Source organism: Haplochromis burtoni, unplaced genomic scaffold, assembly GCF_018398535.1.
Source record: "Haplochromis burtoni strain Fernald_Lab_line unplaced genomic scaffold, NCSU_Asbu1 Contig_1, whole genome shotgun sequence".
Taxonomy (NCBI): domain Eukaryota; kingdom Metazoa; phylum Chordata; class Actinopteri; order Cichliformes; family Cichlidae; genus Haplochromis; species Haplochromis burtoni.
Genome location: NW_024582362.1, coordinates 1,209,128 through 1,328,039, shown reverse-complemented (window position 1 = coordinate 1,328,039; position 118,912 = coordinate 1,209,128). Strand labels below are relative to the sequence as shown.

The 118,912-nt window shown below is 39.0% G+C and overlaps 2 protein-coding genes and 1 long non-coding RNA gene across 5 annotated transcripts; 2 read left to right on the top strand and 1 right to left on the bottom strand.

Annotated features, from left to right (window-relative positions):
• The first annotated feature begins 31,919 nt into the window (after positions 1 to 31,919).
• Positions 31,920 to 38,916, top strand: si:ch73-206p6.1 (phospholipid scramblase 1). Of its 2 annotated transcripts, none has more exons than XM_005912338.2 (7): positions 31,920 to 32,005; positions 32,652 to 32,745; positions 34,979 to 35,021; positions 35,115 to 35,335; positions 35,507 to 35,668; positions 36,177 to 36,338; positions 36,735 to 38,913. In XM_005912338.2, exons 2-7 carry the CDS (start codon positions 32,677 to 32,679, stop codon positions 36,762 to 36,764), a joined length of 687 nt encoding a protein of 228 aa, XP_005912400.1. In that variant the 5' UTR covers positions 31,920 to 32,005; positions 32,652 to 32,676; the 3' UTR covers positions 36,765 to 38,913. The 2 variants fall into 2 exon arrangements, with proteins under 2 accessions (XP_005912400.1, XP_005912399.1); XM_005912337.3 differs by lacking the exon at positions 31,920 to 32,005 and adding an exon at positions 32,029 to 32,396 and having other exon boundaries at positions 36,735 to 38,916.
• A 4,844-nt stretch (positions 38,917 to 43,760) lies between these two features.
• Positions 43,761 to 49,269, bottom strand: LOC102301562. The gene is made up of 3 exons (XR_315205.2): positions 49,160 to 49,269; positions 47,842 to 48,001; positions 43,761 to 45,650 (listed from the first exon to the last, which is right to left on the bottom strand). It is a non-coding gene; the product is annotated as an uncharacterized LOC102301562 (long non-coding RNA).
• On the top strand, positions 49,181 to 86,514 carry plod2 (procollagen-lysine, 2-oxoglutarate 5-dioxygenase 2). Of its 2 annotated transcripts, XM_005912335.2 has the most exons (20): positions 49,181 to 49,627; positions 62,524 to 62,615; positions 63,877 to 64,013; positions 67,453 to 67,616; positions 69,785 to 69,897; positions 70,222 to 70,285; positions 70,565 to 70,662; positions 71,619 to 71,720; positions 73,610 to 73,735; positions 73,849 to 73,970; positions 75,484 to 75,588; positions 76,377 to 76,502; positions 77,018 to 77,159; positions 77,883 to 77,945; positions 79,072 to 79,185; positions 79,480 to 79,545; positions 79,768 to 79,872; positions 81,841 to 81,987; positions 82,818 to 82,943; positions 83,110 to 86,513. In XM_005912335.2, exons 1-20 carry the CDS (start codon positions 49,528 to 49,530, stop codon positions 83,263 to 83,265), a joined length of 2,268 nt encoding a protein of 755 aa, XP_005912397.1. In that variant the 5' UTR covers positions 49,181 to 49,527; the 3' UTR covers positions 83,266 to 86,513. The 2 variants fall into 2 exon arrangements, with proteins under 2 accessions (XP_005912397.1, XP_005912398.1); XM_005912336.2 differs by lacking the exon at positions 77,883 to 77,945 and having other exon boundaries at positions 83,110 to 86,514.
• The last annotated feature ends 32,398 nt before the right edge of the window (positions 86,515 to 118,912 follow it).

Below are 118,912 nucleotides of genomic sequence, written 5' to 3'. Positions count from 1 at the left end.
GTGTGTGTGTGTGTGTGTGTGTGTGTGTTATTCTTTTTTCAGCTTTCTCTCAGTGTACCTTGTTGTTTCTCCCCATTTGTCTGAATGAACCGTGTACCTTATGCTCATCAACCAGAAAATCCTCCCCCTCCGTCCATTCTCCATCTCCAGTGTGTAAAGTGTTTTCTGCCTGAAGGCACAATTCTCTTGTCATTGTTGTACACTCAGGGCCTTGTTGTAGTGTGATGTAATTGTTTTGCTCCGAGACCCTACACATTGCAAACTGAAAACAAAGAATAGTTTCATGATCTGTGCTGCTTTGAACCTTTTAAACTCACAGTTTGAGCGCTTGAACCATTATTGTTTAGCTAACAAATTAATGACTCTTTAACAAAGCCTCACACTAACAGAACAGTAATTGCCTGCATACAACTCCCATATCTGCGGTCAAATTGGTGTTGTGGGCCTGTAACGCCGGCATGAAACCGAGACTCAAACTCTCATTGCACTTAGAAGAGCTCTGGGAAAGGCTTGTAGGCTAGCATTTTCTAGTGGGAAATAGCCTGAGTGTTTTTTTCATTGCACAGTAGTAATGCTCTCTAATGCTGATGGTTGACTCTCGGCAGGCAGTCTCACAATTCTCAGGTGGGTCTTTCTAAAGCACTAGCTGAATTAAGTGGATATGGCTGCGAGATTTTTAAAGTGCGTCACAGCGTACAGACTGCTGGTCTACCGTGACATTAGTTGGTTGTTAAGTGTTCTTTAGCGGATTACAGCAGGCTTTGGCATGTTTCTGACAAAGCAAAATGGGGCTATCAAATCCAGTTGGCCTGATTGTGGACAGAGAGGTGATAGAGTCTGTTTCTGTTAATTTGGTTCAAGCTGGCACCTCTGGGAGAACAGCAGACAGAGGACTGTCCAAGAGAGCATTAGGGATGGTTTTAAAAACAATAGATGGGAATTCAGGCATTAGAAAACATAAAATGGAATATATGTGGTTGGGTTTGATGCACAATGAAAGGAACTGCTGCACACATAAAGCCCTAAGGCTTGCTACTGTATATCTGAATGGTACAGTTTGCCAAGAAGAGAAAGCTGTATGTGTGACAGTGACCACTGCAAAAGGCAAGCTGTTTCAAAGCTTGAAATAAAACATTCTTGTTTATGGTTAAATTTGCTCCATGTGATGAAACACCTCAGACACCAGCTGGGTAATTCTTTATTTATCCTGAATGAATACAGTTAAGCAGTTGTCTTAGTGAGTAAATTCCTGCAAAAATAATAAAAAATAAATATATAAATAGTTCAGTGTTAGCAGCCAGGTACAAAAGTCGGGGTGAGCATGAAAGAATAAAGGGTAAGAAAAGGAATGGCTTTAGAAATGCTCGCCTTCAGCAGAAAGCTATCTGGACTGTAAGTTAGATGTAGTTTGGAGAGTGAGAGAGAAATACAGAGAGAGCGAGGGTGAGAGGGAGCTAGAGAGAGGGGGCTATGGATTTTAATCCGTCAGTCGATAAAGGTCAGTGCTCGAAAGGGCTTTATTCCTCAGCTCCACATCAAAGTGTAAATCCGCTGATTGCAGGCCCTGAATGGGGAGACAACAAGGCTCCATTTGTGGTCCGTTTCTATGGCTCAGTGTGTGTAAGACCCCGCGTGCGCAGACCCATAATACGGGGGGTTTCTATCAGGGGCCCCCTAGATCAATGGGCTGCATGACCTTTGTATTGTGCTGCCAGTTTGGCCCGTGATGTCATGCCATCTATCCGGTGCTCCACTTAAAGGGGTGAAAGAAAAGCAAGGCAAAGTCCCACACCTTCCTCCCACTGAGCCACAGAAAAGACAGCATGAAAGGCATCATCTGCAAATGTATCCACCTGAAACAGGATTTATTCCCTTCAAAACACACCTTTACAGATTAGGGTGCTTTCTGAGAAGGTGCGTAGGCGTTCAGAATGACATGTCTGCTGGTTAAATTCTGACTGTTACAATGACAGTTGTAGGTTATTGCTCAGTCACTGTTTGAATGCATGTTTGCGCATGCTAACAAAAGTCTTGTTGGCTGATTCAGATAGCCCCGTCTCTTCTGGAGTGGTGTTCAGCATTGATCTATGGTAACTGAAATTAAACATGGTGCAGCAGAGACTCTGGGCCAAGAGAAAAGAGAAGCCCTCTCATTGTTCCCAAGTGAAAGGTCCTCTTTATAGTGAGGAGAGACGATGGCAGCTGGTAGGTTCTTCCCTCTATAGAAGATAGAGCACTTCCACAGAGTTGTGGAGTGCATTTGAATGGAAATCTAAAGAGGTAGGCGTGAACCATTTGTTTTGCTATGTTTGTGTTTGCTGTCAACATGTCTGTCTGTGTTGTGGGGCGGCCCCTTTTTACTGAACAAAGTGGCTAACCCTCCACCCCTGCCCCAACTCCAAGGCACACACAAACATGACCTAGACATAATCACAGGGGAGGAAGAGTTACCCCAAAGGAGAGTGCCGGAGCCATCTTTGAAGGGCAGCTTTGTCATGGTGACAGATGTTGTAATTGCCAACTGATAGATCACTTGTCAAGGACGTCATTAGGACTTTGGTGGTTGGGGCCTTTGGAAGAAGAGAAGTGGTTAAAGGAAGAACTGGGAGGAGGCGGAGCTAGCACAGACGGGAATGGATGCAGACCAGGTCACATATATTAGCCTTTTGACTGGAGCCATGGAGATTAATAATGTGATTGGCCACGCATTAGAGGAGACACCATTGAGAATAAAAGACTCTCCACTCCTGCCTTCTTGTGACGGCATGAAAAGTTTAAAGGATGGGGCATATAAACAAAACAAACCCTCTATGGTTCAAACTATAAAGCACTATATGGCCCACTAGCATTGTGCTGAAACGGACAGTCTTTGGGTGATAAATGGCATGCACATGTACATGCTCCCACACATCCTGAACTTTTCAGAATTCTGTGATGAGATCCAAAAAATACGCCGTTTTAAAAAATCTTACCTATATCTCTCTAAATCCGAACAGTGATGCCTTAATGTAAAAGATAGCCGGGGTCCTCCATAAGAGCGTGATGAGGCTTCTGAGGGGCCCAAACCAGAGAGAAGGCTCTATTCTCTGGTGGCACATTCAAGGTCATTTAAGCAAGTGTCCCCGCGTACTACAAAGTGTCACTCTACACCAAAGTAAATTGTCAGTTTGTTTATACTTGCCAGTTGATTGTGTAAGGCACCCCTCAATGCACACACACACACACACACCCACACATACACACACAAATGCATACACCAAAGGCTCCCCAGAGGTCAATTAGGACAGACAAGGGGCTTTCAAACAAAGGGTGCTAGTGGCCCAGAGCAGCCAAGGGAACCACATAATTAACAGTTATAAAGTACTTTACTCTGTTAATTTAATTAGTTAATCCTTTTATCAGTGATGCTTTGTTGAAGAGAGTCATTACAGGGCTCCTCTTCCAGTGTAAGGGCTGAATGGGTGGTAATAGAGCTACACAACTGATCTGATCTCCAATGGCCACAAAGACACTCAGGGGGCTGAGAATGGAGGTCTCTGGACTTCCATCAAGAAAATGTGGTCATATGTTATTTCTCCTCATTAATCTTGGCAAGGTGGTGGGTTGTTATATCAAACGTGTGTCTGTGACGGTTCGATTATTTTACTTCTGGCTGTAGAAAGAGTCAACGAGAAAAGAGACAGATCAAATACATTTGAACGCACAGGTTTGTCATCTCTGATTGAATGTGGATGTTTGAAGTCAAATGATTGTTTTCAAATAAATAAATAATAAATAATGTAAAAAAATTGCTTCTTCTTCTTCTTCTTCTTCTTCTCCCCCAAAACCCATATCTGCCTTTGCACTCTGGAAATTATTTAAATGAGCTGATCTTGCCATTACATTTATTTTGCAGCACCAATTGAAGAGGTAACAATAACGGGCGTGTAATTGTACATGATGTAGTTGCATGCAGTGTCACTTCTTTGCATGTGCAGGACCTTTGAACATCAAATCGTGTTTGAAAATGTTTTAATAATCAGTTCCGCTGCCCCCTGTTGGGCAGTGAACCTGGCTTCCCAGATTTGGACGGAGCTAGAAAGGCGCCCTCTGGCCCTTGCCTTCCTGTACTCACACAAGCATTTAACTTGGACTTAAACATGGAAATGCTACTGTTTAACTTCATATAACATCTTTAAATGTGTGGTGAAAAAAAAATCATCAACTGGCTCTGTGTGTGCCGTTACGCCCATTCCACATTAAAGTGGAACACAGGGTCCTGCTGATTGCTACAAGCCCAGCATAACACCATTACAAATGCATGTGCTGGGCTGAGAATAGATTTCATAGCTACTGTATGCAAATACTCTAACACAATTAGCAACACCATCATGTACATTATATTAATAAAACACAGGCAGTAAGTGTGTGCTGAAATGAACAGCTAGTTCTTTCTGATGTACATAATTCATCTAATTCTATTCAAACAATGCGTTTCTTCAGTATCTTTATCAAGAGTGCCTATAATTACTTTTCAATCTTTTAATTGTGGTAGGCCAGTGCCAAGAAAATTGGTATGGAAGTCACAATCAAACAAAAGTCTTAATCTGACCAGATGGCTAATTCTATACTTGTGGGTGGGTTTGACAGAAAAAAAAAAAACATATCTCTGATTGCAATCATTCTCAAACATCAGAGCTTCATTAGGGAGACTAGAGGAATTGTGATGATGCAGATGTGAAACACCTGTTAGTAACCATGTTAACGTCAGCCCGGACCATGGGCATCTTACAGACATATCAAGATGTAGTCTGGAGACATGTCATTCTTACACTGTAACAGAACACTGTGGAGAATTAGCCCCTGGTTAATTAACTGCACCTGCTGGAGCATCCCCCAATGCCCGGCAGCCCTCTAGCCTCTGCTTAACAAAATTGATGAACCCCCCCCCCCACACACACACACAGACACAAAAATCCTCTGGCTTCCTTCCTTTAGCTAGCTTCCTGTTTTATCAGTGTCGTTGTGTAGTTTAAACAATGCCAAAGGAGATAAAGAAAGACAAAAGTACTAACAAGGTAAAGTTCTGAATTTTTTAAAAAGGTAGCATCAGTCTTTAAAGCCTGAATATTTTATATTCACTTTGTGAGGAAAAAAAAAAAAAAAAAAAAACCTCTTCAGTCTGTCACACATATGCAAGTACAACTCCCACTCAATGATGAAATCATAAGAAAAGAGCACGTACTTTAACTGTCAAAGCTGCTATGACCGAAAAGTTGTACTTGTACTAAAGTGAAATTTTGAGGTATTTGTAATTTGTGTAACTGCCTTCATTTTGTGAGTAATATTTTCACTTTGCTGTACTTGGAAATATTGGATTTTTTTAAATTCTGTACATTTATTTGACAGCTGATGTTATAATTTATTTACATGATTAAAGTCTGTAAATTATGGCAACTTAACCACAAATGAGGTTATGTAGCTGCACTTTACATTTGACACAATATACAAAAAGATGAGCAAGAAGTGAGGAGGAGTAAGGTTGGCAAAGGGTTCACAAATCCCCAACAAAAGCACACTGGCAAATCGTTTAGCAATCAGATTATTTCTTAGCATAAAATTGCAAATTTTGGTGATTCTTTACCATCATCTTCATCATCTGGAACACGGTATCACTGAAAGATTCAGAGAATGAAAAAGGTTTCGTCAAAAGACAATTACAAACAAACAAACAAAACACAGATCCAAATATGCAGTCCTTTTTCTCAGCCCTCTCTCCTTTCCAGTAAGATGGACAGAGGTAAAGCTGAAAACTGATGGCAATGGATCAGAGTTGTGATAGCACACAGTTCAAAAGCCAGCATCGATGATACTACACAGAACATTAGTGCATATAGTATGGGCATGTTACAGATCGCTGATGAATACTAACCATTATATAAGGGATGAGGTGTCTAAAGGAAGGCCTTGCTTATTTCATCAAGACTGGGCTAAACTACATTGAGTATATATTACCTACATACTAAAGGAATTTGGGTGTTTCATAAAAACTGACACCTAATAACATTGGTCAAGCTGTTAATATGTCAAAAGAAGGCCCAACTAGTTGAGGTCCTAAAATCCAACCAAGAAAGAATGGGGAGACGTTTTACTTTAAAAACTGCAACTACTGGTCTCCTCAGCTTAAAAATAATTTTTAAAATGTGGAAGTAAATATACCTCTATCCCAGCTTTACTGAAATGTGGTTCTGGTATCAAATTCCAAATCAGCACATACTGTTCTTTTGAATTTTCAATGCTTCCTTAACTCTACTAAACATGTGCTTCCCATTATGTGTAAATTGTTACATTCTGTTTTATTAATTTTGAAAAGTTTTGTACTTTTACTTGAGACTTTGAATACACGACTATTATTGTGATATTTAATCTTGTATTTCATCTTTTACCTAAAATCAGCGATGATATTTCTTCCTTATCTGGATCTTAATGTGTATTAAACCTATTTTTCAATATATGAACTGTATTAGACAAAGTCAAACTAGAGACCGCATAACTGTATGCTCTATTAGTAAGTTTACAAACTCCCCCAACTGTTAAAAAAAGATGGCTCCTTTATAATTTCTGGCAGTCTTTGTGGGGATTTGTGCCCAAATGAAAATGCATTCGAAATGAGCAGCCCTCTGTGGCCCCCACAGTGTGCAAAGATGGCATACAGCAATAATCTTAAAAAAATGTAATTAAACACAGATAAGATTAATACAATCAGGGAGAGATGATTGAAAGATGCTGTTGTTGTGTAGGAGGGTGGTCAGGCCCCCGGGCCCCTGGGCCCCAAAACGAGGCAGCTAGCTGTGGGGAAGGGGGCCCTTCGCATTGGGATTAGCTTACCCAGGTGGGGGAGCTTCGTGGTTGGAGCATTTAAATTAGCGGTGAGATGACAACCCCCATTAGGAGGGATTAAAGGCCTGCTGGCAGGCAGAAATGCACTGGCACTGGCAGGGGCATCCGTCACACAAAACCCAAGGCGATGTGGCACAAGTCAGTCACTCAACAGCCACTGTCATTCTTCTCATTACAATCGCACAAAACAGTGTCAATTCATTTCATAAAATTTGCTTGTCCAGGAATTGCTTTTTACCGTAACTTTAACAAAAAAAAAAAAAAAAAGTACAGGTGGCTCCCTGAAACATTTTATCACAAAGGTGACATCAGTGCAAAGTTTTGTTCTTACAATGCAGCAGCTTTGTTCTTGAACCTTTTGCTTCTGTTCTGAAAACACATTTTATGTTACAGTTTTTATTCCTTTAATGATTATAGCTGCGCTTTTTATAATTCCATTTGAAATGTAAAAAGTATAGTAACCTGAGTATGCGGTCTCTCTTTAAATTTAATTCAAAAGGACAGCGTCCAGGTTCAGGGCTGCATGCAAAGAAGCCCAATCACCATGGAGGTCCCCGCAGAGACTCTGTCTGTCAGTGGGATTGTGGTAACGTCAAAAAGCTGCAAGAGGAATTACTGGCTTACTGCCACCTGACAAGGGCACTTTTTTGTTCCTGATGCATTCCTAAGTTCTCAAGGCAGAGGAAAACAAAACAAAAAAACCAAAAAAAAAAACCAGCAATCCGATTAAAACAATCTCCTTGCGTGTTGATTAGCATGCATTTACATGAGAATAGCTCTCTGTGATCAAACAGTAGTAGGTGAGTGCAGCGCCCTATGTGGTGTTATGGCCCCTCAGAAGGAAGTCCACAATGCACGCCACGAGCGCAGAATCTTCCCTGCCTAGACTGTATTCAGCCTGTTTGGCCTGCGCTGCTCATCGTAAATGTGTCATCTCTCCCACGGCAGCTTACAAACAAGAACTTTTAAAGTCCACCACCTGCTGAACTAAGAACTGGGATCAGTATAGGATGAGAGGATTGTATCTCCATGCAAACTAACTGATGACAAGTTCCAGATAGACACAATAACAGCTGAGGGTAGAAACAGGAACATCATGCAGAGTAGCAGCATAATTTAGCAATATACAGGCTTTTGTGTGATGAACACACAAATATTAATGCTATACTCTTACCTTAATAGTGAGGTAAGGCTACGAAACAAACATTGACAAGCACTGCAAGGGTGGCGGTAACAGTTGTGATGGTGTAGGGGGAAAAAGGGAGATGATAAAAAAAGAACTGTAGACAGACAACATCAGATGTCACCGTTTGGTATTTCTAGGAAGCTCCAGAGAGAAAGGGTAGCCTGGAGCCATTGCAGTATATGAGACAATTGAAGTGAGTGTGTGCAAGCTCCTGTGCCAACTTGGGCCTTCTTTCTTCCTCCCTTACTGTAGGCTGAGCTCTCCAGCGGCAACAGGAAATCAAACAATTAGCAGGAGGGAAATGAAAGGTCCTTTTTTGCCCTGTGGCACTTGTAAACATGGAATGGGTGTTTGGAAAATGATGCCATCATCATGCAAACTTCTGTGTCCTGCTGTATCTCTCATGCCGTCAAACAATACAACCTGATAAAGGCAAAAAAAAAAAACTGTTCTGAGATAAGGGAAACATATTAGGAGTTAATAAAATGATTATTATTTATAAATATTTAAAGTAAAGTTGAACTTTAAAAATTTAATTCCCAGATCTGTTAAGGCATTTCACAATTTGTATATTAGCACACATAAATAATGTTGAAATTACGTAAGACATGTTGAATATGCAGTTGTATATGCACAATACCTATTTAGCACAATTTGACAATAAAATGTGAAAGATGAAAAGAGAAAGAACTTGTGCTACTAACTTAAAAAAAGATACAAATATAAAAAAAATGTATTTCTTGATGCCACACACCCCAGAATTGTAAAATAATAGTATATATAAATATGAAACAGGTTTTTCACGTGTCTTCTAATGTACACACATATTTATTTACCTTATAAATAAAAACATTGATCAAACATAATAAATGGATATGACCCTAAAAGAGAAAGGAGTTTGTGACTTAACCTAAAGTGTTTATTGTACTTTCACTCAGCCAACTGGGTATTACGGCTACACTTAGAGCTACATGAAGTAGCTTTAAAGAGTAAAGCAACGACATGACTCGCCCCATATTGCAACAGAGTTCAGTGTGCTCTCTAAGTGGAATTCTTAACTATGGGACCCCTTCACAGCAAGGAGTTTCTGTTTACATAAAAGACCCAACCAAGGTCTGGGACATTGCACTCGGGACTGGGGCATCCCAGTCCTCTGTCGAGGTGGAATGGAGAAAACATGGATGTTAATGTAAAAGGAGAAAACAAGGAACATGTGTTTTTCTTTCAGAGATGAAAGTTTCCAAGCTGGCTTGTTTTAAGTTAACCAAATGTTGGATGATGAGTAGGATGTTTTCTTGTTTTGTTTTTTTCTTTTAATTTAGCTAGATAAAGGAACATCTATATAACATTTATTTTCACATTTTTTTCTTACTCCAAAATGCATTTTTTCTTCGAAATAATCTTCTGTACTTTTTTTATTTTTGCGAAATGTTGCAAGTAACATTTGTAAAAAAAAGAAAAGAAAAAAAAGAAAAAAAAAAGACAAAAACAAAAAGCAAATGTGTAAAATGTGTAAAAGAAACGAAGAAGAGACATAAGATATGAGTGCAATATTATGGATAACCAGGGATATTTATATTAAAGTAAGTTAGGAAGAACAATAGTAAACAAACAGATACTTTTTAATATTTAGGAGTATCATCATTAAATGCTTTACTAGAGAACGAAAATATGTCAATACTGCAAAAATACACAGCCAAGGTTCATGGGATCGATATCTCTTATTCTAAATATAGCATATCTGAGAAACATTTCTTTGTTATTGTTGTTATTAATTTGGACGTCATGCTTTGTACTGCAATTTTCTGTGATATGCCATATCACAAGGTGGTAATGGTTTTAAGTAATTTACACTTTTGCTTAAGTTTAAGAAATCTCATTTATTTGTCTTGATGCATAATAGTTATGTTATAATCTGAAAAGCACATTTAGACCTCAACATGTCCATGGTACTACTGCAAAAAAATACAAATGAGGAAATTTAAATTAAACATAAATTAGTGAAGCTAATGGCTCCATATCCTTACACTTTTGACCTGAGAAAAAGGATGAAAGGGTATATGTCCAAAAATTACCGAAATACAGCCAAGCCCCCCCCCAAAGGTCCCTTACAAGATGGCATTGAAAAGCACTGACTAATGCTGTATGAACAGTGCTGACCTTAGATGTCCTCCTGGAAAAATGATTCAGAGTTTTTATTAAAAGTATAGAGCCTATAACTTTAAGTTTAGGGAGGATTAACTGTAAAATCCTCCCAAACATAAACAAAATCTAATCAGATAACATAAAATATAATCACATTTGTGGCAGGTCTGTAAATGTGTATTTTGTTTTGCACTCACTTGTAAGGGATGTAGAGTAAACCAAATAATTTGCAGTTTTAATCCGTGTAGTTCTATAACAGGTGACTACAAATAATGGGATGCACAATGATTATATTAATATGACTGTTAAGATGCGATCACTGCTAAATGTAAAAACTGAATGTCATATTTTGTTTATTACCATGTAGCACTGACTGCAACCGTTTCCATTCTTTGCAGCATTACTACCCCCTTCTCCGCACACTTGTTTCTGTCTATCTCTTTATATGAAACTGAGCATGCATACTGCACACATTCCATAGAGCCACTGGAGTCCAATGTTGGCCTGACCTGTCCACATTTTCCCCAGCCTGTCTCTGTGCTCCCAACATCCCTCTAAGTAGTGCTTTACACTAGGGCACCCTCTGGGGCTACTGGGGCCACTTTGATAGAGATGGATGCGCTGGTGCTCTACTGCCCTCCAATGGCAGCTGCTACACACACGTACACATACATACACAAACACACACATACAGACTCCGCACCGCTCTGCTCCACTCTGTTTGGCAGTGTTGGGCACTTAGCACTCAGTACTGAGAGGATGGACTGGAGACCAGGAGACTGACCAAAGTGAGGCCAAAGGAGAAGGGCCTCCACATAGGAAAACTAGTTCAAGCAGATGATGCCATGCAGGAGAAGCATGTAATGGAAGGCTGTGAACAGGTGTAAAGAAGCGTGCTTGTATGATGGATGCTAAGACCTGTCACTGCTTCCTCCAGCATTCACAACTGGTGATTGTTTTGGTTTAGAAAGCAATACAGTATGCCTTTTGCTTCTACTTTCCACTTATCTTTCTGTAAAGGCAGCTACACAAACACACAAATGTATTGCACACATTCATGCATACACACTGTTACAGTCAAAAATACAGAAAAAAATCCACAGTATACGTATAGTTCATAGAGATAAATGTACACAGTGTGCTGAGGCCCAGATGGCTTAGTCACAATGGCGGTGCAGGGCAGCCTTTGATGGGTGTGAGTGATTGATTTCAGGCTTGACTGGCTCTGATAGAGTCACCTCAGGAGGCGCCTGGCAACCACAGGCCCACGCCAGAGCCTTTCGGCAAGAAACAAGATGGAGCTGAAATTCGCTGGATGCCCAGCAGCTTCATTCCCGTCCCCATAGAAGTCCAATACATTCTGGGTACTTACAACCAGTGGAATTGGATAGATTTTGGAACTGTCTTCAGCTTTCAATGGAAAAGCAGTTTACAGTAGAGTAATTGGTCATTCAATATGTCACAGCATGTTACTTTCAACACAAAATATTTTTAAGTAATTCTTATTCGGATTTTTAAACACTTTTTCTGCTTCAGCCTATGAAAAAAAGTACATGCAACTGTGAAGTCCTGATTGACTATCAAATCCAGAGATGACATAAAATTTGTGGTAGCTATAAAGCCCTCACAAAAAATAAATCTAGTTTATTTTATATCCATATGGCTTTTCCTTTGTTACTTTATGCTCTGTTGAAACGCTGTAATTTGCCCTGCATGAAGATATTGAGCGATAGCTGTAATGGAATATGACTGTCATCTTGGGGTGACATTTTCAGCACTGCCACTGTGCTGCGACTGACTCCGCTGAGCTCACTGGGCAGGAGGGCACCGTGTTCACGAAGACATATTTGCCCCGGAGTCATCTCAGTTACCCGCTACAGTATGACATGATTCGACAATCAATTAACCGTCCCCTTACTAAACAAGACCTCTTGATTAGAGTCAGTTCATGACACCAACAGCAAAAGATTTTCTTCCGCTGTCTGCTGTAAGGATGAAATAGGAGCACCTGACTTAGAAAATAACAAATCCACAATTGCAGATGCCATTAGTGTTGTGCTGGGATATAAACTGCTAAGCCAAAATAGGGATTTATTCTTATTTCCGGTGCTTTAATTTCCTTTAAATGTACAAGCATTTACACATACACACATATAAATAAACATAACACCTGAATGTGATTATTCCATCCTTTATCTACACTGTACTACACCCTAAATATTTAGTGAAAAATGTAGAGGTTTCAAAAAAGGTGTCTGGAAAGAATAAACGGGACAAAACACAAAAACAGCCCACATACAAGAAAAATCTCATTTGCAATTATGTTTGTATTTCTAATCACAACCTAATTGCTTTAACTAAATAAATCACACTCTGATTCACCATGGCAATGCTATGGTAATAATTACTACTGTGATGACACCAGCATCAGGCAGGTAGACTTTGCCTCATTTGAATAATTAACATCTTAAAACGCTATGCCTTTTTCTCCTTTTGCCTCTTTCCCCCGCATTCATCCTCCATCCCTGCCCCTAATTGTGAGTTTATTAAAGAAGGGGATTGATGAGGCCTATGCATAATTTACCAATTAATTTTACACATTTGTAAAATTGCATCTTCAAACAACACGTCACATTTGTTTAGGATTAAAGTTTAATGCGTCTTGTTGCTTATGACTAAAAAATTAATTTGTATAAATATGTCCCCCAGCTATTCTGCAAGAATATAAATCATTGGTTGGTTTATAGAGAAAACATTCTGCAGCTTTACCCAAATTCACATATTTATGAGGAGTGCGTTAGAAATGTCTGTAGACATAAATGAAATCTCGATGCCTTTTCTGAAATAGAGGTCAATAAGAAAAAACACCCCAAGGTTTTTAACTAAATTTCTGAAAATCACTGGAAACCTCTTGATTTTTAGGCTTACTTACGATAGAAAAATAATGCTTTTCAAATATGTACCATAAATAATACAGTCAAAAAATATGTCGAAGAATCCATTTCAAAAGACAACATTAATATCCAAATATTGTTTTAGCTGAGACACACTGTCTAAATCCAGATATGTAAGAAAACAGAAAGGGGGTATCGTTGCCAGTCATGCAGCCCTAGCTCCAAACGCATATATCTAACTGGAGACAGAGGGGCGGGCAGAGAGGTGAGAGAAAGGGCAGGGCAGCTCTGCCCACCTGGGGAGTTTGGCATGTGCCCTCCCTGGGCCTCCTGCAGACCTGGGGTCAAAGTAAATAAAGGGGAGATGTGGACCGCCTCCAACAACCCCCTTACCAACCGCTTTTCCGCCTTTCATCCCACACCCCAGTAACAGGAATCGTTCTCTTTATCCAGTGACCACGCCCTTCTGAAGCCATCCATACCTCCACTGCCACACATACCATTTCAAACATTCTCAAACTTCAAGTCCAGACATCAGGCCACAGTCCAATCTCAGTTTGTGACAGTCTAGTGCTGAAACATGGCAGAATGCCCAAAATATACATACAAGCTATTCTTTATGCATGTAATGCAAACTCATATCAGGCAAGGTATATACTTTTGCATCTGCACACATACTTATAAAGTGTGTTGACTACTCCATCTTGGACACACAAATCAATGTGCACACACACATGCACACACCTTAAGCGTTAATGAATTCCAGAGCTGCATTTCATTGAAACACGGGTGGAAGAACAAAAAAAAAAGTGTCTCTGAATTGAGGAAATGGTGGACAAAGAGTTCAGATACTCCTGCAGATTAAAAGTGGAAAAATTCTTTGCACGTAATTAAAAAAAAAAAAAAAAAAAATCGTAGCCATGGAGCTGGCTGAGCTCATAGCAGGAAGCACAGGATTTGCTGTGTGTATGAGCAGGGTCTACAAGAGCTTACCAGGCTTGTAACCATATGTTAATTGTGTATTAGTCTTCAATTGTTTCAGAGGTTAACACATTCACACGTTCCTCCCCTAACAGGTTTAATGTACCAGTACCGAAATCATGTAGCCATTCCAACAAGACACTTTTGCCATGTTTGACAGAAGGACAATATTCCAACATCATCTCCAAGTTAATGTTAGGGCAGAGTAGACACATGGAGACAGGCTCTCTTTCGCCTCCTCCTCCTCCTCCTCCTCCACGTCGTCCATGTCTCCATCCCCTCATCCCTCCTGCTGCAGGAATTCCCAACCCTCTCTGCAGGTAGCCAGCCAGCCAAGACCAGCAGAACATGTGTTTTCCTCCCTTGGTCGGGTCAACATGAGGTCGTTCATTCACTCCCAGCGATACAGCGGCCCGATTCGCCTGCTTGTATGCTTATCATGTGCCGCGTCCTCACAACAGATGATGAATTCCACTCAACCGATAGATAGATAGAGGAAGGGAAAGGGATGGAAGAGAAAGATGGAGAGGGACCCCCCTCTGGTGCCTCCAGACGCAACTCATCCCAGCCAGTTTGCAACTCAATCAGTGACATGTGTGATTTTTAGAGAGGAATTGTATGTTATGCCTTTTTTTCAGATGTTCAAGCAGGAGATGGTTTTGAACTTTGACCACACTGTTATGAATTTTCTTTTAAGGCTCAAAGGAACTTAAGGAAAACATTTCTGGGATAGTGTACACAGGATATTCAGGTTTCAAAGCAAGTTTTGATTTCAATAATGTCTAGCTTTTAACCATGCTGTTTCCACAAGTTTGTTTTCTTCATTCTTTTGAACATTCATAATATTGGTGCAAGGAGTTTGAACACTTAAAAAAATATTGTTATATGACGTTTATTACCCTATTTACTCCGTAAACAAAAGAATGTGGTTCAAGATTATTTTTGTGAATTTTATGTAGACAAAATCACAGCAAACAGAAGAACTTAGAGGCTTATTATTGATCAGATAGACTTTGATGTACTTACCACATCCCCGTGGCCTGTGATCATGCCAGAGGCAGTGACTCAGGGGGTATGGCAATGATAGAAACACAGTAACAGAGTTCATCTTTGGGGTGTTTTTTTTTTATATATACACTTACCGCCCCTTGTATTTCATACACCTTGTTATCACCAGATTGAACCGCCTTTTGCGTTGGCAGAAATTCAAGGTTTCAAGGTGCTGGAGACATTTGTCAGAGAACTTGGACCAAACTGATATCAGAGCATTATACAGTTGCTAAAACAATTGTCCATCGATGATCCAATGTCCCATTCCACAACATGTGGAAGCCATTTGAATACTGTGAACTCATTGTCGTGCTCAAGAAGCCAGTTTAACGATTTGAGCTTGTGACATGGTCCCTTATCCTGCTGGAAGCAGCAGAAGTACTCAAGTATGCTCAGTTGCTACTAAGAGGTCCAGAGTGTACCAAGAAAACATCCCCCACACAATTACACCAGAACCAGCCTGACCTGCTTCTACAAGGCATAATGGATCCATGCTTTCCTGTTTTTGATGCAATGCTCTGCCTGTACCATCTGAATGCTGCTTTTCCCATCATCTATTCACCAGTTTGGTGAGCTTGCATGAACTGTTGCCTCAGATTCCTGTTCTTAGCTGGCAGGAGTGACACTCGGTGTGGTCTTCTGCTGCTGTAGCCCATTCGCTTCAAGGTTTGAAATACTATGTGTTCAGAGATTCTCGTCTGCATACCTTGGTTGTAACGAGCGCTTGTTTGAGTTACTGCCTTCTGTTAAGCTCAAAGCAGTCAGACCATTCTTCTTTGACCTCTAGAATCAACTAGACATTTTCACCTAAGAACTGCCACTCGCTGGGTATTTTATTTTCAGACAATTCCTTGTAAACTGTAGAGATCAGCAGTAGATCAGCAGTTTCTGAAATACTCTGAGCAGCCAGTCTCACCTTTCTTCCCCACTCACATATTATTTACAGGATATATTTATCCTGTGTCTCCAGTGCCCTCCTTCCTGTCCATTTCACTCGCACAACACTGTGATATAAATTAAACACGTCCTGTAATTTTATGTATTTCCATGTAAAAACAGCTTTATGACAAGAGCAGTGTCTCTTATAGTTTTGCCTTCTGATGGGAGAAATGGAGAGTTATCGAGTGAGAGGGGTAAGAAAAAAAAAAAAAAGAGCGCATTTCATTTTTCTTGTACCTAGAGAGCCAAGCAGTATTTTTTGTATCCTAAATTACAGGAACATATATTTTATATGTTGAAGAAAAAAAATAAGAAGTTACTTTTAACCTGGTGGAGGACACATATTTAACACTAAAATCCCTAAAATAGTACACACAACATAGTAAAGAAGTTATCTGGCTTAATGAGTTACGTTAAATCTGGAACCTGGGATAAGAAATACAGTTTTCCTGCTTTTCTGGTCTAGAAAAAAAGTTACCTTAAAAACATCTCTCTTTCCCTTTTCTTACTAGAAAAAAAAAGACAAGCTGAGGACACTGTAATACTAAGGAGATATAAAATAAATAAACAAAAATAATAACACTTAGGTATCACAGCCTGTACTTAATGTTTATCAGGTGTTGTGGCGGCCATGACACCGTGCTGAGTAAGATTCTCAACAGGAGGCATCCTTTTGGCCCCGTCACCAGCATGTGGGCACCGACGGGAGCTGAAAAGGCGAGACAAGAGATTAAGGAGGCAAGAAGCTTTGTCTGTGCACCCTCCCCGACTCAAGCACAACCACCTCTCTATACACCCGCCTCCTCTCTGTGACACACACATACGCATACACACGTTCTGCTCCCATTTTTTCTTATTACTGTAAGCACAAAGGGAAAAAGGACAAAAAAAGTACTTACTAATGGAGCAAAAATGTTCCCAACTCCCTACCTTTTCACTCCCCCAAAGCCAGAAAAACCACTCACCAAATCTGTTCTGTGTCCCACTGTTGAGAACTACATTTAGTCAATCATATAGTGCCCTATAAGGAATGAATTTTGGGACATCTTGTGAGACTGGGTGAAATGTGAGTTAATGGGAAGAGAGTCAGTGGTTGAGTGAAGAAGCCAGGCAGAGTAGGTAGTTAAAGAGCAGAACAGTGCCTTAGGGGTACTCAGTGTATCCGGACTCACACTGGGAAAAGTGTATTTATCAACTTAATAGCAGGTGTCTGATTGAACATGACTATGATTACAGTAAGTTGTTCCTTCTTTTGGCTCCTCTTCCCCTGTTCCTCCTCATCATACTCCCCTTCTCTGCTTCCTCCTGTTTTCCACCTTACCATCCTCTACCTTCATTTTAAAAATACAGGAAGGTGTTATGGTGGCATCGCTGTCAATGCAAATTAATTTAATTATGTTATAGGAGGATAATATATTAAAGGAATGGATTGTTTAAAATTCATGTAAATATGTCGTAAGTATACAACAGCAGTCTTCTCCACATTCCTATATATTTGTTTTTGTTTCTTTAAATCAAAGAATAATATATGAGAAGACAAAGTTTAGCAGATCTAGAGCTCTAGAAATATAAGTAGAAACCAGATTCTGAGAAAGAGAGACACGTGAATAAACAAGAAGTAAAATCTGACTTGTGGAATAGGGGGAGTGAGAGCCATTTAGCTGATAAGGCAGGGAAGGCCCTTCAGGTGTCTCCTGCTCCACTGCTGTGTAAATGAGCTCCAATTAAACAGGCGGCCGCTAGCTCTGGGTCTCCCTGCAGCCCTCCCCAGCCTCCTCAGCCTCTTCCATCCCCTAAGCTTCCCCCAGCCCCTTGCTGCTCGCCGTAAGGCCCAACCCACCCCATGGCTCCTGCAGCTGCTCGCTCACTCCCACTCTCTGTTTTTCGCTCACACTGCGTGACCCAAAGGCCTGCTTAACTTGTGTGTGTGTGTACACAGTTGTCTGTCGATGTGTGTGCGCTTCTCTTTGTGTTTCTGTGTGTTCGCTAGCCCCACAGCATTTCAGCTTATTGTAAACTCTCGATAAGTGACAGCATGGTGGAAAAGCTGCGTCCCAGTGTCGCGTTGATTTGTGTGCATTGCAGTAATTGCTCTGAAACTCAAAAACTTATTCTCGCAGTCAAATTTCAAACATAAAAACTGAGAAAAAAAAATGTAGTTTTACTCTAGAACTTGAGACCCTTGTGTTTCAGACTACTGGAAGAGTCTCTGAACACTGACCAAACACAACGCTAACAGTCTGCAAACATCATCTGAATCCTCAGAAGGCCTTTGCCACACAGCAATGAGGGTTTGTGAACAGCGGGTGATTTAGCCAATTAGATGAGGTGGTGATTTAGGTGGCCAGATTGGAAAGGCCACAGTTGGCTGCTGGCCAGGATACTGGGGTTGCCACCCCTGATCCTCAAGGAGTCATGTCACGAGTTCCTATATGACCACAGTGAGAGCAGAGGAGGGAATGAACATTGGATAAACAGTGCTGCGCTGTTTCTTCTTAAGTTAACCCTTGTAGACATCAAGGCTGATTGATCTTTAAGTAAATTAGTTAACTGCTTAAGGAGTAATATGGTTCGAAATGCCTAATAGTCTCCGAGTTCTTTAAATAGCAGTCCAAAATGTGGAAAAAAGGCTCAAACTAGCCTATGTTGACTTCAATTATTATCAAAAATGTGGGCATCACGCCAACTTCAGCTAATTGTTTAAGCACTAAATTCTCCAGTCAGCAATTGCACAGCTTATTAAAAGGACATATTTTTGTTACACAGTAAATATGCTCAGTCCCTTATATCATGGTTGTTGAAATTCAATCTAAGTCGTCTGAAAGGTGCCATTGTTTACGACGGATGGGTCAGAGCTGCAAGTCAGCCTGTTACACAGCTCACTCTGTGCCTCCCACTGTAAGAGGAAAGCACAATTACCTGTTCTTGTCGAGGTATACAGGCCCTGTCAGCAGCGCCTCGTGCATAATGCATACCTGACATTCTGCTAACGTTACCTGCCACATGTAACCAGTCACACTGTAAAAGGTGTTTGTCTGCTCCCCCGCCACTCCAAATGCTAGATATTTAAAATTAATGGACGTGATTAAGATACTTTAAATCCCGCAAATGGTATATTTAAATATTAAGTCACATGTAATTAAGCAGGGAGAAATATTCATCCCCGTTGTTAGGGCAATTATAACAATTTCCATCAAGGGATTTCTCAGCTTGACTTTTGTTCTGAGCAATAGTGATTAACATTATGGTTAATTGAAGTCATTTTCCAAGACTAGGGGTATTTCTTATTTCGTGGCCTTAGAGAAAAAGGAAACCGGACAGAGAGGAGGCAGCGTGTCTGGTGTAGAGTCTTAACAATGTGATTTTCTCCTCCCTGGTTCCCTTCTGTGAGCATATTTAACAGTGTGTAGGGGGGTCTTCCCCAGGTGGCTGAGGAGGTCAGTATCCCCTGTGGGAGCGTCGAGTCAGTGGACAGTCGGAGATGAGGGCTCAGTGGGGAAACGCCACTTGGGTTAGCAGCCATTTCCTTACATCGCTTAGAGGAAGGAGGGGATTGGATGGTGTGATGTCCACCTTGTTTGGTGATAGCAGCTTTTTCTAACTGAATGTGTAATGTTGTCCTACTTATCAGACAGTCCAATTAAAAGTTGTATAAAGCTATTAACTGAGCGGTAAGGGAAATACTACATGACATAGAAATAGCACAGTGGGTTTAATAACTTAAAGTCAAACATGCAATCAAAATGTGTTTAGCTCATTTTATTCACTTTGACCTTCTCTGTGCAGGAGGAACTAAAGACAATTTAAATTTATCACTTTTGATGCATTTAGGGGGTTTGATTTTGTGCCATCACAACCAGTTTGAGAGCAAACCAGTGCGAGACGAACTAAAAATGGATGAAAACTTTCAAAAATACTTTTGCATGCGCATAAAATGTCTGTGTGGGGATTTAATTGAGCCACTGGAATATTGTATTTAAAGGAAAATTCAACTTCCACACAATTCATGTCATTAAAAGTCTATCACTGCCTCACGTGGTAATACTGCAGGTGATATCATTAAGTTTTAGCAGTTACATGAGGCATAAAACGGGGTAAAAGTAAGCAAAGCTGATGCTGTCAATCAAGCGAACAAATTGTTGCGCTGCATTTCTCACCTGTTTGTGCGACAAGTTCACCTCGACTGTTCATCATTTCCCAAAATTGCCGCTTCGTTACTCTGAATCTGTTTACGTGACGATCTGATGTTGTGCCTCGATATCAGCTAATTGCTCTCGCACAGAAAGCGAGCAGTCAAACAGTGGCCCCTCTGTTAAGATTCCCAAATCAAGACATAATTGTCACCCAGCATACAGAGAGTACAGCTCCATTACCAACTCTGTCTTAGTGTAAGTAATATGCCTGCATACTGTCATGAGTGACACGGGCCTCTTCTCTTCAGCTCCGTGACCCGTTTTAAAGATCAGCGCCAACCCATGAGCATGCACCCAGCAGTTGTCCTCCCTCTGAATGTTATTACAGAGGGAAGCAAGGTCAGATTGCAGAGATGATGATACATGGGAAGCACTTTTGAAATAAGAAATTCTTCTTTTTTTTTCGCCGCTGTGTCGCATATTGACCTTGGCATTTTTGACAATAGCATCCATCACACACATGAAACCCTTCCAACAGGCAACACTGGTCTGCTGAGCAGCCAAGTGAATCAGATTAAGGAATAACACCAGTAGATGGATGCCGGACGTCAAAGCGGCAGAGGGATCAACCTCCCTGTTCCTCGTGCATTCCGCTTCCTTCGCTCTCCCGCACACACTGCGTGGTTGGGTCATGTTTCTCTGATTTTGACACAAATGATTAACGGCCGCAGGTTTACTGAGTTTTTGATCGATGCTACAGCAATATGGCGGTATTTAATACAGAGGACAATTGAAAGGTTGTCGATTGAATCATCTGCTGACACGAATCCATCAGTTTAGAAAAAGCGAAAGCTTCGAGAGAGTCGAGTCAATTACTCGTGCATAATTGAATCAATCCCTCCATACATTCTGTTTGTTTTGGTTAAACATTATTTTCACTGCAACTTATTTCTGTTATTGCCATAATGTGAAAAGTCTGCCCTGTAATAAAGTAAACTTTTGCGCCTTTATAGGGTTTCCAGCTAATCACTGCAGGGCATCTCTTACAAGACTAATGAAATACCATTTCTCTCCGCAAGCCTTGTTTTCAAATACGTTGTATATCTGGTTTTAATTTCTCTGAACTTTAATAGTTCCACTTATGTGAAATAAAAATAAAATGGATCTCACAAAGAAGTGACTCATTTTATAGCGATGGCAAAGTAAGATTCCAGGCTGACGGCAGCTTTGCTATGGGGTCGAAAGCACGCGGTATCTGATCACAGTGCTGCGCTAGTTTTAACACAGAATATCCTTCCAGCCCATGTACAGTCGGAGAATATCATGGAGAATGACTCGATCTCATTACATTTTGATTAAATTTAGAAAGCAAGAACTCTTTTCTTGCTTTTTTCCCCCTCATACACAAAACAAAGTCTTCAATAAAATTTATGGATGATTTGCTGAGAGGCACCATTAAAAACAATTAACTGCCATGGTTATTCTTTTTTAGCACTGAAGGAGCCAGAATTACCTCAAGTGTAAGAATGCATTTGTGAAACAGTTGTTCCTGATTAGAAAATGAATAATAATAATAATAATAATAACAGTAATAATTGGGGTTTTTAAAAAAACTAACAAAAAAACCATCCAATTAATGGTAGCTTTTGTGAGAGAAAAGCAAACTACGACACCACTGTAGCTTTGTATGGGGTGCCTGCATGGAAAAAGACATTAACAGAATGTGTGTGTGTGTGTGTGTGTGTGTGTGCGCGCATATGTGTATGTCTCAGAGAAGAGCTGCACTGAAGTACTCAGGCGGGAGCATCCAGTCAGTGACCCCTGTCTTTCCAACTGTGTGGAGAGAACTCTTCAGTGTGCATGCAAGTGTGTGTGTGTGCGTGTGCGTGCATGTGTGTCTGCAGCACAGAAAGAGCAAGACAGGGAGGCAGTGAGATAGAAGTACAGCACAAAGAACAGAGGAGCATTGTGCAGCGCCGAGCCTCCTCAGGTCCACTCCGTGCACGTCGTCCACATGCTGTAGCTCACAGTGCACAGCCTGAGGAGGAGTCCTGAACCGCACTGGCCTTTGCACTTTGCACTGACACTGACTCACACAGGGCAATGTGGCCACCTCGCTGTATCTGTCTGGCCTGACCAGGTTCAACACGCTCCCTAAGCCGTGCAGGAACAGTAGACTCACTGTAGGCACGGAGCCGTTTCTCATTTAGCAATAAGCACTGGCATGTTAACCTTAGCATATTAACCCTTATAAGTTGTTGTTTTTTAATTTTTATTCAGCAAAGATCTAATAATTGATATTTATTTCAATTTTTCAAATTTAATATAAAACTTCACCAACAATGTTTTTATATTAAAAAAATTTGCAAAATGTAAAACATGAAACCTTTAAAATACTAATTACAAAATGTAATTCAAATTAAAAGTTGGTTTGTTTTTGTTTTTTTGCTAAGCATTCCTTCAAAAATGAACTTTTATTTTTCTTAAACAGTAAGTATTATCATTAACAGTATTAAGATTATTTTTCTGATAGTTTTTTTTTTTTTGCAAAACTAAATTGCTTTTTTTAAATGTAAAAAATATTTAAACCTTGACTAAAGTTTACACTATTATGTGCAAAGTTTTTTTTAAGACTGACAGAAAGAAACAATAATTTAAAGTATATGTTTTGTATTTAGAAAAAAATGTATGTTTGTTATTAGCAAGCCTTAAGTTATACTGTAAGAAAATGGTTAATGTTTTATAAAAGTTTTTACATGTCAAAATTCAACAAGGGTTAGGGGAGAAAAAACAAACAAACCTAAAATAATAACTATATTTGCAAAACAATTTATTTCCCTGTCTGCTGTTACAACCAAAATTTGAAAATAAAAACATGCGCTATTTTTTTCTTTTATCAGCCTCAGCGTGAGGGTGTTTTCCACAATCAAGTTTTACGGTGTGCCAGCAGGAAACCATGTCCACAGGGACTCTCTGGAGAAAGAGGTGAGTACCAGGTGCTGTGAACCCTCTCATGCTATTACCACCATACTGTCATGGCTTTCTGTCCCATTTCTACCTTGCATACACCCTCCCCCAACCCGCCAGACAACAGGATGGCATCACAACAGCTGCACGTTCGGCAGCTTTGTCCATTTACAGCATATTTTATAGTCTATACGCATGTTTTTCCTCCCTTAGTTTTGTGAAGTGGACACTGCTGTGTGGCCCGAAACACAGCAGACTCATTTTATGTTGACAACTTTTAAGCACATGGGCACAGAAATAAAACGGTGAGGATGATTTAATTTTTATTTTTTATTTTTTTTGCAAGGGGAAGCCGGTAGTGAAAGGTTTGCAATGCGCTGAACAATATTCTGGTGAAATATGGACTTGGAGCACCCTCTACCCATCATGAGTTAAAATGCAGGCCGACTTTGCTCCAGAGTCCTCCCATTCCTATGTCTGTAATTGTCTGGGAGCCAGGCCTTGGTCCTGCTCTCCAGAATTTTAACAGAAACCATGAGAGGGGAGGCTGCTTTAAAGGCTTCATCAACTGTGACCAACCGCCGTCAGCAGTAACCCATGTTATACAGGCTGCAGTTATGACACCCTCAAAGGGCTGCCCATGAGGAGGCAGGCGACAGGGAGGGGGATACAAGGGGAACAGGGCCTCAGAAGTTTCCCACCTTCCCTTGAACCGCAGCCGCACACCCTCGGCAGGAGGTGGACAGGGCCAGCTTTGAAAAATAACACCTTTGTGATCCCCAGTGTTTGGGGATGGATCGTGGTCTGCAGATGGCTCCGGATACTCTCTGTGTGGATGGTTGGGAATGAGAGCGAGCGAGAGAGGGCTGAGCTCTTTTGTATCCATTTTTGTACCTGAGGTTTAACGATTGAAGTCTGAAGTTTCCAGTTATTCACAAGTTACCTTAATGGGTCATTTAGTCAATGTTCTATTATTTTTGATCAACGGAAAGTCACAAATGAAAGTGCCGCTAGATACAATTTTACAATATGCCTCCCCCAACAACATCATAATGATGAATACGGCCTGCAATTAAGTTATACAAAAAGCTGCCATCTTCCAGAAAGTTCACACGCGGCCTGCATATGGCTAGTTAATGGGTGCGAGTGGAAAACTAAGAAGCAGACGTGGGAACTGGGAGCCAACTGAGTTTTGGACAGGGGAGAATAAATTATTATAGGCCAAGCAATAGTGACAGCATTTTCCCCTCAGTCAAGGGAAGAAAACAGTATGCTGAACTTCTAACCCCTGAATCCAAAATCATTTTTAGCTGCAGTTGACAGTCAGTAACCGGCACTTGACAGCAAGCTCACGAAAGCTGGTGACACTTTCCTGAGGCTCAGCGGGGTCCCCCAGTGGTCCAGCCCTCTGTAAAGATGATCGGCTGTTGTGGTGTTTTTCTTTCCTTCGTCTTGGCTGTTTCAATGTGCAATAAAATATAGAGTGTGCTTCATTCCTCTCTCCACTTTATTTACATTTCGCTCCTTTGCTCTGTTTGCTCAGTTGCTAGCACCACATTAAGAGCCAGTATGGGAAATGCCAGTTCAACGCAAATAATCATTTCAAAAAAGGGGGGAAAAAAGATGGGTTTTACATTTAAACAAAATAGTCTTTTGATCAAATTTTTTGCCAGCGTTTAAACTTTAAATTTCACATGCACATCATCTTGTAAGGTTTATTCTCCACAGACATAACGTTACAGTATTGGGACAGAGCTTTCAAAGTCAGCATGAGTGCCAGTCTCGGAGCTCAGTAGAGAAGACAGTGCCTCACGAAGGCTTGTGTTGCCTCCAAACAGCTGTGGTGCCTCTTTTGTATTATTTGGAGGGCCTGTTGCCCCTGCTCTATTCAAGGCTTTCACACCAGTCTCACTCACTTCTCACTCCCTGGGTTCCTCCTCACAGGTCATAAATTAAGCGGAGGGAAGAGAGGCCTGAGATCAGAGAAAAAAGATCAGTCAGGGCCTTATTTCAGTTGGTTTTTGCCACATATTCTGTGCTACAACAGCACAGAGAGAGTCTGTTTCATAAGCAAGTGTAAGAAGCAAACCTGCTGCTTGGTGAGAGGTTCCCTAATGTACAGACAAGTCGGTGGATTTGTGAGTTGGGATGGTGCATTTTGGGTTCATCCACTTGGGGCCACACTGCTGTTGACACTATATGTTATTTTAATGAGTGTTGCAGCGCAGTGGTTAATGTGGCCACGGCTCGTGGCTCAGAGGTGCTGCGAGGAAGCCTGTGTGTGTGCGTATGAGGGAGACAGAGTTGGTGGGGGATGGGGGTGGAGGGGTCACAATATGGTTACGGTGACAAGCGCTGGAATAACTCATACACCTCTCCTGTCAAAACAAAGACTACTTGAAGTGAATGAGGCCAGCAGTGACATATTTTATGGTAACCGGAAAAGCTTTTCTTGGCACCGATTTTTCTTTTTCTTTCACGAGTTCAGTTAGTTCTCATTTTCACAATTCAAATTTTAAAAAAGAAAATCAACATCGTGATGGACATATTGTATTCAGTAAGGTCACCAAACTCAACCCAGTTGTGCATACTGCGACAATGACTTAATGACATGAATGGGGTAAATACTGCACAGTTCAGTGGGTTGCATTGCGTGCTATTATTCCTTTGTGATACAGGGAGATCAAAATTATGAAATATCATGCGACACATGTGGGATCTATTCAGTGATATCACAAAACTCCCATTGAAAAACGGGTAAATGGCTTTGCATGAGGCTGTGTACAGAACCATATGGACGCCTCCACATCTCCTCATTTCATACATGTTTCTTTTGACATCAATAATGCCTCGGTATCCAGTCGCGTTTGGAACACATCCAAAACAATTATAAAGTTGCCGTGGAAACTGAGGTCCTGTGCCAGGGTGAGGCATACTGTCTCCGCTCAGATAACCACATGGAAAGTCACAGCAAACAAAGCACTTGACAGGGGTGCAGAAATGGGAGAAATAAAGAGAGGGAGGGAGGTGAGGGATGGGCAGAGGTGAAGAGACAGCGATGGAATAACAAAAGCAGCGTTCTTGGACAATAAACGTACAAAATAAATCTGTATTTTTGGGAGGTTTGTTTGTTTGAGGGTGTGAATTATAGACATTTCATGCTAGACAAAAAAAAAAAAACCTTGTTGTGACCAATTTAAAGGCCAGTGTTCAGAACATAATAAGGCAAAAAAAGAAAAAGAGATTTAGAGATCGAGGTTCAGCAAAGGTCTTAGTTTAAGTGCGGAACAATGCACGTGTTTGTGCTCTTGTGTGCCTGAATGAACATTATCATGGCAAACTAAAACACAGCCTCTTCGGTGACACATGCAATTTTGTGTGCGGAACATTGGGACTGGAGTAATGTATTGTAACCTTATGCTAACCTAATGAACAAGAGGATGAAAGCGGTGTAATGGAGGCATTTTTACATTTATCTTTAGACTCCTCATTATGCGGTGAATCTGACAACCTCGTTAGGAGTGCACGAAAGATTACCCATGCGGATAAAGAGCACCACCTTCACATAAAAAAAACAAAAAAACAAAAACACACAGAAGAATTGTAGAACAGGTAGGAATGTCAAGAGCAAAGGGTGTACAACTGGTACGCACACACACACACACACACACACTCGTACACAAACGTGCAGATCATTCCCTGGTGGGAGTAACTCGGCTCTGGAAGTCAGAAGGACAATCTGACTGGCTTTCAAAGACCCCTGACGGTCTGTTTATTTAAATGGGAGTAAAGAATGCCACCATTTCAGAGGCAAAGCATTAGTATGTTTTGATCACACTGATGAAGACGTTTCAGTGCTCTGTTTGGGCAGCTGGGATGATAAATGGGATCACCGATGCTACAAATAAGTCTGCTTTATTTCACATTAGATCCAGGGTCTACAAACTCATGCTACATGTATAGCTGTTGGAGAGGGGGGGGGGGATGAATATTTAGGTTTTATAGCAAAACATTTATTTACAGAACAGAGAAAACACAAAGCAGCCTGTAGATTCAGCGCTTTTTAGGTTACATCAGGTCAGCAATCGCCGTAACGTGAATCAATTAAAACATGTTTTTAGGTGTTTGCGCCTGAAGTGTCAGCAGATCTGTGTGTGAGTCATCATTTGTTCTCATTAGTGTTTCTTGGAGAAATCAGTAGCGCTTGAGGAAATCAGGTAATTTGTATTCACAAATAAGCATACTCGACCCAACGACGTCATGTCATTTGTAACAGAGAAAATGTTTTTTGCGCGTGTGTGTGTTTGTAAGGACAAAAATATCTTCTTTTTTTTCACAATGAAAAAGCAATTTCTACATTGGTCTTCTTACGAACGCCAATGAGGCCGGGCATCATTAGCTCAATACTGCTCTCCAGTGGATGCAAGGTACATTGATACTCTCGAAGTTCAAGCGCACAGGGAGGGTTTTCTGCTATATTTGTAGAAATTGAGTCTCAAGGTTTTGAAACGCCAGTGCTTTGCAGCTTAAGATTGTATAAGTGAACCTAAACCTAAACCTAGTTTTAAAGGACGATTAAAAACATGACTAAGAAAAAGCTTTTAATAATTTAGGTCTGGGATTAATCCATGTCTAGGAAATCAAGCCAATTTTTTTTTTCCTGCATGTCTTGGATTATTGAGTTTCACTGTAAGGATGACATATGTTCAGAGTTTGACAAAACAAGACATGACTAAAACAAAGGTCTCTACATCAGAACAGTATCTTAAAATCATATCCTTAAGAGATAGGAAGAAAACAAGGAGAAAAGAAGATTACATGGGAACTGGAGTGAGAACTTATGAAAAAAAAAAAACGGATTTTAAGTGTGTGAATCCAAATTTGAAACTGTCGGTTCAAATTGCTGTCAGTATGTACATTACAGGTCAGGAGAGAGGTGCAACAGTGAGTGTATAGCCATGAAACCACACTGTAAAAGACAGTAGAGGTGTTCGATGTTCGGAATATTAAGAAATGATCAACACAGAAAAGTACCATCAGATTTTGATACACCATGCAATACTATCTGTAAAGGATGACTGTGATCCCAGACTCAGTGCCAATTAAGTAAAAGCACAGACAATTAAACACTGTCAGTGATGGATTACCCTCCACAAAACTCATTATTGAGGCAGTGTGAGATCATCTTGACAGAGAACAGAACAAAAGGAAGAAACATCCAAAGAAGAGCTTTGAATGTCCTCCAGTAAGCCTGGCGAACTATTCCTGAAGACTACTTAAAGAAATTACAACAAATCTTGCTTAACAGATTGCAGGCTGTGCTGATGAATAAAGGCGGCCATACTAAATATTGACTTGCAAAATTATTAGAACTGTATAAAGTCTGTTTTGTCCTTATATACTGTATTTTCATCAATACTGCACATATCTCAAAACAGTGCACCCATCATAGTAAAATACAGTATAAGGAAATGAAGGCTGACTTATTTGGACTTAACAAATTCATGCATAGTAGTTTGATATTCTAATAGAGCTTAAATCAGGGAGATCAAATCAACTCACACAACTGTTATAAGTCAATTAGTCTTTCTCCTGTGTAAAGGACCTCAGTCTGAGACCTATAGTCTGACTCTATTCAATCTATAAAAGTTGTGCTCCACTGTCAGGAGAGGACATTTTGGGCCTTCTATGGATGCCAAGAGCACATGGACTTTCGTGAAAATGACAAAAATGATGCAGTTTCCACATTTTATGGCCTCTAGGGAGATTAAATAATAATTTTCTGCAGACATTATAATTTCTTTTGCTAACAATCACATTACTTTTCAATTTAACAGAATTTCAGAAGTTCTATGCCCCTTTGAGCAAGCACTTGGCAACTGTGGAAACAAAAAACTCCCTATAAACAGGAAGAAAATCTCAGGCAGAACCAGGCTCAGGGAGTGGCAGCCATGACTGATTGTGTGTGTGTATGCTAAAAGTGTACTAACTCTTCTGTTGTGTTGACAACCCAACCAACCATCCATCCATCCAACATACAGATATTGATTACATGAAACAGAAAACAAGCAACCAGGTTTTCAGAAAAAACGTCAGACCAAACAAATCAGAGGCAAGTGCTCATCCCTGAAGGTAGCATTAAAACTGAAAATATTCGGGAGCCAAAACCATTCTTTAGCATATCTGTGTTCATGTTTGACACTGATAACCTTGGATCCACATTTATTGGTTCATAGTTATAGTCAAGACAGATTCTTCAAGATTGGCCATGAAAGGAACAAATTATCTTGATGTAAGGGAGGTCTCTGTAAGGTGAGACCTCCCTTAAACAGAATCCAATGAGGCTGCTTCAATCTGCTGAGACGGTGTAAAGATGATTCCCTTCACAGGTCGGTGTCTCGTATACCAGTTGTGAAACAAAATCCCACAACTTCAGAGCTCTAGTGGTGTCAACACACCATCCCTCTGTCATACTATCCATGATCATTGTTAGTGCCTTGGGTGACATGACCATACAACCCAGCTTTATGTGCCTATTGCCAGTGTTGGGGTTGGCACTCAATAAAAAAGTGATGAATTACAAACTAACCATTACTTTCCCTAAAAGCAGTTCAGTATGTTACTTAATTACTGTCACATGATTACCAGTTAGCAATATAAACCTTGTGCTTCAGTCCCACACACCAACACAAATCCCCAACATACATAGAATCTTTCTTTTAGTGTTTACATATGAACACAAAACCCACAACAAAAAGCAAAGATGAAACCAGCTCAAAGAAACAAATGCCACAGTATTTAAGTGTTACTGTAGAAACATGAACAGGCACAAACAGGCTTCAAGCCTGACTGCTCATCACTGTCTTTGTTACCTGATAAAGATCAGTCTCTGGCTCCTGGGCTGGGCATGCACTCAGCTTTCAAATCACTCTGGGTTCTTGGCTAGCTTTGTGTTAGCATGCCGTCTGTGCAGGTGCTTCCAAAGAGCAGAAGTTGTGTTAGGACTATAAAGCAGTTGTTTCTGTTCTGGACGATTTACACTTTGCCATCATTCAAAACTAAAACTAATGTTAAATTATCTGTGGTAAACCGCTCCACCATTTTCCTGCTCCGGAACAGGAACTGAAATCAGCTGATTCCAGCGCAAGTGTGCGAAAAATAAAATGAAATCTTTTTTTTTCTTTTCGTTATATCCACCCAGCATGTAGATAACAAGAAACATTGTAACACAAGTAATGACATAATATTGAGTTACATTACTGAAAAATGTAATGTGATCCAGTACAGTACAGTAATGCATTATTACTATTTTGTGTGCAGATTAGAGTTTAATTAAGTTTAATTAATTTAGTTTATTTAAAATAAATAAATTTAAATGTTAAATTTATGTTTTAGAGTTCATATGCGTTTCCTTCAACTAACTGTTTAAGTAGTCATGAAAAAAAAAGGAAATCTTACCAATAATCCACACAACACAAATGGAAAAATTATTATCAATTTCAACTTAAATTGAATTGATGTGATGTAATGTGATGTTCAGCATATGTCTTTCAACCACATGACCAAAACAAAAACATCTCAACTTCTCAGTTTCAGTAGAATATAACAATAAGAATATATAATATAAAATTATTTCTGTATAGTGATTTTCAATATAAAAAAAATGTTTTTCAAAATAGAAGGAGTTAAGCCAAAGACAGATAATCAGGGTATTAATGCCAAATGAGTGAGTTTAAAGCCAGATATACTGCAGGGTACTTACCCTTAAGGAAACAATCTTAATAAATGCCATCCATGCTTAGGAGGCAGCATATGGTCTTAACATCTGAAAGTCCTCTGGACATTGCACTATTAACTTTATTATCAAACAACAATTGCATCATAGCACTAAAACACAGGAAGACACAAAAATAACATCTGAGAGCTTAATCAAAGCACATAAACAAGGGATTGTAAAAAAAACCAAAAACGTTCTGTAGTAGAAATCACTGTGTGAGATCAGGTCTGATAAACTGTTGTGACTGATTATATTTTGTCTGCATTCAAAAAAAGTTTGACCTTTACGATGCAAAGAAATTAACATATATGACCAAGATCGGAAAGGCTGTTGTGTTTTTTTTTTTAAATATAATATGGATTGAGGCAAAGTAGAAAACTGTCATGTTACTCTTACAAATCAAATATTTACATCTGGGGGGGAATTGCTTTTTGTGTTTTGCTAAAGACGGAAGAAACTACCGGCTTGTTATCAGCAGGCAGTTCAAAAGCACACATATGCGATGTGATTACCATACATGGCAAGGGTTGCTTTCTATGAAGGCACCATTAATATTGGTGTAAATAACCTAACTGCTCGAATTTATTGTAGACTGCTTTGTAAAATCCACAACAAGATGCACAGGTAACAGGATATACTTGAAACCGTTTCACAGAGTTGCGTTTCCTCGTATTTATGGTGACATCAAGAGGATGGAAAAAGAAAATACCAGGAAAACCGATATGCTGCTAACGTGTGCATAATGAATGAATAAATTAAATAGCATTAATTATTAATGTTTGCTTTTTATACTTATCTATTTTTGGTTTGCTTTTGCTTTTGTGTAATGCAAACGCTCTAATCGTGCAAGTTATTCCTTTTTTTATTTTGCTCTATTTTTTTCAGTTCTACTCAAATCTATTTGCTTCTGCTGAGTTCATTTCTATACTCTCATATCGCCATTGGTGCATGAAGATGGGAAGTACAACCACGTCGACCAATGAGATTCGAGTTTTATTCCATTGGTTTGGTTCCGGAGTGGCCCGTTATTATTTTAAGTAGCAGGTTAAAATCGGTGAGTATTTTTTGTCCCTCTTGTAACATCTGGGTATCTCGCGTCTAGTTAGCACTGCGGAGGGCGTGTAGAGACACTTTCGTGTTGATTGTAGCGCGTCGCTTTGAACGACTGGCTCTGTCTGAATCCCAAAGTAGGCAGATCGGGGTGCGCTCTCTGCACCAGCTGACGAAACATTCACGGGTAGTAAACATATTTAACGCGATCGGTCACATAAATCTGCGCTGACTCGATCTGCTTGCTTGAATACGGTCAGTGTGGCTCACACGGGCTTTAGGCCCGCAGTCTTATGTGTAAACAAACGGACTAAGAGGATTTCTCCAGCTGGTGTCTCCCCGTCAGAAGCTCGTCACTTCCAGAACCAACCAAGAATGTCTGTGTCGCCCACCATGTAGGTCTGCAGCCGCTCCCCCACGCTCTGGACTATAACTACATCGCTGTTGGTTAACAAAAAGCATATACTGGACCTTAGAAAGCACAACGATGCCCCCAGGCTCTTCTATCGACCTCAAAATACTAGATAGATGTCGAAAATATACGGATCGTTGTCCATTTGCTTCGGTTTAGCAGCATTTGTTCACGACTGTGATTATACATAAGCAGAAGATGGCGCCATTTCTCAGTTTTAAACACTTTTCATCAACAGGTCTCATCAACTCCCTCTGGACGGTATGAACATGTATGCTGTGCCCAGCCCGGGAATACCAGGCTGTCCCCCAGGATTAGAGTACCTGACGCAGGTTGGTAAAGTACAAGTGACTCTAAATGGAGCAATCTGCATAGCCAAAAGTCTAAATTGATGCTCAAGGCCAGACATAATGAGCAATATTACCTTCCTTCGGGTTCCTAATATTAAATAGCCACCTGACACAGCAGAAAATCACATAGCAGTGAAAACTATGGAAACATACCCTGACTTACTCATCCTTTGTGACTACATAGATTAAAATGCTGTGTAGCATTGACAATATTTCCTCTAAATTAAATAGCTTAAATTAAATGCTTAACCAAACTGACGTAACTAACAACCCTACATATAATGATCACCACTGATGTTCACACAGGCATTCAGACATGTCACAGTAGGAGAGTGTGAAAAATTAAAGAAAAAGTGACTGAATTCTGTGCAAGCTACACTTGTTACACTTGTTGTTAATAGTGACACTTTTGCTTGCTGTGATAAGTCAACATCTGCCCTGTGAATAAGCTCTGTTGGAAAGAGTTGCTAGTTAGTTGAAGCCACCAGTCTTTTTCTTCATTCCTTGCAGCTTTAGCAGCTTTAGGTCCATTCATTAAAGTTGAGAAGAACATAATGAAGTCCATGGTAAAAGTATATTGATCCACTTAAAATAAAGTGTTTATTCCAGAGGGTAAGTTGTTATAATTAGTAAAAGATGTGAGACCGGGCTGTTCTGATCCAATCAAAGGCTGTCTTTCAGAACAAAAAAAAAATCAAGTCATCAGAGATAGATTGGTACTCATATGCTAGACTGTTTGTTCCCACTGCTTTGCTCAGCTTCTAGAGCTCCATTTAAAGTTTGACAAATTTGAACAGTGACAAAAACTTGTCTAGATTAACTGGCTAGCAAAAGTTTGTAGATGAGGCAGTGGCTCTCACATCCTTACTCTGCTGCCATAGCAACAACTCTTTTCTCTGATCCCTCTGGCCTCGCCTGCGCCTCATTGCCTTCATCCTTTTTTTGTTTTAGAAAAAGCTTCTTACGTTCCAGCTTAGTTACCACCAGAGGCCAAAAGTGACAAACACAGTAATGGGAACGCTCCCTCTGTCTCTTCTGGCCTCGCTCTCATAAAATGAGTGTGTGCCAAGTGATTTGAAGTTTATCTGCTGCTTGAATGACCCAAAGAGGGGAGAAAAATACCCTACTACCATTTTTGATAAGAGTTATCATAATTCGGGGGGGAATGTATTGATCCAGGGCTATAATTCTTCTATTCTATTGATTATTTCTATCTGAGATCCAGGGCTACTCATTAAAACAATGAACTATAAAAATAACAGTGAAACGAACTGTTTCAGTGTTATTTTTATAGTGCCAAATCACATCAACAGTTGAGTCATGGCAATTTAATAGTAAAGTAAAAACCCTAAAATAGTGAAGAGAACTCCCCCAAAATAACACAACCCCCTATAAGCAATCACCTGGCAACAGCAGGAAGAAAAACTCCTTTTAATAGGAAGAAACCTCTGGCAGAACCAGGCAGGGTCAGATGTAGAAACGTTTTCTTAGAGTTGCATGAGGGTGGCATGGAAATCAGATTAGGTGGCAAAATCAAAGCCATTTCTTTACACATATGCAGGTGTTACCTTCTATAATATGTACTATATATGGATAAATACATTAAATGCAGTAAGTATACACATGTTTCATATAAACATAATCTGTATCTTTCTTGGACCAATAAGTATACAATCCAGAAAAGTACACAACATGACATGGATCAGTTAGAAATTTCTTCACTCTTCTTATTAGAAATAATCAAATTGTTACACGCCTAAATTTACACAAAACGTCAAAAATGTGCCGTGGGTTGCTACTGACAACAAGAAACAAAGCCATTTTGGTTTAGGGGCTGAACCATTTTTAATGAGGGGGGGGGTTATACAGTATATTTCATTTTAGAATTGATATTCAACGCTAATTGAAGCTAGGCTCAAAGTGTTAATGATAGATTATTTTAATAAACAACTGTCATATGCAAATCTTGGGTGGTACTAGAGGTGGGAAAAGATTATTTTAGGGTGGCACATGCCACCACATTAGATCCGCCCCTGGAACCAGGCTCAGGGAGGGGGGGGGCTGTTTCCTGTGACTGGGTGGCGGTGAGGAGAGGGAGAAATAATACAGCACCTGTTCTTTATGTTTATGCCAGCATATATAACACTACGCCACCAACAGCTGCTCCTCTCAAGTGTTACATAAAAAAAATAACATTGCTTATGTGGTTTTCTAGGTAGATCAGCTGCTCATCAAACAGAAAGTTGAGTTGATTGAAGGTATAGTACGTAAATAGTTTACTACATTCATATTTTAAGGATGTCTTTAGCGACAGTTGTTCAGTGTTTTGTTTTTGTTTTTTATCCATGCAGCTCTTATTGGTTTTGAAAGCAATAATAAGTATGAAGTCCGTAATGTCATGGGCCAGAATGTCTTCTACGCTGTCGAGGAGAACGACTGTCTGAGTCGACAGTGTTGCGGTCCCCTGCGCTCCTTCACCATCCACATCCTTGACAATTTTGGACAAGAAATCATCACTGTCACCAGACCACTTAAGTGCATGTCATGCTTCTTCCCTTGTTGTCTACAAGAGGTGAGAGTAACTACGTTTAGACACATCCTCTTTGTATATGTTAAATTACAGTATTTCCCTTTGATCACCAAATCACTCATTGTTTACACCTTGCACCACATCTGTGATTTTTACATGTATTTTTAAAAGCTGACTAGAAATGAAACTGTTCTTTAATAACGCTTCATTCAGCTGGAGGTGCAGGCTCCCCCCGGCAACACAGTGGGCTATGTGATACAACAGTGGCATCCCTTCTCCCCTAAATTTATTGTTGCTAACGAACACAACGAACCTGTACTGAAAATTCATGGGCCTTTCTGCGGATGGAGCTGCCTTCCAGATGTTGACTTTGAGGTGGGTTTACCCAAACACAGAGAAATCCGTGAAATTTGTGAAAACACAACATGACATGGTTACATTCACACCCACTGGACATTATTTTTTTAAAGGAAGCCTCCTCGTGCTCTGAAGCGAGAAATGTGTTTCCAGTAACACAAGCCCATGGCTCGGATGAAGCCACTGCACAGGGCATGCTCTTGTGTGGCATAGTGTAGGCTTTGTTCCATGGCTCAGCTAGTTTTATTAGATTGAGCTGTGAAGGGGATTTGGGTCAGTGATACAGGCCTTTTGCCAGATCCAAAGAAAGGGTAACTGAAGCATGATATTACCATCCCCTAGCTGCTTTGAACTCATTATGGAGCGTACAAATCTCAGATTTCAGTGGCAGCGGGCAAAAAACAAAATCGAATTATGAGCTGTTCGATGATCCTGTTCCAGTAAAACCAAACAAGTCCAGGGAATGACCTTTACGCTAATGCAACACATGTGCACAATTTGTTTTCTTATGCAACTCTTTCCACAGATTTTAACAATCGATGAAGTCAGCAAGATTGGGAAAATCAGTAAGCAGTGGACAGGGCTTCTTAGGGAGGCATTCACAGATTCAGACAACTTTGGTATCCAGTTTCCCATGGATCTGGATGTGAAAATCAAGGCTGTGATGATCGGCGCATGTTTTCTCATTGTAAGTTCAACCTTCACTTACCTTTTAATCAAAATGATTATATGATGTATTAACCTGTCATGTTAAGGCTTTGTAAAGGATATAATTTTAGAGTTCTTGAGCTGCAGATTAGGTGTAATTTTCAACACAGTCAACCAGCAGCTGACCGACTGACTTGATGTGTAACTTTGCCCTCATTTAGTGGGAAATGTGGTTTAGAATCACGTGAATTTCAACTAATAGAAAACAGAGTTTGCTAAATTCTTTCAATATTTTTTACTTTTCTAGAAAATTGGCAGTACAAATTTTATATATGCTTTGGCTGATGCATTTTAACAGATGATTAAGCATTACATCGTTACATTTTTATTTTAAACATTTTTATGAACGCTTTCTTTTTCCTTATTTTGCATACAGGATTTCATGTTCTTTGAGTCAACTAACTAGGAGCCAAACCGCATTTCCTTGTACCTCTGCAAGAAGAACGAGGCCTCAAAGCCATGATGATTAGTCCCAAATGCCCTAACATCGAACAGCCTTCAAAGGAATAGTTTAAAGAAAGTACCAAATGGTACCTCAACGTCAACACTTTGCATGAACAAAGAAATAGAAGGTTTGTTTTAGTCTTAGCTGCTCAGGTTTGTTGCAAAATCATGTCATTGGGCTGAAAGTGCAAAATGCAGTTTTAGTTTAGCCAGTGTTCATGAAGATTTCATTATTATAATTATTATCTTGTATTTATTTAAAGGAAATGTTTTTTTTTAATATATTTTTTGCTGTGTGTTTTACATTGTGACCATTAAGTCAATCTGGAACCCCGAAAAAACTTTGCTATTACTGCAAAATAATGTTTAGGGTAAAGATACATTTATATACAAGGAAACAAAAACAGAGCACAGTGGTGTAGGAAAAAATGGTTTGGTGTTAATATGATTAGTATGAAACCCTCATATGCAATTTGGTCACATTACAAGTAAAGATACTAATTTACTTAATCTACTCTGCTTGTATCTACTGTGTGAGAACTAAGGAACTCGTTTAATTCAGTTATCTGTAGTTCGGATATCCAGTGCCCTGTTTTTTATTGCTTTATGTTTTGGTCATTTGCCACACATAGCGATGTCTGTGCGCACTGCTTTGAACAAGTGTTTGTGTGTCTGTGAGCTATGATTGTACTTGTCTGTGAACAGAAGTTATAATACCATAAAAAAAAAAAAATTTTCCACAGTTTTTTTTTTTTTAAGGAAAGGGTGGGTGGGAAGTAGAAAGGATGTGCTATAAGCTTGACATACTGTTCTTGTCTTCCCCACTAGAGGGAGCTAGATATTCATTTAAGAATAAGCAGCCCAGATGAACGATATAAATACTTGCTAATGTTATTAGTATCTGATGACATTGTATATTTTTTTGATAAACTCAGGTTGAAATGCATGCTACTACTGTATTACAGTGTTGGTCACTACTGGCTCTGGACGTTACACACCTGCACCTGATACTATGAACATAAAGCGTTCACTGGTTTGTTTTCTTAAATCATTTTGTACATTATATGATTTTAATATCCATATATTGCTTCCATTTTCTTTTATATTACATTTAATTTTGATTATGTTTACCTTTTACATTAATATCCTATATGACAGTTTTACATGTATCACAATATTGTAGTTTCCAGTACAATAGAGTAATATTTTGCAGAAAATGAACATTGGTACTCTTTCACCATACTTCAATTTAAAATTATAATACATATTAATTGTGGCAATCGGTGTGATTAGGGGTGGTATAAAGTATTGTAGCAAAGGCGTTATGTGTCAAACATTCTTTGTGAAATATTTTTTTCACCATGACTGTGTAATCTGTGACTTTACAAACCTGAAAAATTAGCCTCCATCATAAGCCATTTTTACATATTAATACTTAAGCTTTTATTTTTGTAAAAGTACTATATACTGCCAGTTGGAAGAGATAATATTGCTGGTGTAAACTTACATTTTTTTTTGGTGTCCAGAGTGTTTTATTCTGCCTTTAATATATTGACACTTGTTTTTAGAATAGCCATAAGTGGATATATTTCTCTCTTTATAAACATAATTTTTTAAACCCCTTAATTATGCGAAACCTAAATAAAAACTTAATAGATGTCTTTTATGAAGTCTGTTTTTTTTTTCTTTGCATACAGTTGGTTAAGATAATACTCAGTTGAAATAAAATCCAATCCTATTCTCGCCACTAGCATGGGCCTTTCCTTTTCTTATAATACAGTAGTAGTATAAGATGCTGGTGCTAGATCCTCTGAAGGCTCTTTGATTGTGTTTAAACGCCAAAAAATTCAGCCAGAATGTGATCTTAAAAAAGGGAACTTTGCTATTTTCAGTCAGTTATATAACAAAAACAGTTAGAGTCCTTATTCTTCTACTTTTGCACTATTACTGTAAACTGATAAACTGTTTAGTCACGCAATGAATGGAAATGAGCTACGCTTAGATTGTGCAAATAGTCCATGGAAAAACATCAATAAAAAATAAAAAGAACTGTGATGTGTGATGTTCTTTTGATTTCAATACTAAAATGAGTAGAAACTGACCATTAACAACCACTGATAGTGAAAAAGTTAAACTTTAGTACTATGAATGAACTTCTTTGTTATAGTCATTTCAATATGTTTAATAACAATGCTCAGACCTTGTAAACAGTTATGTAAAGGCACTGTGCTTGGTAACCACCTTCATCTGGTCTTTCATCGGTTTCCTTAAAACATCTTTGTTAATGTTTCTGAATGTTGAATTTTTAATGGAAAAACCTGATCTGAGGTGCAGAATGAAGAGGGAAACGAAAACTATTCATTTTCTCCCTTCTGAAATAAGCTGCAAACCTTCATTGGATAAGTCCAAGTAATTCTCATTTACAACAGCCTTTTCAACAACAGCACCTTTTGTTATGACATTTATTCAATGGAAAAATTATCTGCTGTGAAAATACTCGTATCTTTTGATGAGCCTGGTGTTTATGAAAATTATCATTACTAAGTTATATTAAGAGCTTCCTTATAAGGTAACTATTTAAGGGCAAATTTCTCTTATATATAGGGTTTGTATTATACTTAAGGATATGTGTGAATCATGGCAAATATCAAGTTTCAGCTATTTTTGTGGTGCAGATGGTTTTCATGTTATATGGCAATATTTTCCGGAATACATGATGTCCTACTTCTCTGAGTGGTACAGATAATTAAGCTGTGGTTGGAAAATAGTGTGGAGGAGTGCACGTGGAGGAGGGAGGATGTGATTAAAAATAACACTTTATGCCATTTTTTCCTTTTTTTCTGATCATCAAATAAAATTCTTCTCATGACATAGGTATGGCAGTGGTTATATTTGCAGTAGTACTGAGGTGGATAGATGGTCAGATTGTTGTGGACGGGCGATGTCTATGATAGAGCAAGTCACATTTTCTGTATGTGCAAGTAAGCCTAGCTCTTCTAGGCTTCAAGTGACATCCATTCTTTTATTAAAGGGTTTATGAAAGGGCTGTAACACACACACAGATTCTAGATCTGACCAACCTTCTCAGCCGTGGGCAAAAGATGACAACCAATAAAATTATAAAAGATAATTTATTAGTACACTGATCATAAAAGTGAAGGGACAAAATAGTCCAGTGTCCCACTTGCAAAAGGGATAGAACACACAGTTCAAGCTATGCCACACTTCACTATGGCGACAACTTTAACAGGAAACAACAGTTGTCCTCCAAGACCCAACGCCCTGTAAGTAAAGGGCTGATAATCACTCTAGCCTCAGTAAACCAACTCTGCCTTTAGGCTGTGCCACATAGTAGGCACAGAGAAACAAAATATCACAGCATTGTATTGGGTATAAATAGACCACAGTATCAGTACAATCAAATACACTGCCTTCAATTAATCCAACCCCATAACAACCACTCGTTCACAGCAATTGTGACACACAAAAAACCTCCCAAACTAGTGCCCAATACCCACAGCAAAGATGGAGATGAGTAAATATAGGCAATACTAGTCCACTATATTACAGGGGCATCACTATAGCAGCTCAGTATAAGCCAGTGTAAACAAGCCAAGTCACCAAGATGTTTTCTTTGTATATTAGAACTATATGCTAACTTTAGCATTCTAACACAAATACATATACAGTATAGCTACTATTAGCCGGTCTCCTGTTCATAAGGGATTGCTACAAGAATCAATAATCAGGAATCCTTCATTGGTTTGGCAGATGTATAAACCAATACACTACAGAGACACTGTGACTGCACGATTATTTGACTTCATTAGTCTCTCACATTGTTGTGGAGAAATTTTGACCCACTCTTCTTTACAGTGTTGCTTCAGTTCATTGAACTTTACAGACATTTGTTTATGTACAGCTCTTACGGTACTGGTATGTTAATTAGGTTAAGGTCTGGACCTTTACTGGGCTATTTACTGGGCAACACCTTGATTCTTTTCTTTTTTAGTAATTCTGTAGATTTATTGCTTTCTTGGCTATATGTCATGTTGCACAACTCAGTTTTGGCCAAGCTTTAGGTGTTAAACAGATGACCTCACATTTTATTCTAGAATACTTTGGTATACAGAGGAGTTCATGGTCACTTTAGTGACTTTAAGGTGACAGTTGGTATGAGCGGTGTTTGGTTTTCACCAAATGTGGCAGTGTGCATCAAACATCTCCAAATTGTTCCAGTGTTTAGCTTTGTTCAAAAGCAACTTTCCAAAGACATGTAATTTTTAGAGAGTGGAGGCTTTCTTCTGGCAACCCTTCCAGATAAACCATATTTATTTAGTCTTTCTCCAATTGTGCTTAATGAACTTTTACATTTAATATGCTAACTGAGGCCTGTAGAGTCCAACGTGTAGCTCTGCAGTTTTTCGGAGTATTGTACAGTCTGAACTTGACGTGGATTTACTGGGATGTCTAGTCTTTGGAAGATTGTGGCACACACCTGAATGCTCCAGACCAGCAAACTGACAAAACATCTGCTTTTATAGATGTCCTCATACTTGGTCATCATCAAATTAATGAGGTATATTTGATTAGCAGCACATGGCTGCTAATTACCCTGTTAATTCCTATGGAAACAGAGAGTGTGTACCTAACTTTTTAAGTACATAACCTCACTAACATAACTAAATATAATCTATTTTTCTGACAACTGTAATTCTGTACTTAAACTTACCCTGGTTTTCAACCATGAAAAAAGAGGAACAGTTTTTTGAGATTAACAATGTAGCGCTATGTAGATGCCTGCAAAAATGGTAACACACACAGCTAACATTTCACCACAGCTTGTTACAAATATTACCACCAGGTGTAAAACTGTCACCTTTGAACTCTTTGTGACCCCACATTTCAATCAACACCACTGGGAACTTTATCTGTTGTGAGGAGCAATCCCTTTATTGTTGCAAATTCAATTTAACAAGGATTTAGAAGACTTCCTTAGAAAAAAATCACTCTCCTTTGACATGTACTGTAAAAGAGCGCACATTTCAGAATTTACTGGAGTTGTTACTGCTGTTACTGCTATAAGCTATCATGTTTCCAAGGAACATTCCACATTTGTTAGGAATTAAATATTCAGACCACACAGAATGACCTCACTGATGTCGGTGCGGCAATTTTGATGCCTGACATGTTCCAGACTGTGAAAAACAGTCTGGAAAAACAACAATGTTTTGTGCAAAACATTTGAAACTTCATTATAATTAAACACATTTGCTTTCGATAACTGTGTAATATTTTGCAATACATATACTTAAAAATGACACAATTGGTTACACAAAAAATAAACATCTGTGAGTCAAACATATTTAATATACTACAACAGTGGTGGGTTAAGCAGACGTGTCGGTTCGGGAAACTAGATGGGCTGAATTATTTGTATTCCTGACTTGTGATTTACAACATTAAAAAGTATTTGAAGTCAAGCTGTAGTTCAATATTGACGTTGCAATGAAAAAATACAAAATCAGATCAAAAAAAAATTTGTCAAACATTACAAAAATATAACCGTATTAATTCGAATAAAGTATTAACAATCTATACTTTTAAAACTGTATTTGCAGATTGTGATTTCCTTTGTTAGAAATCATAACTGTGATATGAAACAAATTTATTCTTCAGCTCTAGCAACAAGCCAGCATTATAGTAGTGATCGATTCAGAAGTTTGGCTGATTATTTTATATTAACTGAACTGCTTGGTGTAATCACTCTGCATATTTTTAATGATGTTGAAAGATGTTAAAATTCATTTTAACATCTGTTAGCATTTGTCATGCATGCAATAAGCATATCCTATTAGTATTGTGATAAATCTGCGAAACCCAAGCTGGAATAGAAAACACGTTTTCTCATTACATTTGCTGTTCTGCTCTGAGAATAAAATGGAACGCAGATTGCTCTGTGTTGCAGTGACTACAATTGTCTCCCAACAGTATACAGAGAGTGGAATTTCTGGTATCTGTATTTTAAACCCAGGGTGATAAACAAATGGCTGAAGCAACATCTGTGCAAACGGAGCCTAAGAAAACACTATATACACACAAGGGTAGAAGAAAACAGATGCAAAGAATAAAATGGGGGATGGTTGTTTGCTTTTACACTGAAATAAGAAAGACTGGACTGGAGTCAGTTTAGACTGCCCGTGCCTATGAAGGTAAGTGTATCAGAAACAGCTTGTTTACAAAAAAGATTTAGAAGCTGTTTTAATTTGTAAATAAAAAAAGAAAGAAAGATTTTTGACAAACTAGTCAAAAAATGAAACAGACATTTGTGTTTTAGAGAGTTTTTTGTTTTTTTTTTGTTTTTTTGCCGCCTGTCCCGTTTGGCTCTTTTGCCATCAGAATTGAGAGAGATTTTTTTTAAGACCAACACTATAATACATGTATATACAGAGCTGTGGAAAAAGTATTTGCCTGCTTCTTGATTTCTTATTTCTTTGCAGATCTGTCACACTTAATGTTTCAGATCATCACACATATTGTAATATCAGACAAAGATGATTGAATGTTAGTGTCAGTTCTTATCCAAACCTACCTCACTCTGTGTGGAAAAGTAATTGCCCCATTGTTAAATCCTGAATTAAGTGTGGAAAGTCACATGAGAAAGTCAAATCTCAATCACTTGAGTAGAAACTGTCTGAGAAACTGAAGTAGGCTGAAAGATCTCAAAAGCAACAGATCATACCATGATCTAAATCAGGGGTGGGGCAACTTCAGGCCTCAAGGGCTGGTGTCCTGCAGGTTTCAGATATCACTCTGGGTCAACACACCTGAACAAATGATTCGTTTGTTACCAGGCCTCTGGAGAACTTCAAGACATGCCGAGGAGGTAATTTAGCCATTTGAATCAGCTGTGTTGGATCAAGGACACATTTAAAACCTGCAGGACACCGGCCCTCGAGGCCTGGAGTTCCCCACCCCTGATCTAAATAAATAAAGAACAAATGGGAAACAAAGTAACTGAAATCTATCCGCTTGTAAAGGGTTACAAAGATGTTTCTAAAGCTTTGAGATGTCAGAAAACCATTATCCACAAATAGAAAACACTGAGGAAGGTTCCCAGGAGTGGCTAGCCTACCAAAATTACTCCAAGATCACCTCAACAGCTCATCCAAGAGGTCACAGAAGAACCCAGAACATACTGTAAAGAAGTGCATGCCTCACTTGTTTTAGTTAAAATCAGTCAAAGTTTTCATGATTTAACAATAAGAAAGAGACTGGGCAAAAATGTCATCCATGGATTACGAAAAGGGTTAGGGTGTAGAACTAACACAGCATTTCATTAAAAGAATATCAAACCAGCAGTGAAACACGGTGGTGGTAGTGTGATGGTCCGCTGCTTCTGCTGTAACTGGAACCATGAATTCTTCTCTGTACCAGAAAATCCTAAAGTCCAGTTATCGTTTCAAATCTTCAAGCTCAAGTACACTTGGATTATGCAACAGAATAATGATAAAAAAAACATAAGCAAGTTCACCATTAAATGGCTAAAAAAAGAAAACAAAATTAAGGTTTTGGAATGGCCTAGTCAAAGTTCAAACTTAAATCTGATTAGGATGCTTTGGCATAACATTAAAAAAAGCTATTCATGCTAAAAATCCTCTAGTGGGACTAAATTAAAACAATTCTGGAAAGATAAGGTGGCCAAAATTCCTCCACTGCGATGTTAAACACTTGTGCCAGTTATTGCAAACGCTTGATTGCAGTTGGCATATATAATTGGAGACATATCAGTACTAAATGTTAAAGCGAGGGAAGTGTCTGATTATACTCCCGATCCAGAAGTGGGACAGTGGGGATAGGCACTGTCTTGCTGAAACAGCCACAGGGTGCCGTACTGCTTCTACCTACTATTGAAGCTGGAAAGCTAAAGACTAGAGCACAGTGGGAACAATAGTAAGCAGTATAAACATAATGAGCAAACCAAGTAAAAACAGGACTGTTTAATATTTCGTAAAATTTATGACAAAACCACAACCCTTTGGTAGTTGATGACATCTTAAAAACTGTGGGAAAAAGGACCAAAATCCTACTCTACACTTTCTAAATTGTGAACTTAACCACACACCCAAGCTTCCCCTGTGACCACTGAGATATAGATGTCACATATCAGATGCACTGAACCAACTACTGTCAGTGAACAGAATCAAGGCAACAATTACTTGTCCTCCAAACTGCATTTGGAAAACCAAATTAGTAGGGTATGTACACATATTTATAGTGATGAGGTGGCACTATATTGGCAGGTTTACTACAAGGTTGAATCTTCTTTTCCTTAACCCACTTCTGGTACACATTTTGAGGCCTTGTGGTTCTAACTTTGCCGCCTAATGATGACATTCAAATGAAAGTCTGGAAAAAAGAGCTTATTATATGTGTCTCAAAACTCCAGCTTGTCCAGTAGAAATGGACATTCATAAGACTAGAACTCACATATATTTAAGAATTGCAAGAAACTATACACTTGATAAATACAAACTGCTGCCTCAAGTGGTTACAGTAAGCTGTGGCCTGTTTTCAGTAGATAAAAAGCCATCCACGTAAAGAGGGAATTAATCCATATCTAAACCCTTTCCCCTTGTGCAGCTAGACTCTGTGACTATAACAAATGTGCACGCTGTGCTATTTAAAGGTCTTTGGTCTAAGATTAAATGCAGTGTTACCTTCTAGCACTTCCTTCGAGGAATCCCTCAGCCACACCCTGGGCCAATGGAAGCCCTAAAATCCCATAAATGTGACCACAGGAGCCAGGCGATGACGTGGTGACGTACTGGGTACTCGGGAAGATGACCTGCTGAAGTAAGAAAAATGAGTTTTACTCTTTCCATTGATCTGGACTAGTAATTACACTTTCTGTGAAGTGATCAAAGCATTGGGATAAAAATAAAACCCATTCTTTTACAATCACAGTGCAGTTGCGGGTTCTCATGAATGCTTTAGGGGTTTCTGTTATATGTGACTCACCAGTGCAATTGCAAAACCATACCAGAAAAAGAGGGTTGTGTTAAAAATAGAGCACAAAGTAGAACAAAATCCAGGGCCAACTGACAGATAGTCAATATTCTGGTTTATATATTTCCTAAACTATTGCACTGACATGAATTAAATGAGTAATATATATTATTCTTTACATTTTATTCTCACTATTGTTTGTGTTAGTTACCAGTTAATGAGCAGTTTTGTCTTCAATTGTCCCTGTTTCTCTCATCTTTTTAAGCCATTTTTGCTGTTTTCTGTTCAGTATTGAGCATCTTCTTTGAGACCTGTCTCCCTAATGAATCATCTGTTTCTTCTTGCAGCTTGATTAAATTTAAGCAGCGCTTTTAAACCCACTGTCTCCACAACACTGCCAAAAATAGAGGATGGTCTGCTGTCGTCAGGGAGCTACAACACTATTTAGCCTTTTACTCACTTCAAGTGACAGTGAATGCTGGAGGCTTGTGTGTTCTTGTTTTCCACAAAAATGAGCTTAAATTAAAAGGTGGGCTTAAGAACACACCACCTGTGCTGCAGGAAACTTTCAAACAGCCGGCATTCCTTTTAAAGGTTGATAAACAGCTGTATTTAACCGTGTTGCCATCCAAAGTCTCCAAGTATCCCTGATACGCAGGCAGATAGAGTGGGGATAATGAGGTCCAGGTGTGTCTTGTTGCAACGATGAGCTAATGGCGTCCTACTCTGCCATTACCCCCGTCACAGCAGCCATCTCCCAGTTTCTGTACCCTGCACTTGCCCATTTTTGTGTAATTAAATGCAATTTTCTCACCCACACCACATACCCAATGTTTAAACTTGTCAACAGTGCTACTGCCACCACCGTGGACTCTTGACATGTCATTACTTCAATCTTCAGTGCAGACAAAACTCTATAGATGGCCTCCTGCTTTTTTTGCAGCTCTATGGTATGTCACATTTCCAATTACTGTCTCTGGCAGAAAATGAAATACCCTGTATGACTTCTGGACATTTTTGTCAGGGTGTAATCAAATCTAAAGAACATTACATTAGCTTTTTCAGATATCTAATGGATATTTAGTCAGTGAACTGAAGCAATGGTTGTAGCATATTCCTGTCACAAGCTTCCAAAATAAAACATTAGGTTTTGCACCACAAACACTTTTATTTTCCAGCTGCAGAGAGTTCCCTCACAAACCCACAGGGCAAAAATCCCTGTTATAAGTTATATGTTTGGTGCTGAGCTGTCAAATTGCTTTAATCCTTCTTTTGGCTGTGAATGATTGGACTGAAATTTTTGCAAAAGTGCAAAAGCAAGGGTTGTTCTACTGTTATAACTTGGTCTGCGTTAGTTTGAGTTTCCGAATAGGAGGAATCTCTGTTGTTGAAAGTATTTCTATTCAAGACAGACAGCAAGATTTAAAGGGGTAATTTTCTCATGACACTAATGACACACTAATTTCAACAAGCGTGCCTGCCCAGTGCTTGCTATAGTGTCAGTTACACACTGACTTACCAAAAAAGAAGAAATTAAAAACAAAAACAAGAGAACAGCTGAAATCAAAGTCAAACATCCAATACCAACTTTCTGGCATGACTCTACATTTTATAGTTCTATCAGGGCCTCACTGGAAAGAAGTAATAAAGGTTCTCACTCTAAATTTAAAACCACGATTCTGGTGATGTCATTAAGCAAAACAATCTTCTGGCAGTGATTACAACAGCCATGCAAAGTGTTTACCAGGAAGAAATGGTCTGAGCTGGGGGACAAGTCTGTTACTCTTAATAATGAACCAGGGACACAAATCACAGAAGGCATTAGTTTCAGTGTCAACTAAAACACAAGGAAACACAAATACAATGTGACAGTTAATGAAAGCCAGATTTATCATCTGGTTTCTGCTTTCTCCTTCATTTCTTCTTGTTGAGGGCATACAGCAGCTCTAACATGTGTAGTATTGCATAGCTGCTTCATATATGTCGATCAGCTCCATTATGTTACAGGATTCCCTACTGTATATCATCACCTGGATGAGGATCTGCATTTGATGGGACCAGTTGGTCCTTGGGAGGATGGTCTACTCAACCAACAGGACATATACATGAAATGATCCATAGCCAGGAAGATCGCATGGGATTCCAGCAACAACCGGCTGCTGTCCGTGCTGCCATCAGGGAGCCTGCAGCCTGCCAAGACAGAAAGGATGAGGAGCTTTTATCCTACTCGTAGCTGGACTGTCACATAAGCTGCGCATTCTAACTGTATAAGTTTACATGTCTAATCGTATATGTATTCAACTCGAGCTATTGCTATAATACCAAATTATTTACACTCAATTATAAGGATTATTTAACTATTCAAGTAAGTAAAAAGGAAAAACTTTCTCATACTGTAATTTCTCTAATGGAAAAAAAACGGATGGCCAAACAGTCTCCTTCAGGATTTTGCTTTTCTGGTAGAGTGCAGAATTCCTGGTTTCATCATTTATGGTAAGCAGCAAAGCAGCTTCAGCCACACTGCTACCACCATGTCTGATTGTTCTCATGTTCATTTTATGAAATGTGGTATTAGTTTTATGACAAATCTAATTGGACTCAAACTCCCCAAAAATTCAGCTTTTGTCTTTTCACTCCACGGGATATTTTCTCAAAACTCTTGGGGATCATCAAGAGTTTTCTTTTGGGAAATATGAGATGAGCCTTTGTGTTCTTTTTAATCACAGTGGTTTTGGCTTTGAAACTCTCCCTGTGGATGTTGTTTTTGGCCAGTCTATTTCTTATTACTGAATCATAATAACTGACCTCAACCGAGGTCAGTTATTTAGACATTGTTCTGTGTTTTTCTCCCGAAAAATGTGGTTAATCACTGTTAAATAATTTAAAATATGCATCAGATAAGTCTGTATAGCATATTTTCCCCTTGAATATTGAAATAATGATGCAAAGAAACAAACAAACAAACAAACAAAAACAAACAAACAGCTTTGTCTGGTTTTCTTTGTCTAATGATATCCTAATAATGTATTATTATTTTTGTTTTTTGACCATCTGAAACATCTAAGTGTGAGAAATATGCAAGAAAGTAAGAAAGAAAACAAGAAGTTGAGATAATAAATAATAAATAAATAAAATAAGTAAAACTTATTTTTTTATTATAGTTATAAAGGAAAGTAATTTCTGGAAACGGACTTTTATATATATATATATTTTTTACACTAATGAACTGTTTCAACTTCCCTGCAGAAGGGGAGCAGTGTTGGTCAACCAGATGCCATGTGCTCAGGGGGGAGGGGACAGTTAACAGCCGACGGGGTGCGGGGTTCAAATACAGCTGCGCTTACTCACACTTTTCGCGTAGGACGTCCCTGTGCCAGGGGTGAATGAATACCGTTATCTTTTCCTCTGCACCGTCTCACTTCATAGGCTTTACCGGGAACTCAAGCTGCAGCTGCAATTAAGGAACCACGCCTGTTGCTATTTAATTTCCCTGAATTGTAGCACTTATACGACAGCTCACTAGAGCTAAAAGAATAGTTACAGGCTCCCAACCAGAAATCACACTACTCGTTGATTTTTTTTCCTAAATCCTCCCTTATTAATTGTATTATCGCGAGAGCCAATAGTACGAGCCTCCTGGGCTGATCTTGACCACTGCTGCCGGGCTGGGAGTTAATATCCCAGCTCTCTGACCTGGAGCACGCACTATAGCAGAGATGGAATACCTCATTTTTTTAGTGATTTCATCCTCGATCAAGTTTGCAACTTCTGTCTTGTCCAATGATGTTCCTCAAGCCCCTGTGCCAATTCCTAAAGGTAAGAAACGATTAAAAAAACAAAACAAAACAAAAACTTTCACTTCTTGTTTAGATACTGGCAAATATGGCTACTTTGACACCGCCACTGGCTACATCACATTTTACTGCGTTTACATGTTGCTGTATTTTCCTGCGTCTGAGTTGTCATGCCAACTGTGCAAATACAAAGTTGTGTAGGTTATTTTTCTGGCTGTAATTTCCGGTTACATGATGTCTACATGAGACGCAGGTTGCCTGCCTGCGGCTCCCTATGTGGGAAAGTGAATATGTCTAGCGCGACATATGTCGGAACGTAAAATTACATGATGTTGCTTGACAGAAGAGTCGTCTGCGGTTTCTCACAATCCTGTTTTTATTTGTTTGGCTGCACACAGCGCTGGCTTTTCATAAAGATGTCAGGCTGTAAATTTCACTGCGAGAAATAACTAACCAATTGCGGGCGAGTCTTTGATGATTTCACTAGTTTCCCCTTATTCTGCATTAAGACTAAACATTCAAATCGTTATTGACTCAACCTAGATCCTAGTGAAATCCCCGAGTATATCATTTTATTTATTAATTTATTTATTATACAGAAAACAAGCAATTATGTGATTGAGATACAGAGAAACGCCTGTAAACGTGTTATAATTTAAGGTTTATGGAACAGAGCCAAACACTGCTCAGATCTTGAGACAGGCTTTATTCTGATGTAAAGGGATAAGCTCCTTGAAGCAAATCGTGTCACATTTTTATAGACTTTGGGAGGGGGAAATCCACCCTCTGCTAACACGTAGCTGTCGTTAAACTGCTCTAAATTACCCTCATATTATTCCCGTTTAGCATGACTTCTTCCATAGTCACAGAGCACCTTGTAAAACCTATAGACAACATAAGCAGATGTTGTGGCTTGTGTTTTAGTTAAATCTGGAAATCTGATTCTTTTCAAATGATGCATCTGGGATCATTTGAAAAGCTGGGAGATTTGACTATCAGGACACAACAGCTGCTTTCAGTCTCTACAGGCTTGTTTTGTCATCTGCTCTGGACTAACCAAGCGCCTTCCACACAGTAGCCACATTAACTTTACGAGGGATATAATGTTTTATTGTGAAAGCCTTCGATCACTAAACTGATGCAATATGTTGGCTAAATTTGTGACAGAGAGCAAACTTTCAAAAACCATGACTAATATTAAAATTGAACCCGTAAACTGTAAACTCTACATATAAAGTCATTTAAAATGAGAGCACTGGACATTTCATTTTACACATTGTATATAAAGGTGGTGCTTACTAAAGTGATTAAATGAAAAGAACTAGGAGGGAATTCAAAGCTGTTTTAGTTTTGGGTAGTTCTACGTTAAAGATTCAGTACATGGTAGTGGATGATTGCAAGCCTTTCTTTTAAGCATCTGAAGAACATCAGAAAAGTATAAAGTAACTCCATTTGGGGGCAATTAAGTATTTAATACACAGTCACCCATTTCCAGGCATGCATTAGATGGAAGAAAAGGCCATGAGAAACATTTGTTCTGCTTGGCATCAACTCGATGAGTATTTTGCAGAAAGGCAACATTTCCAGAGAAACACCTTGGTAGTTGTGTGTTTGCCAGGTGGACATAAATATGTTTCATTAGAACAACTTCAAATCACATGCTGCTATGAAAGAACAAGGTGTCACCACTGTTTAAGTAAAAGTAGAAATGGTAGCTAATAAGGCACCAATGAAAGGACCCTAAGTCCCTAGGTATTCGTTAAACACTGGTTGTAGCACAAGATGCAAACGGTGTGATTTAGCACTGAAAAGGGTTCAGTAGAAGAGGAGGAATTTACAGCTCTGCCCATTTCTCACCAGTGTGCACCTGGCCACTCATGGTGAACAACGGACATGGCTGTTTGGTTTGTCCGTTTTGGAAAGTTACAAAAATTGGGGCTGCGTAGACCCCCACTGTCCAGCAGTCTGAAAGAAGCCTTTCACTTATGTCTGAATGACTGTGTGAACTTCGGACGGAGCATTGGATTCAATATGCAGGTCTTGCTAATCCAAGTTTGAATAGTTTGCTGCAACACATAGTTTAAAATAACCAGCCCACTGTTAACCTCTGACAGGCATCCTATCAGAACTAGTATCATTTAATATGACGCAATGCCTGAAGTTTAATAGTAAATGCTGGCTAGGTTAAAGGCTATTTCTCATGGCTTGTACTCTGTCCCCCTATTCCATGGATAATGCATCTCTCAGCCTTTTCCCAGACATCATTGACGTGTCAACAGGCAGCATTTTATAGAGAAGAAAAGGAAACCCCACCTAAGGTTGTCCATGCCTTATATACTGTATAATAGCGCTCTCTATTGCCTGTAATTCCAGTCTAACAAACTTAACAAACCTTGTTGCCAAGCCAAGGTTGTAATCATGCCTTAGAACGTTGTCACTATGTCACCACAAGGTTGGTTTCGTGCCTTCTTTATGCCAAATATGTGTTGTGTTGTCTGCTTTTTTGCATTGCCTTGTTTTCTCTCTGCTGTTTCCCAGGGATTTTATGTTAACTTGTAAATGTATAGATACATGAAAACTGCAAGAAGCACAGTTCTCAAGGAGAACTGAAAGTCAATGACACTTTAAAAATGTCGAAACACTCCCTATTGTACAAATAATCAATTATTTTAAGTCATTTTAAATGGCTTTCTGGGAATCAAGCAGCTGTTGATCTTTGACAAAAGACATGCTGGCTGAACCTTATATTGATGCAGCTGAAAAGACTGAAAAGGCAGTACTTTTCAGACTCCTGCATATTCGTCAAAATTTCAGGACTCATTTAGATTGTAGTAATATTGGCCAGAATGTCAAAAATACTGTGGCTGGAAAATTTACCTTCACCTGCCAACAAGTTAGACATTGGGGCCAGTTTGCAGACTTTGCCTCTGAAAGTCATTACTATAATGCATTTATAGTAGAGAGAAAAACAACAAAACTTTTTTAGTTATTATTTATTTATGCTACAAAGTCAGAGACATGCTCATGTGCATTCCTGCTGCTCTGCAAAATTAAACAAAACTGAAAAGATCAAGGTGTAACATGAACAATGAGACAGTACATTAAGTTTTGATTTGTACTTCATAAAACTGCAGGATAAGTCATTAGTCCGGGTGAAGGATGTGCTCATCAAGTGCCTTTTGTAGTTGATTATAATGTTGGTTTAAGTAATTGATACACAACAAAACCAATTTTAAAAAAGAAAAAATCAAAAGTAAAGCCATGTTTGTGCTATTTAATGAGGCAGTGATTCAGTTTATATGAGTAATCATTGATTCTTGTTAAAATAAATTTCATAGCTGAGAAGAAGCCAACCCATGCTCTTAGGGACCCGCTCATTGTTTGCCTTAAACAAATCATTTCATTCCCTTTCCAGGTGCAGCAAAAGAAGCACATTTAATGTCCGTTTTTCTCTCTGAAAACTGTGTGACAGTTCTGACAAATGAGAGGAGAGAATCAATATAATTATGATATAAGGGTGAATTCTTCTGTTAGAAATTTCTTGGGACTCTGTGTTGTTGGTTTATTACAAATTATTCCTCTATGCAAACCTGAAATCTATGTGTAACCGCTGATATATATATATGTGTAGAAGAACATAAAATATTATTTGCCCATCAAATCCTGAGCCATCATTGGTAATGAAGTCACTGTTAAGTTGCCAGAAAACTAAATGTTCACATCTTTTGGTTTTTCTGCAGTACGTACAACTAATTGAATTTATGCACTGTTAGAAAACCTTGCTATGAGGGCATCTCTGAAGAAATATTTCAAGCACAGTTCATTGGCTTTGCCACTGATGATGCTGGAGGCATGATGGGCCGACACTCCTCATTGAAAAAATCGCCAAGATGACTATTATTTATTGAAACATTTAGAGTACTTAGAACTTGTGGTCCATAATGCTGGAAAACACGTTACAGATTAATTTTCACATGTTTCTTAACTCTTAAAAGTTTGAAGTTCTGCTGGCGACCCCTCCTTCTCAGGTCAGATATTTACAGATTTGGGTAAAAAGAAAGACTCAATCACTGTAAAAACTACTATCCAGGAAAGTAGGAGAAAATCTGAAATCAAAGCAAGTATTTTCTTAGGAATCTCCTGCAGTGTTATGTTAATTCTTTCTTTAAACTAAAAGCATTTTGAACTGTTGCATTTTAACATTACGGTATGTCTTATTAAAATACTGAAGTTAAATGGCACAACTACTCAAGTGGAGATGGGATGTAATCCTGGCATGTTTGCATTGTTGTGTTGGCTGTGAGTGACTCAAACAAATTGTCAGACTGAGAATTGTGCATGTTAATTTAACACTAAACCTAACATGTTGCAACAGTAAGACATTAGTCTAACACACATATACAGTCCTGTTAACAGCTTTATTTTGACATATGGCGATTAATTGGAGGCCTTCCGCAATCTGATTGAGTGATTGAGTGAGTCCGAGTTGGACCAAGACAGATTGCCTTGCACTGAGCTTGCAGAGGTTGAGGATTTTGCATGCTCAACCTCTGGACAACCAGCTGGTTGTAATCAGTCTAAAACAGCAAAAAATTAAAAAAAACCCTGAAAATCAGCCCAATCACTTACACATTTGTCCTGGTTGCACAAAGGCTGAAATTCAATTTCTACTCTAATGTGATTGAGACCTAAGTTGTGTTTGTTATTCCTTATACAGCAATTCAGCACAGAATACATTAGCATATTGATTGAGTGCTTAACCTGCGAGTGCATAATGTTGAACTGGACTATGTGTTCCTTTCATTACTGAAAGTCTATAGTATAACCAGCTTTTTGGCAGAAGAGAAAATTACTGTCCTTACTGTCACAGCATGACAAAACCTAAATGACAGATTAGCTTTTTTTCTAGTTTTTATTTGTTTGTGTAAGGAAAGGTAATGAGCTATTCCTGATTCAAAATGATGTGTGACGAGACTACGAAAATTGTTTCCTGTCCCACTGTTGGTGACATCATGCCACATCCTACGCCTGAAGTGCCTGTGGTTTGAAATGTGTAATTGAAAACACAGCCGTTTCTGTGGATGCCCTCCGTGGCTCTTGTGTTATGGAAATAGTGTGTTTTATCAGTTATGGTGACTCTGGTAGTCACTAAAAAATAAACTCTTTATTTTAGTTGTAGACAACAAAAACAAGACTTGTTTCATCAATTCTGTAAGCAAAAAGGTTTACTAATGCCTTGCCTATCCTAAGGCTACACACAGGTCCTCGTGTCTGCAAGCTCCAGGTTTAATGCATGAAAAGTAAAACTTCTGTGCGTAAGCCTCTTTGTGGTCACATTAAAATTCTAAATCTTCCAAAGCTGGAAAAAGCCTTACAAAATAGCTGTGGGCTGGGTAGTATGCTTTATGTGTATCTGAAAACTTAGAGATGAAGGGATGTAAATGTCAGGGATTAACAGTTTAAGAGTTCATTCATTTTTGTGTACATGTATTCTTCTTATATTGTACACATTCATATGGTCATCATTTTCTAATTTTTATCAGTGCCAAGTTATCAGTATCAATATACACAAGTCATAAAGCTTCAGAAATACCCTACTCTCTCACATTTTAAACAAAGGTTTTGAAATGTCCAGTCAAGATTGGGTTTGAGCTTTTTCTTCAAGTCCTCTGTCCCTTCAATGTGTTAAACCAAATTTACTAGCCTTCTGAAGGAGACTGACTAACGCTGTGTGGCATTGTTAATAATGTGGGTGAGTTAAATAACCAAGTTTGCATTGATATTCAGATCAACACCTTTCTCATTCCAGCTGCGGCCCGGTATCTCAGCTGGGATGCTGGCTGATTGCAGATTCTTGTGATGGCTGAATTTGAATAATTTCGGTAACTTTTGGCAACTGATACAAGTGATGAAATATTCATTCATCAGAAGCTACATTCTTCCAGGGTTGGAGTTAGCTTTGCAGGACACAAGAAAATACAACAACCTCGTTATCTTCTATCTGAAAATTCTTAATAACGCTGAGGAATGTCATGGTAGACAAAGATAAGCACTGTTTGCAATGATTAACGCCAAGAACACCTGGCATAGCTTCGTCACTTCCCAGCACCAGTATGGCCTCTGGAGCTAATCTTCCTTCATGCACTCAAAACAAAGCTTCCTCCAAGCATGTCTCAGCACATTTTTGAAGCATGCCAAAAGTAGTCCTCTATGTTAAAACTTGGTTGGGTCCTTAAAACAGTGTTGTTATATTTTGTTGCTAAACCAACCTTGCTTCTCCAACTTGCCTTAGGAAAAATGTGCTTTGGCCAGCCAAATGATTCTCCATTGTACTTTTCTTTTATATAGTTATATTTTCAGCAGCATTACCTTTAAAAGAGAGATAATTGTATGTGAAGGACTTGTTACTTTAAGTAACACAATGAAGGGTTTCAGCTATACAAAGTGCTAGTATAAATCAGCGTTAAGGTTCTGGTTATGCACGAGGAGCAAAGCCATACATTAAGAGGAATCTTTAGAAATCCATTATACTCAGTTTCTTAACATGTTCCATATACTCAGAAATGCAGGAAGTCAACACAAACCTTAATTAAATTTAAATTTACATCACAGACTGGCTTTTCAGGAGTTTCTGCAAGAATATCTGAAAGTTCACTATGAAATCCTTGCATGAAAATCTAAATGACCTCTGGATGAGGTTATAAGAATTCCCTTTCTAGCTCAGTAGGTCTCTTGTTCTTGCCATCATGCTCTGGTTAATATGGACCAATTCCAGCAGACTGTGAATGAGGCCGATTGTTTCTCGTTGACATGAACAGCGTCCTCAAGCCAGTAAATGCAGATAAAATAAGTGTAGGTCATTGACTGCAATATTTGCGAAGTATCTTTACTTACTTGACCAAAATAGAACTAAGGCTTGTGTTCACTGGCCAGGACCATCTCATCAAAAAGAATCCTGTTATCCTTATGTGCAGGCCAGGGCACATTCCCACGATACCCCTTTCCTTTCTGCAAGAAATGCTTACTTAAGCCTAGCCCCAGCCAGTGAGTCAGAACTTTTGCTCATCCAAGTGTGAAAGTTTACCTAGACGGCTGAGCCCCATGTGGTGCAGAGGAAAAGTGCAAAGGAAAGACCACTTGGCGTCCATGCCTTTTTTGGAGAAGAGTTTCAGCAGCACTGTATGAGCTACATTCCTCTCCTCCTGTGGGCTGTTCATACACTACTGACAAGAGAACACGCTGTGTTTACCCTGACTAGACACCAAAACTCTAAAATCACAGCTGTATGAAAACCTCCTTTATAAGTGTTACCATCTGCCGCTCAATTATGCTTCATTATGGGTGTGATTATGGTGTTTGCATAAAAACACATCAAAGGACTGCTGGTCAGTTGCCCTAAGTTTCAAAATTAGTGTTAGACAAAAAAAACAAAGGAAGATGTGTATTTCTATTACCCTGAAAAAGTCCCTCGGATTAAGTCAAATAATGAAGGAAGTGCGTCTTCTATTAACACCCTAGCTCAGGGGTGTCCAACTCCAGGCCTCGAGGGCCGGTGTCCTGCAGGTTTTAGATGTGTCCTTGATCCAAATGCCAAATGACCTCCTCAACATATCTTGAAGTTCTCCAGAGGCCTGATAATGAAGTAATCATTTGATTCAGGTGTGTTGACCCAGGGTGATATCTAAAACCTGCAGGACATCAGCTCTTGAGGCCTGGAGTTGGACACCCCTGCGCTAGCTCATCACCCAGTTATTTAGTTGGTCTAAACCAGGGGTAGGGAACTCCAGGCCTCGAGTGCCAGTGTCCTGCAGGTTTTAGATATCACCCTGGGTCAACACACCTGGATCATAGTTCATTCGCAGGCCTCTGGAAGACTTCAGGACATGTTGAGGAGGCCATTTGACATTTAAATCAGCTGTGTTGAATCAAGGACACATCTAAAACCTGCAGGACACCAGCACTCGAGGCCTGGAGTTGCCTACCCCTGGTCTAAACCAAGCCTATAGTAGCTATCATTACTATATTAAACATGAATAATATAGGTTATGAATGTTGCATAAAAGGATATTTATTTCTAAAAGAAAATGTAATATTTGGGGGAAACAAGTGAGATGGTATAGCTAGATTAGATGAATAATTTAACTATTTCTTTTCACTGTTATGATCTGTTTTAATTTAATAGTCTGTTATAATTTCATGGAGCCCTATCCTAGAAGCTTGCACTAATCTAATATGACAGTGCTGTTGCTCCATTAAATAATGAAGAGTGAACAAGTCCTCTAAATGTAAAATAAATAGGCAGATTTACCTGGATTTCTGCATTAATTGGTAGCAAAATGTGGTCTGGTTTTAATCTTTGTCACAATAGCAGACCACATGCTGGTTAAACTAGGAACACATGAATGGCTTTACTTTTAATGTTTCTGTTGAGCACATTATATAATTACCCAAAATGCTGACTGGAAATGTGAACCCTTGAATTAGTAACTTGTTGAGACTCCTGAAGCAGCAATAGCCTCCATCAAACGTTCCCTGACAAATTGGCTTGGCCCATCAGTTTTCTGATGGAACTTTGGCTTGCATTTGAAGACAGTTTCACAAATTTCTAAGCAAAGTTAACATCAACAGTTCACATGAGGGCACTGAAACTCCTAGGGGATTGCCATAAATGTTTGAAAAAAAAAGAAACACTTGGAATGTAGGAAATAAAAGTGTATGTCTCATTTCTTTTAAATCAAAGGTGGTTTGCATTTCCAGGCTATACTTAAGTGGGAGCTTGCTTGTTGGGATGCACTCATGTGGTCTCCATGTTTATGACAGGAGTGAAGTATGTGGTTCCGAAAGGTCACGCCAGAGTCACAGAGGAGTAATTGGTGTTAGCTGTCAGTGCGTTTCTTCCTCATGGGAAATGTCTCACTGACATAACAGGAAAGTCACTGTTTTTCTTTTCCTTTTTTTCTCAGAGTATATACTGTACTGAAGCACAGCTCTTCGAAGTGAAAATAGATGTCACCGTGCAGATATCACAATATGCAGCACCCTGTTATCTTTCATCGTAGAAATACAAACAAACCTACTTGAAGTCTTGAGTTTATGTGTGTGCAGAAAAAACAAATGGAGTTAATTTCAAAAAGAAATACTAAACATTTCCCCTGGCTGTAATCACAGCCCACAAGTAAAAGAGACCTTTCATGGAGGTTTCGGAATTTTTCCAAGACATATTTGTGTGCGCCTTTTCTGTCTGCAACACTATGGCTAGCTTCCAAGGTACACAGTCTGAAAGTCTGTTCGTTTATCCCCATACCTAACCTGGCTGACCTGTGAGACATCAGCTTTGCCTCTGTGTCTCACAGGTCCGCCAGGTTTAGGGAAATGGGCAAAATAGAAGCCTTTCCTGCAACCGTTTAAATAACCTGTTTTATAGAGCGGTATGAGAAATGTGTTTCTCAGCTGCTGGAAACATCATCCCCTGGCAGCACTGTGCTCCAACATCTTCTTGCTTCAAGCCAAGAACAAGAACAGGGAACACCTGTGGTTCAGAATAGTCATCCCTTGCCTCTTTACAGTGATTGACGTGAAACTCTTTCTTTCAAATGTTTCTAGGTTTTGTTGGGTGACATAGCATTTGGAACTGTTTGGAAAAAGCAAGACAGGGCATTATTTCCACTTTCTATCAGGACTTTTACGTCACACTAATACTGGAATGGCTGTGATGACGGAGCCGCACAGACTAGACAGAGATGAGAGCGAAGTCTAAGCTAAGTCACACTGACGGTAAAGGGATGGAAAAGAGTTGCAATGAGCTTTCTGGACAAATACAGCTCTAGAACAGGACCTACCATGTGAACTAGTTCCTTACTTGACAGTAGAGCTGGGCGATATAAGATTTTTTTTATATCACGATATGTTTTTTTTTTCATTTCAGGCGATAACGATATATATATCACGATATAAGCCAAATAACTATATTTGTAAGATTTAAATGTGCCGTTGCTCACAAGTAAAATGTGAAATAATCAGCAACTTGTTTTGATTTAAATATTTATTTCCCATAATAAGTTCAACTGATGTAAGGAACATGAGACTTTTTCAGATAAATAAAGGCAAATATTGCAAACTACACAAAGGGCAGCCGCTAAAGCGTTTAAGTTTCAAAACAGAACAAACAAAACAGACTACTAAATTGTCAATTCCACTTAGAAACAAAATATTAATTCTAAAAATAAATCTTAGTTTGTTTTACAGAAGAACAGACAAAATTAAGTAACTTTTGTCAATATCAAATAAACTGAGAACTAAAAGGAAATTCTCAATCTCTCCTTGTTGTATAGCTTAGCTTTTCAAACAGTTTTAACAGTTACTTTAGTCTGACAAAAGCCAAATGACGAATCAGCGCTTCCAGTCAGAGATTGACTGAGTTTATTGTATTTCCAGACTTGCTTTCAGCACAATTTACAGTGCGCGCTACTCTGTTTTTTGTCAGACTTGAAATAGCCGAAATACCTTCACACTACGGAACTTCTGTGGCTCTTCCGTTCAACAATCTCTCCGGCATTGGAACATTATCTGTTTTCTCTTCGGTAACCTTCGGTCACGCTCTCGGTTGATTTTTCTCTAGTCGGCACACTCATTTCCTCCATTACCCAGGCGGCACGGCGGCTGGCTGCTTCCAAAACAAATACACATGTGCGGCTAGGCACTTGTGCTGTACGTAACAAGTCACGTGACGTGATGCTGCGGCTGTGATTGGTTCGGCTCTGCGCTAGTTAATTTGGATTGGCTGTTCTTTTTTTTTCTAAGAGGACAAGAGAGATGAGGTCTATCGCAATAGTTTAACTTTTCTATCGAGAAAAAGTTATTTCGCAATACATATCGTTATCGTTCTATCCCCCAGCTCTACTTGACAGCATGTTTAATTTTACATTAGTTTCTGAGGTTTGTTTACATATATTCAGTTGTTTGTGTTTTTTGTTCACATAGTGAGAAGTAGTAGATAGCTGTTAGTATGTCTGTGTCAGTTCGTCCCCAGTTAAACAGGCCTAGAGAATGGTTGGTGTCTCCCTAGCAACCTCCAGTCACTAGGGAAGCATGTGTACACCCCAACTAGTTGGCGAGGGGTCACTGGAGGTTGATGGCTGTCACTAAAAAATCAGTTGCTAAAACTCCAATTGGTCACTCAGACTTAGATACTGGTCTGTGGCCCCTGGTAACTACTGGTTACTTGGAAAAAGGTTTATTTACTGATCAGTCAGTGATTGATTGCCGAATGCTGCTGTCTCGCTAGGTGAAACTGGTCTCTGTGGTAGTGTTGCAGTCATCCACAGTTTGCTTAGAAGACACAGACTTGCCTGCAAACACTCGCTAACTACTAATAAAATGGTAGTGAAAATGTGAAAAGTGCAACACAAATGCAAATAAGACTGTTTGCCTTCAGAGTAAAAGCTGTGCCATACTGCTGCAGCCAACAAGTTTCAAAAGCAAAGGGTCTCTGTTTTACCTTTGTTTCACATTTTTTAAGTTACACTATCACTTGTTTGCAGACAAATCTTCTGTTTTCAGGGTAGTTGTTCAAATGTTTTAAAAAGCCCATGCTCCTCCAACTGTTCATTGTATGGGGCAAGGGATGGAACAGGAACTAAGGTCTCTGTATCTTAACATTGAACAAACATTACATTTTAAAAACTAGGGTTTCATAAACTGCATTTAAATTATATGAAATAAAAGTGAAGCAACAAATGTATCCATTTAACTTGTATCAGCTTTTTTTTTAGATCCACATCAAAGGACAGCCATGTAAGATTTATTTGGCCAAGATTAACAGGTCTCTCAAGATGAAAACGTGATGTCCTTTTTGAACTGTCTAATAATTTAACTCTTTATATGTCTAGTGAGGTTTGCATTGCAGTCAAAAAGACAAGAAAAAGATCAGTGATGATAATCGTGTTAAACTTTGCACTCCAAAGGAGAAATGGAAGCTCTTTAACTATGTTCTCGGGCAGGCTGCATTTTTGAGTTAGGTCCTGTGGAAGCGTTTATAAGTCCCAGATATCTACTCTTTCCCACTCCCAATTCCACTTGCCAATTTCCAATAAATATTTTACAGGGGTTTAATGGAACTTTGTGCTGTATATTAAACAGAGGATAGTCTGGTTTCCATATTTGAAAAGCAGGAATAGTTCTCAAATAGTCATTTAAAACCACATAAAAGCATCATTAACTTTTTTGTTAGCTTGTCTGATGGCTAGCACAGAACAGCACATTTTAAAATGTAAGCTAGGAATTAATTAGTTTCCCCCCTTTATGTTGTAATAGCATTTCATGAAAAAGATTTAAAGATGTGTGGTTCCCCCCCCCCCACACACACACCTCGTTTTACAAAGCATGACAGAACAAGTGAAAACTAGCTCAGTGAGTTGAGCTTTTGAGGAATCCAGACACACTACTGTGAAAATTTGCATTTGGTTAACCCTTCTTCAGACCTCAGTTTTCAGCACTCAAGGCCACTAGAAATATCCTGGAGGTTTGTGGGAGTTCTTCTATCCCAAAAAGGAAGAAATTATTTTGTCTGTCTTTGAAAATACACTTCCGTTTTGGGATCAAACTAAAACTACAGTAGTCCCTCCTAATTTCAGACATAGGTTTGCTTAACCAAATAGTTACCAGTATGTTGACATAGGTTTGAGGTTTACAACGATCATGGTCCACAAAGAAGTGGGAATCTCAATGCATATATTTAAGCTTAGAAAAATATACACATTTTTGTGGATATCCTTCGATGAAAGCCAAAAATTTTGCAACCTAATATGTCTTCTGTAAGAGTATATCCCTGCATCCCTGTAATTTCACAGGAAAGAAAGCATTTGATGACTTAAGGTCAAAATAAGGAATATTTAACGTTCTTTTTTTCCTCTTTTTCAGAGAAATTGCTCGTCTTAACTGTTGCAACTGAGGAAACAGATGGTTTCGTCCGCTTCATGAGGTCTGCTGACTATTTTAACTACACTGTGAAGGTAAAACTTTCTTTTTAAATTTTGAAATGACTGCATATTCACAAATCCAGAGTTAAGGGCACTGCACTGACACACACAGCAGCAAAATGTTTTAACACAAACTTCCCTGGATTGATTGCACTTATTAAAGGAAACAATGGAGTGGAGCAAGCTGCAAAAACATTCATGGATAGCGTTTAATCTGGGTCCAGAATTCCCCTCTGTGGTTGAAACAATTGCAAAAAAACGCTTTTTCCTTCTTTTTTTTTCTTGCTCAGGGTTCAGTTCATGCTCTGCCCTCATTTGTATGCTTATGCGTGTAATTGTGCTGCACCAGTTTGTTTTTGTTCTCCAGGCAGACATTTTCAAGATACTTTGTAAGCCTTTTGGGCCAAGCCAATCCATTTTAGTGGTTTGAACTAAGTTAAGTTCTTCTTGTGTATTGTTTCTTATTATGTGTTTGCTTATATTGTTTCTGCAAAATGCATACGATAACTTCTGTACAGAAAGCTCATAAAAAAGATTAGTAAAAAAAAGAATATCCAGAAAATGTAATTGTATCTCAGGAGTTTTACCTGTTACTGATGGTTATTATGCTAGCTTAGGCTATTATAGTATTATAGTATCACACTTGCGTTGTACGGGATCAGGCTGCAGAGTAAACATGGCTCCCGGATCAGTTTTGCACATGTTGTTATCAAGAAGGAGGGCTAGATGGATGTTTCTGGGAAAGGAATGCAACCAGACAGTTTACAGTTGTACACAGCTGGGAAGAAAAAAAACTCTCAGAGGCTTTAGTCATACTGATCAACTTCACAAAAGTGATGGAGCTGCCACTTAAGAATCCAGAAAACTCTTAACATGCTTTTTTGTCTACTGGGGCATTTTAAGGCTTGCATGCTCCGGATGCAGCGCTGGTTCTCATCACAAACACTATGTAAGATTAAAACATCAGCTGTCTTGCAACGCTCCCATTTTCATTCCCATCAGACAATGATTCCCTGTGTCCTCCAAATCGAGCCATAAGTGGGCTGATATCTGTAGCAGTTGTGTAGACTGAACACAGCGTAATAAGCTCTTCAACTGAGCGATATTAACCCATCAGCTTTAAAGAATTTGAATTATTTTATTATTAATCAAGTAACCAATCTGACTGTGCATTTTAGAGTTGTTGTTTTTTTTTTTGAAAACTATACAAAATAAAACTGACAGACAAGGCAGGGCTGCAAGGCCATTTTTGGTGTCGAGAGGGTTTTGGGACTCATTCTGTGTTATGTTTTAGGTGTTGGGAATGGGAGAGGCATGGAAGGGCGGCGATGTGGGTCGTTCTATTGGTGGAGGGCAAAAAGTCAGACTACTGAAGAATGCCATGGAGGCTCTGGCTGATCAGGAGGATCTTGTTGTCCTCTCTGTGGATAGGTACGTTCTGTTTTTTTCTGAAATTTTCTTTAATATTCAGATTCATTTTCTGTTAAATAAACACATTTAATTACATGGGAAAATATATAAAAAAAATATGTCTGATTGGCTAAATTTATTTTAATCTAAGCCTTGACAGATGTAAGATATGCAGAATATTCCCAATAGACATTTGTGAGACAGATGTGCAGACAAGCAAAAGCCTTTATTCTTATTATATTTACAGTCAATAAATATAATAAATTTTAAAAAAAGAATAAGTTATTTGATCATGTGCTTTTGCTTCCTTACACTATATCTTTGTTATTTCAGTTTTTTGTTGTTGCTCAGCTTCTGTTTAACCATCAGCTTTGATCTGATTTATGTTTTCTGTTTCAGTATAAAAAAGAGATGCAAAACACCTTTAATTGCTACGTAGAGCTATAAATGAGATATTGTAACTAATTTTCACAATCACAGAGCATAATAATTGCTTTGAAAGCCTTATTTCCTGAGTGAGAGGTGTTTCTGCATATTTACGTGTGCTCCACTTCTTCTTGTAAAGGCATTATTATAGAGCAATACCAAACACATGAGGAGAATAATTCTCCCATGCAGGTAGGTGAATTATGAGTTTTGCAGTCAAATGGAAAGTTTCACTGAGTAAATGTGAGTGGTTAAGAATAATAAGAGCTTTGCATGCCACGTTTCCTTAAATAGAGCAACAGACGATGATACTTGCCATACCATGTGACATGAATAATGTTCACCATAATTACTGTGCAGAGCTGTCACACCCTTGAAACAGGTAATTGGAATGTATTTTTTTTCCTTTTAGAGGAAGTGATTGTAGTATATTCAACTGCCTCTGCATTTCAGAGGATTAGGAGCCAGTTAAATGTAATTTAACATCTATAATCCTGCTAGACCACCTCGGGTTTTTTGACAGTTTCTGCCTTCGCTACAATCACAGGCCTATATTTTGTCTTCTGATGAATTTAGTCATTAAACTGTAATTCACTGTGTTTTTGTGCGTTTTAAAAAATGTGCTGAATTTTCAAAATCAAAACGCCTACATGCATTTAAAAAAAGACATGCATAGATAGAAGTAATCACTTCAGTGTTTCACGTTGCACAATATAAATTGATAAATGTGTTTTCTCACACCTTTGTAAAGACAGGACGGAATGGTTTTTCCATTTTTAAATTCATAAGACAGGAGAATAACACGTTTTCTGTAATTGCTGCATAACTATGTCCAGATGTTCTTTTTACTGGGTACTTTATTATTGTTCAGCCGCTCATTAGCACAAATATCAAATCAGCCAATCACATGGCTGCAACTCAGTGCATTTAGGAATGCAGACATGGTTACAACAATGTGCTGACGTTTAAAGTGAGCATCAGAATGGGAAGGAAAGGTGACTTTAAACGTGGCAAGGTTGTTGGTGCCAGACAGGCTGTTGTATTTTAGAAACTGCTGATCTAATGGGATTTTCCCACACAACCATGTCTGGGTCATACAAAGGTCCAAAATAGAGGTCAGAGAAAGAGAAAATATCCAGTGAGTAGCAGTTCTCTGAATGAAAATGCCTTGTTAATGCCAGAGATCAGAAGAGTCAACAGAACCTCGAAATGATCACTGGTAACAACCAAGATGTGCAAGATAGCTTCTCTGAATGCGCATAATGCGGAACCTTGAAGCATTTGGACAACAGCTGCAGAAGACCACACTGGGTGTCACCCAGTGAGGCCACAATTTGCAATGGTTCAACAAATTTGGAAAACAAATTAATGACATGCTTGATATCTTGATTTCTGGTGCAACATTCAGATAATAATCGTGGCTCAGGGGGTTGGGAAGCGCATCTGTAACCGGAAGGTCGCCGGTTCGATCCCCGGGCTCTCTGTCCTGGTCGTTGTGTCCTTGGGCAAGACACTTTACCCTACTGCCTACTGGTGTTGGCCAGAGGGGCTGATGACGCGATATGGCAGTCTCGCTTCTGTCAGTCTGCCCCAGGGCAGCTGTGGCTACAACCGTAGCTTACCTCCACCAGTGTGTGAATATGAGAGTGAATGAATAGTAGCATTGTAAAGCGCTTTGGGTGCCTTGACAAGCACTATATAAATCCAATCCATTATTATTATACTAGAGTCCGAATTGGGTGTAAATAACATCCCTTTTACCAATGGTTCAGGCTGTTGGTGCAGTAATGGGGCACAGAATATTTTCTTGACATACCTTGGCCTCTTTAGCACCAATGGAGCATGATTTAAATGCCACAGCCAACCTGAGTATTGTAACTGAGTGAACCCATTTTCTGATGGCAACACACCATGTCACAAAGCTCAAATCATGACAATGTTATTGACAAATTTTCTACTTACTTCATGGTAAGTAGGTAACAATAGAGCACCTTCGAAATGGGATATTTACATCGTGGATATTTAGGTATCACGTGAATATGGACCAAAATCTCTAAGGAATATTTCCAGCACCTTGTTTAAGCTATGTTAGATACTGGTTACATTCGCCTGCTAGTTTGTGTTGATGAGTCTAGCAACCTAAAACAATTCTTGGTACCAGCAGTTAATATTCACTAGTTAATATTACACAGTGTTCAATAACACCAAAGTTTGGAATTGTAGCAAAACAATTTGGCATTTCACTACAGTGATGGTTAATTAAACATCATGAAAAGACATTTGAGTAAGTTTAGGTAAATACGAGAAATACAGAGAAAGAAATCTAAAAGACAATTGTTTTAATGGACAAATTTGTCTTTTGCACCTTTCTTGGTTTGCAAACTACATGAATAGTTACAATTGTTTTGCAATTGCTTTGCTTGGCATGGTGATAAACTGTCATTGCACAACTCGAGCTATTATAAAAAATGGGATTTAGTTCATGTCAAATCCCCACAAGTACAGACGAGTGTGGCTTCATCACAGCCACATCTATTAGAAAATATTTATTAAGCAATTATTTTGGGAATGGTGTCACTAAAATGAATCGCCTCTTTTATTGTTATGATTTCACACCTCCAAGTAATAAAATCACCAGAAATATTACGATTTTCCACATACTAAAACATCTGACCTTTGGGTAATAGCATACTTTTAAACAAGTCACCATGAGGCTTATGTAATGAGGTGGGCATTTTCCCCTCAGTCTGGCGCAGAACTGTATAGGCCATGCATGCATCAGCACAGTTAAAGTGCTTTTGTGTGTTGGTGGCTGACAAATCACAGCATTTTTTGAAATGCCTAGCAGTGCAATCCACAGTGCTTGGCTAAACAAGTGTTTCCACCTGAAGAATGTCTACTGTTTACATTGAGATGTTTATCAGTCTCAGGCAAGTAGAAGCCTAGCAGGTGTGTCAGATGTAAGATAAAAGATGTTGATGAAGTTGAAAGGTTAAATGATCTATTGCATTTCGCCTTCCCTCCTCCCTTTTAGCTATGATCTTATCTTTGCTGGGGGACCAGAAGAAATTCTCAGGAAGTTTCAGCAGGCCAATCACAAGGTGCTATTTGCTGCAGAGGGACTGGTATGGCCAGATAAACAGCTTGCTGACAAGTACCCCTTAGTCCGCACTGGGAAACGCTACCTCAACTCTGGAGGTAGGTTCTGAATATGAAAAGCTGCTTTGACTTGTTCAAGTCCAATCTCTGAGACTTTGGAGTAATAGTAACCATAAATTGTGGTTAAAGAAAGTGAGTTCAAAAGACTAGAATAGCTCTTCCCTAGAGGTACATCTACACAAAAAGCATTGCAACTTTGTTTTTTAATCCCGTGTTTGGCATGCATCTGACAGAAACAATTCACTTCTATTTTAACCAACCCAGCTGTCTGCACGAGCTGTATACCAGCTTGCATTTTACTCAAAGAAGAAAACAAAGATGTGAGGTCTTCTTTTCTGTGTTCTTAAATGCACAAGTAGAGGGATTGTATATTAGACTCAGCACAACTACATACTCTGCCTGAAGGCATTCTCTTTCTGCTGCTGCTCTGCACCTCCTGTGTAAACATAATGTTTCTAATTCAACCCTGTCACCCATGTTTTACCCTAAGTGACAAAATCCAGGCATCTCCAGAGAATAAAATGTATTAGTTAGGGTGAATGGTTCCTTGTGTTGGACAACTGGACGCTGCAAATCTGAAGGCAATATTAGGATCATTACGGCAATGGTTTCCACTGAAACTGGTTCCAATGTTACCCACTGTGTTTATGTTGTGTGCCTAGATATTTTATGCTTGACTGTAAACACATCTAGTTTCTATGTGAGCAAAGGGATTTTGAAATTCCACCATCAGCTGTCAAAGTTTGAAGACCTGTAAGCCTGGCTGGAATTCGGGAATTTAAGCCGCACTGGCCCTTCAGAGTTCTACAGTTATGAGAGGTGGAGAAGCTGCAAGACCTGCAGCCCAGTGTTAGTTTTAAAAATACAATACCACTTAATGTTTTTTTTATTATTATTATTATCTTTTGCTGCGAAATTCAACTATATTTCCTTGTAATCTTGCTCCGTCAGGTATTTCCTGTCTGCGGTACACTGGAGGTGGGTGAATCCCATGGCATACTGCGGTTTCTTTTCTTTAGTAATGATCCTCTTTGCTACATGAGGGGATGTGAATACACACCTGAAGATGTGAAATGAGAGAGGGGGAAGACAGTTCAGAATATGTGCACTCATGCAGACATTTTTAAGAAAGAAACAGTAACAGTATGCTCTCATATATAAGCCGTATGGCCTTGTCATTTGCATCCTGCCAGTTCTTCAGGACATTGAATTACTGCCTTCCTTGTGGTCATCAGTGTGGTCTGACCTCCCATATTGGAGCCCGGCTGTCTCAGACTGATCAGAGGCTGTTTTTAGCATTCATTGTCATTGACATGACATGTGGATTTGTCTTGGGCCCCTGAATGTGCCACAGTTTGTATAAAATTGTAGGCTTTGTTTGTGTTCCTAACGCTACCGCCCAAGTGACCATTGGGGAAAGTTTTATAGCATCTGGATGCATACTTTGTCACAGAGAGTCTAGTGTCTTTGAGATGCAGTCAAGATAGGGTTATGTTTGTGTGTGACTGCATGTGTTTATTTAAGTAGAGTGAGGGGTCACGCACACTAACAAAACTACTAATGGTTAAAGCTAATTACCTGAAATCCCTGGGATTTAGCCATTAAACCCTGTCTGTCTTAAAAACATGAAATATGATTTCTTTTGAACATTTTTCTCTCATTCCTGCCGCTTAGATTATGTCATGTCTGTCCATCGACTTGTTTACAGTGTCTGAGGCTTTTTTCAAATGATAGGATGCAAAATGGAGCAAACCAGCAACACAGCCAAACCCTGCAATCTGTTATTGTGGTCACTGTCCTTGAGCAACACAGTGAGAAAAAGAAGAGACGTGGGGGGGAAACTGGAGTAGAGATTGCCATGAGAATGTGCATTTATAGTGTGTAAGATACCACCAAATATAGTTTCAGAAACTCAGCTAGCAGTAAGTTGTGTTGTTCTAAACATAAAGATCCTTCTTACTACCCATTATTACTCTGAGGGAAGAGAAAGTCCCTAGCTATTTCTCGTGTGTGCTTGGGATTATTGCCAAAAGTCACACTCTGTGCTAAGACGTCCAGGCTTCCCAAGTATTTCGACCTACACCATGGAGCCAGTAGTTGTACTGTAATTGTCACCAACAGCCTACCAGCCATGTATACCCCTGTAAACATTTCTCACTCTATCTTTTACTGCTGGATTTGTGTTTCACACTGTTTATTACTTTCAGGTATAATTGGCTACGCCCCGTACATAAACAGAATAGTTTCACAGTGGAACCTTCACGATAATGATGATGACCAGCTCTTCTACACTAAAATATACCTGGACCCATTACAGCGGGTAAGTCCTGCCAAGAGAGCAAAGATTCTCTAAATCTGTGGCTTGGTTCATGTCTCCATTGTGTTTTTTTAACCACGGGCACAGTGACTTGATCGTGCCTGCATCAACATCTGCCATGTCTCAATTAGTAATGTAATGGGAGCTCCACAGCTTGGCAACAGGTTCAAATTGGATGTGGTTATTGCAATAAGAGAAGACAGACCCAGAAGAGTAAACTGTGCACCACTGAATCCCAATGGCAGCATCTTAATTTAAAACACATGTCTGTGTTTTAAATTATGGATAGCTATGGATGGCTAAATGTAGGTCTTTGTCTTCTTACAGGAATCTCTCAATATGACTTTGGACCACAAGTGCCAGATTTTTCAAAACCTGAACGGGGCTGTTGGTGAGAATTTAAAGATATTTTATTTTCTAATTGAATAATCTCTGAATCTTTATAATTTAAACTCTGTCTTGGATGTCTAAGTGGCAAAAAAACAACAACCAAAAAAAACACTTAAACCAACATTTGATGTTGGTGCTGCCGCCAATCTGTGGATTACTTTCAGTGAACATGTAGGATTTGCAGTTTATAAGTTCTAAATCCTCGCAGCTCTTGCCCATGTAGTATGTCAGCTTTCAAAATATGGCCTAAAATGTCTTGTGTTCCCCTTTTTGTTGGCAGATGAAGTGCTTCTCAAGTTTGGAACGGACAGAGTGAGAGTTAGAAACACGGCGTACGACTCTCTGCCAGTAGTTGTCCATGGCAACGGAAACACCAAAGTGAGCAAGAAATTGCAGTCAAGGACACACCTAATGTAGCCTACTTAAGGGACAGAACAGATACTTTTAAGATAATTATCCTGACCTATGACACTAACCTTGAATGTAATTATCAAACTCTTTCCTGCCATTTGCAAATGAGTTTCTGTTGGCCTTTTAGACTTTTAGATTTTATCCAGCAACCATTCATCACTGCTGCTGATGTTCTGTTCGTTGTATAAATTTGACTCTACTTACTGGTAACGTGATACTTGCTAGTTACCTAGACATAAAAGGCAGTGAATATAGCTACAATACTCTCATTTTGTTTTTGCCATCACTCAATTCTACATCATGGTGAGGAGCTGAGGAAACTAAAAAGCAGGATGCCCGCTATAATTCTGTTGATTTTTCTTCTGGTCTTTTCCTTCTCCTGTCTCATTTTCTGGCCAACTGTTTATGTTTGGTCTTCCCTGTTAAAGAACCAAACCCACCAAACTACTGAGTCATTCTTCCCAGAGGGCTCAACAGCTGAAAGAAAAGCTTTTAATGAGAGATCACAGTATGAGCTGACTAGCGAGTTGTCAGACCATTAGTTCATTTTATTTCCCAGTTATCTCGCCAAGTTGAGTTTTGTGACAGCTACATGATCATGGCGTTAACGTCTGCAATAACAGACTGGCAAACGGTAGCAACCAGGAAATTACACGTTCTCACACTAAATACAGAGCAGCAATGGTTGTGCTAACAATATGTTGAAAGTTATGAAGAATGATAACATTGTTGCCAAGCCTTGGCTTCTGTAGACGACACATCACTCTGTGGCCTTTAGTCTGACCTGCAAGTGAATGTGTCCAGTCATGACACAGTCGTACAATAAATCTTTACGTCCACAGTTGTATTCCAGGTTAGGATTTTCAAACATATCATAAGAATGTGACCTCAAATTATTTACTTTGAATGCTTTTTTCTTGCAGATGTACTTGAACTATCTGGCCAACTATGTTCCCAATGCATGGAACTATGAACACGGCTGTAGCCACTGTGATGATGACGTCGTAGACTTTTCTCAGTTAAAAGTAGGTGCACCAGACTGCTTTTTTCCATCTACTTGCCATCCTTTTTTAGTCTGCTTTGAAATAGCTGCTGTGGAAAGTTCTTCTTCAGCCTCTCTTCTGGACTCCGGAAAGATGACACATACAGCCCATTTCCCAACATCAACCACCCATGTATCACTGACTGTTTAGACAGTAGTTGAAGATCCCAGATTTTTTTCCGTATTTCAACAGATAAGCAATTCTGTTGGTACTCCACTGTCTTTCCAGCGATAATAGGTTATGTGCCCATTTCTGGACCATTTTAAAAGAGCATAAGTGCAAGGGGAACTACTTGGGCAAGAGGAAGCACTGCACATCTGCGGTGCAGGATATGGCTTTTGAGGTTTTCTGAAAGGCTCATTTAAAGGGGTGTCACTGTCGACCAGGCTGTCTTTTAGCATGCGCCGCACTGTGGGTTTTATCCACAATAGTAACTTACAGTGGTTGTACTGAAAATTTGTCACAGAGTTCAACCCAGGCTGGCAACGTATAGCCGGCAGGAATGGCAGGCAATAGGAAATGTCTTGCTGTGTGGTTACGTCTGTCAAGAATGGTGCCAAACTTTACTTCTGGGTCCTCTAGGCGAACACTGTAACCAACACAAGATCTCAGTTCACCTTTATTTATTTTTACCTTAAAACTAGTTTGAGGAAAATCTGTCTATTGTAGAGCAAAATGTGTTTTTACTGTTCACTAAAATTGATGTTTTCACATTACACAAATAAAATTGCTGTAATCCTACATGCTGCATGGATACACTTCAATAGTTTAACTGGAGCCGATTCAGTACAAACCAAGCTACATGAAAGGCATCACTGTGAAAGTTGCTATTGGTGACCTTCCACAGTGAATGAAGAAAACACTGCTCCTTCTCAATAATAGGCACATTAGAAAGGACATTTCATTCCACTGTGCCCCTTTGTTTATGTGGGACAGAAACTGGTGGGAGCTCAGGTCATGTGGAAAGTTTGGTCATACTGTCCAGGCCTTTCCTGTGGGGTAAACCCAGTTTGGAGGAGGTACTTGTTGGTTTTTAGTGTACTTGTGTTTTGAGATTGAACTTAAGCCCTGCAATGACACTGAGAGTTACACCACGAAAGACCAAACAATCCCACCCAGGCCACTTCATTGCTTTTCTTTAACTGTTTCTACTGTTGGGTGTTGCTTTTCTCTGCTATAAGAAATGCTAAGGGTAGCTTTTTGCTTTCGTTTCAATGTTTCTGTCTGCTCCTGCTTTTCTGTGACAATTTAAGCTCACATTGCCTTGATGGATGAGCTCCCATTCATGTGCCTAAAACACAGTCATTGCGGAACTTGCAAATTAGATGGTTCTTCTCGGATCTCTTTTCATCCTTGGCCCAGACCTTTGCCATGAACTGGTCAAGAGGATCAAGAGTCCAGACTGAGCTGTGTGGGCTGGAGCTGAGTGTCATGGGAAAGTCTTTGCTCTTCTCTTCTCTATTGCTTAATTTTTCCATTTTATCTTTATTTCCTCAACTTTCTGCGGAATCATTTTGTGCACGTGTTTGTACCGTGGTTTTGGTCACCCACTTCATTAGATTACAACATATCAGCTGGTCAGGATGGAAGATGTTCAGGAAATTAATGCGAAGGGTTTTGCAATGTGTTAACAACATATTTAAAATGTTAAAGCCAGCACCAAATTCTGCAAAGACAATAGTCAAGGCACAATTCTAAAGTCAAATCAAGAAAATAGAGTTAATGCAGTGACAGATGTATTGGCTTCATGGTTTGCTTATGTGAGAACTGAAATGTCAAAATCATCCATGATTTATTTTAAACAAGTCTTCCACTGCCAGGGACACTTTTATGAAATCTAAACAATATGTCTTTCTTTCGAATCTAAACAGGAGTATCCAAATGTGCTGGTTGGAGTATTCATTGAGCAGCCAACTCCATTTCTTCCTGAATTCTTTCAGCGACTGCTGACCCTGGATTACCCAAAGGATAAACTCAAACTCTTTGTCCACAACAATGTGAGTACATGCAGCTGCATGTGCAGTTTTTTTTTCCTTCCTAGAGCTCTACATGGCTCCTTACACAGTATGTGGTGTCTCTGTTAATCCATTAATATTGGCTCCCTGCTCAGGAGGTTTACCACGAGAAGCACATCCAGAGGTTCTGGGAAGAGAACAAGAATGTGTTCAACAGTTTCAAAGTTGTGGGACCAGAAGAAAATTTGAGCCAAGGAGAGGCCAGGAATATGGCAATGTATGTATAACTATTATAAATGTATCATTTCTCAGAATCTGAAGTTTCTTAGAATTTTTGAATGATTATAAAGGATATGGTGTTTTCTGACTTTGATTAACCATGCAATACTTTCAAAACCTCTAAACGAGTTTTCATGGTTTCTGTTTGGGAAAACGGTCATCTTTGTTGCTAGAAGCATGAATAATTCAGTGCATTCAAGGTCTGTATTAAGAATAACCAGAGAGACAAATACACCTTTGGTGCTGCTTTGTAGTCTTTCTGTATTAATTACTCATAAAATGTGGTCTTAGGTTCAGCTAAATCACAGATTTACAGATAAACATAATATGACTAAACTAATAACAGGCAAACAGTTGTAGTTTTTGCTTCTGAATATCATTCACAGTCAAACCTGGGAAAAGGTGCTAAGGAAACTGGAAATGTGGGCTGTGAGCTTCCCCTCTCTATCAATATAATTGCTTTTAGATAAAAGATGGTAGTAGGTGTCCACTCCTATTACAGAAAATAAAGTCGAGTTATTTAAGTCTTAGTAAGCTCTTTCTTAATGGGTTCATGCTCTAAAGTCTAAAGTTTTTTAACTATAACATAATGTTTATTTTGTAAATTATCGTTCTAAAGGATGTCAAGGCAGGGTATGTTTTATTGTAACTGTCAACCCTCTTCAGCATCCCAGTCAGGCTAAGGCCAGCAACTTGGTAATTCAAAAATATGAATTTTCTTAATTTTCAGCCATTCTAATGTTTTTGATTTTTTAAATTTTATTTTTAATTATTTCCTTCCTCTATCTGTGAAGCCTTAGACCCTATTTTTGAAAAGCAGCCCCAAACATAATGCTCCCTCTGCCATACTTTATATTTGGGCATGCTTGATTTTTAGCATGCAATTCCATTTTCCTTCTGACATTATGGATTTCTACAACTAAGTCTGAACTCTTCACATCTATCTACAATTCATCATAAAGGAATTGTTGTAGAAGGAAAACAATTATTTAAGGAGGACCAATCCAAAATGTCTTCTCATAGTTTAGCAGGTGTCATAAGCATCTACGAAGATCTGATGGAGACTGAGACTGTCCTCAAGAAGGTTGTAAATGTTGCTAAATTAAATTCATTGACTTATTTTTTTTCCAGGCTGCATTGTGACTGATTTAAAATCCTCGGCAATGTGTAAGGATTCACAAACACACACACTCAGGTGTAAACTGCAGCTTTATTTGGACCAAAATGTTTAGGCACAGCATGCCGGGAAGCATTGGTCAGCACAGCCCTGTAATGAAGAAGTCTTAGGTTTATTAGGAGTCTCTAATTTTCTGAAATCTCCTTATCCACTGGAGGTTTAAAGATAGCAAGAGTCAGACTCCACCATTGAAAATTACACCTTATACTTTGACGCTGATAAATCTAAAGCCGTGACAGTGATTAATTCCAAGCCTTTTATTGACCGTAATCAGCTCTGGGTTGGAAAACAAAAAATCATTTTCTCCGCCATGTCTGTGTTTTAATTTCATTAGGGATCTTTGCCGTCAGGATGCCACATGTGACTACTACTTCAGCATAGATTCTGATGTCATGCTGACCAACAGACAGACACTGAAGCTCCTCATTGAGCAAAACAGGTAATCACAAAGTAACTGGAATAGAAGCCACAACTGAGCCTGTTTGGACCTTCTTGGTAGATGTTGTGATCATTGAACCATTTAGTTTATCCCGCAAGTGGCAAAACCACAGGAACATTACAGCTGAGTGAATTAAAGTTTTAAAATAGGCTGCGTTGGCTTCCTGTTTTTCTCTGGCCACATGGATACAGCAAAAGAGTCTATTGAACTAACTCAGAAATGCCACTTTGCATTATACAAAAAACAAACATTCAACCTCTTTTTGCCCTTCTGCAGCTCACGATCTTAAAGAAACCTTCCCATAAACTAGATGTCACTGTGGCCGTGGCATGGTATTGTGACTGGCGTTTACGGATATTTAAAGACAGCATGGGAATTCTCAGCTGGCACAGAGGTTGCGGGAGCAAAAGTCCAATTTATCTCAACCAAGAAAGTTTACCATTAGCATACTGCAGTATATATACGAACCCACACTGTGATTTATGGTGGTGTTATTTTGCAAACTTTTTCCCAGTTTATTTAACAGAAAGAAAGTACACTTCTTTGAATTGAGTCCAGCATGACGTACTGGTGTGGTTCGAATCGTGGTTTTCTGTGATCTGTTTCTGACTTTGCAGTGTAATATAAAGTATACTATCCAGCTAGAGGTTGAGACTTTAGATAGAGGCCTTACCCCAGTGGCAAGTGGTCTGGTGCAATAGGTGGCTGCCTGCTTGGGAGATTTCACTGAGTTTTAACTGCCCTGACAGAGTTACCATCTCTTCACTCCGTCTCTCACTTTCCAACAGAAAAATAATTGGCCCCCTTGTCACTCGTCACGGCAAGCTGTGGTCCAACTTCTGGGGAGCCTTGAGTCTGGATGGGTATTACGCCCGATCTGAAGATTATGTTGACATTGTGCAGAGAAAACGCGTGTAAGTCACAAGAGCAATAAGGGTAAACAAAGTTATGGCTTTGCATTTCATGGTTCACAAAGCAAATGTGGGTACTGGATCTCTGAGCATGTCCGTAACTATGAATAAATCTTGCACCGTTGTGCTGGAACTATTTTCCTTCATGTTTAGCCACAAAAAATAAGACCTGCTAACTTAGAAGGCCTATGTGAAGAGTCAGAAAAGTGATTTGATGAGAAAAACACTAAGTTAAACTTTTATTTCTGACTGACTTTGCTTAAAAGTAAGTTAGATTTGCTCTAAGATTGCACGGAAACACTTATTCACCCACAACAGTTGGAACTCAGATTGACAGCATGCAGAAAATAAATGGTTGTTATGTAAGTTTCAAAAGATTCTAAATGAATATGCTGAGCTTTTTTTCTTTTCTACCACACAGTTTACTACTGCACACTGTAAGAATGCATTCTTACATACATACATACTGGATTAATACAAAATAAGCACTTCCCGTCTTTATGTCTTGTTGTTTCTAGGGGTGTGTGGAACATTCCTTACATGGCACATGTATACCTTGTCAAGGGCAGTGCCTTAAGGAATGAACTGAAAGAAAGGAACTACTTTGTTCTGGAAAAACTGGACCCAGATATGGCTTTATGTAGAAATGCCAGAGAAATGGTAAGAAGGAACAACCGCCATCTTTAAGGATTCCTCTATTAGCACTACTGTTCGTAAAATATTAAGATTAATTTAGCAATAAGAATGTATAAGGTCATACTAACTTTAGGTATATTTATAATAGTTAGTTTGGTTAAGCAATGAATTTGCTACTAACAAAAGTCAACAGCTCAACGGAAACCAAAGACTGGCAAGTATCAGTGTTTGTATGTATGAGTATGTATGAGTGTCTTCGTCAGCAAGGCGTGACCGTCCTGTGTTTACAGTGTCTCTTTGGTCGTGCGAGGTTCTCTGCTACACTTGTATCCCATCATCCTTTACTTTCTTTTAACCTTACGTCTTGAGCACAGTCAGTACAACCGATGCCTGGCTGGCTACCACACAGAAAGGGTCTTGTCTCTTGTGGGGTTTTTTTCCTTTTCACTTGTGAACTTGTTACCTAGTCTTGCTTTGCGTCACTTGGACTTGGCAGCTGCGGTGTCAGATTCAAACACAGTGTATGTTGTCTGGTTTGCTTGGCCTGCTCCCCCAGCATGCATTGCTCCCACGTTAACCTACAAAAACATCAGCTTCAGAGGGAATCTTGCTTCTTTTTCATGCAGGCGTGTTTCCTCTCCTCCTGAATTCCTATGTATGTGACATATGTACTTCCTCTGTCACCCTGTTTTTATTTTGAATTCACTAATGTCACCTTATTTACATGATGCTTCTCCTTTATTTTAGACCAGTCACAGAGAAAAAGACTCCCCTTCTCCGGAATCATTCCATATGCTCAGGCCCCCAAAGGTTTCCATTTGTTTTGACTACTCTGCTTTCTGAAACATCCATTTCCAATGGGTTAGCACTCAGAAACCAATCTAAGCCATGTAGCATGCATAGTTTTAGGTACAGAAATAAATTTTCCCTTATACTGAATTTAGTATTGGAGGTTTTGTTTTTTGAAAATGCGCAGTTACAAATTCTTAATAAATTCGTACTGAGTTGCCTACTTGACTGGCAACTTTTCAAAAATTGATGTTGACTTTTTGCTTGTGATAACTTTAGGTCTAAAAGTAAAATGATCTCAGTCAGACAGAACAAGACTCATAATCTTTTATGTGTTTATGATTGCTTCTAAGAGGAGATCATGGAGGAGACAAAAAAGTTCACACAGTGAGCAGTTCCCCTGTCCTGATGCTTTACCCTAAACAACCAAACCCTACATCATACACACATTACCAGCTGCTCTTTCTAAACACACTGACTAATCTCAGACTAGGCTCAAACTATTTTTTCCCACAGTCATGCTAAACATCTGGTGCAAATCACAGTTTTTCACAGAATGCATTTGTACATTAGCAATTTGGAATGTTGTGCAAAGAGATTGCAAAACTATCCTTAATTTTTCATTCATCTTCATCAAGCACAAAGCCTAGTCTGATAGTAAGTCCAAACCACTCCTACACATCTCCCTCCCCATGCTTCACTTTAGAGGGAATATAATTCCTGGATTTGCTTTGTCCCGACCTCCCCAGCACCCCTCTGTTCCTGTTCTCCCACTCCTCTCCTGCCCCATGTTATCCAGTTCCCAACCCTCTAGGACCCTCCCCCAACACCCATAAATAATCTAAGATTATTTATATGACATCTGTGTCTGTTTGAACATAGAGTTCAGTAATGATTTCAGTGTGTTTAAGCACACTTAAATCCGACTATATTCTCAGTTTTGTGCAAATGAAGCTTTTAGTAGTTTGCCACAAGTATCAGCTTGTCAGTTTTATTGCCAGTGATAACTACTCATGAGTATTCATGTGTTCTAATACTGCATGCATGATGATTATGTAGACAAGTAAATCTTGCTTGTGGAACATCAGAAATCTTTTGCTTCTCGAACTTTTATGAAACTTACTCAACTTTCTCCTGCTTGCTGCAGGGAGTCTTCATGTACATAACCAACCGTCACGAATTTGGGAGGCTCATTTCCACAGCCAATTATAACATTTCTCATTACAACAATGACTTGTGGCAGATATTTGAAAACCCTGTGGTAAGTCATTATGATCTCTCATTATCCTTCAACCACAAAAAAGCTTTTTTTTCTGAATAGCTGAGATAAACAACAGCCACCTGTAAAGGTTATTAACAATAATGGAACGATTACAAATGTGAGACAATTTTGGAATAATGACTTTGGTGTGATAAGGCTCCTGGCTGATGATTTACTACTGTATTTGACAAGCTGGGATCTGCCCTGTGGGAGATGAGATTAGCTCTGTGAGGTATGCAGGTCAGAAAACAGTTCAAAAAATGGGCACTAATTTGAAGTACTTTCTGCTTGCAGGACTGGAAAGAGAAATATATCCACTCAAACTACACTCGAATTTTCACTGACAACTACTTGGAGCAGGTTTGTATATATACATGTGTATCTGTATGTCTTCAACATACTGATACAGACCGAGGGGGGAAATGGGATGACATAATGTCGCAGCAAAAAAAATCCCAACATCTGGTTTTACCATATCTGGGTATTACATTACAGTTACTAGAGCTCAACATGAAGGTGCTATTCAAGTCTATTCTCAGTGGCCTCTTTTTGTGTGTCAATGTGTGTGTGCGTGTTTTATAGCCATGTCCAGATGTGTTCTGGTTCGCAGTCTTTTCAGAGAAGGCTTGTGATGAACTAGTCGAGGAGATGGAGCATTACGGTTCATGGTCTGGAGGCAAACACCAGGTGTGTATTGTTAGCTCAGTTTCACTGAACATAAAGTGCTAAGTGTAATCGTCACACTACAGTCACAGTGCTCTTCTTATTCTTTCTGTGTTTTATGTTTACACATTTTAATAAGGTGATAAGCATAATAAAATATCAGTGGTACTGGATTCAGTTTAGAAGTATGAGCCAAAAAGCAAAGGTTATTTATTAGAGAGGCCAGGCACTGAGATGCAACCACTGACCTCTTCACCACAGGGACAAAAAATACATTAAATGTATCCAAAAGTATAGAACGTAAAAATTCAGCACTATGATAAGAAAGAAGATGGCAAAGATTAAGGCTACGTTCACACTGCAGGCGAAAGCGCATCAAATCTGACTTTTTTTGACCCTATGCGACCCATATCCGATCATGGTATGACAGTGTGAACAGCACAAATCCGATATTTTCAAATCCAACCTGGGTCACTTTCGAATGTGGTACTGAATCCGATACATATCTGATGTTTTAGAAAGCGACTGCTGTTTGAACGGTCATGTCGCATTAAATCCGTCTTTTACGTCACTGACACAAGACAGACGCCAATTATCAGCCCCCGAGAAGACATCGTGAACGCTTCCTGGCCATCCAGTGTAGATGTTAGTGAAACTGTTAGGAAGACAACGTTGGAGAAATGTGAACATTTTATTTGTACTGTATAATCTGTAGATTCTGACAGAAATCTGCAACTATCCTTTGAAGCACCGCTCCTCTTTAAAACAGCAATAAGGATAATTATTAGGCCAAATGTAAATAACAAAATAAATTTATAACTTAAAGCAAAATTGGGAAACGTAAAGTCCGAAGTCTTTATATTAAGGGCCATCAGTCAAACAATATTGTTTGGTCTGCATCTAAACAGAGCGCGTTGTGTGTGATGTCTTCTTTTGCGCATGCGGGCCGCTTTGACCGTTCACACTAGAGCGCGTTTGCTGTTGCATTTTATTTGTAGTGTGAACAAGCAGACAAAAAAATCAGATTTGATCAAAAAATCGGAATTGAGCATCAAGACCTGCAGTGTGAACGTAGCTTAAGTTAATTTAGTTAGCATAACAGATGTGCTGGGAAAACTGAAATGTACTTATAGTTTGATATGTCTGCTTTATCTTGCTTAACATCTTAAAGTTTTTTAGGGCTAAATGCAACCAGTGTACTTTAAATTCATCAACTGATGGTTTCATTTATGTTATATAATGACAAATACCCATTGTGTGTTGCCAGAAACAAGAAGACACTCTTCCTATCATTATGGCTGGTTATGTGCAGCACCAGCTTTAGCTCACAACAATCGTGTGAGGGCATGCTACCATTTGCTAACACCACTAGCATGACTAAAAGGTTTATTGATTTTTTTTAAAAATTATACAGTAGAAATTTAGATTTTTGAAATTACCCCAAAAGTTTACATAAATTAACTGAGTTAACTATTGCTGATACTTCTAAGCACTCTTTCACTGTTTGTGGGTTAAATGGCATCCAGATGTAACAAGTATCAGACTATTCTTGGTTAGCTTGCTAGCTTTTAAATGTCAAAGTTATGTTTTGGTACGACACAGAAAGTTACACACATGCAATTATGATTAATGCATATAGTAAAAAATGATTTTAGTGCTGTCATCACAAGGTTGGCCATTTGAATACAACCAAAAAACCCCAGCTGTGTTTTAGTTTAATGGTGTCTAATTCCCAGTGTCTCAAAGTTGGCCAGGGAGATTAATATATTACAAATACTTTGACTCTGTTTGAGAGACGACTGAGCTGGATGGGTCATTAAGTCTCATACAGGCAGACAACAGAACAGCCTGTGGTTTAAAAAAAAATAACACATGCACATCATCACAATCACCATCACTTTGAAAACTGTGGACACACACTTTGAGGATAGTGGGTCATTTGTTCCGTCGTTAGTCACACTGCATCGTGCTCTGTTTCTCTCCTTTTCTCAGGACAAGCGGATTGCTGGAGGCTATGAGACTGTGCCGACAGATGACATTCACATGAAGCAAATTGGGTTTGAGAAAGAGTGGCTGCATTTCATCCGAGAGTTCATATCACCTGTCACGTTAAAAGTTTTCTCTGGCTATTACACAAAGGTTTGTGTGAATCTGACCTTTTTCTAGTAAAAGCTGAGTTATAACAGCAGAAAAGTTTAATCATATAATGAGCTGCTGACCTGCTATTCATGTTTATGTTTGGGATTCTGATGTGAATCTTAACAACTGATGACAAATTTTCCATTGGATGACAAATTGGTAGAATTTCCCATTACCACTCGTTAATATTGTGGTAATAATGGTAATAATGGGGTAGTAAGGTGGAAAGAAAAAGGTGCCAATATGGAAAATTTAAGTTATTACCCCTTAGTAATATCTAAGTAACAACCAACTAATCTCGTGTGTCAACAGTGTTTATAATAATTTAATGTGACACTGAAATTTAAGTCATTTGGTAATAAGTACCCAGAAACTAGGGAAAACTATGATACCGTTTTAGGGCCGCTGAAGATCAGAAAAACAATAAGGTGCATTTATTTATGAGGAAAAAAAGGCAAATCTTCAAGATTAAAGTGGCAAATTTCTGAGACGATTCCCTGTCCCTCATTTTTTCACCAATCTTCAGTGGCCCTAAAAACTGTAGTAGGAAACATACACGTGCCTTTGTATGTATGTCTAGTAGGAATACTATAATATTATACTGGAAACACTATCAGAACTTGCTAGCAATAAAATTGACATCCATGCATTTTAAATTTTTGTGTACAGATTTGATAGTAACCTTATAATAATAAAGTAATACTGGTGGACAGGTTCGCATATTAGAATAGTATTACCATATTGTAATGGAAACATATTGTAAGCATAATTCTTTATTTGAAGGTAACATCAGTACTGTCAGCCAATGCATTTCTATCCTTTTGTCACAGGGTTATGCTTTGATGAACTTTGTTGTAAAATACACTCCTGAGAGACAAGCCTACCTGAGGCCCCACCATGACTCCTCTACCTTCACCATTAACATTGCTCTCAATAACAAAGGCATAGACTTTCAGGTAAGGACTTGTATTATGGGGCATAAGTCACACTAATATTATAGCTGTTATATATTTTTTTTAAATGTAGATTTTATTTTAAGCTTTCCAATTAGATAATCTGTCTGATGAGTATTGTTAACCCAGTGATTTATTTCACAATTATAAATCCAATGTACTTTTTTAGGGAGGGGGTTGCCGTTTCCATCGGTATAACTGTAGCATAGAATCACCGAGGAAAGGCTGGAGCTTCATGCACCCGGGACGACTGACTCACCTGCATGAAGGCCTACCCACAACCGGCGGCACCCGCTATATTGCAGTGTCCTTTATTGATCCTTGAACTACCTGACGGCCTTATGATGTCAAGTCTTTCAACCACGCTTCGCTTTTTTTCATCCAATTTTTTTTTTGTTTGGTTGTATGATTTGAAGTTTTGTGCACAAGCTGTTCTTCTGATGCGATTCTTTTTTTAAAGCAGATGCTTTAAAATCTTGAAAAAGTTGCATTCAAATAACCTCTGTCAGACAGAGAATAGAGAGGCCAGGGAAGTAACAAAGGCAATTAACAGTTTTGATACACAGATTGAAACAAAAACCAAGCTAGCAGGGTAAGGATTTCTGTCACATTACTGCTTCATTTTTTGATTCAAAACAAAAATCTTTCAGGAAATCGTCTATGCTGTAGATTGTCATGATTTTCATTGCTCTGTCATGGTAACCATCATTCATCCACCCTGGTTGATTTGCTAGCAATTAGCTCTACTGTGTGAGGTTGCGCAGATGACCATTGTGTATAAAATTGTGTTTCAGGTAAAATGTGACTGAACTTGCGTATTGCTTCAAAAGTTACTACTGGTGCTAATAATCATGTTTCTGCAGTGTAAGTTATATTGTTTTCTACCCTGAGTCAGTCAAGGTTTTATTTGTGATTTTTTAATTACATTTCCATTTGGTTTGTGCCCCATTAAAAGAACTTGTGCACTGTAATTTTGCAGAGCAAAGAGAGCAGAATTCATTAAGAATTCAAGCTAAATGAAGATCGATGTGTCATTTTTACTTGAAAGGTTTTCCTTCTTTCTGTACTGAATATTGGCAACACTGATTTGCTTTACTGAAAATATTTCTGCAAAATGTTCTTCCTTTTTTCTGACAGATATGAGTGACTTTATTTTGAAACTCAGCAAACTATTTTTTAACTTATTGTCTAATTCAATTAAAAAAACCCTGAATACTGAAAAATTAATGTTTTCACATTTACTCTAATTTTGCATTTAATATACTAAAGTATGCTGCCTCATGAGCCTCACGAGACCCTGAAAGGAGACACAAACCCAGCTTCAGGAGGTCATAAGTGTGCGTAAATGTGATGGTTGCATCTGGCATACCATGTGAATCCATCCACTTTGATGACCTCGTGGGAAATAATGGAGCAGCTGAAAGCACATTCTTTCATTTAAAGCACTCGCTGTCCAGAGAGCAAACCAAAAAGTCTCCTCGTAGATTGTAGAAAGTCTGGATGTAGTTACCACTGCATACAAGCTTTCATTGTCTTATCGCTTTATCAGTTCAAGTCTGGACGCATCACATGTTAAACCCATCATGGTTGGTTTGGACTGAAGTACTCCTCTGCACAGGGAGTAGCCCCGAAGTGTTTGGGCGCGGTGTGATGATGTATATCAGTGCAAATGTGGTTCAGTTTACCTTAGGGGCTAAGTGTAAACATGTACATGCAACTTCATGGAAGTGGTACAGATGGTGCTTAGAAGACTGATGACAGAACAGAGAGGGGAGGTGTTAAAAGCACAGCTTACAGAGGAAAAAAAACATCCAGTGAAAACTATGATTTTTACCCCTTACATGACTATATGTTTACCATCTAGAAACTTAATAAAATATCCACCTTAGATTGAGCCCTAGATTTTATCCAAGTTCTCACCTTCTTATCAAATCCCATTTCTTTTTATTGCCGACAGCCTCTGGAGCTTTACTTCCCCCTTGAGGGCCGTGTATTTACCTGACCAGATGTGCATTTTTGCTCCCCGTAAAGCCGAATGAGGGCTGAATTTCTGAGTAGCTGCTATGAAGCAGTAAAGACGCGGGGAGCGGAGAAGGAGGAGATTTAGGTCAGACTAGGAAAGGCTCTCAGCTGCTGAAAGAGCCCTTTGTAGTCATCATTTCCCTTGAACTGCGCAGTGTCCAGACCCTGTGAAAGGTGACATTAATTACAACCAGGCATGCAGGAAAAACCTAGGAGATTCTCACAGCAATGCCTTTATCAAAAGGAAGAAATGGTGACACATATCCGAACCTTGATTTATTCGAAAGTCGCAAGTAGGATACAGTATACTCAGTGTTTTGGAGGCAAAGGCGGGTCGTTCAAGGTCATTTCCTTCTTTTATTAATAAAATCAACTCTAGAGTCTGTGTTTTTACAGTTGTACATGGTTGTACGCACCATGTTTAACCCGATGAATACCCATACTTAGGGTAAATGGTTTTTGAGATGGGAATTTAGTTTTTATACCAAAGTCAATTCAAGCGCACCACTAACTGCAGGGTGCCCAGTGGCAAATAGTGATTTAGACATTACCCCAGCAAGCACTCTGGTCTTGACCAAACAAAGGATTTAAATTAAGTGTTTACAACATTGTAGGATTTTAAGTGCCTGGGGTCAGTCTATGTGTGGTCATATCTGTAGCTGATGGTTTAGAGGCAATCTTGCACCACGGGGATAATAAGAAGTTTCCAGCATATTTTGTCTGCCTTTAATGCACTATTTACCTGTTAGTGCAGTCACTCATTTACTGCCTGGGGTAATGAATCAAAACATTAAAGCGTACGAGCCTTGTGACCTGGCATGTGCCACAAGGCAGAAAATCTATTAAGGGGCAAAATAACTATTCCTAACTGTCCAAGTTCAACAAGATACATCCTCTCATACTTCTGTTTATGCTGTTGAGCCACCAAATCTAACTCTCTTGAAAAAAGGCTACAGTAAGTCACAGATATACAGTTTCAGTTCTTCTTAGTTTAATTTCCCCACTTTTTTCCCTACATTTTTCTTCCCAGTTAATTTCCTCGTGCACCTTAGCACTGCTTGTTTTTACTAGAGTTAAGTTCCAGCTGTAGATTAATAAACCTTTGGTGCGCTATACTATGAACTTTTGGCACCAAGCCAGCCTATCCAGAGCCCACGTAAAACACTGTACGTAAAAGTGCTTGTGTCAATCAGAGTAAAACAGCATGTTATCCAGTGCAACACACTCACTTATGATTGTGGGTGTTGAATCATTTTTGGACAATGAGAGAGGAGGCGTTTGGAATGAAACCAGGAGTATTTCCATGGAATTTGTTTCCAGTGAAAATATACAAGTTATCATTAGCCATATGCTTTAGGTAATTCATCATCCTCTTGACAGAATAGTTTTGTAAGACATGGTTTGTGTGGATCCGGGAAATCCATGCAAAATCAGTGATCATCCCTGAGGAATATACCACCTCTGCAGGATACAGTGCAACATTTTCATCCAAACACATCATGGCAAAAAGGCCAACTGCATGAGTGTGTGTGTGTGTGTGTGAGAGAGAGAGATACAATGTAGTGCATGGTTGTTTCATTGTAAATTTCTCAAATTACATTTATAGAAGAGGGCGGAGGGGTCGTTGGGGAGTTGTATGATTAGTGTGGTTTGGGGCCAGGGAGAAGGTTCAGGCGCAGTGCAATTGTGAGTGAGGCATCAGTGGAAAAGTACTGTGATGGAACACAGATACAGCAGGAAACATTTGATGCCACTGAGTCGGCATTTTGTGCATTAATGGATGCGTGAAAATACGTTTGTGTCCATTATTTTCAATTGTGCACAGTTCAAAAGATGTTAAATGAATTTAATCTCACGTTTCACATAAATGGGACTTCGGGGACCAGAAGTCTTTTAGGAACTGTGTGAGCAGAACAGACACAGCTAATAAAGGCATGCTTAAAAGCTTGGAAATGTGACCTTGTCTGTATCATTTGTTAACAAGCAGTCTAGGATCTCCACTATGGAGCAACATCTTCAGCAGTGGAGACACAGAAGTATGCAGGCCTGCTGCTACTTGTTTGGTAAAGGTACCTGTTATAGAAAGAACCAAAAACTCGATCATCATCGTCACTTTTACATTTGCATCATTGGAGCGCAAAGAAGAAGAAAATTACTTTTACATATTGATTAAAACCTGGTTTGTGCCAGCTGAAGAGTGGAAGTATTTACTGCTAATTCTTTTTTAACCATTTAAAAACTCCTGTTTGAGGCAAGAGCAGCAGCTCTAACACATTGTAAAACCTTTATTGGGTTGTATAAAAAGAGCTCGAGACTCTGAGTCTGCAAATCCCTGTTAATATGTTTTGTTTGCAGTCTCACATGTGAGACTAACATCTATAATATATATGAAACAAACAGAAAAACAAAAAGATTCATGCCACATGTTAGGTAAGACAAGATGATCCGTATTGAACATGATCCATAATGTTGGTTGTAACCAAAATAGTACTTATTATTACGGCCTATCATCATGCCTAACTCCCAGGTAAGTAATGAAATACATTGAGTCCACAATACCAATTATGTTGATTGTATGCTTCTAGGGGAATCAACACCCTCACTTTTTACCAGCCAGACTGTTTACCATCTCAAAGTAAACTGGGTGCAAGTACCATTTAACAAAATTACACAGCAACGCTCTGTAAAAACAATCAGCAGCCCCACACTCTCAGCAGATATTGATTTATGGAAAAGACAAATGTGGAATGGAAGATGGGTGGAGGATGGGGAGTTTTCTAAAGCCACAGAAGCTCTGTTTATAGAAAGCAAACAGCAGTCACACAACATGTCCTTTATGAGCTATTTTGGAGTCCTTTGAATGATCTTTTAGTGTATTTAAACCTGTATTTTGCCATTTGAAGTGCAGACAGAAGACTAGTGTTGTGCAGTGGGGCATTCTGGTGTCAGGGTGTGTGCGCCCAAGTCTACGTGGTGGCTACGTGTCTAGGTCAATGTGGTTGCATAAAAGGAGCAACGAGAGCCTGGCATTTAGAGCCCCCCTGTGGGTACAGACTGTTTATGCCACTTCTAAAGTGGATGTCAGAGATTTTTCATTGTAAAGACAGACGGTAAGACAAAAAAAGAAGATAAAAACAAGTTCATTCTTAAATGTAAGAAAACTCAGCCTTTGTTTTAAATGTAAATACAAATCCAAGAAATCAATCAGTCCAGCCAAGAATATATATTGACTGCGATTTGGCTGTTATGCTAAATTAAATATATTTTGATTCTTGATGGTATGAAGAAATTAAATTGATTACTTTTTCTTACTTGTGTAAATGCACATTTTTTCTATATTGTCTGCTCACAGGAAGCTGTAAATCTAAGCACATTCAAAGTATTATCTAGGGCAATGTTCACGCATTACAAATTAAATATAATCTACTTTTTTTTTAATGCTGGCAAGCAAAGAGAACAAATCAAATACCCTGATCGTTCTTTTAGACAGGCAGTGAAATTGCCTGAATACCAGCTGACGCCACTTGCTGCCGTGTTTGTTGATGACTGTCGACAAACGTCAAACAGTCAATTTCCCTGCTACTTTCATCAGCTAGTTTGTAATTCTCGGCACAGTACTGGAGATGACCACCCACGCTCAGTATGTCCATAATGATTCACGAGATAGGAGCTGGTGAGAGTGGGCCGTAATGAAACTAAGGCCTAAATATATGAATCTTTGATGGGTCTAATTTTGACTCTGTGATGATAGGAAGCATTTGAAATAGGCTTTGAATCATAAATGGAAATCTAACAAAGATTTCAGCATAAAGTAAGGCAACACTAATAATAGCATTGCTTCAGAATGTAACAAGAATTACACTTATTGCATGTAAATCTATATTATGTTGGACTTTTGCATCTCAGAGACTTAAAATGGTTGATGCCCCACTAAAAAAGTTTTCTTTTGGACTGGCAGTCTGGCAAGAATATGGATATTGTTATACCTTATGTACAGACAAACAGGCCCCTCTAAAATAAGAGGGCTTGGGACTGCAGAAACCAAGTCTGGATAATAATAACAGACACTAGCCTTTCATGGTAACGTTTCTGAAAAGTCTTTGAGGTGACTGGTTAACTACCTAAAATCAGTAACCATCAGTATAGTTCACTAATAGTGTCATGTCAGTTTTAAAAGTAAGAAAAATCCCTCCCAAAAATCAAGGTTCTTTCTTAAAACCATCAAAGATAAGCAGAGAATAACGGGATTTCAACCACACACTGACAGAGCAACAGCCTATCTGAAGTTGTGATGAAAAGCAGTGAGTGAAGTGTCTCATTCATGCAAATGTGCCATAAAGTATCAAATGTATTATTATCCAAAAGCACAAGACAAATGGTGAAACATAACTGTGTACTAGGTGTTATATAATTGTACAATCACAAGGGAGACTTTAATTGTACAATTTATTATTTAATTGTACGATTATGACATCTGACAGCAATTCTAAATTTCCTGTAAGTGTTTAGCTTAGCTTTGGTCATTGTCCCATTGGCAGGTTCTAGACTCAGGAATAGCCTTCCTCTTTATATTAGATCTGCACAAACATTCGAACATTTTAAATCGTTACTAAAGACACATTTTTATGGCCTGGCTTTTAACACACTTTGATGTAAACATTTTGGGTTTTAACAGCCTTAGTTGTTGTTGTTGTTTTAGTTGTTTTTATTGACTTATTTGTTTTCCTACATTTTACTGTATTATTGTTTTGTATTAGATTTATTTTAGTGGCATTTTATATTTTTAAGCACTTTGTGCAGCATGGACTGTTTGGAGATGTGATGAATAAGCTCCAGCTTCAGGTGACCCTGAATTGGCATGGATGGATGGATGGGTGGATGGGTGGATGGATGGATGTTCAAATTTAAACTTAGATCAGTTTTTATGGTTGCTTCTGCCTCCACATGCCAACATTTTGTTAAATAAAATGCTGACATTGAGGCTCCACAAATAAATGAGTGACATCACAGTGGCAACATTAAAGTTTTATATGCAGACTTTTGCTACAACAGATGCGATTCTGCATTTTCCATCCACTATCTCTTACTTCAAGACCATAAAAATGATGTCTCTATTGCCAAACCTCAGCAATCTTTGAATGAAAGATTCTGCCCTCGCTTGTAACAAAGTCCCACCAAGCTAAAATCTGTGTGCCCAACTGAAAATCTATATTTGTAACATTTAAAATTGTACTTGGGTATTACTAATTGCTTCAGAAAAGGTTATATGCAATAGAAATGATTGATATTGCAGCTTTCCCATAGTTTCTCTTGTCTTGATTCCATAGAAAGCTTTCCCCAGTAGCTGTCTGTCTGTTGGTATGATATAATTGCATGTTTCCAGTTGTGTGGCTCTTGTTAGATTTGTAGTTAGCACTTCTTTATATCCTACCAGATACTAAAGACGAAGAATCCCTCAGCACGGGTGTGTTTGTTTTGAGCCATCCATATGAACCTAATGCCCTCTGAGGAGCCGGAGGCAGCAGCGACAGGCTGGCAATCTGGTGACCACAGCACATCAAGACAAAACTAGTGGTGATCCACCCTGATCCTTCTAATTGGGTCTTTGGCTCCCACTTAAAAGACCAACCACAAGCAAAGGGGTGTTTTTTCCCCTTGGATACCTCTGTTGTATGTACAAAGGGAATCTTCCACACTGGACATTGTGGTCTGCAGCTCTGTGCTGTGGTATTCTGCCTTCATCTGGGCACTCTGCCCTAACCATCTTTTCGTACTGACTTTCACAAGTTTCTGTGAAAGGAGAATTTAATATCTAGGTCAAGTTTAACTAACTGTGCAAAACTTTAATATTTCATGAGGCAGACTTGACTAAAAATGCATATACCATGCATTTAAAATGCTGCATACAACTGGGACAGGTTCTGAAACAATTGGATATACTGCAAAAGATAAATGTTTTCTGCATAAACGGAGCTGGAAAGACAATAATGTGGATTCAGATCCCCAACACCCAAAACACAGAAGGCTAAAGATGCTACAGTAAAGCTGGAAGACTATTACCAAAGTCGTTAGGAGTTCACTTTTTAGAAACAAACTCCATATTGAGTCATGCCATAGTTATTGAAATATTCCGGTCATCCATTTAACCATCAAACTTGCAAGGATCTCTCCAGTGATGTAATGATGCATTGCACATGCCTCTATCAACAGTATCTTAAATAAAATATTGCTCGATATAACAACTTAATTAAATCTTTTGGAAAGAATGAATGAAACTGACAAGCTACTCAAAGCCCAGTGGCAGGTACTTTTTTCACAACACTTGCGGTAGCAAAAAATTGCATTGCTGTTATATCTGTCAGGTGCTGCTCTGCATAATATTAGGGTTGGCTTAATAGAATTACAGAGTAGACCTGAACTTAGCTGTGGGTCCTCTGTGTGAGATGGCAGAGTAAATTTAGCCTCAGAAGGTAAGGATTTGATTGAGAAACATGTGCAAAGCACAATGCCAAAGTCAAGTGGTGGTCATTATAGAGCACACTCGGGAACCCCACCCTCACTCTCCCTCCCTTCTTTCTCCAGCACACGTAAACACTGAGGTTAGAAACCATGGGGAGTTGTGAAAGCTAGAAATCCCTCAGATCTCTCAGACAACACAGCCTCCCAGGAATGCAAAGCTTAAGACTGGCTCACAAGGTCAAAAGCTTTTTTGTATCTTGCCTGGTAGGTATCTCACAGGGGAACCTTTTAAAGCAAGTGAGACTACTGATTAAAAAAGGTTTAAAAATAACATGTTTAATTATTTCCCACCATGCAGCTTGGGAATAGTAAGAGAGCTTATGTAGAGACACATGCATGCTTAAATGCTAATACATACACGCTGGCTTTAGGCTCAACCTCCCTCCCCCACTTGTCTCTCTCCAGTTACCAAGGTTTTGTCCCTGGAACTTAGCAGCACTTGCCTACAGCCTCTCGCTCAGAGCTGCTTACATACTACAAACATGCTCAAGGTCTTCCCCTGGGCCATTCAGACTGTCAATAAACACTTTCCTCACACATCCCACCCCTGCCCACCCACCTCACTAATCTGAGCCATGGTCTGAGTAACCCCCATAACTCAGATAGGAAAAAAAAGAGTCATATACTAAAATTAAAGCTACTTTCAGCTGCTCCTTTATTCACAAGGGGTCCCACAGAAGGTAGCATCCACACATTTGATTTGGGATTTTTTGTTTAATACTGGTATGCCATTCCTGATGCCACTGCAAAGGGATTTGTGTCTCTTAAGATTGAACTATGGATCTTTTCCTCCTGTTAGGCAAACATGTAAACCACTATATAATGCAGGGACTAAAAAAGAAATCTTGCCCATGTTTATGCCTTGTACCAGGTTTTCTCCATCATGTACTGTATAAAACACACACAGAGCCTCTTGAGATAGCCTACATCACTATCTCTGGCTTTTATGCTCACATGCATCAAATACCCCCCAAAATCTGGAAGAGTTTAAGTTGCTGATGGGAAACTCTTCTTCTAGGCCAGAGGTGATCTGGAACATCCAATATCTTAAAAACAAACCACAACTCTTCTTCTTTGACATGAATGTACTCAAAGGCCGTGTTGACCGTCTTGATACAAGATGTCGCAAAAAAAGAATTAAATTAAACCACAGGAATGGTTTTGTGCACTGCAAATCATTCGGGAGCACATATTCAGTATTTTTGTTAAAAGACTTATACTTATTCCAACCAGACTTGCGATGTAACTACTAAAGATCAAGATTTGTGTATAAAGAATAAGAAAAGCAGTTTTTCTCCCGTAGAGAATGCATGTATTTCCTGGGTAAAAGACTACTTTCATCACAACGTTACAAAAACTGCATTTTGCAGGGTTTTTCATGGCTTAGAAGTGGGTTTTGGGGGAGGGTGGTAGGGCTATGCATGTAAGCACAATCTGCCTGTGTATGTTAACAATGAATCTGTTCTGCCTCATTTAATGAAATGTAAACATTTCTCTAACATTTCTGCATTGTTGTGCTGATAAAGTGGAAAAAATAAACTGTAAAAAAATAACCTAGTGTAAGGGTGGTTGACTTGAATCCCCCCAAATACTTTTTGTAACTAAATGAATGCATTCGATTTAATTTGAAGAGATTCACTGCTTGGGTATCATAACGGATTACATAGACTTTCCCTTGCAAAGAAAAAAAGAAACTAAATATAGCTTTCCTTGAGCTAATCATAAGCTCACACAGGTAGAAGTGCAGAGGCATGATCATTTCCAGACTATGCTGCACACTACACCTACTCATATACACAGGTACTCTTTCAAGGCCCTCATTTGACTTAGTCACTAGGCCGAAATAACTTGAACCAATCAGTGGTTTGCGTATGTTTGTCTACGTGCACATTCACACACACAGCTTCCTATAATTTTCACTCTCATGGGAAGCTGTATAAAAGTACACATATGGCCACCCAGCTATGTACATTTGTGTGCTCAGTGCTGGGTGTGTTGATTGCTTTCGGTCCAAACCACAGTTTACTGATGCATGCTGCTAAAATCTTATAGTCTGCTTCCACATATTACGTTGCATAGGTTTAGTGCTTTGCTCATTTGCAGTCTCATTACAGAAAATGAAATAGAGGGGTGGGGAGAGGGGGGCTGATAACAAGTCAAATGTTAATTAAATGGTGTTGTTTTTTATACTCCCTGGTACTTTTCAGTATTTATTCTCCGTAACTGCAGAACTCACAGTATGTACCTCAGCAATAATGATCTGGCTCCCAGTGAACAATGAAAGAATGAAAAACATTTACTTCCTGTATGACGTTGGAAATGTGTGCCACACTCTCCTTTTTCAGAGAGGAATGTGTTGCGACAGGTAAGAAATTTGAGAGCTTAGAATAAGAACATAGTATGTAGTCTAACAGAGATCTTTTTTTAAAATTAATTAATTGTTTTAATGCCGGGAACAAACATGGAAATATGTGTCTAGAGGGTCCCAGGTGTTCTTCCTTTTAAAGTTTCCATGGCACTGCCAAGACAGTGGAGCCTGCCAAGGTTCCAAATGTAGGGCAACATGAAACCTCAGTTTTAAACTAATGAGTCATGGTAGTCTGGGCAAAGGTGACATCATTTCCTTTTAGCCACAGTAGGTCTGGAATCTGAACCCCCTCCTCGCCCACCCTCCAGCCTTTATTTAGCAAATCTGTGAAACTCGTCTAGAGTGGAAACAGTCACGATTAACTGACCAAAACCACTGAGTCAAAATCAAATGTGACGCAAGCAGGCTTGTCTATTGCATCAGAGGGGTCTTGAAGTAAGCAGGCACTATGATAAGGTGATTTTACTTGTGGCATTTTAACTAGCACAAAGAAAGTAATAGGATGACAGTGTGATTTGGGTGTTTTCCCAAATGCTATTTACACTGATGCACCATAATCTAGGCCTTAAATTGCAGGGTAGCGCCACAGAAAGTAAGCATTAAGCGAGTTCTTCCACCATTGTGTCCCACCTCTTGGATAGAACATTAAGCTAAATGCCAATATGAATGGAGTCATTACTGTGCTCCGATGAAATTCTTTTGAATTTAAAAGGTGTCATGTAGCAGATTCAAATGAAAATACAAATGCCAAGAGTTCAATACCCCGAGAGCAATGGCAAGAACATTGAGGATATTCACTGAGAGACTGCAAAAATTCTGAGAATGATGCCTGTTCCTAAGAATTACATCACCCACACTGATACTGAGACTTACTGCTGATAAAGACGTATAAATTCTCTAGTGGCTTGAAAGGATAAGTGAGGGAAAGCTCTGGGAGCAGCCATGAATTATTGTTGAAATACTCCATATCTTCACAGCTGTGTGGGAGAGACATTTGGCCAGTGAAGTACAGTATGGGAGTGGATGTTGCTAAACAAGCCGCACTGAAGGACTAAACACTCACAAATCTACACAGCACTGAGTAAGTCTTGTACCCACCCTCATTTCATTATAGATAGGAACATTTATGACAAAAAATAAATGCAGATGCAGCATATGAGGCAAAAACAGAGTTTGTACAATTCTAATTCCAAGGTTGAACATCTATATTTGGTATGACCACCCTTATCTTTCTACACACCCTGAACTCTCTTAGGCATGCTCTTCTTTGGATGTTGGCTGCCTTTTTGTTCTGTTCTCTGTCAAGATGACCTCACACCGCTCCAATAATCTTGAGATCCAGGCTCTGGGGAGACCAATCTATAACTGATAGTCCTCCAATGTGTGTTTTACTGTTCCCTGACATCACTGACTGAAAGGCAACCCCAAACTACCATGTTTCGAAGCAAAGACAGATGGACCCAGAATGCAGACACAGCCAATGAGAGCAGCTCAACAGATATATTTACAAAGACGATGATGACAAAAGAGTCTGAGAAAGGATATTTAGTCCTTACAAATTCTGAGGCAGGCGGTTAAGTAGCCAAAAACACTGCCCTTCGGCTGACTGATTTCCTGAAGAGTGCACAGGTGGGTCAGAACAGTATCATTCCAGAATTGGGTCTACTCCATCTTACAAGTTCTCAGGGGAGGAAGCACTAGCAGGTAACGTGCCAAGACTGAATCCAGCTTTCATAGGAAAAGTTGGGGAAGGGTTAGGAGAGTGATCAACGCAGCTGGCGGTGACGCACACACACACACACACACACACACACACACACACACACACACACACACACACACACTGGGAGATTTCCTGGAATAGAAGACAAAATTAATGGTAAGTAAAGATTGAAGCAAAGGCTATTTCCTAAGAGCCTGACGTTACCACTTAAACAGTTGAAACAAAATGGCAAAAGTGAATAAGCACAGGCTTTTCCAGCTGGTGGCCACATTTTCAGAGTCTTTGGCCCAAGCAGATGCACAGCAGAGATATAGGACCAAAACTACCAAGGAAGGAAAGAAACCATGATAGAGCCTGTACTATGTTTTACAAACTGGAGCCTTTCAACGAGGTATGTTCTCCTGACCTCCATCCTATACATTGGCTACTATCTGAACCAAAGTGTCAAATTTGGTTTCTTTAGACGATAATACATTTCCCCACTGATTTTCAGGACAGTTCTTGTATAATTTGGCACATCTCAACCTTTTCTTCCTCTTCTACTGACACTATTTCTGATGAGACTTTGGCAAACGGTTAACTGACGAACTCAAGGGCCAGATGCATCTCCCAGTTTCCAAAGTGTTTTTGAGGGCACACTGCACACCACACTGTGATCTGCCAAGTTTTCAGTTAATGGCTCTTTGGAAATCACCTTTTTTTAACCTGTCAAACTTGTGTTATCTTTGGCATTCTCATAGGCTCAATGGAAGAAATGGGAACAAATGATGTTCTTTAAAAACACGCTCTTTGCTAAGTTATCTGTCACATGTAGACAGATCACTGGTTCATCCCTTGAATTAGCTGCCTTTTTTATGCAGGTCAGTGTTAAGTGGATTAAAAACAAACAAACAAACATTCCTTTGAAAATGCTCTGGTACAAGGACTGGACTATTGCTCAAGACCTTTTTAACAAACTACAAGAACGTCTAGCTACTTGTAACCCAAATACAAACAAATATAAAGAAATGAGTTGTGGCTCAAGACTTGTGCACAGACCTGTATATGATAATGGCACACCTTTATACAAATGCATGCCTCAGATATGTTATCTTGTTGAGTCTTGTTTTAAACTGCATAGAGAAGAAGCACTAGCCTCTGATCTGGAAGCAGAGAAGGTCTTTTTATTATATTTTAAAATGAGTTCATGGCGCTGATACCTCTTTCGACATGTGGGAGACTCAGTACAAACAAGGTCTGGTTACACAATGCAAAGTAAGACGACTCATAAGGACTCAGGAGACAAACGTTGCTGCGGCTCAGTTTCTTCCTTTGAAACATACTTTGAAACCAGATCAATCCAGATTCATTTAGACTGCCTTCAAACTGTATTAGACAGTGTTCCAGTGCATCCCGTGTGACCGCCTTCATCATGTTTCAGTTTACCATCAATTTGACTGAATATATAAATAAACTGAACCCGCTGCTAAACATGCAGCTAAAGGAGCACTTACTATGCCAGCATGCAAGGCTTTGACAGCTGCTGGTTGTGTTCTTTGTGTTCACTTAGAACTTGTAAGGAGTCTTGCATCATTTAGGTCTGTCAGCTTGATGTTGTAAAACAAAATGAATTCAAAAGATGTGATTTTAAAATTTGGGAGTGTTTGCAAGCACATGGTTAGAAAATTCTCGTTAAAATTCTAATTCTAAAATGCTTCACTCAACCGCTACAGTATGGTAGCTTATTTGTATCTTGCTGTGTTCTGAAGGGAGATTACAAGTGCTGTAGGTGGTCTAACAGCACAGTCAGAGTGATGTTTGTCTTTATTTATCTCTAAAGGGAAAAAATAGATGACAAAACACCCTTAGTTTCTTTTAGGTCCCTTGACTTGCTTCAGTGTGGAGGGTCAACACAACAGTTTAAGCTCAGGCAAAGAAAACATTGTGAGAATTACAGTAGCACGTTTCTTTTAAACATTATACAACTGCACATCTGGAACTGGTACCATTTTTATGTAGATGCTGTTTGGTGTTGGTTAGACTCTAAATGTTGGTTTGTATAACAAAAAAAGGTATTTTGAAATTATATCATCACAGGACTATCAGTGTATCTCAAGTAAATCAGATTTCCTCACAGCTGAAATGATCTGACTTAGCTGAAACTCAGAATTTGGCCACAGATATTAAATGCACAATGTCCTCCACAAGATGTCACTGTGAGAAAGACCCTGCTCCAAGTAAGAAATGCCACAATTCTCATGCAAAATAATCAGCACACTATAGGAAGAGAACAGAAAAAAATTTGCCTGCAATCGGTTTAGATTGAAACACACACACACATACACACAACTAATTAAAAATTTTCTAATTTGCATTTATCAAACACTCAGCCATCAGAAATATCAAAAGCCGACTGAAGTTGCTGTCAACATCATTAACAACAAAGCAGAATTTCAAATGAAAAAGAAATATTTGATCACTGAGATGAGACGCTCTGCGTCATCCGCCTGCATCCGCTCCGCTCTCCTTCCCCCTTGTGGCTAAATCCAAAATCGGCATTAATGAAGGAGTCCCTTTAAGATTTGCAAGCATGTTTTTTTTTTTTAAGTGTCTTCATCCTTACGTTTAGATTACTTTTCCCCAACAAGCTACTGAAATAAAAATAGATTTTTATAAAAGCAAAATAAGAATATATTATTTTTTACACATCCATTCATTTTATGAACAATTCAGCGATTTCGAACAATAACACCAGTTAATGTGAGTCTGCTAAGAGAGCAGGTGTTTGCCTTCACACCACAAGGGTGCGCCAGTGAGCTGCAAATGGAATTTTCAGAACTCCAAAAAAAAAAAAAGATAGAAAAAGAAAAAAGAGAATATCAGTTTAAGTTTAACTAACTAACTGAGCAGGCTGGCTGTGAGCTTTTAATTGATGATGTAGGTTTTGGGTTTCCATTCATAGGGAGCAAACTGGGTCATAATTTACAAACATCATTTAATAATAATAATGCTAATTCATTAGTGCAAGACCCAAGCAATCTCTTTCATCAGTTGAATAGGAGAATGCCACTGGGGCTTGAAAGCAGGTCGGCGCGGGGGGTGGGGGCAGGCAGGGAGCGAGGGTAAACAGCAGTGCACATTCTCCAGCTTAATGTGGCTGCCTGGCGGATTTCTGTGCCTTCAGTGAATTTGTGATCACAAATGAGCTTCATCTGCAAAGTATAAGTAAATGTTTTTTTATGAGACGTTGCGGAAATTCTAGACTTGGTGATGTCTCTGACAAAAGAAAAAGACACAAACATAAACATAAAAAAGAAACAAAAACTCTTCAAAATGTTCTTTGTAATAAATGTAAATGCCAGACATATTTCCCATTGAAGATGCAAACGCATTTGGTGTCAGTATTTTCACAAGCAGAAGAGAGAGAGAGAGAGAGGGATAGAGACACTAAGTTTGAAAGTGCTGTCAACAAGAATTGTTATTCAGTCCGTTCTTCTTTACACGCGATCAGAGGAGACTACAAAAGTAGAAGGAGAGAAGGATGGCGATGGAGGAAGCTGGGTCTCTCTATTCCGAGTCTGTGTCCGGGGAGATATGATGTATGCCTGTAGTAGCTGTGACACTAGATGTTCTCAGGATGGCAAAGGCATAATAGAATTTGAGAGATTTTTTTCTTAGTGTGGGTCCCGTATCACCAGAGGATAAGGACACTTATCTAGCAAAATTGCAGTCCTGAGAGACAACATCAGGTGGCAAAGGAACGGAATTGGCTCTCATCCTGCTCTTTGTGTCTGAAGAATGACGGCAACATAAGCACTTTGCGCGCACATTATTGAACCAGCTTGCAAATCTCGGGGACTGACTCACAGCCACGGTGAATGTTAAAAGAGAACACGAGCTGCAGACAATAAACAAAAATGAAATTATTGGCAGGGGTTAAATGATATTTTCATATTGAGGGCTTACATGATTTATTCAATAATTTCATTTAGTCTCTCTGCGGGAAAATAATAATAATAACAATTATGATTGTCAAATAATTGATCCAACGCAAAAATATAAGTTTTTCAGTTTCTCTAACTCCTTGCAATTTGCTGATTAATCTTAATTGTTTTCAGAGAGGTGGAGCCTATCCCGGCTCTCACAGGGGGAAGGCGGGGCACACACTGGAAAAACTGCGAGTCTGTTGGTGGCTGGGTTGCGTCACCGTAAGCACGCCGCATAATGCTTACCTTCACCAACGAGGTTATTAAATTATAACTGAGTTGGCGGAGAAGTGTATGGGCCAAGGAAGAACTTCTTCACTTTTGATTTCTGCACCCGGAGAACTGTACTGCCCCCACTTGTTAAAGGCTGGAAATGCATGTAATATTTGAATCATGTGCCCAATTTCCAGAAATGCCCTGGAACAACCCCATATTGTAAACGGGATAATGGATATTATATTTTCTCTTGACACAATTTAGTTTTCACCAAATTCGGTACAGATAATCTTCAAACGAAGGCTCACAAAAGCAATCATATGGATTTCTAGTTTTCCAAAGAATTTGCCTGGGGCAGGCAATCCAAATCCAAACTGGGTCTAGCTATTAAAATCAAACTAAGCACATGGACTTAGGACCACATTTTGAGACAGTCGCATTTATTTCATACAGAATTGTATACTACATCCTCCAGTTTTCAGAATCATAGTATTTAAAAACAGGACTTTCTTAGTATCTGGTAAATAAAGTGTCAGAAAACAAATTGAAATAGCCTGTAAACACACAGTGTCTTTTCTGTCTCCACTTTAGTTTACTTTGCCAATTATACATTATAATCATACAATTCAATGGGATAAATGAGACTATCATTTTAAAACTATGATGTACAGACTAACTGCTGATAAAAATCATGTATTTTAATCCTGTTATTATATTGGTATTATTATTATCTATTCATTCTTCCATTCATTATTGTTATTATTGGTTAAACATTTTACAAAAACTTAGAAATGAATGCCATAGCTGATCCAGTACATTGGAAAGTTTGTCAATGGCTTTTTACTAGATATTCAGGGTCAATTTGGTTCAGACCTTGTCTATTAAGTCATCTGGTAACAACTCAGGACATTATGCCAGTACCTCAATGTTGGAGCACATTGAATTTTGAAGGTATTTTAGACGGTCCGTCCCCTCTTGAGAGCCGTACAATGGGGAAATGCAAAAGGTGAATTAATTCAGCTGGGAATAAAAACCTTTTCAGTCCTCAAAGACACCTTTCAGTATCTCAGATAAAGTGCCACATGTGACAAAGATTATTACAGTCTTTTGTCTGTATAGCACCCATCTGATTCAACCAACAGAAGAAGAGGTTAATGTTGCCGAAATTAAAAGCCCTGAATGTCATTAAGACCTTTGAGCTCTTATTTTAATTTTTCTAGAATGGGAAGTGCAAACATTTGGTCTGATAAGACAAATAAGACCTTGCTATAACGCATGCTTTTTTGTATTCCTTTGTTTTAAAAAAATTAACTCTGTAATTACAACATCTCTTGGTTCTCCAGAGTAATAAAGTCAGTTTACCTGTGTGGGTGACAAAGGCATCAGTAGTGGCAACAGGGCAGCAGGTGGTATCTGGATGATGCATTTAAAAGTGTGGGTGGGTGATCATAAATTGAGCCATCACCTTTCTTCTGCCGCTGCAGGCTGCTGCCTTTAGTTCCTTATCTACCTTATTCCCATTACATGCTCCCTCTGTGTGTTTTTCCCTCCTTTCTTTGGTGAATCACAGAGGAGTGGTAAATAAGAGGGACATAGAGAGAATTTAAAAAAATTAAAAAAGCAAGGAGGGAAAGGACCTGAAATACAGGCATCCCTACCTCAACCCTACCTCCATAAATGCTGTTGTCAGTGCTGGGTGCAAGAGCAATTAATCTCAGCCAGAGGAGGGAAAAAGGAGAGATGCACAAGTACAAAAGCTATCAAGATGACAAGACTTCGTAGTGCAATTTACTAGGTTTCTTCTCCCGTCAAGGATATAAATGGATGTTAAACTTGTTATTGTGTGTTGGGAATTTATTGCCGATGTGAGCCCTGTGTTGTAATTGAGATTTTCAATGACATTTGCTTTGCAGCTGATGAGGGTATAGTAAACAATTTAGCACACACACGATGGGACACATCTGTAAGATTAGTTAGATGTTATTTAAAAAAAAAAAAAAAAACTAGGAGTATTGTTGTCCTTTGAGAGTCTTGAACATTAAAATCCAGTTTCCACCGGTGAATTTCAGTGAGCTTATTTCTCTCTCTCTCTCGTTCCTGTTCCTTTAATGTATGCCACACTCCTGTGAGTAGCCTTTTCCGCAATAATGAATTACTGAGACATCAGCTCTACAAGGCCAACTGAAGTGACGCTACAAAGACAAGTGAAATGAGTCTTCAAGTGGTTGGCCCTCACGTGGAGAATAACATTATAATGGCCAGAGGAGAAGGAGCTTTGATGTAGCACCGTCTTCATTTTTACAACCACCAAACAATGACATAAACTAAAAGGACACTAATTATAGACAATGAACACATCAAGAAGTAATCCCTACCTCATGCGTAAGCGCTAAGTGTCGTCTTTATGGTGCATTTCAAACAACGCATTAACATTTTATGACCAAAATACTTCATTGTACACCACAATTCTGCAAACAGGCTCTGCATTATTTCCTAGCACCTACTTAGTCTTGGCCTTTAACTGCATTGTTGTTTGTGTGGCTACATTGCATACTGTCCACTCTAAATTTGGTCTTTTCATTGTCTATTATGATGAGGCTATTAGAATGTCACAGAGAAGCAGGATCAAGGTCGCTCGCTACTAAGCCGACTGTGGTTCCTCCCCATTGCATATTTAGACATGACTCGGTGGGATGCTTGTATCTAAAGAACCCAAGCACAGGATTAGACATGTACAGCACTTCTGTAACAGATGGCATGAGTGCTGTCAGTGATATTTCAAAGAAAATACAAGTCATGGACTCAGACAACTTAGCGCAACTTTACTCCTCATATCACAATGACAGCTGAGTGTGTTTTCTTTAACATTTTCGGAAGTGGTTGATGACTGCGGCATTGACTGACTATATTCACAGGACATCAAACAGGCCTTGAGTTTGTTAAGTACAAGCAGCAAACAGACTTGACAGCAACTGGGTATGAGTAGAGGAGCAGCACATAGGTAGACAGATTGAAGACATAATATCAGTGTAGTCTCTCTCTTACTACTCTGTACTGCAGATATGTCAATGATACAAATGAGAATGGTTCTGAATTATATGGTTTTACGAACAATATTACCCAGAGGCACAAAAAGAATCCATTTCATGGGCATATGGCATTCAATTAGTTTTTTGTTTTTAATTTCACCATGCCAGTGCACTTTTGTTTCTCTTGCTGGCATAAAACAAGCAAACAAACAAAGAAAAATTGCACTATCATTCACAAAAAGTTTGAGTCTTGAACACTTGGTCAAGATGTGGCACAGACAGGAATTAACGTAACACATATCAAGACCATTGTTGCAGACCAGACTGTAAAATGTAGTCAGTTCAGTAGCCCTAAATAGATCGTGTACGCATAGCACGCATGAAAAAAGAGAGAACATTATCAAGCGGGAGAATAATTACAGCTAACAAAGGAAGCAAATTTCTTATTATGTTACAATGCATGCGTTAAAGACAACTGAATGGAGAAGAGAAAAAGATGAAGGACAGATAATGTCCTTTTGTTTAGAACAACTTTATATATTTAGACTTACAGAACAGGCAGCGATGTAGCAGATTTATAAAAGCAACTTAACTTTCAGGTATATTCTTAACTCCTCAATCTACAAAATACTGTTTATACAGAATTTGTTTCGACTGTGACATCATCAAAAGAATTAGACTGATTAAAAATAAATCTCACAAAAAAAATTTAAAAATTAAAGGCATTTTTTTAATAGCAAACTAATATTTATTGTTACATGGCAGACCAGGAAAGAAAGCATCCAGTGGGAAAAATGTATCGTCATTCATCCAAGTGACTGCTTCAGTCTCAGCTGACTGCAGGTTTCCCCAACTTTATAAACATTTGCATAATGACTGAAACAAGCCCAGTGAATGAACATTGGGCTGTGAGGTCAGTTTCTTGATGCAAATTGTCATGACCACTGATCAAAGACCATTGGTCAATGACATTTCATCAATGGCCATGAGTACCATTCGCAGAGATCTGGGGAATGGCTACCCTGAGGCCCCCTCCTCGATTCAGATATGGTCTTTCCCTTTTCATGTAGAATGCCTCCTTGACTCCCCACTCAATTCAATAAGGTTTCCCCGGGTTCACCAAAGTTGGACAGCAGAAATCGGGAAAAACGTTGCCTTGTCTGATGAGTCTCAATTTCTGGTGTGACATTCAGATCATGGATGTAACAGTTTGGAGCAAATAAAATGAAAGCATGCATTCATGCTGCCTTTAATCAAAAGGCTGTGGTTTCCTGTTCATATAAGCAATGAAGCGACTTGTGAGTCTATGCTTTGTCTTTTTGTTAAATTGTACTTTTGAGCTCATGAAGGCCTTTCTATACTCGTAGTGAAGAACGTAGAAGGAAGGAGTCTGTTTCATTATTTTTATTCATTATTTATTTAATAAAAGAATAAAAAATAGTGATTGTAATGTTGTGGATAAGAAGTTGGATTTACTGAGCTAGTACATCATATTTTGTCATGCAGCAGCACAGCAGAAATAAGACATTTTTAGAGCTAGTTGTATCTTAAATTTTCTATTAACAATTGGATCTAAAACACAAAGAGAACAAGAACTGAAACCAAAACAAGGATGCACAACACAGCGTCCTTTGGTGAGATTTTAATGTGAACAAATGGTGCTATTTACAATTTGCCAATTTTTATATCCACGAATTAAAGTGAGACTGATGAAGTTAGAATATAATCATCCAAATGCATTGCTGTATATAGCAGCTTAATCTGCTTTATATTTACTAGTCATGTTTTCTATGGAAATAAGAGGTTATCCCACAAGGCCCTGGATCAGCTGATTGGAGTCTTCCCATAATTGGGTTTATGGAAGAAGCAGTTTACTTTTTATACCGCTGAGGTACTGGATGTCCCTGGGACATGAGCAATGGAGGAAATGATGTTTACAGAAGGATCCGAGTGCCCTTCTCTCAGAGGTGCCTAACCACTTTACATTACAAAAGAGAAAAACAGCGACAGGGAAAGCTCATTATGCACCTGATATTTACCATTCAGCCAGACAATCTAACACATTGGGTTGTTTTCATAATTTTTGTTTCTGTATTTGATAAGATATGGAACACAGAGCTGACTTTTAATAAGGCACATGTACCACACTGCCTTTTCTGCTCCCCAAGAATCAACATTCCACCAGAGAGAGGCAGAAAGATGCATACCAAATAGGAAATCATTATTTCTGCCTTTCACAATGCGGAAAATGAGGGGCATAAGGTTTTTCTTTGGTAGCAGAGTAGATGGAAAACATTTAATTTAATTTTTTTTTCTCTAACTTGGAGCTCAGCTCTCATATCAAATTACTGTAAGCTTCAGACAGATCGCCATGCTTTCACTTGTGCTATGTGTATTCAGATGCAGACACCCAAAACAAACTAGAAGTCTCTCATTTATATGCCATAAGGCCTATAACCTCAAGCATAACCTCAAGCACAGACTGACTGAAATATGAACAGTAAACAGTGATTTGTGTCTCTAACAGTTTTACCAACTGAGAGAAAAAAAGAAACAAATACTAATTAATAGCTTGAACCTAATGCTTCTTTCATGTTGTGCATAAACGAGTCAGTGTCACCTGGTCTTGCCCATTAAAAAATATCATTATTTCTAATACAATGTTGGATCCTATTAATGATGCTTTTTCAAATGTTTTGGCCGATGGCATCTCTGTGGATCCTTTTTAACAAAGTTTTCCCAAAACTTTATTCATCACTGCTGAGTTCTTTTTTCTTTATTCTTTTTTGCTGGTTTGACAGCTTCATGGTCAGACACTCAAACTTATTGGCAATATTCTCCTGTGTCCTGAGGAAATGAGCCCCTCATTTGAGTGACTGTTAAGGAATAGCTAATTAGCCTGATTGTGTTGAGCTGGGAAGTTTCTACTCTGTAATCTATGTCCATGCAGCTGACCTAACGCTGATCTATGGTCGAGTTCAGTTATGGGTGTTCCAGTTCCAGGTTTTCATCATTTCATCTGTTAAACTAAGCTTTTGCGTTAATACTATTTTCCCACTTAAATGGGTTTGAGTGATTTAGGTGACTTTGAATGTGGCATAGTTGCTGGTGCCAAATGGGCTTGTCTGAGTATTTTGAGAAACTGCTGATCTGGTAGGGTTTTCCAACCATTTCTAGGGTTTACAGAGAATGGTCAGAAAAAGAGAAAATATGCAGCTTGCAGCAGTTCTCTGGGGGAAAATGCCTTGTTGAAACCAGAGGTCCAACTGCTTTAAGCTGATAGGAGGGCAGTGGTAACTCAAAAAACAACTGCCTCCAACCAAAGCATACAACGTTGAAGCAGATGGGCTACAGCGGCAGAAGACATTTTGAATAATTAGCCCTCTGAATTGTTTCCTCATTTTCTCGCTTGGATTTCTTTTCCTTTTCTCTGCAATTAAGTTAACTACAGTCCGCTTTACCTTTACTAATACCTCTGAAGTCCCTGCTTCAAGAATCTTAAAGAGGTGGCTCTGTTAAGTTAAAGTGCCAGTAAATTAAAACAGTAAGATTTACATTGGATCACCATATCAATAATTTCCCCACCGCTAGAACTTTAAGATATTTGTTAAGTTCTCACTTGCACTTTCCTTATACAACATTATTTTTACTTGATTTATACTTAGTTCTTATAATTATCTTGTATGAGAAATGTCAACGTTAACACAAAAACACAGAAGTAACATCCATCCATCATCCTTTAACCCATCCCTCCTCTTTCGCTTATCCACTCATGAAAAACAGTTTCCAAATGTTCGTTCACCTGTGTAACATAAATGTGTGCTGCAGCGTATCAACAAGAATAAAAAATACACGTATTTGCATAACTTTTCTGCCTCAGCTAAATTATAGTGCATGCAGAACTGTTTATGCAGCAACCCCAGTTAAGGTCAAGGCTGTAATACAGCATTGGTCCAAAGTTGAGTGTATTCACATTCGGCTCGTCAGTACCAGATCATACAGCAGGTCAAAGTGCATTTCAGATTTAAATACTAAAGCTTTGTGGTTTATAATAGCTTGACTTGTAGGCCAAATTCATTTTTTCATGGGAAAAAAAAGAATCTTTTCAAGTTTCATATAAACGTTTTCTCCAGATTTGACGTGGCAATATAGACAGTAATAAATTATTTATTATTGTTGGCAGCAGATATTGTTTTACGCCACAGTTTGTAAGGGTTGAAATGAAGTTTAGCTTTATTCCCTTTCCTTTAGTAAGACAAAACCGACTACTAATAACATATATGTACGTCATACATTCATACATGCAACATTTATCATTAAAAAAATTAAACATCCAGGGAATTTTGGTCATATAAAGAATTCACAGTCAATACACTATTACTGAATGCGCTTTATGAATATGCATTTATTTTTCTACCAACAGTCACCGTGCACAGAAAACAATCCACAACATGTTATTTGGAAAACTGGCTTAATGCACGTTATTTCTGCATTAATAGAACAACAAACATGGAAAGCAGGTTATTTTTAGAGAGCTAAAGGCAGAGGGATTACTGTTGGGGGTCTCGTCCACCAGCCACTCTGGCTTGCTAACAGATGGCCACTCTGTCAGACCTGGACCACGGGTCAACATTATTTGCATATCAAATCAGTCTCTGAGCAGGAGTCGCTCAGCTTGCTTTCACCTGTTCCCCTCTTCCTCAAAGACCAGTTGGAATACCTGTAAATTATGTTTTTATGTACAAAGCAGCAGATGAATAAATAGTTTATAAAAGAAAAGAACAATTCTCCTACAGCATCCATTTTTATGTGTTTCACTACATATTTCTTAGATTAGCTTCTATAATAAGCTGAATTCTAACAGTGGCTTCCAGTGGCACCAGTACAGAACAATCAGTTCATCTTGTTCTTTACTGAATGTTTTAGTGTCCTCCTCGAGCTCTGGTAAAAAAAACAAAAACTGAGCGGCAATGTTCCCTCTAATTTTTCATGTGTCTGAGCGAACACACAAACTCCCTGAGCGGTCCCTTGGACCACTGCGAGCGACATCAGAGGTGTGCACAATTTTGAAAACACAACTTTTTTTTTTTTTTATAAAGCTCTGACTTGTATTATGAGTATGAGTCTGTGGTCTGGGAGAGAGTCCTGTAACTCTCTGTCTGCAAAATACAGTAAATAATGACCAATGCTGGGCAATTAATTATATAGTTACTTGTTCAAAAAAGTTACTGAGTTTTGCAAACAAAGTTTTTTGCAGCCGTTTACCTAAAAATGCAGCCAAGGCGTTTTTTATAACAAACATTTCAAGCTATTTACAGAACAATCAGCTGTTCTGCATCAATTTGATGCCACACAAATTATTTGTGTCACTCCAAAAAATAATTTCTGTCCACTATGAGATAAAGGAGAACAACAGCCTGATACCTGCAGGCCTGACAACAGGAGATGTATCACTCCTGTAACACCTGTAACATTCAGCAGTCGCCTCATTGTTCTGACACACACAACAAAACCATTGACTACACTACACACTAACTACACAAGATTTGCGCTAAACATCGCAAATCTCTCAAATCTCAAAACACCGCCGTCACTCCTAAAACTTCCCCCCTCCCTAAACAACTAAATGCCATGTTTTGATTGGTCAACATGGTACATTTTTCGACCAATTGGTTTTGTTTTTGCTCACAGGCGGAGAACGCTTTCGAGCATTTTCCTTATAAAACGCCCTTTTTACCGTTTCTTCCTGCAGTAAATATAAACGATAGTATTCAGGAAGAAAACCAAACATCAACATCTACATCAACTGTGGAATGAAATGTCCACAGTTTAAAAAAAAAAAAAGGGAAAAAAAAGCTTAACAGAATGATAATTTGTTCTGACAAATGTTAAAGTTTTCTGCAAAATGATTTCTCCTGTCTGAAAGAAAGGCCTTCAGTTTTCATGCCTCGTAACAATGATGAAAGACAAAACCTTTGCAAGGATTTAGGTGCAACATATTTTCTACCTTTTCTCCAGGATTTCTTCTCTGTCGTGGTTACGGACAATGAGGTTTGTAATGAACTCACTCACTTATCCTGCTCGCAGGGAGAGATGCCGTGCATGACTTCGTCTTCCCTTTCAGGTTTTCCTCCACCGCTTTTCACCAGCGGTGTTTGCCGGGACACAATTTGATCATATAACACCGGCTCACCTCCATAAATTAAAGCAGGGAAATGTGATTTATCTTCTTTCTCTTGCGGTTCCTTTCAGCTGACTCTCTGAAATAACAGCAAACATAAATAGGGGGTATAAAAAGGGGGCTCTGAACGCTCGAGAGAGTGGATTACGCCATGAATCAGTTTATTAACGGTGGGCCATGGAGCGGTGTCGGTGCGAGGGGAATTTATTCATTCATAAAGCAGTGTTTACAGCATTTATCTTCACCCGAGAGCAGGGCCCTAAAATGTAACAAAGCACACTAAGACAATGATATGGCGTGATGGATCTAGGGCTTCCTGTGTCAGGGCCGCAAGCCGACTCTGAGGTATTCCTCTGCTGCTCTAGGTTTGGAGAGGAATAACATAATCTTCGGCGCAATGAAATGGAGCGGACAATGTTACTATTGTTTCTGAATCATGACTGGATCTGGTTAACACAATATAATCCTTAGTCAGAATGACAAAATGAGAATGAATGTTGTGGGACATACACAGAAACACATATCCAAATGCATGCCTCACATGAAGAGACTCACAGACTCAAATATTCTTTCACTACAGTGGTTTCAAACCTTTTTCCACAAGCTACATCTTAATGAGCTAAACCCCTGGAGCGTACAATATGGTCAGAAGAAAACTGTTGACTTTGATTTTGGATCCAAACCATGTGTTTTTTTCTTCTTCTTCTTAAGTGAACACAGTTACTGGAGGCAGACTTTGATGTTCGCTCAAGCTTGATAGCTGACTCTGGTTAGTGCTCTTTAGTGATGGGACATTCAAAAGAGCATTAGGATGTTTGAAATTTCAAAAGATAAATGATGTCAGTGTCAGGCCACAGACTCAATCAGATTCCTAGCTCAAAAGCAGAAAAGCCAAAATACCCCAGTTCCTTTCAATGAAAGCTAAGTGCTTTATACAAAAGAGTTTGGTCTCCTATCAGAAATATAGAAACACACATTAAAAATACTCATTAAATGTAGAAATATATAGAAGGTCCTGTGTTCAATACCACCATCAGGCGGGGTCTCTCTGTGTGGAGTCTGCATGTTCTCTATGTGTTTACGTAGGTTCTCTCCAGGTACTCCGGCTTCCTCCACAGTCCAGACACATGCAGTTAGTGGGGATAGGCTAATTGAAAACTTTAAATTGCCCATAGGTGTGAATGTGAATGGCTGTCTGTGTAAATGTGTTAGCCCTGTGACAGACTGGCGATTTGTCCAGGGTGCACCCTGTTTTGCCCTAAGACAGCTCGGTTAACCCCCTCCACAAAAAAAAAAAGGATAAGCAGAAGAGGATGAATGGATACTTCACACATGAAAATAATCACCAACAAGAGCAGCTTGGTATGGCTTCTAGAAATTGTTTTTCAAGGTCAACTTTGACCTTGGCCACTAATAGTGAAGGTCAAAGTCAAGAGCTTAGCCAAGAGAAGTACTCATGTCCCCCAAGGCGTAATATCTTGTTGTGAAGTTTGAAGCTGATAATCATGTTAGGTAGCTTGAATTTATCATTTGGTTTGACGCTGACCTCAATCAAATTGTCACCAGAATTAAATCAGCTGGAACTACCATCACACAAAGTTTGCAAATGATATCTTGAAAACTGTGGATGCTAGCCTGTTAACAAACAGACAGAATGCAGCAGACATTCAGGAAACTTGGAAAGTACTGAGAGACTCAACAGATTTTAGTAGGGTTTATAAAAACATAGGATTTGGGGGCAGAAGAAAATATACATTAACTCGGCATTCTTTTATAACACCCACTAATATCACTGCACTGACGTGCAATCATATATATTGCAGTGAAATGATTATTTTCTCAGTAAACATTTTGAGTGATACTGTAGATCATATATTGTGGGGAGAAAAAACATCAGGTCCCTAGAGACTAGCCCCATAATGTCAAAATCTAATTGCTTGCCCGACTACTCCGAAAGTCCACCAAGTGTACACCAAGCAAGCACAGAGATGGTAAAGGCACTTTGAGATGAAATGTTGAGCAGATGGCATCTTGTGGGTGGTACCGGCCATCTCTGATATGGGCAGTCATGCTGGGTGAGATGAAGTCTGTGGCTGATTGGTGTCTGTCTGACCCACTGGTTGGTTGATTACTAGCATCACACACCACAGGATGCAAGCCTAGTGTTTGTGCAGTGACAGCTCCCTGAAACAATCATTTACTATGTATTGACTTCATTGGTCATCAAGAAACACAGCAGAAAAAAAAAAAAATTAGACAGAACGGTAATCTGTGTCACATAGCTGACAGTCAGAGGCAAGTGCTACATTATGTGTCCTCCTTGTACTAAGGAGAAATTCATTTCAAAATTCCAGGCATGAAATAATCATTTGTGCTGCCTGTTTTGTAACATTTTCAGTGTTTTCACAAAGCATTTCCACTATGTCACTTTTTCTTTACTCACACAAAGGTGCCTTGGCATTGTTGCATCATTAGATCCAATTTAGTAAACCATATGACCCAGCGATATTCTTCTATAGCCTTGATAAAAATAATAGAAAGCAAATGCATTATGTCAAACAACATGTCAAAAGTGCATTAACTGTGGCCAATTTATGGGTGCAAGCCTGTATAAGCACTGAACTCTGCCTCTTTGCTCGCCAAATTACTGTCTGCAAAATGATTGCATTACACACAAAATTGCATTTTCCTCCGAGCCTCTGTATTTAACTGTAGCTGAAGTCACAACACTGGCCTGCTGTGAGTAAAATACTCAGGCTGCATCAAACTCAATTTGTCGAATTATTGCCAGATCTTTTCAAAAGGTTTTTGCCACAACATCATTTCAGTCTTTGTAGCTTAAACAAGACCTTCCTGTGAAATACTAGAGCAGGGACAGATATTAATTCATGTATATATATATAAATAAAGACAAATGTCTTAGTGCCCTGTCCAGGGTGGACCCTGCCTTTCACCCAGTGTCAGCTGGGAAAGGCTACGGCCCAGCAACCTTGAATTGGGTAAGTACATTTTAAAAAATTGATAGTTGCATCTAAAGATACATAAGAACAAACTTGTTGCAGGTCTCTTTGTCACTAGTTATTCTTTAAGCCTATGAGTAACACACACAAATTGTAAAGTGATCCCAAGTAAAACTTTAGTGAATAGTTATTTTAAAGAAGAACAAAATAATAACGTTAAAAAATTGCTAATAATCTGATGATTGATGTTACTTTGTTTCCATTCATTATAATATGAAATATTAAAATAATAAATTAGCACTGCTTCCTCACAGCAAGAAGGCCCTGGGTTTGAATCAACCATCTGTGCAGAGTTTGCATGTTCTCCCTGTGCATGGGTTCACTCTGGGTATTTGGGCTTCCCCCTAAGTCTAAAGACATGCAGTTAGTGAGGTTAGGCTAACTGATTATTCTAAACTGTCTGTAGGTGAGAATGTGAGTGTGAATTGGTTTCTTGCCCCACAACAGGCTGGCAATCTATCTGGGATGTACCCTGCCTCTAGCTCCATGGCAGCTGGGATGGTCTCCAGCCCCTCCAGTTACCCTGAAATGAATAAGGGGAAGAATATGGATGAGTGGATAAAGGAGCCAGCTAAGGTGGTTCTGGAATGCCTCCAGAGGGCCTCCTAGGTGAGGTGTTTTTGGGCATGTCCGACTAGAAGGACGCCCCAGTGCAGATCCAGGGCACTTTGGAGAAATCACATTTCTTGTCTGGCTTGGGAACGCCAATTAATTATTTTCGCAGTCATGTATTTGTCTTTGATATATTGTTTATGAAAAATCTAGGGTGGGTGGATAGAAAAAAATACTGGCCTCATTAGTTATCTTGGTCAAATGCTAGTCCTTGTGGAAGCAACTCTTGGAATGAATCCAAGCAGTTATTTTGATGTCACTCTCTAAATTACTCTACTTCCAATGATCAGATAGACATAACATACCATGTGGCACCGATGAGTCTTAATACTATACAAGCAAACAATTTTGCAAGGCTACATCTTCCCAGCTTTAATATCGGCTCAATATAGATTTCCAACGTGCAAAGCGTCACCACTAATCCCACAGGAGCACTAAACAGTCGCCATGCTAAATGTATTGAAGACTGTGAGGTAGTTCAGGCAGGCTATGATGAACTGAATCATACACACTAGCACTCCCGAGCCTCCTCATGCCACAAACACACATTCCCAATCTGCTGTTCGATTTAAGCTGCAGAATTTCCTATCCCTATGGTATATCAACGCCCTGCACTCCCTATGCAACACTGCCTGCTATTCCAACTCCTCCACCAACACCGGCTCTACTTTTAGGCTCTAGAGGGATATTTACTCACTATTCCCCAATTTCTGTGTGTATTATATTTACAGGGAGCAATGAGCTTGGAGGCTAGATGTCAAATTGTATACTGCTGCTTTAATAAATCAACAAATCAAAAAGAATAGGTTAAAAATAATTGTATTTTTATTACAGTAACACTTAGAGAGCTGCATTTTAGCCAGCATTTTAGACTTCGTAGATAGATTTCTATCCAGGATTATTTGACTCCCATGGCTTACAGTGGCAATGGTAGGCTCCTTAAATTAAGCGAAGACTTTACAGTGTCTGATTTAATCTTTTAATCTTTCATGAGATAAATATCTTTAAGTTAAATACTGTAGTTGATATTCACCTTAAAAAAAAAGCCTTGAAATGCAGCACATTGTTGTTTGGCACTCCAGCTGTTACTGCTGTTTTTGTCCCACTAAACAGCGAGGCCCCACTTGGCTCCCAGCATCTCATTTCTCCTCCTTCATTACTGGAGCGCAGAATATTGATGCACGTCAGATTTTGCTGCATTCTGTCGATACGAGACAGGAGAATGGAAAAAACTAAATTCTAACACACAAGGAATATCCCCAGATAACCTGGGAATAGCCGCTGCAGCGACATGGCTGTCAATTATCAACATCACAAACAGCATGTTTATCCCAACGCACCTCACCAGCACCTGAGCAGACTGGTTGACCATGTGTGGGATTCAAGTAAACAAAGGTTTGACTCGGTACAGTTTGATCATGTTTGATATTTTGCTTTGTTGTCCACTTGAAGAATATAGTGTATGAAGGCAGAAGTGTGATATTTTCATTGGGATAAGTCTGCTTTATCTGCATGATGGTTAATAACTGCTAATTTTTTTTCTGCTATTAGTGAAAACACTGAGTGTCGTATAATAATAATAATAATAATAATAATAATAATAATAATAATAATAATAATGCATTTTATTTGAGGGCGCCTTTCAGAAACCCAAATCTAAATGAACATATGTAGATGTTCATATGTTCATTTAGATTTGATGGAGCAATGGTAAACACTGTATTACATACAAGTGAGAGACTTCTCTATTTCAATAAGCCTACATGCTTAAGTGTGCGTTTGTCTGTAAGCCTCTGTTGGGGTTTTTTATAAAGCAGCTGTGGCCAAGACTAGCTGTTGCTAGGAGGCATATGAGACAGCTGCATATGGTGGGGAAAGGCACAAGCCAGCGGGCGGGCAGCAAAGAGGCAGAGAGTGACATGGGGCCATTATGAGCCAGTGGCTACTTATGTCACGGAGCAGAGTTCCTGCTCGGCATACATCACATAAGTGGACAAAAACAAGAAGGAAAGGACGTGCATGTGTATGTTCCAGAGCAAAGTACTGAGAAAGAAAGAAAACTACTTTCACAAGTAGCACCTTTCAAGCTTATAATACATGGTGACTTTTCCGATGTCCTAATTTAAAAGCATGTCGTTGACAACATGACCACAAGATTCAATCTAAAAAGCACAGAATTAAAAGTTAAAGCTACATCTTGCCAGCAATTTTGACTACAGCTGATCAACTAAAATCATCACCATGCATTTGCATGTTTTAGCCGACCAGTTAATTGCAGTTTTCATCTACATGTATATCCCTCCTGACTTCTTTTGGGTCAGCATTTTACCCTGTAAGACATTTCTGTGAAAATGTTGACACAAACACAAAAAAGATTTTTGGTACCAGACACTTTTTTTTTTTTTTTTACAGCTGTCACATTTAAGGCAGTTTGGAATACCTGCAAGTAAAGAGTCAGTGAGCGATCAATGCACCATCAGCTTTTTTGTTTGACAATAAAGAGTTTTAATTAACTAAAACTGTTAATGAATTAATTACATTTGCATTGATGAGACAGCAAACAATAACTTGCACACTGAAAAGAAAGCCATTATTTGGATACCTGTTGGCTACAAAAGAAGCACTGGCAAGGCAGTCTGAGATTTATGGTCCTGTTCTCATATCCATTTGTGTAGGTCTTGTGTAGTTATATAGCGATGCAGCTATTCAAAGAGCTAATGGTGTATTACCCACCGGTGATGGCATTATGTGTTGAATGCTGTTGAGCCAAAAGGTTTACATGAATAGGAAAGAGTACATCAGTGACAGTCATGAAGTGAAGGAAAGAACAGAACAGTAATAATAATAATAATAATCATATAACACCAATTCTTTGGAACTCATTATGCTTGTTTGTTAGTACAAATGATAAATTTGAAATCGACATTTTTCTGGAACAGCAAAAGGATATATTACCACTTGAAATAAAAATATAAAGATGTCTTATTACTCTCAAGTTCCAGTTTTGTTTTATTTTACCTACAGTTAGTTGAAACTGTGAAATATCTACCTTAATTAATATGATAATTATCATTAGCATCAGTAGTTCTACTCGTGTACCTGAAAAAATGTTGGTAAGAAATAGTAACAAAGTTTGTCCATGATGTGACAAAAAGCAATCACCTCAAAGTTATGTGGAGCTTACAGTTGGATAACTACATTATTCAAATTTAACAACAATCCCATTTTGGTATTTAGCGATGTTGTTTAGTGAAACTGAACCAACAGATTAAGTGTATTTCTCTAGGCAGCCAAAGCAGCTGTGAAAACAATGCCGTCTTGGAGTCACAGATTGGTATTCTAAAGACCATGAAGGCAAGAAAGGGTGGAAACATAAGCGGGGTGCTTAAGTGTTCCCTCCTGCAGTGATGCTCTTGATTTGTCCGTGGCCTTTTGCACAGATGAAGCATAAAACACTGTCCGTGGTGCTGAATTATATCATCCCCGTGTGCGCACCCTTGACAACCATTAGGTACAATAGCATCTGAGGCCTTCTGGATTATAGGTGTGATCTTACCATTTAGTGAGCTTTGCAAGTGTGGGAGATGTACTCTTATTTAGCTTTAGAAAGTGCACAAAGTCAAAAAAATTGAAGGTTATTTAAGTTCTTTAAGCTGCTGCATCTTAAAAGCACTCATTCTGTTTCACTTGCAGGTCATTCAGTGAGAAGCATACCAGTCCGCATCTGGTGCTAGATTATTTGCATGAAGCATTAAAGAAGGGCACCACTATTATACCTGTTCACCTGACCTTGTGCTAAGAAAAAGGTGAAAAACAGAATCTTTATGTGTGCATCCATAAATTCAAACTACCCTGCTGAAATAGTGTTAAGTGTGCTTTGTAGGCAACCATTTACTTTAGTTTGAGGCTGATCACACTGGGTTAATGCCTTACGGTGATTTAGTTTATGGTGATTATATTTACGGCTCTGCCAGAAACATAAAATGCATCACTTCCTGTGCACCCGGGGATTGAGAACATCAAAGACTTTCCTGAGGGTTTTGGCAAGCTATGTGCACAATGCTCAACTCTATTTGAATTTTTATTATTGAACCTGTTTCTCAGAGAAGATACAAACAGGTGAAGACGGTTCAAAGAAGATATTATACTCTCAAATTAGTACTAGTCTTTTTTTTCCTCACAGATGCATGCATTTCATGTAGAACCATCCTGTTTCTGTAAATAAGTGACATAAATGTGCACATGTATGTGTAGTTCTCTCTTATTCATATTGCTGCATGTGGAGATAAACAAAAAGTGATTCAACGCACTTGTTCTTGTGAATAGCAGAGGAGACTATGCATACAGCTATTGTCCAGGCCCCTTGTAGCAGCACTGAGTATACATTTCTAATGTAATGTTTTTTTTAAAGCTATGCTCAAACTCTGCCAGGGATTCTGCACAAAAAGCTTCAGCAGTGCTGAATGCGCTTGCATATATTACTTGCTAAGCATTCATATACAAATCCCTAATCCTCTCTGAAAGTCATGCAGTGTTCACGAACCTTCTCCCTACAGTTATATTGCTAGCTTGCTATAGTTCTACAAGCTGATCTCATCCAAGGACCTTATTAACTACTTGTGAAGGGTCTTATACCGGGGTCTTCCCTCTAGAGTCTTGATTAGGCTAATAAAGCATATCCACAGGCATGTACCGCACAGTGATTTGGCCAATTAGGAAGGTGACAAACCCTGGACGTAATCTCTATGCAGACACTCAGAATCTCATGTTATGATAATGACGCGAGGGGAGAATCTTGAAAAAATGGCCAGATACAGCAATGTGCAATACATCACTACATCCTCCTTTCGTACTGTTGTACCAGGCAGGATACAGCTCTGGAAGTGCCTGCACATCATAAGGTGACAGTGCTTGGATGGAACTCTCTGTGTCTGTGAGAAAAACAAAGATACACACACACATACACTCGCACACACACACACGCACACACACACACACACGTTCTGTTGACAGTGTTTTGGTCCTGATGAAGAAGTTGCGCTTTACCCAAGGCCTAAAGATATTTGCATTGTGGTGTCTACACAGGCTCTTCAATTTCTAAGCTACAACTTTTGCAACTTTAATCAGCAAATGACATGCTAAAGGCGATTATGTTACAAAATGTCAATTATTATATCAGGTATAATAGTTGCCAAGTGTCTCCTAAGGCATACATCTGATGATAGGATTTTCTTTCTTCATACTTAATACTTTCAAGCAGGTATATTCTCAAGCTGCCAAGACAATTAAGAGAAAACAAAAACAAGACGGCGTATTGATCCCAAACGGCGGGATGATGTTTGCAGCATGTGGAAGCATGTTTGCCAAGCACTTAGAAGCAGGTAGATTTGAGATGAAGGAAAGGAACATTTTATTAAACTGTGACAGCCTGATATCACAAAGCCAAAACGGAGCATGTAAAGCTGACACCGCCTCTTAAAGATAATCACCAATCCCACTTTAAGATGAATATTTGATATCAAGAAAAGACACAGCGCTGTGGGATGTAGCGTCATAATCAATATGACAACCTGGTTTTGATAATAAAGGAAGTGTGTGTGGGATTTTTTTTTCTTATTCGGAGTGCCAGCTTTTTTTTTTTTAACCTCAGTTGAAGGTGACATAAATCACTTTCTTAGTGAGAGCTCACATTCCACCTTGAGAGCACCTAGTCCCATTTTTATCAGTATTAATGGTTGTCCCCTTACTTAGCCAAAGCTATTTCACACTTGGTTAAGTGCGGTATGAGAACGTCTCCTCGGCTGTATATTTAGCTTGGCCTTCCTAAATATTTTCAAGATCCCTAATCACTAAGCAAAAGCTACCATGTGCACTAACACACAATGAAAGCTCACAAAACTAATTCATTCTTGTTTCCTCTATTGAGCATTTCTCAGCTAAAGCACCACGATGCCTGTGGTGAGGTTGTCTGTGAATCCTAATTGGTAAATGTTTAATAATGTTGAGCAGCTTTGACTGCGTTTTATGTTCCTGTCTCACTCGCTTACGCACATACAAATCCACACAAACCCAAAGGCGATCTGATGTCGGCTAGGGATGGGTATTGATAAGATTTTCACGATTCCGATTCCATTTTCGATTCTGTTTAACGATTCGATTCTTTATCGATTCTCTTATCGATTCTTTTTAAAAAAGGAGAACACTAAGTTCAATTAGCTTAGAACTTTGTTTTATATCTTCTCTTTGAACAAGATAGAAATTTAGGAGTAACATGGCCTTACAAACCCAACAGTGAGATCTTAAGAGATCCAGCCTAC

What these genes read in the sequence shown, in the direction of transcription:
- plod2 (XM_005912335.2), top strand. Translation starts at nt 49,528, where the DNA reads ATGGAATACCTCATTTTTTTAGTGATTTCATCCTCGATCAAGTTTGCA. An exon ending in ATTTTAACTACACTGTGAAG is followed by an intron (nt 62,616 to 63,876) that starts GTAAAACTTTCT and finishes GTTATGTTTTAG; the next exon opens with GTGTTGGGAATGGGAGAGGC. An exon ending in ATTGTGCAGAGAAAACGCGT is followed by an intron (nt 76,503 to 77,017) that starts GTAAGTCACAAG and finishes TGTTGTTTCTAG; the next exon opens with GGGTGTGTGGAACATTCCTT.
- si:ch73-206p6.1 (XM_005912337.3), top strand. Translation starts at nt 32,377, where the DNA reads ATGTCTGTGTCGCCCACCAT. An exon ending in GATTAGAGTACCTGACGCAG is followed by an intron (nt 32,746 to 34,978) that starts GTTGGTAAAGTA and finishes GTGGTTTTCTAG; the next exon opens with GTAGATCAGCTGCTCATCAA. An exon ending in TCGGCGCATGTTTTCTCATT is followed by an intron (nt 36,339 to 36,734) that starts GTAAGTTCAACC and finishes TTTTGCATACAG; the next exon opens with GATTTCATGTTCTTTGAGTC.